The sequence below is a fragment of the Orcinus orca genome, chromosome 19 (genome assembly GCF_937001465.1).
Source record: "Orcinus orca chromosome 19, mOrcOrc1.1, whole genome shotgun sequence".
NCBI classification, from domain to species: Eukaryota; Metazoa; Chordata; class Mammalia; order Artiodactyla; family Delphinidae; genus Orcinus; species Orcinus orca.
The window spans coordinates 37,380,855-37,497,761 of NC_064577.1; the positions used below are offsets into that span (position 1 = coordinate 37,380,855).

At 40.2% G+C, this 116,907-nt stretch overlaps 2 protein-coding genes and 1 pseudogene across 16 annotated transcripts; 1 reads left to right on the forward strand and 2 right to left on the reverse strand.

The window, feature by feature from the left end:
* Nucleotides 1-13,895: 13,895 nt before the first annotated feature.
* Nucleotides 13,896-43,969, reverse strand: MYL4 (myosin light chain 4). Of its 3 annotated transcripts, none has more exons than XM_049701667.1 (8): nt 43,610-43,969; nt 25,127-25,283; nt 22,033-22,060; nt 17,280-17,429; nt 15,650-15,823; nt 15,087-15,164; nt 14,496-14,540; nt 13,896-14,069 (listed from the first exon to the last, which is right to left on the reverse strand). In XM_049701667.1, exons 1-7 carry the CDS (start codon nt 43,630-43,632, stop codon nt 14,512-14,514), a joined length of 639 nt encoding a protein of 212 aa, XP_049557624.1. In that variant the 5' UTR covers nt 43,633-43,969; the 3' UTR covers nt 13,896-14,069; nt 14,496-14,511. The 3 variants fall into 3 exon arrangements, with proteins under 3 accessions (XP_049557624.1, XP_033294938.1, XP_033294937.1); XM_033439047.2 differs by lacking the exon at nt 43,610-43,969 and adding an exon at nt 26,138-27,347; XM_033439046.2 differs by lacking the exon at nt 43,610-43,969 and adding an exon at nt 25,598-25,734.
* Nucleotides 43,959-102,732, forward strand: CDC27 (cell division cycle 27). 13 transcript variants are annotated; one of them, XM_004275675.4, is made up of 19 exons: nt 43,959-44,115; nt 55,541-55,616; nt 64,054-64,201; nt 65,752-65,877; nt 70,859-70,956; nt 71,718-71,872; nt 71,978-72,189; nt 73,371-73,485; nt 75,822-75,937; nt 83,944-84,043; nt 85,261-85,468; nt 85,681-85,853; nt 88,675-88,827; nt 89,736-89,944; nt 91,790-91,907; nt 94,215-94,343; nt 97,435-97,509; nt 98,329-98,485; nt 99,696-102,732. In XM_004275675.4, exons 1-19 carry the CDS (start codon nt 44,089-44,091, stop codon nt 99,776-99,778), a joined length of 2,478 nt encoding a protein of 825 aa, XP_004275723.1. In that variant the 5' UTR covers nt 43,959-44,088; the 3' UTR covers nt 99,779-102,732. The 13 variants fall into 13 exon arrangements, 12 of the variants coding, with proteins under 12 accessions (XP_004275723.1, XP_004275722.1, XP_033294856.1 ...); XM_004275674.4 differs by having other exon boundaries at nt 43,966-44,115; nt 75,804-75,937; XM_033438965.2 differs by having other exon boundaries at nt 43,966-44,115; nt 98,393-98,485.
* A 6,157-nt stretch (nt 102,733-108,889) lies between these two features.
* LOC101276449 (protein farnesyltransferase/geranylgeranyltransferase type-1 subunit alpha-like) lies at nt 108,890-110,198 on the reverse strand (annotated as a pseudogene).
* Between the last annotated feature and the right edge of the window lie 6,709 nt (nt 110,199-116,907).

The following is a 116,907-nucleotide window of genomic DNA, read 5'->3' on the forward strand; positions in this document are numbered from 1 at the left end:
GCCAGTGTCAACAGTATCCACAGTTCCCTGCCACCACTCCAGCTTCTCTGTACAAACAGGGGCCAGTCAATGGGCCCCCAAATCTGCCTGAATCCATTCCCCAATCCCTCAACAGGGAGGGTTAGCTCCCCAGGTCTCCAGCCAGAAAATGGCCTCCCTTCCCCCTCACCCCCACTTCCCCTCACTGTGATGAGCTGCTTACCCAGGTCCTTTTCCCCCGAGTGTGATTTCCTTCTGAGGGAGAGAGCTAGGATTTGAGAGCGCCTTCTCTGCCCCTGATCTGTATCCAGAGTTTCTTCCAGCCCCGGCTTGGCGAGACAGGTTCTGACAGAAATAAAGTTCACGTAAGTCATGTTCTGGGAGGAGCTTCAAGATGGCGGAAGAGTAAGACGCGGAGATCACCTTCCTCCCTTCTTTAAAATAAATATCATTTGGGCTCTCCTGGTGGCGCAGCGGTTGAGAGTCCGCCTGCCGATGCAGGGGACACGGGTTCGTGCCCCAGTCCGGGAAGATCCCACATGCCGCGGAGCGGCTGGGCCCGTGAGCCTGCGCGTCCGGAGCCTGTGCTCCGCAGCGGGAGAGGCCACGACAGTGAGAGGCCCGCGTGCCGCAAAAAAAAAAAATAGATAAAACATATATATCCTTCTTTTTGTATACCGCCTCCTTTACAAATATTGATCATCTCTCTTAATCCTCATAATAACTCATTTTACAGAGTTAGGAACTGAGGTTAGGTGGGGTGATGGGACAGTTATTATCTTTGTTGCTGTTGTTGTTATATTAGCTGCCGTTTATTTTGTAATTTTTATATACAAAATACTATGTTAAGAATCTTTTCATACTTTATTTAGTCAGCACAAAATAGGCACGGGAATCCTGATTTTACAAGTGAAGAAACAGAGGCTCTGAGAAATGCGGTAATTAGCTCAAGAGCACCTAGGTAGTAAGTGGCAAAGCAGGGATTGAGAAACAGGTCGGTCAGACTTTACAACCCACTGTCTCCCTTGCTATAAGTGGGACTATAGGTTGCCAGACACCCCCAAATGTTTCAAGTGGGCACTGCTATGTTCGTGGGAGAAATTCCTATTGGAATAAAGGAAGACATTAAATTGGGAAGTCCATAAAGAAGTTTTCCCTAGGGATCCTGCAGCCCAGGCCAAGTCCAGGAATTCTACACACATAGGCCAAGAAGGCACACAGAGCCTTTCCTCCAGAAAAAGCCACCTCCCTGCTCTCCTACCGCCTAGCGCTGCTCTATTTCCAGGTCCTGACCACTTCCTGTCTTAACGATTACAAGAAGTTGCCAGCCATGACCAGCTGACTCCTGAGATATGACAGCTACACCGGAAGAACCTGGTCATTAGACCAAGGTCTGGGGCAAACAGAGGGCCCCTGGGATTCAGCTTTTCCCTGAAAGGATGACACAGAGTGGGGTGACTGTGAGCTCGAGTATGATCAGCAGCGTGCCTCACTTCCCCAAGGCTCTGGCTGCTTCCAACCCAGTAAGGTCTGCAATCCTCAGCCCGGACTTGGAAGCCCCAAGGTCTGAGGAAGGCGTGGACGTGGAGAGCCCACACCTCGTGCCCTCCAACCAGAACCCCTGGCAGGAGAGCACCTCGACCTCTCAGGCTCCCCACCCTTCTCCCCTCTTGCTCCAGTCTCCTCCCCTCAGGAGCTCAGTCACCTGTGACTACCCCAAGGGTTGCGTTCCCCATCCCCGGATAGTTACCTGCAACCACCTCTCACCTGTCTTCCTGGCCCTGTGTCTTTGGTCCTTCCCTGGGAACTCTACACTCTAGCCATCCCCTAAATGTTCAGAGAATTTTGCCTGTGGTAAAACCTTCAGACTGGGACCATCCTAGTTAAGGAATGCCCTGTTTCCTTTGTCCAGATCACAGAATGAACCTCTATTTCCTACTGCCTCAGAATTCTACTGGGCAATCCGTTAAGCTCAGATGACAGAGTGGTGACAAATTCATAGCTAACATTTATTGAGGGTTTATTATGTGCCAGGCGCTGTACTAAATGCTTCATAGATATTAGCTTGTAAAATCCCCACAATACCCCTGAATGAAATGGGTGTTGTTTTTATCCCCATTTTACAGATGAAGACACTGAGGTGCAGAGAGGGAGAGTCGTTTGCCCGAGGTCACTCACTGGTGTACTGTAGTCCTCAGTTCCAAACCCTGGCATTCTGGTTTCAGAGCCCAAACCCTCAATAATCAGGAGCCTGGTGGTTAATAATGGACATTTGGGACACTGTGGCAGGTGACCGTGAGTGTCCTTTAAGGCAGGGGGACAGAACTCTCAAAGTCCTTCAAAAACTAATTGTAGCATGGCAGAAGATGGAGAAGCACATGGTAGAACTGCCAAAGGTACATGAAATTAGTTACATGGGTTAAAAAGCATAAGTTCCTGGGTTTCCCTGGTGGCGCAGTGGTTGAGATTCCGCCTGCCGATGCAGGGGACACGGGTTCGTGCCCCGGTCCGGGAAGATCCCACGTGCCGCGGAGCGGCTGGGCCCATGAGCCATGGCCGCTGAGCCTGCGCGTCCGGAGCCTGTGCTCCGCAACGGGAGAGGCCCGCGTACCGCAAAAAAAAAAAAAAGCCTAAGTCCCTGCCCTATTTATGTGTGGCAGTTTTTCAATTGTATTCTTTATCAAGCTAGAAAACGAAACCAAATAAAAAATATGAGTGATTATAGTGCAAGACTACTCCTAACAAGTCCAAATTCCCAGAAAAAAAGAAAGTTAGTAACATGTCCGCCTTAACTGCCAGCCATGTCACGCAAGTGGCTCACTGCCTCCCCTCTCTGCCCTCAAATGCGCTGTTCCTGCTCTGTCTCTCCCCACAACAACCCTCCAGCTTCATCTCAGTCAGATGCCCCAGATGCCACAAAGAGAGGACCAGAGGCCGGGGTCGCTGGGGAACAGCCCCTCATTCCACCTTACCAGCTGGAGCCCAAAGCAGCCTTCCCCATTCTTTCTGAGGTCAGATTTTAGACTCCTGTTCCCTGGGAAGGGTCTCTCACTGACTTCTTATCTCTGGTCACTTCCTTATCCCAAATCACCTCAGTTTTTCTGCCTTGATTTTATTACGTGCTGGTTTGATTTTTTTTTTTTTTTTTTCCTTTTAACCTGCTAGCAGGCTTGCACCAAGGAACCTGGGTGCTTGGCTTTCTACTTCCTTGTGCACTCCTGTCATTGGGACATTTGATGGCTGGAATGGTACACGACAGCCAAATAAAGACAAGTTTTGAGGAGAAGGGAGAAAAAGAAATCAGACTCCTTAGAGAAGAGAGGGACTTCCAGAATATCCTTGACTCCTTTACTTCAAAAGGAAACTAAGCGAGTTTCCTGGTGGTCCGGTGGTTAAGACTCTGCACTTCCACTGCAGGGGGCATGGGTTTGACTGGGCATGGGGCAGAGCCTGGAGGGGCCGAGGAAGGCAAGTGCACTGTAGCTGGTGCTTACGAGCAGAGGTGGGTCTGAAGCTTCTGCCCACTCACTGAGTGCCCGGATGGGAGTTACTTAGCCTCCACCAGCCTCAGTTTCCTCACCTGTAGAATGGTGATAATTGCACCTGCCCCTTGAGGAGTCGCTGGGAAGAGTAACCATACAAAGCACGTGAAGCACTTGGAAGAGCCTTAAGCACAGAGTAATTATGTGGCACAGGGAGCTGCTATTATGATGAGCGCCATTTCTCTCTCCACTGTTTCCTGGGTAGTTCTATCATTTGGGGATTTCCCAAAAGAATAATAGTTCTTTCATTTTCCTTCTTTTGCTAGAGCTGTACCCACTACCTAGAATACCCTTCTCCCCTACAGAGTTAATAATTGAGTCCTTACTATGTTATAGATGCTGTTTTTGTTTGGGGTTTTTTTTAGATTTTTGAAAAATTTTTATTGGAGTATAGCTGATTTACAATGTTGTGTTAGTTTCAGGTGTACAGCAAAGTGAATCAGTTATACATATACAGGTGCTGTTTTAAGTGCTTCACATGGATTAACGCCTTGGATCCTTGTGATAACCAAATGAGGTCAGCACTACTATTATCCCCATTTTGTAAATTAGGAAACTGAGGCTTGGAGACCTTGCCCGGGGTTACACAGCTCATGAGTGTAGACCCATCCTGACCCTGAGACTACACTCTTGACTGCGGCTCTCTTCTATGAGTGTGTATCCAAATCACCCCCATTCTCCATGGTTTCAGGGCCAGTCCCTCCTCCTCCAAAGAGCCTCCTATGACCTCCTAACCGGAAATAATCCTGCTTTTCCCTTTAAAATTCCCCCACTTCTTTGTTAGTATCTGTCTCACAGCCTTTGCCTTCCACTTGATGTTTTTGTATCTGTGCACCATATATATCTTAGCTTACCTATCAGTCCTAAGTGCAAGGAGCAGGTCCTATTCAATTCTAGAAACCCCAACATCCTGGCAAAATGCCAGCTGCCATTATAAGAAACTAGACACTGGCAAAATATCACAAAGACTAAATTCTAAATCAGAACAAAACTTGCAGTACCAGCAATAAAGTGCACTCAGTAAATAATTGTGAAACTAACTACACAAGAGCTCTCCCCCCATTCCAACTGGTAACCAAGTTTTAAACACTAGATCTTTGACCTTTGGCTTCTCCTTAACATGTAGGGCACAGAAAGGCTGCAATGAGAGCTGAAATGTGGGTGGGATGGAATGGGAGAAGGGGTAGGGCCAAAGTGGTCATTTTTTAAAATTTCCTTCGAAGCCTGGGGGCTGGGAAGCGGAGGAATCCCTAATAGACCAGCACTGCCAGCAGTGCTGTTTCAAGTCCTCAGATGCCCAGACCGAAGTTTCACACTCCACAGAGACACTCAGGACACCCTCAACAACCTGTCCTTACACCGACCACGGCCCTTGGTTATGAAATGACACATTGATCCCTAATAACTAATATCTTATGAGATTTACATAAATGCAAAATGAAGGAGATTTTTTAGAATCTCTCTACATGCTCTTTTGGGTATGACCAAAAATTTGTGAGATGGGAATCATCGCCATTCGACAACGGACTCTGTTCTAAGAAAGATAAAACTGCTAGGAGAGCGGGCATGTGAGTGCAGACCATCAAGAAGATTCATATCCACAGGGAACCCACCTGTCTGAGGGAGGAAGCCCAGCGGAGGCCATCGGAGTCTGATCAAGGAGAGAGGAACCAAAGGGACCATGGGGATGTGGTGAGCCCGTGAGCCCGCGGCTCCAGCTGGGGGGTGCACGCCCACGTTGGTTCAGCAGAGTCTGGAGCAAGGCTCAGAGGGGTGTGGTAGCAATTCTTATTCAGCTAAAAGCAGGGCCACAGAGGGAGTAAAAGTGAAAGGTGGAACTGCCTCTCTAAACCTAAGTGTGACCCAAGGAATGGCTGGGGGAGAGGGGGAAGTGAAGAGGGTCCTGAGAGAAGGAGATGTGCTATTTTAGAGGTCATGGTAGCCCGGTGGAAGGCTGGCCACAGCAGATGCAATGTCAAAACATTCAGAGGAAAGATAAACAGAATCCCACAAAGGCTCTCAAATAGCAGTCCTTAACCTTTTTTGGGTCTCTGACCCTTTTGAAAATATGATGAAAAGTACAAATTCTCGGGCTTCCCTGGTGGCGCAGTGGTTGAGAGTCCCCCTACCAATGCAGGGGACACGGGTTCGTGCCCCAGTCCGGGAAGATCCCACATGCCGCGGAGCGGCTGGGCCCGTGAGCCATGGCCACTGAGCCTGCGCGTCCGGAGCCTGTGCTCCACAACAGGAGAGGCCACGACAGTGAGAGGCCCGCGTACCGCATAAAAAAAAAAAAAAAAAAGTGAAATGCAAACAATTCAATAAGGAAACTGGGGAAGGGACTCTGAAGAGGCTGGTGGAGCTGAGGAAAGAGAGTTCAACAGCGTTCTTATCCAGAATAAACGGAAGGTGGGGCACCCAAGGGCTTGTTATGAACATAAAGCTGTGACATGGGGCTGTGAGAACAAGGCCAAGAAGGCGTGAGTCCCAAGCTAGGTGAAAATTTTCTTAACGGTGAAGTTAACAAAAATCGGCTGCACTAAGGTTCAGAGCAAGAAATACAGAAAAGGCACAGTCCTCAGTGCTACATGTGTGACATTTGCAGAACTCGCCAACCTCTCTGTGACCTCAGTTCCGTCTTTTCTGTCAAGAAGATTAATTTCCAGACTCTAACGTGGCAAACTACATTGCTAAGAGGGAACTGAGCCCCAAGATAGAATGCATTAGACAGCAACCGGCCACATGAAATGGGTTCAAGAATCTCAGTGTGGAACAAGCACCGGCTGGGAGGTGCTGAGCTGAGAAAAGAGGAAATGTCAACTTCTATCACGGGGAATGGTCTTAGGTCTTTTCTGGGTCACTTTGCAAGACAAATCCAGGACCAGTGGATGGAAATTTCAGGGATGTAAATGTCAGATTCCTACTAAGAACAATAGAAATGATAGTTTTTCCCAAATGGAGTGGGCTATCTTGGGAGGTAGTGAGTCTCGTGTCATGGTAGGTATTCAAGTGAACACTGGACGATCATTTTACAGGACTTTTATGGAAGGGTTTGAATTAGAGGTCTCTTCCAACCCTGAAAGCCTGTGATTCTGTGGCCCAACAAGATTAGGGGAGAAAAGAATGAGTACTTTCCCAGCTTACACTGAATTTTTAAACTTTGCTTCTCTATCTCTGAATTGGTAGCACCTCACTCCAGAGTGTGACCCCTGCACACCCTTCCACCCTCCCTCTGTCATTCTTCCCTTCTTCTTGCCTCTTGTCCCATTCTCCAGTTACTTTTCTCACTCTTCTTTTATTCCTCTTTATTTCTTTTCATGTAAATCCTAAAAGACAGGGACTGTGATTATAGTTGGCAAAGAAGAAGGCACCCTGTGCTTCCTGTCAGGAATCACACTCTCTGGGTTCTTGTCTATTTATATCCCATCCCATTTATATCTCACTCCTCTTCCATGAAGCCCTCCCTGGCCATTCCCTGAGATCCGAGGGCTATGATCCCACACACACCTCTCCCTCAGTTCTTAGACACATACTGCCTGGTGTCCTTTCTTCTATTTTGCCTTATAACATAGTTTAAATTTTCACCTGTAGATCATTCTTACTTCCATAGAGTATAAACTCATGGAGTGAAAGACCATGAGTGACTTTCCTTTCTTTTTTTTTTTCAACTTCAAAAAAAAAATTTTATTTATTTATTTATCTTTGGCTGCATTGGGTCTTCGTTGTTGCGCATGGGCTTTCTCTAGTTGTGGCAAGCGGAGGCTACTCTTCGTTGCAGAGCGAGGGCTTCTCATTGTGGTGGCTTCTCTTGTTGAGGAGCACGGGCTCTAAGCACACGGGCTTCAGTAGTTGCGGCACATGGACTCAGTAGTTGTGGCTCACGGGCTTTAGAGCGCAGGCTCAGTAGCTGTGGCACATGGGCTTAGTTGCTCCGCGGCATGTGGGATCTTCCCAGACCAGGGCTCAAACTTGTGTCCCCTGCATTGGGAGGCAGATTCTTAACCACTACACCGCCAGAGAAGCCCGGCTTTGCTTTTTATCTCCCAGAGCACGTACAACTGTGCACTCCATAGTTATTTTGAGTGAATACTTTCTACCACTTAATATTCTAAACACATATACATGGGTGAAAATAAAACAAATGGACTAGAGCTGAGTACAGCAAGTAGTTAGTTGAGTTCTAAATGACCCATATCAGAGAGCTGGGAAGAATATTAAAGATGATCTAATCGGGCTTCCCTGGTGGCGCAGTGGTTGGGAGTCCACCTGCCAATGCAGGGGACGCAGGTTCGTGCCCCGCTCCGGGAAGATCCCACATGCCATGGAGCGGCTGGGCCCGTGAGCCATGGCCGCTGGGCCTGAGCGTCCGGAGCCTGTGCTCCGCAGTGGGAGAGGCCACAGCAGTGAGAGGCCCACGTATCGCAAAAAAAAAAAAAAAAAGATGATCTAATCAACTTCCTTATTTTTCAACCTGTGGATCGGAAGCTGAGTGTGTATGTGACTTAGGAGCACAACTGGTCTACATGCCAGGTTTCCACGTGTCCAGAAGTGTCCTCTCTCTGACCCCTCACTGCAAAACCTTTGTGGAGGTACTGAAACAAGCTCACTAATAGTTGTGAGTCTTTGAAAGTGAATAAAACCCCCATTTTTCTGAAGGCACAGAGATGGACCGAGTGACTTCTGAAGGTTCCTTCTAACCCAGGCTGGGAATCAGTTTTGCTCTCATTCCCACTCCGGGGTGTCCTTTGGAAGCATGATGCTGCAATTGTGCCATCCAGTGGTATGAGGCAGACACTGCACCGCCAGCAATCACCAGCATACATTCTACCGTAAGAACCCAAGCTACCAAAGAGAGCGTGTAGAGGATGCCCAACACCTGATGGCACTTAGCTAAACGCTGCAAAGGAAAGAGCGTAAGTCTCCTCCCTGTTCCTGCCTTGGCTCGTTCCCTCTGACAATGGGAACTTTAAAGGAAACTACCCATCCTCTCTGACATGGAGCAGAAAACTCTCCGCAACATTTGTCCGCAGGGTTTAGGGTGGGAAGGCAGCTGCACCAGGGCCATGTTTACTGTACCAATCCCCGGGAGGCAGGAAGCTCAGCCTGTGGGCACCTTCAGTCATCTTCCCCCCACAAAAGCAGCTGTCTCATGTCCCATCACTTGCCGTCACCCTGTCAGGAATCACGCCATCTTTAGCTCCAGGCTGGAGCCCTCCTTCAATCCACCCAAGAGCTGGGACACCCCTCCCCCTCCTCCTCCCACCCTTACTCAACCTCCTATAGTGCTATCCTCTCACATCCACAGTCAGCCACCCCACAGGGTGGTGGAAGGGACCACAGTGGGAGCAGCCCTATTCCTATAAATTACATGGTCCGCTATGGGACTTAATTGTGTCCTCCCAAATTCATATGTTAAAGCCCTAGCCCCCAATCTCCAATGGGATGGTACTTGGAGCTAAAGACTTTGGTAATTATGTTTTGGTGACGTCATGAGGGTGGAGCCCTCAAAATGGGATTATTCTGTCCATCTGCCTCTCTTTTTCTCTCTCCTCTTTTTTCTCTCTGTGAGGATACCGCAGGAAGGTAGTCATCTGGAAGCCAGAAAGAGTCCTCACCAGAACTCAGTTATGCTGACATCCTGATCTCAGACTTCCAGCCTCCAGAACTGTAAGAAATAAAAGTCTGTTATTGAAACCACCTGGTCTATGGGGTTTTGTCATAGCGACTCAAGCAGACTAAGACATGGTCTGAGTCCCGGTTTGAAATACTGGAAGTCAGTCCAAAGACAATCTTGGAAATAGTTCACCTTTTACCCATACCTCTTCCCAGATGGGGTGGTGCCGAGCCTTACTGATGGGCCAGGCAGGAGGAGGCTGGGGCAAAGAAAAGGTGACAAGGAGGACAGGAGTTCTTCGGTCTTCAAATGAATGAGCCCAACACCATAAGGAGGCCAATAAGTCATGCCAGTTCCTGAGGAGGGGTCACCAAGTAGGAGACCTGGTGAACTATTCCCTGAGGAGACAAGGTGGCTGAGCTGGAGCAGCCATCGGGGCCATGAATAGAGGTCACACATCAATGTCACAAGAGAGAAGGAGCTTAGGTCCTGAGGACTTCGTGCAGAGTGGCTGCCATACCAGCCCTAGACTGCCAACCCCCGGACTTCGGTGGGAGGGGAAAACGCACTTTCGCATCTTAGAAGCCGCTGTCTTTCGGTCTCCATAACCCACAGCCAAATATCAATATACTCGTAACCGACGCTGCCTTCAATAAATGTTGGCTGTTATCTGCCACACGATACAATTATTTAATGTCTGTCTTCCCACTAGATTGTAAGCTCCATGAGGGCAGGGACCATGTCTGTCTGGTTCAGTGTATTCTCAAGGCCCAAACCAGTGCTATACACGCAGCAGGCACTCAATCAGTGTCTGTCCAATGAGTCAGTGACCCCCTGCTCGTGCCCTTTTCCTACCTGAGCCTGAGCTGCAGACTTGGGGCATCTTCTCCTTTAAGGTCTCACTTAAAGCCCACCAAGGAAAATCATCCCTGTCATACCTCACTTCCTTCTGCTTCGTGCAGGTCCCTTGGAACTTACCCTGTGTTACGTAGATGAAGTTGTCCTGCTGTTGTTGTGATGTTCATTCTCTAGTTAGTGCCCTGATGCTTATGTCCTTGCTTAACTGGATGGTAAGCTACTTTGGCAGGGAAAACACTTTCAGTTTTTAATCATTGGGAGCTTAACCCCAATTCCTCCTAAATGTATACAGTGGGGGCTTCCCTGGTGGCGCAATGGTTGAGGGTCCGCCTGCCGATGCAGGGGACATGGGTTCGTGCCCCGGTCCGGGAAGATTCCACATGCCGCGGAGCGGCTGGGCCCGTGAGCCATGGCCGCTGAGCCTGCGCGTCCGGAGCCTGTGCTCCGCAACGGGAGAGGCCACAACAGTGAGAGGCCTGCGTACCGCAAAAAAAAAAAAAAAAGAAAGAAAGAAAGAAAAAATGTATACAGTGGACAATAAATACTTTGTGGAGAAAGGGAGGAAAGGAGGGAGAGAGGGAGGGAGGAAGGGAAGGAGGGAGGAAAACCTGACAGGGCCCCAACACTGAGGAGGAATGCTAGCATTTCAAGTTGGGGAGGGTGACTTTTAAAAAGGAGAGATAATGGGGAGTTCCCTGGTGGCCTAGTGGCTAGGATTCTGGGCTTTCACTACCATGCCCCGGGTTCAATCCCTGGTTGGGAAACAAATCCTGCAAGCCACACGGCACGGCCAAAAAAAGAAAATAAATGAAATAAAAAGGAGAAATAAGTAAGGTCAAAAAGGAGCAGGCAGAATGGTAGGAGGCAAACAAGAGAGAAGACTCCCAAGAGCCTAACTTGGAAAAAATTTCAAAGGCAGGTTGGTGTGTGTCAAAAGACGGAAAAATGTGGGATTCCGGGGACGTGGGCTCATCAGTCATTAGCTGTGACCTTGGGTAAGTCAATCCTCCTCTAAAGATCCATTTCCTTACTTTTACAGTTAGCAGGTCTGACGCAATCAGTGGTCTTCTGGTTGTGCTCCAAGGAGCCCAGGTAGAGGCTCCAAGATGCTGGCATCTGGGCCTCACCTCCTCAGCCAGAGAAGCTCTGCTCCCTTCAGATTCATGCATTGGCTTCTGCACAGAATTTAGTTTGAGCAAAAGGCTACGGAGCTAAAACCAAGTCTGAAAACCACTGGTGTCAACAACCCCGCTCACAACTACATAAAGATCTCAGGTTTTATGGTTCAACAGTTCTCTCCCGAAGCTGGAGCCCCTCCTCAAGGAAGAAAAGGTGCACGTGGGCCTTGGTCTCATCTTCCCAGCCAGACTTTAGATTCTGAGAAGACTGAATTTGGGCTCATGGTTCTCAGCTTCCCATGACAACTTCCTGTTTGGGCTCATGGAATCTCAGCCTTGGCTGGGTCATTATCAATAAAAGATGTTTCACAAAATTCTGTGGCTGGATGCCCTGACAGGGTAGCAGAAAGGTTGTGAGAAGGAGAATCTAATCCACCTTGGGTAGTCCTCAGGGATTTAAGGGACGCCCATCCAGGGGTGACTGGGCCCCTGAGTTCTGGCATGTGTTCTGCTCACATGTGTGTCTTTATTTTTTTTAATTTTTTTTAAAGGGCTCATGAACATGTAATTTTTTTTTATTTAGTTTTTTTTTTATTATTTTTTTCTGTGTTGGGTCTTCGTTGTGGTGCACAGGCTTCTCGTTGCAGTGGCTTCTCTTGCTGTGGAGCGTGGGCTTTAGGTGCGTGGGCTTCAGTAGTTGTGGCTCACTGGCTCTAGAGCGCAGGCTCAGTAGTTGTGGCGCACGGGCTTAGTTGCTCCACGGCATGTGGGATCTTCCCTGGCCAGGGCTCAAACCCGTGTCCCCTGAATTGGCAAGCGGATTCTTAACCACTGTGCCACTAGGGAAGTCCCCTCACATGTGTGCCTTTATTTTTTTTTATTATTTTTTTAAAGGGCTCATGAACATGTAATTTTCTTTTATTTAGTTTTTTTTTAAATTTTTGTCTGTGTTGGGTCTTCGTTGTGGTGCGCAGGCTTCTCGTTCAGTGGCTTCTCTTGCTGTGGAGTGCGTAGGCTTTAGGTGCGTGGGCTTCAGTAGTTGTGGCATGCGGGCTCAGTAGCTGTGGGTCACCGGCTCTAGAGCGCAGCCTCAGTAGTTGTGGCGCATGGGCTTAGTTGCTCCACGGCATGTGGGATCGTCCCTGGCCAGGGCTCGAACCCGTGTCCCCTGAATTGGCAAGTGGATTCTTAACCACTGCTCCACCAGGGAAGTCCCCTCACATGTGTGTCTTTAATTTCATTACATGCTCTTTCTCCTTCTTCCCAGTCTCTGGTTTCTTGTCTTCCTCCTTTTCTCACTTGCCTCCCTGCACTCCCCTGCCCTCCCAGCCTGAGGCCTGTGCTCCCTCTGAAGCTCTGACACTTTCCCAGAGTCCCAGGTACGGAGTCCTAGGTTTGAGCAGGGAGTCGGTGAGATGCCCAGATCAAGCAGGGCTGAATCAGGCACCAGAGGCTTTGCTCTCAGGGGAAGAGACACCTAAAGGGCCCACATCAAGATATAAACACTGGGACTTCCCTGGTGGTCCAGTGGTTAAGATTCCGAGCTTCCAATGCAGGGGGCATGGGTTCGATCCCTGTTTGGGGAACAAGGACCCCGCGTGCCATGTGGCGTGGCCAAAAAAAAAAAAAAAAAGATACAAGGACCATAAACAAAATGTGGTACCTGCACACATACAGTAGAATACTACTCCTCCTTAAAAAGGAAGGGAATTCTGACACTTGCTGCAACACGGATCAACCTTGAAGACATTATCAAAGTGAAATAAGCCAGTTGCAAAAAGACAAATACTGTGTGGTTCCACTTATACAAGCTGTCTAGAGTAGTCAAGTGCATGCATAGAGACAGGAAGTAGAGTGGCGGTTGCCAGGGACTGGGGAGAGGAGGAACTGGGGATTTATTGTTTAATGGATATAGAGTTACAGTTTCATAAGATGAAAAAGTTCTGAAGATTGGTTACACAACACTGTAAATATACTTAACACTACAGGACTGTACACTTAAAAATGGTTAAGATGGAAAATTTTATATTATATGTATTTTACCACGATTTTTTTCTTTTTTAAAAAAAACTTTTTATTTTATATCGGAGTATAGTTGATTAACAATATTGTGTTAGTTTCAGGTGTACAGCAAAGTGATTCTCTTATACATATGCGTGTATCTATTCTTTTTCAAACTCTTTTCCCATTTAGGTTGTTACATAATATTGAGCAGAGTTCCCTGTGCTGTACAGTAGGCCCTTCTTGGTTATCCTTTTTTTTTTTTTTTTTTTGGCTGAGCTGCACGGTATGCAGAGTATCCTAGTTCACTAGGGATCGAACCCGCACCCCTTGCAGTGGAAGGGCAGAGTCTTAACCACTGGACCTCCAGGTAAGTCCCTAGTTATCCATTTTAAGTACGGTATTGTGTACATGTCAATCCCAAACTCAACTATCCCTCCCCCCAACCCTTCCCCCTGTTTACCACAATTTTTTTAAAAAGAAGAAGCAGGTGGCTTCTTCCTATTTGTCACCTGGACAGGACATAAGGTGGAGAGTGAGCCTTGGAAGGAAATGAAACTCCTGATTACAGCTCCTCAAACTGCAGGCCCTTCCTGAGCTCTCTGCGCATGGTCTGGCCCTCATGTTTCTAGATCTCTGGGCTCTGGCCCTTGTCCCCCAGCTCCCAGTTACTGCTTATTTCTCTGAGGAATATGCATGAGGCCTCAGGTGACATTATCACACACACTCACAAAAACCCAACTCAACTAGTTAATTCATTTAAAAAAGCAACTCAGAGACTGGTTGGAATCAGGGAACTCGGCACAACCTTGCCGGAGCTGTTTATTTACGGGGACGGCTATGGGCCCATGAGGTCCTCGGGGCTGCGGTGCAGTGGAGAGTCCAGGACTCCAACTCCAGCTCAGTCACTCTGGGCCTCTCGTTAACTCACCTGGGCTAAGGCCATGGGCCAGGCACCTGAAAGAAAGCACTAGATATACAGGGCTCTACCTCACTCTCCATACCCCAGCCCCTGATCACAGACCCCACCCCTACCAGGACGGCACCAAGCCTGGGCAGGAGGGCGCAGGGGGTGGTCAGGGAAGGGAGAAAAGAGGAACAGGGTCAAGGGCACCTGGTACCTGGCTCCTCACACACAGGAGCCTATACAGGAGGCCCCTCCTGAGGGAATGGTCTTGCCTTGAGAGACCCCAGAAGAGGCAGCAGGATGTGACTGATGAAGGTCAAGGTTAGGTGCAAAGACCAGGGAGGGCAGGGGGCAGAGCAGGAGGTGACAGGAGCACTTAGAGGGCAGGGGACTGATGGGCGGGGCCAGGCTGTTCTCCGCCCCCTGCAGTGCCCTGTGGGGCCCCAGAGGGACCCCGAAGGAGAGGCTGCACTCACCCTGGAGGGGTCTGCTTCACCCAGACATGATGTGCTTGACAAAGGCTGGGAAAGAAGACGGAAATCAGCCACTGCACTTGGCCCCTCTCAGCCCCTTAAACCTCTTCTCCCTGCTCTATACCGCCTGACCTCAAACCTTCCCAATACCCTTTCTTCAGAGCATGATTCTTTCCCCCATTTAGGGTTGATGGGGAGAAGGTAGAAGGAAGGAAGAGACATAACCACTGCTCTGTGTCCATTCTCTGTGCTGGTACTTGACACAGATGAAATGAGCTACATTACCTCTGCCAATCCCCGCAAACTTGGGACAGGGGCCAGCATCACCCCATTGCTCAGATGAGAAAACCAAGGCCCAGAGAAGGTAAGTGACTTGCTCAAGGTCACACAGCTGGTATATCACAGAGCTATCTCCGAAATCCATGCCCCTTCCATTACACTGTGATGTTCACTCCCAGGAAAGAAAAAGAACAATGTCCACTGGGAGCTCACCAAAGCCCACTGGGTGTGCATGCTCCCTAGCCCCTGCATCTGCTCTGTTCTGCAGCCCAGCCCAGCCCTGCGCGACCGGGGAAGTGCAGCATGAGCCGATACCTTCGTAATTGATGCAGCCATTGGCATCCTCCTGCCCTGCTAACAGCTGCTCCACTTCAGCCTCAGTCATCTTCTCTCCTGGGGCGAGAGACAGTGGGCACTTAATTACAGATGGGCAAAGGAGGCACACGCCAAACCCAAGCACCCCCTTGAGTCTGATGGCTCAAGACTTCCTGGGTGTAGGAAGTGGCCATACCAAAGCTCCCCCAGAGGCTTTGGAGGGTGGAGCCAAGGGTCTTAAGGTCCTTCCTAGTTCCCAAGGTCTCTCCCTCTGGCTACAGCCACCAGTGGGTGAGCAGACCAGGGCCCCAGTGACTGAGGCAAAGACAAGGACAGGAGCCCTGGGTCCCACCTCTCAGGCCTCACCCCCGCTCGGCCAACCTGCTCTCCTCTCCTTCCCACCCTGCTGAGCAAACCCAGCTGGGGAAGCAAGACAGGCCTGGATCAGGATGTGATCCTCAGGACGCAGGGACCCCCATGTCTCCCCAACATATGCCACTTGGTCACTTCCCACGCCTCTGTTCCCCCTGCCCTTGGGCTCCACCTCTGCCCAGCTGGCATACCCAGGGTGGCGAGGACGTGGCGAAGCTCGGCGCCCATGACCGTGCCGTTGCTCTCCTTATCAAACACGCGCAGCCCCTCCACAAAATCCTCGTAGGTGCCCTGCTCCTTGTTGCGGGAGATATGCTGCAGGATGGGCAGGAACGTCTCAAAGTCCAGCATCTTGGTGTTCATCTCTTGCGGCGGGGACAGGGAAGGAAAGGGAATTCGACGTGAGCTCGAGGGAGCAGAGGGTCAGGAGGGGTCTCACCTGGCTCTTCCAGGCTAGCCTGTCCCTGGCAGCACCCAGAGCTCAGCCGCCGCCACTTCTGGGTGGGGCACCCCGTCAGCAATCCTGGAGGGCTCAGAGGCCTGGGAGTCAGGCAGGAGCTGACTCTGGGCACTCTTCTCAGTGAAAGGACTAGGGCAGGAGGGAAGAGGGACCGTGACTCCACCCAGACCTCTGAGCTCCAGGTGGCCAGCGGGGCAGGGAGCTGAGGTGGCAGCAGTAGGATTTGAGGGACCCCAAGGGCCACACAGCGCAGGCCTCACATTCACAACTTAGACTTCTGACACGTGACAGACTCCCAGTCACAAGGGTAAACTGACAAAATTGCAAAAAGAAAATTTTGCATAACTCCAAATTTGGGTCCCATCACTAGACCAACAGTGCCTGGAGCAACTCTGAATCAATTTACTACTAACCAGTAAGATGTGTGATTCTTGTGTGACTAGCACCCTTCTCCCACATTGTCATGTGTTAAAAGCTTTAATTTAATAGAGGTAAACCATTTTTAAATACCTCCAAATGTTGGCATTGCTTTCTTTTATAACCCAGGAACCTCCTACAATGGAAGTGCCCAGATATCTTTCGACCTCTGAGAAGCCCTACTGACACCGGTAGGCTCCTTCCTCTGGTCCTTCTGGCCCACATCCTTCACCCCCAACCAGTGTCTTCACCAGCAAGAGCAGGAGGGGAAGGGGCCAAACCAAGGAAGGGGGTGGAGCCAACATGGGCCCCAGGAAGCCTCCAGAGATGGTCCACCCCGGCTGCGGGCCCCTGCCCATGTCTGCCTGGCCCCGTCCTCTCAGAAGGACATGTGTGTTAGGGCAGCTGTCAACTTGACTGCCATGGTGACAGGTGACATTCACAAATGTTGCCACTTGCACCACTTTCTAAACTCTCATTCACCAAAATCTATCAAATACAAACGAGTGAAAGAAGCATCATTATAGAGTTAATCTTGAGTCTGCTCTAATTTATATTAAATGAATAATTTGCAATCCTCAGTGATCTAACCATCATTAGAAGGAGGACAGCTCAGCGCGGTGACACCTCGACCACAATTTGCTGGTGGGGAAGGGGGGGGGCGCTGCTCAGTTATCAGCTTCCCTCCAAGCTTCCCTGCCCCATGTCCCTGGCACCCTCGGTGTCACAGGAAGACACTAAAGAAGCAGAATGTTGTTCCTGCTCCCCAGGAGCTCCCGCCCTCATGGGGAAAACAAGAGCAAGCCCAAGAGAGAGGGTCAACTAAGTGCCAGGCGCTTCCAGGTAATTCTAGCAATGGGAGGAGGGTAACCTGGGGAGGGTAGGTTTGTCTTGAAGGGAGAGAGCCCCGGGGCGGCGGGAGACACCACGAGGCCCACGCTGACCTTCCGGCTTGGGCTTGCCCAGGACGCGCAGCACCTCGGCGTTGGTGGGGTTCTGGCCCAGGGCCCGCAGCACGTCCCCGCACTGCCCGTAGGTGATCTTCAGCTCTCCAGTCGGGGTCCGGTCAAACAATGAAAAGGCCTCTTTGAACTCTGCAGAGAAAAGACTGGCTGCAGCCCCCGGGGCCAAGCGAAGGCGGTGGCTTGGGGCTGATCGGCCTCCACCCGCGCTGTGGTTGATAAAATATTTCAGTATTTCCCTGCAGCCATCATCCCAGCCACTCCCTGTAACCCATCCCCACCCCATCTTCTGACAACTAAAGAAGCATCCTGGAGCCCCACGACCTGTTCCAGCGCTGGGCCTGGGATCTCTTCCATCGATCACTTGTCACATCATTTGAAGTCTCCCCTGCCCCCGCCCCTCCCACCCACCCATCCTTCCCTTTGCAGGTGAGGTGGCTGACTGTTGAAAGAGGCAGGGAAGTGAAAAGCGCACTGGCGGAGGAGTCAGGATTCCTGGGTTCTCCGCTTGGCTCTGCCAAGCAGCACCGGGCTGGGTCTCACTTTCTTTGCGCACGCGCAGAAAGTAAGGCTCCACCCCGCCCTCCCCTCCCAGTTACTACGAGTGTCAAAGGACGTGGCAGTGTGTGGAAGCACTTTGCAAAGTGACAAGACCTGTTCAGAAGTCAGCTAATATCAGTACTGCCTGTTCCAGGCTGAGGGGGGGCTCCCAGGCTGGACAAGGTGACCTGGTGGAAACAGTCAGCCCGCCTCAGCTCTACCACTGACCCGCAGGTGGCCTCGGCCAAACTCCTAACTCCCACGGGCCCTCTGTTTCTTAGCTCTAAGCAAGGATACAGTGTCCACCTGTGTGGGCTGCTGGGGGGATTACAAAGCGCTCCAAGCATGGTGTCTAGCATGTGGTAAGGGAATCAACACATGGTGGTTATTATTATATTTCCTAGTTCTGGAGCCAGACTCCCAGAAGAAGGTTCCAGGGCAGGTGTCCAAGGGGCAAGGCTGAATGAAGGCATTCCTGGGCCCTTTGCAAAGAACCTTAATTCCTAATCAATTTGGATTCAACCAACTCGTCACTGGGGATAATATGGACTGGGTATGGCATTGAAATTACCTTATGCTACCGGTGACAAAACGGTTTACTAAGCAGATTAACAATATAAACCTAAGAAGAATGTGTGAACTACTTAGGAGAAAAGCTGCTTTTAATCCTCTCTAAGCACTTTAGAAACACTTATTCCCTTTGATGCTGCATACGGATGATTCACAAATCATTCCACATATCAAAGCAGGTTCCCCAAGACATTTACCTGCCACTCTTTATTAGGCTTTGTATGAATTTCAAAGATATAAAGCTGCCTGTCTTTCAAATTACTAACTAATTGAGTTCAAATTCTGTTTCCATTGCTTAGTAGCTGTGTGACCTTGGGCAAGTAAATATTTAACCTCTATAAACCTCTCTTCTTCTATAAATGGTACCTACCTCATAGGGTCCTTAAATTACATTCAAATAAAATACAATAATGTGCGCATAAAACTTTAACTCTGTGTCTTAACACAGAGTAAATTCTCCAACAATGCTGTTAGTAATCTCTTACTGAGGTTAATCCCAATTTTACCACTTAACTGTGTGATCTTGGCCAAGTCACATAACCTCACTGAACTTTGTCCTCTGTCAAAAGGAATAGCACTGACCTCACAGCTTTGTTAGAACAACTTAATTCTTTTTGAACTTTTAAAGCAATTAGCGTGGCTTCTGGCACAAATTCATTGTTCAATAAATATGGCAGCTGAATCTGAACTCAGACTTTCTGATCTTCTAATTCATTCAGAAGAGTGAGGGCAAACTTAATAAAAGTAGGAGTCTCCACTTAAAAGAAGAATGATATTTAATAGAAGGATGGAACAGGGGGGAAATAACAGGAGTAATGACCTATGATTTGAGCACTTACTGTGGGCCAGGCTCTGAGCTGATAACTTTGCATGAATTATCCCGTTCATCTTTACAAAGACTTTATGCTATAGCTATTATCATCCTCATTTATAGGCCACTGCAGATGTGACTTCCAGCCAACTATTAAGGAAACCAAGTGAGGAGGAGGAGGAGGAGGAAGAGGCCTGCTGCACCAGCTAATGTTCCAGACTGCTGGGAAGGCTGGTATGCACATAAAAACCAAACACTGAAGTCTAGGATAGCTACTAGGAGGAAAACAAGACCAGTGTGATCTTGAGGTATATGAGAGATGAAGTTCATTGTCCCAGAAGAAACTTCTGAAAGATCTGTAGTAGGGAGCTGCCTGCTAGAGCAGTGAACAATGGTGGTGATCCCTTTCCAGAAGGATATGGAAATATGGGCCAGAGAAGGAAGTCAGGACTTAGAAACTAATTCCTATGAGAAAATAAATAAATAAATAAAAGAAATTGGAGCCATATCACCTGGAGATCATAAAGCCAGGAAGGGATTTGATAACTGTCTTCAAATAGATGGAGGGTATCTAGAAGATGCTGAAGAGAGTCACAGAATTTCTGAACTGAAAAGAACCAAATACCCTCACTTTGCAGATAAGAAAATCCAGCTTTAAAGAAGTGACTTGCTCTAAGTCTCATGGCCAATAATGGCAGATTTAGGGCTAATTTCAAAGTCTCCTGGTTGCAGATAACGTTTTTCCAGCAAAACAGGAGAAAACCATCTTCAGTTTCACCAAAGAGCAAATGAAGAGATAGGAATAAAATTAAAGCAAAAACAATTCCAATCCAACCTAAGGAACAATGCCTTCAAAGTCAGAGGGATGAAAGGCTGGAATGAGTTAGGCCCCAGCCCTGAATATCTTCACAGAGAAAAGAGGCAACCAGCTGTCTCAGTTGGCTTTGACCAGGATTCCCATTTGGGAAATGAAAATTTTTTATCATTAGTTGATTTTCTAGTCCTCATGGGTACCACTGTGTTTGTATATACACTGAGTATATATATATATTTAACTAAAATGCATTAAAATTTATTTTAAGAATTTCACAGTGCTCCAAACTATTGATGGAAAGTGACTGTCCACAGAGTATTGCAAAAATGGAGTTGGACTCGGTTCACTTGTTTCAAAATGCATCTGCCATCTCTCATGTCCTATTGGTGGGTAACTGGCATCACTTTTCTGGAGGGAAACTTGGCAGTAACTATTAAAATGCACATATCTTTTGACTCATTGCTGGGAAGCTCCCCTGGGGAAAACATTATCTCCCCCAACTGGAAACAACCTGAAGGTCTATCAATGTGGGCCTGATTGGATTAAAAGGTGCATCCATGTGTGAGAATCTATATAACTGTTTAAAAAAATGAGGTAGAACTGTTGGTGTTAAATATAAAAAGATATTTAAATATATTATTAAATAATATGTACTATGTTATACATTGTTAAACCCAAATATATATTAAATAAAAGATGCAGGACAGTATGCACCACATGACTCACTTTGTATAAACTTTACACATACATATATACATACTGGTATAACATTATATGTTTTTTAATCAAAGGATACACAGACCTATTGACAATGATTGTTTTGGGGAGAGGGGATCAGTATGACAGGAAAGCAAGGGGAAAATAAATATTTTTAATTTTCTTTATTTTTAAGTAGTATATGATTTTTTTTTTTACCATGTTCATGGATTCGTTTGATTTTTAAAATATAGTCTGTGCTTAAAATCAAGGGGTTGAATCAGGTGACCTTTCAAGGTCCCTTTCAATTCCTATGATTTTATGTCCAGGAGGCATTTGGTGGGGGAAACAAAGGGATAAGTTGCAATGAAGGTGGATCCCAGCTGTAAAGTAGATATCACTTGATGAAATATTTCATTCTCAAAACACCAGACCCTTACAGAAGAGGGCTGAGGGGCAACAATTAAGTTGGAGGGCGGGAGGTCTCGAGGCTTGTCTTAACGCTACACTTAATACTACTTATATTAAGTTGAGAGTCTTCATCAAAGACGGAGAAGGGCTGATGGAGATCACAGGTGGACTAAGGCACCCTCAAGTCACCGCTGGTCCTGCCACCATTAGCGGGTGAGCATCTTGGCAGACTTCAGGATGCAGGGAGAGGGAGCTGGTACCCTGAGGAGGGCTTTCCAATAACAAACCAGAAATGAGGGCTTCTAAATATCTTGGATAGGAGATTATAGAGTGGAGGAAAGAAAGGCATTTTTGCTGTGCATCTATTATGTTCCAGGCAGTCTGGCAGAGTAGTTCAGAACTCAAGTCTGGAATCAGATTGCCTGAGTTAGAATCCTGGCTCCACCACCAACTGTCTGTGTGAGACTGGGCAAGCCACCCAACCTCTCTGTGCCTCAGTTTTATCACCTGTAAAGTGGGGTGGTGACAGTCCCTACCTCACAGGGTTGCGGTGAGAATTAAATAAACTAATCCACGTAAAGTGCTTAAGTAATAACACGTAGTAGGTGAAAGTGAGCAGAGAACAACACCTATACTTGCTATTTTGCGTAACTGTTTTCCAGTCACGCCTTTGTGTACCCTGACTCAGATACGGGTTTGCAATGATGAAGATGATGATGTTGATAGTGATGGTGGTGATTGTGATGGTGGTGACAGTGATGATGGTGATTGTGATGGTGGTGATTATGAGGGTGGTGATGGTGATGATTACTATTATGGTGGTGACAACAACTCCTCCCCAGGAAGCGCAACAGAGAGAGTGTGATGGGATAGGTGGGGTCGCTAGTACTCACCTTCGATCTGGTCAGCAGTGAAGTCTATCTGTGGAGAGAAACACAGAGGAGTGAGGGCTGGGACTGCTAAGGCCTTCCAAAGGAAGCAGAAGCGGCTTCCGCAGCAATCGGGTCACCTCCAGCAGACACTGATGAGGACAGAAGGAGACTACGGGCTGAGAGTCAAACACCGACCGGCCTCCTGACAACTGGGCCGCAATTGACAGGCTGTCAAATAATGCAGCCTCCAGAGCTCTCTCAGCACCACTTGTTAAGTGATGGCTCCAAATGAGAGGGAAAGAGAAACACTCTGAATAACTCTAGAACCCACACTGACTCCCTATTATAATTCCTTTGGGTCGAATGTAAATTCCGTCCCAGCGGCTGTAAACAGCCTTCGCATCCACCCCTTCAGTCTCTCCCCTTTCTACTTGATGCTGGCTTTCAACCCACCTCCTTCAACAGAGCCTTCCCTCACCCCTTCCATCCCAGCCTCTCCTTCGGCACACATCCCTCTCAGGCGGGCCCTGGATGCTTCCTAACTGTTTTCCTGTCATGCCTTTACGTGTACTGTGATTCCTTGAAGCCAGGGTCCCAGCAGGGCAGGGGATTTGCCAGAAAATGCCTGGCATAGAGTAGGCACTCAAAATGTATTTGTTGAGAGGAGTAAATTTTGGGTTTTCCCCCCTAAATTCAAATCTGAGTACAGAAGAAGAAGGTGGAAGGCTCTGAAGATGAATGACAATGAACAAGGATTAGTCATTATTTTAACTTAGGATCTTGCATGTTACTTCATGGTCCTTATCTACCACCACCACCCCCTAAAATCCCCTCTCCGCTGGTGGTGGTAACCAATCCTGGAGCATCTTCTCTGTGTGCCACCATTCCCAGTCCTGATTCTGCTGCTCTGTGCCCATCCAAGTCTGACCTTGTTAATGAGGACCACTGGAGGTGGCTGGAACGAGCTAGGAGAGCAGAAGAGGGGTTACACCGTGTTGGGAAGAGAGCTAGCTGTACCCAGGAATGGGTCAGAAAGTTAAAGAAACCCTCTAAATGGGGTAAAGGATGCTTTGAAGGAACCCTCTGGGGAACGGTGCAGTTTGCCTTACTTTGCGATGATTTAAGCCCCAGGATTAAACGTGTAAGAGAAATTAGTATAACGACATAACATCTGAATATATGGTCATAACCACACACATTGGACTTAAGTTTACTTTTGCTTTATTTTTATTTATTTATTTTTTTGCGGTACGCGGGCCTCTCACTGTTGTGGCCTCTCCCGTTGCGGAGCACAGGCTCCTGATGCGCAGGCTCAGCGGCCATGGCTCACGGGCCCAGCCGCTCCGCGGCATGTGGGATCTTCCCGGACTGGGACACGAACCCGTGTCCCCTGCATCGGCAGGCGGACTCCCAACCACTGCGCCATCAGGGAAGCCACTTTTGCTCTATTTTTGAGCAAAGAATCTTCTAAGCAAAGGAACTGAGTAAAGTATAATAATAGTGAAAATAGTCTTCATGAAAAATACCTAATTTTTTTTTCCGCTTTAAAGCAATTTCAACAACCCCCAGAACTACAAAATCCAGACATGGAAAAGAGAATTGCAACCAGATGTGAGAAACTGGGGAAGGTGGGTGGATGGAGGGAAGTGATAGGCCCAAGAGAAGGGACTCGGATGATAGCACTAGGCAGCTCTTGTCCAGTCTAGGCTGTCCCACGGGAACAGTGCGTTATCAGAACAACTCAGAAATCCAGGTTTCCTGAAGGGGGAGATTGTCAGCTTTTCTTGCTAGGCTTTGTCCAGAGAGGGAGCGATGTATGACCTAGAAAACCTTCAGGTACTTTCAAGGTCTTACCCTGTGCCTCAGTTTCCCCAGAGTGTCCCATCTCTTGGCCAAGCCAGTTCTGTTTAAATTCCGCCCCTTGTAGGGACTACCATAGATCAACCCCAGGGTTCTGGGCACAGTGGCAGGGTCTCCCAGGGCTGTGGGTACTAGGAAGTATCCTGAGAGGGCCAGGGAGGGTCATCCAGTTAGAGCTCTGGGGGCTAGTTTCTCTTCCTCTTTGTCACAGAAGCAGGTCCTGAGCTCTAATTTTGATCTGATTCCTCACCACCCCCAGCCCTGCCCTGAGGCTGATATACCCAAGAGCCCACCACTCCCAACCTGCTATTAATAGCCCTTCATACCAGTAGCCACTTGACCTCTTACATTCTGGTGCCAAAGCTTAAAACTGCTTCAGTCTCCAGAGGCCTCTGACCCCCTCCTTCATTGGCCCATCCCCTCCCCGTGCCATTCCTTAAGCAGCTGGGCCAGATAGCTGGGAGGCCTAAAATGACTGAGTCAGCAGGCAGGGTCTACACCAGCTCCAAGGAGAGGAGCCTTTCAGGGTGAGGGGAGCGTGGTGGGGCAGAGAGGGAATAGGGCTGTGGCGGCAGAGGGAGCCTGGCCCAGCTCCTACACCAGGTTAGAGGGAGGGTCTCGGCCTGGGCTAGGCTAGGCCACTGCGTGCTCCAGATAGGAGCCCAGGCTAAGGGCACAGAAGGAGGGGTCCACCGGGGTGGGGAAGAGGAGAGAGAAGCAGGCTCTTCTCGTCTTATCTAGGGCCTCCCTGCCCTCACCACCCACCCAGTGCAAGAGTCTTTGCATGTGAAGCCTTTCCCAGACCCCAGCACCCAGGGAGCAGTGCTCCCTCGCTCTTTCTATCACCTACTCCAAGTTACACTGGAAGTTATCATTCTGTGTCTGTTCTCCATAAGATATCACACAGTCTTTTTTACTTCACTATGGTGGTCCCCACAGTGCCTTAAAGAAAGTTTAGATGGTTGGTTGGTGGTACCGCCCTGCCATTCCCAACTTTGCTGGGCAAATTTGGGATGACAGAGCAGGGCTTCCTCAGACAGAGCAGAAACCTGTTCTTGAGGGGAAAAGCCTGCAATCTAAAATAGCCCTCACCAGCCCCAACATCTGCTCCATGCCCCATGGGACCGTAAGCGGGGGATGGACACTGCAGCCCTCACCCCGGTCCAGCCCCCGTGAAGTAGATCTCTGAGCTCCAGTGCAAAGAGCGTTCTGAATGTCATCCCCACCCCCATCCCAGTGGCTGAGGCTCGCTTACCTTTACACTCTTGGGATCAAAGGCAGGTTCCTTGGGAGGCTCGGGAGGTGGGGCCGAGGCCGGGGCTGGGGCTGAGGCTGCCTTGGGCGCTTCCTTCTTAGGCTCAGGCTTCTTGGGAGGCATGTTGTCTCGTTGGGCTCTTCCACAGAGGTGGGACCTAGGAAGGAATCGAGAGATGCGGCACCCAGGAGCTGAGACGGGAGACTGGGCTGCCTCCTGCCCTTTTTATCCTGGGCAGGAGCCCCCACGGAGGGGCTGGGTGATCGCAAGAGCAACTGCTGCTGACTATAAAAGGAAGAAACACCAGCAGGGTACAGCTGACAACTGTGCATTGTCACCAGGTTTGGGGCTACCAGCCCCCTCCCCCTCCCCCTCCCCCCACACCTCACACTCCTCACGACCTCCACCTGTGGGTCAGGCTGACCCCTTCCTGCCAATCGGTGGACACCCAGAGGGGCCAGGGAAACAGACCCTCTCAAAAATGCCAGAGTCCAGCCAGAGAGATGAGCTGACTTGAGCAGTTGATAACCCTCACACAAAGCCCAGGGGAGGGCGAGGCTTTTTTTAGTCCCTCCTGAACAGAGGCAGCCCACTGCACATTCCTTTTAAGCCAAGATCCTTTAAGCTGAGAGCCACTCTGGGGCCTCAGCTCTGCCCTGAGGTTCAACTCTCTGGCCTGGCGCCCTGAAGCAACAGCTGGTCCGGCCAACTCACACTGTCCCACACCCTCCCAATCTACCGGGTAAAACCCTGCATTTCCCAGAGCAGGCTCCCCGGGAACTCCACAGACCTCAAATCCCTGGGTCCACCCCACAACTTCAATCATCCATTCAACAAATATTGAGCACATAACTTGTGCCGTGGAGCCAGGGTGAGAAGCAGAGAGGTTGGCTGAAAGTCGATGAGACTGAAGGTAAGGAAACTTGGGTCTCGTTTTTATATACTGTACCTCTAACACATTCTGTGCCCCGTGTGTGTGTGTGTGTGTGTGTGTGTGTGTGTGTGTAGTACTGTGTATCGGGCACTGGTAGCTGAGTGCTATTCATACAAAACCTCCTTAAATCTTCACTGCAGTCCTATAAGTAGATATTATTACTCCCATTTTACACATGAGGAGACTGAGACTAAAACTGGCCAAGTAACAAGGCCACTCAGCTAATTAGCTATAAACTGGGATTAGAACCCAGGTATGTCTGATTCTAAAGTTTGTGCCTGAATCATTGATATTATAATCCTATGGGGGGGGACACATATATATTTGTGGGTTCATCAGATAGGTCAGGATGAATACCACTAAAATGTTAACAGGAGACACCCCTAAGGACTCAAAGGGTAAGGACAGGAGGATGACAGCAATTTGCAGTTTTTACTTTTTTCACTTCCTGTATTAACGGAAGTCTTTACAACGAGCATGTACTGTTTTTATTTAAAAAAAAAAAAGTTGAAAGTCAAAAAAAATTGTTCAGAAAAACAACAAAAAGCTTATCCACTGCACAGACTTGCTTTGAACTGAATTGTATGGCTCTACATTTCAGAGGATGAAGAGAAATAAAGCTGAGAGAAGCAGAAAAGTCACTTTGCCTTTCTAGGTTCAGTTTCCTCTCCCATAAAGCAAGATTGCTAGGGACTTCCCTGGCCGTCCAGTGGTTAAGACTTCACCTTCCAATGCAGGGAGTGCAGGGTTCCATCCCTGGTGGGCGAACTAAGATCCCACATGCCTCGCAGCCAAAAAAAACAAAACATAAAACAGAAGCAATATTGTAACAAAGTCAATAAAGACTTAAAAATATACATTAAAAACAAACAAAGAAAACAAGATTGCTAGACCACATAACGCCTGGTGCCCTGGAGCCCACATCTGCCCATTCTCTGGGTTCCCTAAGCACAGGCTCCAGGTCCCAAATCTTTCAGAGCCAAAAGGTCCCTTAGAGATCGTCTCATCCCGTCTGGTGTGACAGGTGAGGAATCTAAGTCCCAGGAGACTTCGGAGCTACGGCGAGACATTCAGTTCTTCACAGGCGGAGCTTTGCCAGCTAAGCCCGGCCGCTCGTGTGCGGTGCTCCTACACCACCCTGCCGCTCCTGTACCCTGCACGTGCTCTCACCGCCGGTGAGCAGAGAAGCCTTCAAAGAAAACTGAGGCAGGAAAGGGGGGCAGGTCTTGCCCAAGGGGACCCTAGAGCAAGACCAGGAAGCAAACCCTAGGCCAGTCCCTGTCCTGGGCTGGTCCGGCAGCTCCTTCGCTCTTTTCCCCTCCCCCCTTCCCCTCTCCAGCCTTCTCTTCCCTCCGACTCCTCGTCCCCGCGCTCCCGCGTGCCTCTGCTTGCACCCTTCAGTATTCCCCGGCTGTTCTCTCCCTGACTACCTCCTTCCCCAAGGGGCTTGGGAGCTCAGTTTGTTGGTCATGAGGAAGGAGGAAAAGAGGAAGCCCCGCCTCTCCTCTTTCTCTACCCCCACCCGCATCCCCTTCCTGGACTAGGTGCAGAGATACCCACACTGCAGAGAGCTGCAGGCCAGAAGCTGCAAGAGCCAGACACTACTAGTCCTGAACGTCAAGCCGCTTCCCCTCTCTGGGCCCCAGCTTCCTCATCTCTAAAGTGAGAGATAGTCAGGAGCTTTCAATGTGTTCGACAGACACTTACGTCTTCCTTAGCTTGCTTCTGGCTGTCAGGGAAACAGAGGGGCCAGGTCTTGGGGCTCTCCCATCCCCTGCCACTTCAAACAGCACCACTCCTAGGTGTTTATATACTGGAGGTCCCATGGTCATTTCGTAGGAAATAGTTCCATGATTTAAAAGTTCAAAAACAACCAGTGAATGAGATGTTGAATAGAAAAACAAGGTATTCTAATCATTCTATGAAGAAATATGATCCCCAAAAGACAGGCAGTTGTAACTCTGTCTTTTCATTTCTTTTCTTTTTCTTTCTTTCTTCTTTCTCCTCTTTTATTTATTTATTTTTTTTAATTCTAAAGCGAAACAAAATATCCAGACTGCTTGGGAGCAGAGCTCTGAGGTTAGAAAACTGGGAGCGCAGAATGGGGCTGGAGGATCTGAAAACGTGGAAAGAGTGTGGACTTTAGAGGCAGACAAGCATAGGTCTGAATCCTGGTTTTGCCATTTCTAAATCTTGGGCCCAGGACCCTCAGGACCTTTAACAGTACACATTTCCTTCTCAAGTTGTTGTGAGATTTGTATGAAGTAATGTTAGCTAGACACCACAGACCATCTCTGGCATATAGTAAACAATCATAGCTGGCAATTTCACTTCGTTTTCTGAGCCAGAGGAAGCTAGAGGTGTGCTCTGGTGTCTCAGGTTTCCTGGAAGGAACACCAGGAGAGGGGCCCACAGGAGGGAGGGACGAGGAAGGTGGCCGTGGCTAACTTGATTGTAAGGTGTGGGTTTAGGAAGGAGAAAGAGGTGGAAGGGAATGGGGGAGGGGAAGGGCAGCAGCTGGGTACCCACAGTGTGAAATATTTGTGGCTCAGAAAGCATGTAACTGGTCCCTGGGGCCCGGCAGCCTGCCTGTCAGCGACACTCAGACGAGGAACCTGGCTGCCTGAAACCTCAGTGGGGGAGGAGATGCTCCTCAAATCAGTTTCTGATTCTCTTTAAGCAGCCCCAGCTAAAGAAGTGGCTGGTACTTCAGAAGCTACTAGAGGGGAGCTGTGGTTTCCCAGGAGCTGTGTCGAGAATCAAGATACCTGACACTAGCCTTGTTATACTAAAACCCATGATGCCCACAGTTCATGAGACCCCCAAGAACTGGAGTCAGAGTTTTCACTTTCTTCTGGTCCTCATTCTGCTTCACGGCCACTGACTTTCACCTTGCAATTTCACCCACCTAGGGTACCCTTCACAGGACCTAGGGCAGGGTTGACCAATCAGAGCAAAGGAAAGGAAGAGAGACAGAAGGAAGAGGCAGAAGTGTAAAGAGGCAAGCATAGTAGCAGGTACTGGTAGCCTAACTACTGCCTCTGGGGAGGCATCGAGTGGTCCCCAGCCAGAGCTGCTCCAGCCACTTGAATGCTGCCACTGGAAGAACCTCACACTCAGTAGATGGAAAACGCAGAACAGAATTTCACACCAATCAGCTTACACCACATGTCAAATCTGGACAAACGCACAGAAGAGAACTGACATCAGCCCTCCTTTGGGCTGGGCTTCCACACACTCACACATCCTCCTCCCTTCACCTCTAACCATGTAGGGCCTGTGTCCTGCCTGCCTGGGATCAAATGATGCTGACAGTGTGCCTGGCTGTTAATGCTTTGTTCTTGTCACCTCCCCCCGCCTCTTCCAGACAGTGTCTCATAAGCTAGACATCATGGGGCAAAGCCCTGGCCAACACTACATTTATGTGTCTCTGTAGAGGACTCTGCCGCAAGGCAGAGGTTAAGAGGGCCCACTCAGGACTTAAGAATTCTGGGTTAGAGTCCTGATTGATTTGTCCGTTAGGCAAGCTAGTTAAACTTCTTTCTGTCTCAGTTTTCCCGTCTGTAAAATGGGGCTGCTAATATAACCTCACAGGGTGATTGTAAGGATTAAATGAGTTAATACAGATGCTACACTTAGAGTAGTGTCCAGCACAAAGCAAGTACTCAAAATCCTTAAGCTTGACTGAACCAGTGTGACTGCTGCTCCCTCTCCCAAGGGCAACTACGAAAGAATTATAAACAGAAAACACCAAGAAATGAAGAAAACTGTGAGATACCCCTTGGGTGAAGGGGGGCCCTGTTTTGAACTGGTGTGGTGTGTGGTAAAGGGGTGGCTTTGGTTTACGGCAGGAGGTGGCCAGGCATGGCTGTGGAATGATAAAAAAGAAGAGGATCTCTGGGGTTCTCATCTGTCTTTTCCTCCACCAGTGTCTTAGAACAAACAGTGATGTGCCTGCCATCACCTTCCTGACTCAAACTGCTGATCCAGGTGCTGGTAAGAGTAATCAGGGCACTGAAGACACACTGTGCTTGTGAGGATCCAATAAAAAATAGGAGGGGAAACCGAACTTCGGACAGTTGTTTCCCCTCCTCGCCCCCTAAACTCTCATAGCAGGAGAACTGCAATCTAAGAAGTACTTCCCCTAAGGTTGCTTCTCCCTTGGGAGGTGGGGACAAAAGGTGAAGCCTTGACATGAGGAGTTATTTAGTGAGGTTGGGTCTGACTGACTTGGGAGTTTTGGTGCTTGAGGTTCTCAGTCTTACGGCTCATTCACCCCTGACCCTCACCCCCTAAGCTAAATGGCACTGGTACACATTGTTGAACAGAGCAACCTATGTGCCCGTGGGCCAAATAACAAGACAGGTGAGGAACACATCTAATTCAGATGGATACAACCCACTTGATTACAGATTGTACCTTAAGTAGAAAGATGACAACAGATAGACCAAGATTTTAAAAGTAGCTTAATAAACATGCTTAAAGAAATGAACATATTACCAATACGACACCAGAACAAGAAAACATAAAGAAGAACCAAACAGAAACATCACATATAGAAAATTATAATAGTTGAAATTAAGAGGGACTTCCCTGGTGGCACAGTGGTTAAGGGTCCGCCTGCCAAACATGGGTTCGATCCCTGGTCCGGGAAGATCCCACAGGCCACGGAGCAACTAAGCCCGAGCGCCACAACTGCTGAGCCTGCACTCTGGAGCCCACGAGCCACAACTACTGAGCCCGTGTGCCACAACTACTGAAGCCCACGCACCTAGAGCCTGTGCTCCGCAGCAAGAGAAGCCACCCCAATGAGAAGCCTGCGCACTGCAATGAAGAGTAGCCCCCACTCGCCACAACTAGAGAAAGCCCGTGCACAGCAACAAAGACCCAGCGCAGCCAAAAATAAATAAATAAATTTAAAAAGAAATAGTTGAAATAAGAAAAACAACTTTAGTAAAACAAGCAATATGTTAGGTATAAAAATAACTAAAATAGAGCACACAATAGATATGAAAAGTAGCAAACTGGACACAGCTGGGAAACATATTAGGGAATTGAAAGACAAAAGAGAATGTCTCCAGGAAGGAAAAAAGAAAGGCAAAGAAATAGAAAAGCTGGGACTTCCCTGGTGGTCCAATGGTAAAGAATTTTCTTTCCAATGCAGGGGACATGTGTTCGATCCCCGGTCGGGGAACTAAGATCCCACATGCCACGTGGCAACTAAGCCCGTGTGCCACGACTACTGAGCTCGTGCTCCTCAACAAGAGAGCCCACGTGCTGCAAACTAAAGAGCCCATGCACTCTGGAGCCCTCACGCCACAACTAGAGAGAGAAAAAAACCCCACATGGCACAACTAGAGAGAAGCCTGCGCACCACAGTGAAAAGCCCGCACCACAATGAAAGATCCTGCACACCTCAACAAAGACCCCTCATGCTGCAACTAAGACCTGATGCAACCAAAAAATAATAATAATAAAGAAAAAATAGAAAAGCTGGGCTTCCCTGGTGGCATAGTGGTTGAGAGTCCACCTGCCGATGCAGGGGACGCAGGTTTGTGCCCCAGTCCAGGAAGATCCCACATGCCGCGGAGTGGCTGGGACCGTGAGCCATGGCCGCTGAGCCTGCGCGTCTGGAGCCTGTGCTCCACAACAGGAAAGGCCACAACAGTGAGAGGCCCCCGTACCGCAAAAAAAAAAGAAAAGAAAAAAAAGAAAAGCTAAGAAATATGGGGGATAGAAGGAGTACTGCTTTGTGATTTAGAAGGGCAATCAAACTAAGTATACATCTGAAAGAAATCTCACATGAATTCATAAGGTACGTGAACAGGATGTCTGCAGCATGATTTGTGGTAGCAGGAGTTGGAAGCAATCTGGGTCTCCATCACTGTGAATGCCTGGGTAAGATGCACCATGTACCATGAAAGAGTGTGTAGCAGTTAGAAGCAAAGGCTTAGATGCATACACAGAAGAAACATAGTGATAAGTAAGAAATTGAATGAGGTATAAGCCACGATAATATTTCTATAAATTAAAAATATATGCATACAATCTCACTGATATCATATTGTATATGAACAAGCTAAAATTGAAGCTCCAAGGAAAGAAAATGCTTCTTTGCCACTTAGCTGGATAGGTACAAGAATTTATGGTAAAATTGAAACTTCTTATAATGCAAATCAATACACATTTTTCTAACATAAACACACAGGATATTTTAATTGTAATCAACAGTCCTATGTAACTTGGCCGCAAAAATGACAAAAAAGTTTAAATGTTTTGCTGGTGTTAATAAATCTTAGAGTTGCTTTCCAATTTATGCAATATCTCTTTGAATTTCATGTTAATAATTCTGATTGACACAAGAATTGGTAAATTTACTTAACTTGCACATAGTTGTGAAACTGACATGCTTTTGCTTCAAAGTCAAATCAATGAAGCAATTTATAGCACAGGGATATCAGCTCAGTGCTTTGTGACCGCCTGGAGGGGTGGGATAGGGAGGGTGGGAGAGAGGGAGACGCAAGAGGGAAGAGATATGGGAACATATGTATATGTATAACTGATTCACTTTGTTATAAAGCAGAAACTAACACACCATTGTAAAGCAATTATACTCCAATAAAGATGTTAAAAAATAAAATAAAATGAAGCAATTTTTTCAATTTGGATGCAAATATTAAAAGAAAATGATTTTTTTGGTATTTGATTCAGTTACTGGAAAATTTTAAAGTATGTTTGGAACAACTCATATACATGAATCTACTTTTCAACTGTGAATTTTATGAAATCTAAATACAGATCAAATATTTATGATGAAAATTTAGCATTCAAATTGAGATAATGCTATAAGAGTAAAACACACACTGGATTTTGAAGACTTAGGACCAAATAAAAAACAGAATGTAATATATCTCATTAGTAATTTTTTATTGATTACATCTTGAAATAACATTTTGGGTACATTAGGTGGAATAAAATATATTAAAAATCTTAAAATACATGCATACTAGAAACATTACCTGTTATTCAAGAACACATACAAAAGAACACACACACATACACACAAAAGAACACATACAAACAAAAGAAATACTCATTAAAAATATCTGATGGTTGCCTAACGTTGTAATGTTGAGCGTTGTTTAGATGGGAAGGGTAATGAGATTAAAGGGAATAAATAAACAATTAAACAAGAGAGGCCTTGCATGAACCATTGATGAAAGAAGGCTATAAATCAAGTAGAGTGTTTAACCCAGTCCTCTGTATCTAAGATTCCTTGCCACCAAGGAAGGAGGAAAAAAGCAATGAGTCACCTGAAGTTTGAGACCCTTAAGGCCCAGAGCACCCAAGGTAAAGGCAGAAAAGAAGTAGAAAGGTGTCTAAAATCAAAATTTCAAAGACCATGGTAGCACCAGCTCTCAGAGCACTTAAATCGTGTCCTCAAACTTCGTTTCCTTGGCTGTTTTAGTTCAGGTGGAGAGTGCTACATATGCTTGGCCTCATCACTCAACAGTCAGCCTAAATGGTTGAAGCTATTTTCTGTGCTGAGATCAAAGCAGTGCCGCCTGGTGACATATCTGCGAACTGAACTGTGGGAGGAGGATGCTGCAGGGGCCCAATGACAGGTGGGTTAGAGTCCGCCTGAGGACCGAAAACAGAGCGCAGGACAGCTGGTGTTTGGCAAAGCGATTTACAGATGAAAAGCAGCAGAGAGCAAGTTGGAATCCTCACCAGTCATCCAAACTGCATTCTCCCAGACATCCTGACAGCTGCAAGGGGCTTTAGAGACCCAGAGAAAAGGGGGTGACTTGCCCGAGGTCACACTGTGAGTCACGGCAGACCTGGGACAAGAACCCAGGACACTAAGGCGACAGTGGGAGCTGGAATTGCTGATAGGGGTTCCCTCTGGGAGAGGCCTGGCACCCAAGGGAGCATGGAAGCAAGAAGGCATCAATGAAAGAGCTGGCCTGGTGCCTACAGCATGGATGGCTCTCAGTAAGGAGGAGGTGATTCAAACTCCTAGCAGGCACTTGTTCTCAGCATTTGGGGATGTGCTTTCAATGCTAGAGATGATTCTCTTTTCTCGGTTTCCCTTTCCACCAGCTTCTTCTTTTACTTCTTGAATTCTGACTGCCCCCCTAACACTCCATTGGTAACTTGTCTGCGGCTACATCTGTGGTCTTAGATATCTCTAGGCCTTCTCTGCTGTACTTACAACACCAAAGATGTCACTGACCCTCCTCTCCTTTATCTCCTTTATCTACATTACTCTCATTCACTCATTCGACTAACACCTAATGAGCACCCACAGTGTGCAGGTACGTTTACTAAGATGAGTGAGAGGCCTCCGCTGGCCCCAAGGAGCTCACTGTCTGGTGTGGAGGATGCAGATATATAAACAGAGTTTTAATATAATGATAAATAGTCTCACAAAGGTTTTACAAGGTATAACATAACCCCAAAAAGAAAGCATTTAGTTCTACCCGAAAAATCTATATCTCCAGTGCCAGCTTCTTTCTTAAATTGTTCAAGCTTCACATTTTCAATTGACCTTTGGACATTTCTCACCTGAGGCACTTCAAACTCAGTATGTTTTAAACCTAGCTTATCACCTATCTCCCAAATCAAATATTTGTGACACAAAAACAGACCAAGAATAATAACAAAGTCTATTTAAGACCACTATGGTGTCTACTCAAGACTGGAATAAATCAAGTCTGTGTTTAATCCATTGTTGTGCAATTTATTTAGAGAACAATGAAAGTCTCTCTAGAAACTAGAAAAGGGAGAAATAAAGAATCTATTATTTGGTTGGTGTCCTCTCCAAGTGATACAGATATTTTTTTCTCTAGCAATCAGACATATATGTCCCTTCTGAGGATAAGTAGATAATAGCCAGTAAGATCATTCAATTAGCTCTTTTGGTTTGAAGTCTATAGTCACCAAGCTGCCTTCCGGTTAGAATCTTAATGCCCTCAGGAGAAGGAATTGGATAAGAATATTTCTCACTATAAATGAGTAATTCAGAACCATTTCCATTTTCCATCTTTTTTTCAGATTCAACCATCTAGGATCCTATCATAATAGAAATTCAGAGCTGCCTAGACTCCCTAGCAGCCTCTCTGCTGTATTCCTGGTCCCTACTCTCTCCTCCAATTCACACAATCCTCAGCTGTTAGCATAATCTTTCTCACATTCCATTCTCATGAGGTCACTCCCCAGCTCAATCACCAGCAGCAGCTCCCTTGGTCTATTTTATCAGTCTAAAGTCATCAGCCTGGAACCCAAAGCTTATCAACTGTCCCCAACACCATCATTTCAACCAAGTTTATACAGCCTCCGCTCCAAACAACCTAATTTGCTTACCGTTGATCTCTTTCCCTTTGAGTCTGCATAGCCCTCCTAGCCAAGATGCATCTTCTGATTAGCCTCAACACTTCAGACACTGCCTAGACTTTAAATCCCTCAGGACGTGTAGGCAAGGCCAGCATGTTCTCTGGGTCCAGAGAGGGGAGTCAAAAAAGCATCAGGTTATGACCAATAAGAGATAAGCTAAGTGGTCATTCAATCCTCAGATATTCCAAAAATGTTTGTAGATTTATAATATTTTAATATCCCTTCATATTTGTACAGGGCACTGTGCTAGGTGGTGGTGATATCATGGAGAGTCAAAGTCCCTGCCTACAAGGAACTTACAGTAAACAAATATAATTAAAATTACCATACATACTATGAAGGAAAAGAATGACGACTCTGTGAGAGAGAACAATAGGATGGAGCTAATTCGAAAAGATACATGCACCCCAGTGTTCATAGCAGCACTATTTACAATAGCCAAGACATGGACCCTACTTAAGTGTCCATCAACAGATGAATGGATAAAAAGATATGTGTGTATATGTATATATATATAATATATATAAAGGAATATTACTTGGCCATAAAAAAGAATGAAATATTACCATTTGCAGCACCATGGATGGACCTAGAGGATACTAAGTGAAGTAACCCAGAGAGACAAATATTATATGATATCACTTATATGTGGAACCTAAAAAATAATACAGATGAATTTATTTACAAAATAGAAACAGACTCACAAGGTGTAGAAAACAAATTTATGGTTATCAAAAGTGAAAGAGGAGGGAAGGGATAAATTGGGAGTATGGGATTAACAGATACACACTACTATATATAAAATAGACAAACAACAAGAATTTACTGTATAGCACAGGGAACTATATTCATTATCTTACAATAACCTATGATGGAAAAGAATCTGGAAAGGGCTTCCCTGGTGGTGCAGTGGTTAAGAATCCACCTGCCAATGCAGGGGACACAGGTCCAAGCCCTGGTCCAGGAAGATCCCACATGCTGAGGAGTAACTAAGTCCATGCGCCACAACTACTGAGCCTGAGCTCTAGAGCCCGCGAGCCACAGCTACTGAAGCCCGCACACCTAGAGTCCAGGCTCTGCAACAAGAGAAGCCACCACAATGAGAAGACCGCGTACCACAACAAAGAGTAGCCCCCGCTCACCACAACTAGAGAAAGCCTACGCACAGCAACCAAGACCCAATGCAGCCAAAAATAAATAAATAAAATAAATAAATTTATATATAAAAAAAGAAACAGTTAAAAAAAAGGATCTGGAAAGATATATATATATATGAATCTCTTTGCTGTACACCTGAAACTAATGCAACATTGTAAATCAACTATACTTCAATTTTATAAAAAAAGAAAAAGATAGGATGAAGCTAATAATTTAGATTAGGTAGCACATGGAATATTCTGAGGAGGTGATATTAAGGCTGAGGCCTGAAGGATGAGTAGAATTTAACCAGTTAAAGAGAAAGGGAAAAGTACTTTAGGAAGAAGAAGTAATATTTGTCAAGGCTTACACTTTAATCACTCAGTCAATATTTTTTAAACATCTACTAAATATGTAATGCTTTTCAAATAACAGTATGGAGAAATATAAGACTTGGCCTTCCCTTAGCGAGACAAGACATAAATAGAATAACCAATTGTATTAGTCTGCTCAGGATGCTATAACAAAATACCACAGACTGGGTGCCTTAAACAACAGAAATTTATTTTCTCATAGTTTGGAGGCTAGAAGTTCATGATCAAGATGCTAGCAAATTTGGTTTCTGGTAAGAGCTCTCTTCCTATCTTGTAGTTGACTGCCTTCTCGTCATGCCCTCATATGACATTTCCATGGTGATGTGCATGCACAAGGGAGGGCAGTAGAGAAAGAGAGTGAGCTCTCTGGTGTCTCTTCCTATAAGGACACTAATCCTATTAGATCAGGGCTCCACCCTTATGATCTCATTAACCTTAGAGGCTCCATCTGCAAATACAGCCACACTGGGGGTTAGGGCTTCAACATATGAATTGGGAGGGGAGGGGAACACAAATATTCAGTATATAACATCAATCAATAAACAAAAAATAATAATAGGAACAGGTATAGCACAGGGAACTCTACTCAATGCTCTGTGGTGACCTAAATGGGAAGGAAATCTTAAAAAAGAGTGGATATCTATATATAGATATAGATACAGATATGGATATATATATATATATAACTGATTCACTTTGTTGTACAGCAAAAACTAACACAACATTGTAAAGCAACTATACCCCAATAAAATTTTTTTTTAAATAATAATAGGAACAGAATGAGTTTACTCCATTCATTAAACAAATAAGAATGAATACCCATCATGTACAGGCATACCTTGTTTGATTACATTTTGCTTTGTAACCTTCTACAAATTGAAGGTTGTGGTAACCCTGCATCAAGCAAATCTATTGGCACTATCTTTCCAACAGCATTTGCTCACTTTGTGTCTCTGTGTCACATTTTGGTAATTCTCACAATATTTCAAACTTTTTCATTATTATTATATTTGTTACAGTGATCTGTGTCCAGTGATCTTTGATGTTACTACTATTAATTGCTGAAGTATTTTTAAACTAAGGTATGTACACTTTTTTAGACATAATACTATTGCACACTTAATAGACTACAGTACACTATAAACATAACTTTTATAAGCACTGGGAAGACAAAAAATTCGTGTGACTTGCTGTGTTTTGCTATTTGCTTTATTGTGATGGTCTTGAATACAACTCACAATATCTGCAAGGTATGCCTGTACCAGATACTGTATTAAGGGTGGAGAATACATCCTGCAACAGGCAAACAAGGCTTCTATCATGGAGCTTACAGGCTAGATAGGAAGTAATCACAGTAAAGGGCAATAAGAATAATGACAAGTATGTTAGCACTCGAGCAGTAGCAGGGATAGGCAACCTATCCCTGTGTTCCAATACATCAGAAAAAATCTAAAGAAGTATAAAAAAAACTAAAGAAGTATATTTGGAGGATGGGCAGAGATAGCCAAGTGAAGAGTGGAATTAGAGTGTTCTGGACAGAGAGAGCAGTATATACAAAGACTGGGGCAAGAAAGTGGGTCAAAAAGTTCCATGTAGCTGGTGTAGGGGAGAGAAAAAAACCTTTTCCCTCTATCCTCTTATTTTCAGGATCTGGGGCCCTGCAGATTAAACTGACAAAAGATGGGTTAACAGAATTTTTAAAAACAACATTTTAGGGCTTCCCTGGTGGCGCAGTGGTTGAGAGTCCAACTGCTGATGCAGGGGACATGGGTTCGTGCCCGGGTCCGGGAAGATCCCACATGCCGCGGAGCGGCTGGGCCCGCGAGCCATGGCCGCTGAGCCTGTGCGTCCAGAGCCTGTGCTCCGCAACGGGAGAGGCCACAACAGTGAGAGGCCCGCGTACCGCAAAAAAAAAAAAAAAAAAAAAAAAATCAACATTTTATTTACACGTGCAACATGCATACACATGAGCGAATTCAGTGATAAGTGACTCGAAGAGGTGGTTAGAATTTGGGGCCTACCTATCATCTTAGCAAAGGGCAATATATTTGTGGAGAAGTAACAAGACAAAGAAACAGGGTTTGGGCCTCTAGGGGTGGTAAATTGTAGAAAGGTAAATAGATGGGGAAATGAATGGAAGATAAAGGTTATTTTAGTAAGGGTTTTTGGTGCAGACCCAGCTCGGTGCCAACCCTCTGTCTCCAGTGATAATGGTTGTTTTCCTGCTCCTTTTACAGGAGAGGGGAGGGGATACACCTTCACAAAGGGGAATTTATGTCATGCTTTTAGGCAGATAGGGGGAGGGCAAAAAGATTTATGTTTGCTGTCTTAATTGCTTTCAGTTCAAAATAATCCTCATGCCAAAGTGGCATTTTCTGATCCCCTTCACTGGAATATATAGTATAAGAGGGAGACAGGCGACTTAAGGCTGAATGAGGAGGCAGAGACTAGACCTTGGACAGCCTTGTAAGACTAGTTAAAGGGTTTGGACTATTTCCTGAGAACAATGGGAAATCCTAAATTGGGGCATGTAAAAAGTTAATAAACTGAAACTTCAATTAAAATGGAGTTGGGAGACCAGAAGAGGGCGTGAGAGCAATAGCAGAGCCCAACAGGAAGAAGAAAGACTTCCTCTTCTTTCCTGGCAAGAGCTCAGCCAATGAGAGACTGTCACAACTCAGCCAAGGAAGAGCCATGGACTTTTTGTTTACTATAGCCCTCCTGACTTCCTTTTCCCCTCTATAAAAGAGTTCTTCTCCATTTTTGTTGGGGACTTTCACATGGCTCACCATAGTTGCAGATCCTGAATTGAACTTTGCTGATCCCCCAAAAAACATTTTTTTGCTGAAGAAATAACTGTTAGTCTATTTTTATTAATTAATTAATTTATTTATATTTTGGCTGCATTGGGTCCTCATAGCTGTGTGCAGGCTTTCTCTAGTTGCAGAGAGCGGGGGCTACTCTTTGTTGCGGTTCGTGGGTTTCTCATTGTGGTGGCTTCTCGTTGCGGAGCGCAGGCTCTAGGCGCACCGGCTTCAGTAATTGTGGCACATAGGCTCAATAGCTGGGGCTTGCGGGCTCTAGAGCTCAGGCTCAGTAGTTGTGGCGCACGGGCTTAGTTGCTCCACGGCATGTGGGATCTGCCCAGACCAGGGCTCAAATCTGTCCCCTGCATTGGCAGGCGGATTCTTAACCACTGCGCCACCAGGGAAGTCCCAGTCTATTTGTTTTAGGTCAACAGTGGGGAGGCTTAGCGAGGGGGGTCCTGACATGATTAAACTTGTTTTTGGAGGTAGGTGAGACTTGAGGCAGGAAGAGACATGAAGGTGTCTATTTAGGAGGTAAAATTAGTAGGGCTCTGAGACTGGATGTTAGGGCTAAAAAAAGAGAGTGGTTTCAGGTTTGGACGATGGAGAAACTGGGATAGGTAATATTTCAAGTAAGGTAATATTTCAAGTATGAGGAACGAGGAGTTCCATTCTGAACAAAGTATTTGTGAGACATCCAGTTGACAGCTAGGCATTTAGGTCTGGAGTTCTAAAAAGAGTCTGGCTGGAGATACAGATTTTGGAACAATTTTAGATAAAAAATTGAGGCCATGAGAATGAAAGAGTTTGCCTAAGAAGAAGGTGTAAGATGAGAAGGCCTAGAACTGACCCCTGAAGCATTCTAATGTTAGGGGTTCTGTAAAGGAAACTGATAAAGAACAGAGCAGTAGGAGGAAAACCAGGAGACTGTGTGATCAGAGATGCCAAAGGAAGGGGGTGACTTGAAGAGAGAGAAGCGAAGATGGTGGGGGAAGCTTCACGGTCAGGTAGTACAAAGTGGATAAGAGGCAGCGTACAACAGGGACAAGAGAAGCGTACAGATAAGGAGGACTGAAGGAATTCAGAAGAGTAAGCTTGCTCTGGCTATACCAGTGGGCCTGCACCTTGCCAATGATACCATGTCTAGTTTCTTGAATAGTTCCCTAAACCCTGGTTTCCAAATCTGATTGAATATGAAACAGACCAAGAGGCAGGCTAAGGAAAAGGATAATTTATCATGTTTGGAATAATGCTTATTGTAACCTAACTCCACTTGCCAGCTAAAGATATGTTGATAATGGGTGATGGCAGGATGCTCAAGTGGTTGCTGGACAGTGAGTTTAAGTAGGTCAATCAGGAACAGAAAAGGAAGTAAAAATGCTCTAAAAGAGTCCATCAAAGCACAACTTCAAACAATGGGGTCTGAATGGGCACAAAACCACAACAGATGTGTTAGCCCAGTGAACAATGGTCAGAAAAGAGATGCTCTTTATTAGAAAAAAGAAAAAGAGGGCAGGGGGGTGGGGGTGAATTTTAGGCAAATTCTAAGCTTAAGAGCCAGAGTGCTAAGCATCACAGAGTCTTTAAATGCTGAGCCTAGACACACATTTTTACACAAAAAATATCATCTTTATATATCCTGTGTTGTGAGTTCCTACATTTAAATTTACAAGAATCAAATGCACAGGTACAAGACACAGCAGCATGTTGTGTGAAACAGCGCTATGTGTGTAAAATAACAAAAAGCTTAGCATGAGCAGTCATGTGACTGTTATGCACATACAACTTTAGTCCACTTTAATAGAAGTCATCCAGATAGTAAAAGCAATAGTCCTATTGCCTTCTGAATTCATTTGACTAAATCTGGAGTGCTGTGTTCAGTTAAAACATCACATTTTAAGAGTAATATCGCTTACCCACCCCTGTCTTTCCATTCCCACTGCCAGTCTCTCATCTCAAAGATGGTCAATCCCTCCCATGGCACAAGCCTTTTGCAGTGTCACTTTGCCATTCCTCCCATCTCCTCCTGTTGAGACACAGGCTGGCCCTGTGTCTTAATCTGACCAATAAGAAGTGATGGGGTTTGACTTACAGACCTAGGCCTTAAGGGGTCTCACTGCGTCCGTTTTTGCCTTCTTGGTTGCCAGCCGCCAAGTCAAGAAGCTAGGATTAGACTACTGACTGATGAGAGGTCATGTGGAGGAGAAATGAGGGGCTCAGCCAACAGCCAGCACCAAGGCCCCAAACATGTGAGTGAAGCCATCTTGGATCTTCCAGCCCTAATCAAGCCAACGATGGTAATATTCTGTATCTATGCTATCCAGTATGGGAGTCGCTAGCCACATATGTGTATTGAGTCCTCAGAATGTGGCTAGGGCATCTGAAGAGCTTCATTTTTAATTTCACTTGAATTTAAACTGTAGCTAGTGGCTACCACACTGGACAGTGTAGAACTCTATTTCCACTCTAATTCATCCAGCATAATCCTGCTAACAGAACAGGGCATATGGCAGCATAAAATCACCTTAGCACCTACCCTTTATGGGGCTATAAGTACACAAGCAGTGACTAGAGATGGCTGGTGGTAAAGGTTATAGCTCTGTCAACTGGTGTTTAAAACAAAACAAAACACTCCCCTGCAACATCACCCAAAGGAAGGGAGTGACCCATTCTAATCTGATTTTATCTGCATAAAATGTGAGAACCAGAAAGGGAAATTTCCACACAAATGGAATATACCATTGAGTCCCACATCTACCCTAGAGATGTCCTCATTAGGACAGCAACCTTTAAAAACTGTTTTCTTCAACCATATGGTTACCAAAGGGGAAAGGGAGGAAGAGAGGGAGAAATTAGGTGTGTGGGATTAGTAGATACAAACTACTATACACAAAATAAGCAACAAGGATTTACTGTATATCACAGGGACCTATATTCAGTATCCTGTAATAACCTATAGTGGAAAAATAATCTGAAAAAAGAAAATATATCTGAATCACTTTGCTGTACACCTGAAACCAACATGATATTGTAAATCAACTATTCTTCAATTAAAAAAATATTGCAGAGACTGTTTTTCTCATCTACCAAAAACCAAAATTTTAATAGTTCCCTGTTCACACATTTCGGGGGTAGGGGGAGCAAGAAGGAAATCTGAGAGCCTCTTATGTGTGTTAGACACAGTCACATACATTAATGCACGTAGTTCTCTTAACGGTGTTTTTTCAGACTAAGGAAATAGAAGTTCAGAGAGATTGTGACTTGCCTAAGGACCTAAAGCTAAGTTAGTGCCAGAGATAAAATTCAAATCCAACCTCCGGATTTCCCAACACACCACAACGCCTCTCTTAACAAGAATAAAAATTTCTGCTCTCCTGAGATTTTCCATGATCTGGCCACCTAAATACTCATTTCCAGTTAATGTTTTAACTCTTACCAGATTGATCTCATTTTGCATCCTTTCACTTTCTCCTTTCATTTCTTCTAAGTCTACCCACCCTTCAAAATCCAGTTGAAGTCTGAAACTTTCTTCATCTCAATGCTAATTAATTTCCCTTTCCTCTGAATTTTTATGTCACTTATAATGAGCACCACATAATGTAGCATTCTTTGTTACATTACTTTTCGTTAAACAGACCGTAATCTCTTTCAGGACAGAGGTCATACTAAATCTTTGAAGAATGGCAATCTTTCCAATTTCCTATTTCCCTTTGAGCCATGAATAGGTAGTTCTGGAATGGATGAACGACCTAAACTCAACAGACAGATACTTCTTGATTAATTAAAGTCAGCCCCAAACTCTCGAGTTTAACTCTTTGCTTAATCTACCACGCACCAATTAATCCAGCAAGGTTGCATGGCGAACCGAGACCTCGGCCCGGCCACGTAAGGCTCCCAGCGGACTCCCGCACGCCACGCCCAGCCTATTGGTTGTCGATGAGGCGTGCCCCAGCCTTGGGTGGCCGATGGGGCGTGGCGTGCGTGAAGGAAGGCGTGGCCGAGAAGAGGAACCTACGCTCTGGATCACACTCGGTAGTCTCCGGTAGTCCTCGACAACTTCCGGCAACGGTCTCCTCCTCCGCTGATTCACCTCGGGTATTTCCGGTCTCCTTCGGGCCTTTTCGTCTGGCTCCCGCGCGGGTCTCTCCACTTCGGGTTTTTCCGTGTCCCGCTCGGAGGTGCTCGGCAAACGCTCGGCTTCCCCCATCCCCCGGTAACGGTTGCTGGTGAGTTTAAATGAGCCGGGGCTGGCCGGGCCGGAGCCGCTACGGGGGGGGCCTGAGGCACTGCAGAAAGTGGGCCTGAGCCTCCAGGATGACGGTGCTGCAGGAACCTGTCCAGGTAATGGTAACCGTCTTCTCTGAGGCTTGGCTCTCGGCCTCGGTCGAGAAGCAGCGTATGGCCACTCCGCGGCCTGGTGCGGCCTAGGCCCAGCTGCTTCTCCCGCCTACCCTCACGCCGGCTCCTGCCTGTCTTCTCGTTAGTTCCGAGGCCTTGCCCGCAACCTCAGCCGTGTTACCTCTGGCCCTACGTTACTTCTTCCCCTTGGTGTGAGCGGAGTTCGGCAATAATACCTCATATCTCCCTGGGCCAGCGTCCGGTGAGCCCCTCCTGTCAGCCCAGCGGCTGGGCCCCGGCCGGCGTGAGGGATGAGGGGCCGACAACTCGCCCCAGGTGCTCTCTTGCCTAAGGATGTTTGGGAGGCACGTTTGATCAGCGCTTGTACGATCTTCATAACGGTGGGGCAAGTTTGCAGGACGAGTGTTGGTTTTGTTTTTGTTTTCTGTGAGAGGGTGGAGGGAGGGTAGGATCGGTGTTTTTAATACTAATTTCTATTTTGGTAACAGACTTTATAGTCCACGTTGTTTTTCTCGCTCAGTAAATTTCCCTCTGGACAATGATCTGCGAAGAGAGCCCCGAGGCCCAGTGCCGAGGCGCAAGCACCTATACAAGGGGAGAGGGTGGAAACGGCAAATTGGATTTTTTCCATGACCTGTGAGGGGGATGAGGAGTGTTTTATTGTGCCTGTTTACAAGGCGTTCAGAAAATGAAAGACAAATGATGGTTTTTCCATCCATACCACACCAAGGTATGCTTTGACGCACAGTGCTCTGTTGGCATGGAAGAAACACTATTGGATTTTTAAGTGTGTGAAGCAGTGCCAAGTCATTTCCCCCCCGCCATCTGAAGAAACTGAATCTTTTGTCCCTTGGTGATGGACCAGGTCTGTGAGACTTTCACCCTATCCTGTGATCTTTGACTTAATTAGAAGAGTTGACCTCTATCAACTGCTGTCATTGAGTCATGGGCTTTCTTTATTTTGAAGTTATAAAGCAAACCGATTTTAGAAATTGCTTCATATTGCCCTTAAAGACCTGTGATGTCAAATAGTAAATATTTTAATACATCACTCCTTCCATATTTCCTTAATTTTTCTTCACAGGATGAAATATCAACTTCTCCTAGTTGGCTCCTTCTCCAGCTCTTTACATATAGCAGCTATTCGTTTTTTAATTAATGTAATGTGGGATTCTGTCTTAGGAAGTTTACCTGTTTGTACATTATACTGGTGCTTTCAAAGCTATTTCTTTCCATTCAAATTTCTCTTACTAGTGAAGAGTCTCTTTTTAAGATTTTTTTTTTTTTGAGGCCTAACATGAAATTAGAAGTTGCTATCTATACTCTTAAATGGATAAGCAGATCACTCAAGTTGTTTAATTTCTGTTTCATATTTTTGTTATTTTGTCTTAATAATTAATGATACATTTGCCCTATAGGTACAGCTTCTAAAATGATAAACTAGTTTTATTGCTAGCCTATAACCACTTTTTAATAACAATTTCAACTTGCATAAAAACATGGAGAAGAAAAGAAACATGTAGCCAACTCCTTGATAGTACCCATCAGGTTTTCTCTTTTTCCTTAAAGTACTCTTAGCAGTAATGCATTTAGGTATTTTTAAGGCTTAAGAGTCAAATTTGTCTCCCCCCCCCCCCCCACGCACACTACCTTTGTTTATTAGATTTGGGGACAGAGGTAAGAAGTTTTAGGATATAGCTAGGTGAGAATTTTGGTTATAATTTTTAGGATAAGAAGTCATTCAAGAAGGGATCTGGAGCAGTAGGAGGAACAAGCAACTTTGGCTACGATGATAAAGATAAACTGATCAGGGATAGTGCTGAAAACAGGAAAGAAGAGTAAGGAAGAAAATAAAAATAGAACAACTAAATAAGATACTTTTTTTTTTTAAACTATGATAAGCGATTGCATGTATTTGTAGAGGAATGAGAGTAAGTTGAAAAAGCGTTTCGTTTCTAGGGATGCCTCAGGGTTTGAGGTATTACTAGGCATAGGAAAAAGTTGAGAGAAAAGATGAGCAACTGTTTTTTGCTTTTTCTTTTTTTAAAGTTTTAACATGGAATACCCAGGTTGATATGTCACATAAGCCTAAATATAAGTGCTCCAAATTATCTCTTATAGGAAATTGTTACTTTGAGTCTTTGCAAAAAATCTCTCCTATTATGAGGCAGAAATTCTGTCAATTATTTTATTTTTAAAATAACTATTTAGGGAAGACACACTAGCCTAAGTGACTTGAATCCATGCTAATTTGCATGTTTATAAAATTCACCTGATGAAATTGATTTTTAAAAAGACATTTTATGTAGATTTATCAATTATTCCTGGGGGTAGGACATCACAGAAGTGTTGGATGAAGTTGTAAAAATCACCTTAGTAAGCAGTATAGTAAGTGGGTGCTTTACACATATAATATTGTTTTAGAGATTATTAGATAGTGAAGGAATACTTTTGGCTTGGGATAAGATGAACAGGGACAGCATCTAACGTGGATTCATAAGGTACCATTTTCAAGTAATAGAATTGAAGGTAGTGTATTCAGGAAAATTGTGTTAGATGATTCCCACCACCCCCCGTAATGGCTTTTCAATAAAGCTGTGTTATCCAACGAGAGTAGAAAAAAATGAAATTCCTAAATATATTTTATGCTTTTAAAAAATATATGTATGTAACTAAATTGATAAATCAATAGGCATTTGACTATTTGATCTTCATTGAAAAAATTTATATATTCAAGTTAGCTGAAACATTTTGTTTATAAAATTTTCTTTTGGAAAACAGATTACATTATATTTAGGTCCAATATAGTGTCTTGAAGACAGTGCTACATAGTACCTGAACTGGGAGAATAAGCTTTGGGATAGGGAGGTAGAGGGGGAAGTCGTTACAAATATGTAGTAATTCCTTTATGGACTAGTATCCCGATATAGCCTTTGTGCTTATATATAGAGAAAGCATGAGACAAATAATCACAAATTAATAATTATAAACTGTGATAAGAAGGGCACTATAAATAGGGTGTTAGGAGAGAGACCTAATAGGAGGGTCCTGACCTAAGTCAGATCTGCAATTGGACCATCAATGTTCAGAAGCAGCCTCAATGAAAAAAATCAAATTGGGAAGACTGTTATGCACCTGCTATGTGCCAAGCACAGATAAAAGACATTCTAACACCTACTCTAAAAAGGATGTTAGGAAAGTTCCTTTTGAGCAAATAACATTGAACCTGAGTTCAAAGTTTGAGAAGGAAACAGTAGTTTGAAGAGCATTACAAGCAGAGAAAACAGCATGTGCAAAGTGCCTAAGACACAGCAGAACTTGGCATTGGAAGAACTGAAAGAGGGCCAGTGTGGCTGGAGTTGCATAGTAATGGAAGGCCATTATAAGGAGTTCAGTTTTCATTCTAACTGTAATGGGGAATCACTGAAGGATTTTCAGCCATGGGTTGACACTATCTGATATAGATCTTAAGATCTCTCTGGCTACTATACGTGAAAGGTCAGGGAGGAAGGAGGCAAAAGTAAACACAGTCTTAGGATGAAGGTAACCTAGACTAAAGTGGTAGCAGTGAAGTAGGAAAGAAGTAGATAAATTCAAGAGATGTTTTAGAGGAAGAACCAATGAGACATGGAAATTGATTGTTTGTGGGGGGATCAAGAACAGCTACCTGGATTTAATTTTGGGGGGCACCATTTAATAAATGGAGAATTCTTTGAGAGGAGACAAATTTGAAGGAGGACAATTAAGAATTCTGTTGTGAACAAATTGAGTTGGAGATATTTGTGAAACCAACCAGTAGAAATGTGGATATGTAACCTCTAATCTTTTGAGGGGTCTAGTCTTGTTGGGAAGATAAGTATACTTAACAGGAACAACTGGATAATGTTACAAGTCAGTATGTGATTGCACAGATAACAATAAATACAGGAAAGAGAGATCCTTGTAGACTGGAAAAATGGGAACGGTTTCTTGAAGGAGTAGAACTTAAAGCTTTAGAAGGTGGAAAGGGTTTGAACTGGTAGGGAAGAGAGAATATTCTTGGCATGGAATGGCATGAGCAAGAGCCCAACGTTGAGAATGGTGTTTAGGAACAGGAAAATAATAAAACTATAGAATTGGCTAGGATGGAAATAGAGGAGGAAAAGATAAGGTTTTGCTAGCCAAGTAGAATCAGGTTACAGGGGACTTAACATCCAGGCTGAGGAGTTTAGATTTAATTTGTTGGTAATAAATAGCCATTATAGGTTTTTCAACAGAAAAATTATGTAATGAAAGCACTGCTTTGGAAAAATTAATCTGATGCTATTGGGAAGGAGGGACAAGACAAGATTTAAGGAGACATACAGGCTAGTAGAGAAATCCAGTTACATGGTAATGTATATCAGGGTTTCTCAGTCTTGGCACTATTGATGTTTTGAGCAAGCTAATTTTTTGTTGTAGGGGTACTGTCCTGTGTATTGTAGAGTGTTTTGCAGCATCCCTGGCTTCTACCCACTAGATGTCCCCTCTGTTTGTGACAACCAAAGATGCCCCCCAGACATCACTACATGTCCTTTTGGGGGGCAAAATTGCCCACACTGAGAACCACTGATGTAGACCTGAACTAAATTAGAGTTCTAGAAATTAGATTGTAATGTATAATAGGAAAATTCCACAGTGATTTTTTTTCTTCATACCTTCTTATATTGTTCATTTCTTTTATGATCTAAAAAAAGATCTTTTATAATCTAAAAGAAAACTATTTTCTTTTTTGACAAAAACAAGAATAACACAAAACAATCTATGTGGTCACATTTAAGTCTGAATTAGTTGTACAACTTACAGAGGTTTGTTTATATTTAAAATAATATTTTATATTTAAGAAGAGCAAGCAAGTAAGGAACTTTGCCATTTCATTTCTGTGGTGTTGATTTAATTATCTTTAAAATCACTGGCCTAGGACTGACCCATTAATTTAATCAGTAGGATTTCTCTTTTAAACTTTTTTTTGGGGTCGGTGGGTGTTGCTCTGTTTGGCTTCATAACCTTTCGCAGCATTTCGTCCATGTGGCTTTACTTTGTAGAACTCCTGAAGTGATTCACTGAGTGATATTCTTTTATGGGCAGGTTTACACCAGCAGTTGAGCAGTAGATGAATAACAAGGGGGCTAATCTTATCCCTGTCTGTCATGAGCTACCAATTTGTAATGCTTTAGAAAATAGTTTATTCCCCACTCCATTCCCCCAAAAGAGATACATACCGTCACTGAGATGCTGGAGCAGAGTGGTGATGAAAGCTGTTATGTGGCAAGTTTTACTTCTGGGATGTATGGGAGTTTTTGTTGCCTGCCTTCACTGTCCCTTTCTGACCCTCTTAAGAATTGGTGATAAAGGAATGATGTTGTTCTGAGCAAAACTTGATTTTAAATCAGAAATGGATAGAACTCTTGAATATGATACTTTTTTTCTCTTTCATTTATTTAATTTTAAAAAGACAGAAAGTCAAAGTTCTAGGAGTTTTGGGCCACAATATTAATGTGCCAAATTTTCGTGGTGATCAATATCACTAATGTAGCTGGTGAATCAATCATTGGGTCTTTTTTTTTCTTTTAGTTATTTTACTTTATTTTTTCAGCATCTTTATTGGAGTATAATTGCTTTACAATGGTGTGTTAGTTTCTGCTGTATAACAAAGTGAATTAGCTATACATATACATATATCCCCATATCTCCTCCCTCTTGCGTCTCCCTCCCACCCTCCCTATCTCACCCCTCTAGGTGGTCACAAAGCACCGAGCTGATCTCCCTGTGCTATGCGGCTGCTTCCCACTAGCTGTCTATTTTACATTTGGTAGTGTATATGTATCCATGCCACTCTCTCACTTCGCCCCAGCTTACCCTTCCCCTTCCCTGTGTGCTCAAGTCCATTCTCTACGTCTGCGTCTTTATTCCTGTCCTGGCCCTAGGTTCTTCAGAATCTATTTTTGTGTGTGTGTGTGGCTTATATGTTACAAAATAAACAACTGTGGCAGATATAATGAGAGATGTTACATAACACAAACTATAAATTATATTTATTGAATTTGTTTATATTAAGAGCTGGAAAAGCAAAAGGTTTTAAGTGCCTAATGTGTGCCAGTCAGTATACCAGGAGCACCATATCATTTCATTTAACCCACACAAGTCCAAAAATAGAGTTCCATTTTTCACATGAGGAAATTGAGGCTGAGAAACGTTAAATAATTCCCCAAAGTCACACTGCTGAAAGTGCTGGCACACACATTTGAACACAGGTCTCCAACATCAAATCCTGGGTATATTCTTTCTCTTCACCATGTTCTTTTAGTAGGTTCTTAGGAAATCTCCATATTTTATAAAGGAGTAATTAGGTGGTAATTATTTGCATTACAAAAATAATTCTATGTACCATGGAGTTTCTTTCGAGATTTCCAGAGATCCTTAACTATTGGACATATAATAATACAGAAAAACTTAAGGCTAAGACTAACATAAAATGCTAACAGTGGGAGGACTGCCAGAGTTCAAAGGCCATTTGTTTATTCATTCACCATACATTAGTTAAAGCACCTACTTAAAAAGTACATAATAGGGCTTCCCTGGTGGCGCAGTGGTTGAGAGTCTAACTGCCGATGCAGGGGACACGGGTTCGTGCCCCGGTGCGGGAAGATCCCACATGCCGCGGAGCGGCTGGGCCCGTGAGCCATGGCTGCTGAGCCTGCGCGTCCGGATCCTGTGCTCCGCAACGGGAGAGGCCGCAACAGTGAGAGGCCCGCGTACCGCAAAAAAAAAAAAAAAAGTACATAATAAATGCTGGGAGTATATAGTGAGCAAAAACAGATGTAGTCCCTACCTTTCTAAAGTTTATATTATAGTGAGGAAGACATTATTCACATACTCTTCTAAATATGTGTAAAATTAAAACAGTGAGAAGTATTGCAAAGGAAAGGTACTTGGTGTCATCAGAGTGTATAAGGATGCCTAACCTCATCTGGGTGTCCTAAAAAAGCCTTCCCTGGGAAAGAAGTCCAAAGAATGACTAGAATTTGCATATTTTGAAGGAAAGGAAGGGGGTGTGCCAGGCAAAATGAACTGTATGTTTAAAGGACCTGTGGCAGAAGGATAACATGGCAGATTTGAGGAGCTGAAAGAAGGTCGTTGTGGTAGCATGGAAAGCATGAGAAAATATGATGCAAGATGAACAGAAGAGGTAGGTACAGACTATACCACACTGCCTAGTTTGGTGGCTTTTGCTTTTATCATTAAGAACAGTGAGAAGCCATTGAAGGATTTTAAGCAAAGGGGTGATATGATCAGATCTGACTTGTGAAAAGCTCATAGGGAGAGAATGGATCATAGGGTAGAAAAGAATTCAGAGGGGCTAAGTAAGACACTCTTAAAGTAATCCAGGGAAAAAATGGTCTGCCTTTAAAAGTAAATGTTTAGGGGACTTCCCTGGCAGTCCCCTAAGTGCAGTGGTTAAGACTCTGCGCTTCCAATGCAGGAGGCGCAGGTTTGATCTCTGGTCGGGGAACTAAGATCCCACATGCCACACCAAAAAAAAAAAAAAAAAAAAAAAGTAAATGTTTATTAAGTTTCTTCCTTTCATTATTACTGCAGTTGCCTAATTTAAATGAGTATCGGGGCTTCCCTGGTGGCGCAGTGGTTAAGAATCCCCCTGCCAATGCAGGAGACACGGGTTCGAGCCCTGGTCTGGGAAGATCCCACATGCCTCGGAGCAGCTAAGCCCGTGTGCCACAACTACTGAAGCCCACGCACCTAGAGCCCTTGCTCTGCAGAAAGAGAAGCCACTGCAATGAGCAGCCTGAACACCACAATGAAGAGTAGACTCCACTTGCTGCAACTAGAGAGAGCCCATGCGCAGCAACGAAGACCCATCGCAGCCAATAAATAAATTAATTTAAAAATTTTTTTAATAAAATGAAATAAATGAGTATCATTTTGAAAGATACCTATAGGCATAGTTTCAGAACCCTAGGTCATATATGGTCTGGTAGAACACCAGAAGGCCAGATCAGTTCTTTGGGGGGTTTAGAATTTAGCCAGTCACTGTGCTAGGATTATCTCAGAGGTAAGTATTGTTATCCTTATTTTACAGATGATTAAAGCTAAAGGTCAGAGAATTGATTTGGTCATCTAGATTAGTGTCCGAGGGATCTTTATCTGCCTTGGATTGAGGTGTGGAGATCATATTAAGTATTCAAGAAATAATTGAGTCACATTAGGTTTGAATACCCTTTAGCTGTTGTTTTCTGAATGACTTTTTTTTTGAGTTATTCTATCCAAATGTTGAAATTCTCTGAGGAAAACACAGTTTATTGCATTATCTTTTATCTGTCTCTTTGTTGTGTTGTAGTATAGAGGAAATACAGATTAGATAGCAGTGATTCTGTAGTATGTTTAAAACCTGCTATTATATTCACTCCTTGCTAACACCACATATTTTTGTTCAAAGGTTCAGCTTTCTGGCTGTTTGATAAGAAAACAAAAGCACAGTGAGCACAATGACAATGACCAGATAGGTGCCTGTAGAATAATACCCGACTTATTTCTCATTGTCAGTAAATACCTGAAAATTCAAAATGTTAAGGCTTTGTGTAACCTACCTGAAGAACTTGATTTTCTCAAATTGGTTAAGTTTTTTATGTTGTTGTTTTTTTTTTACTGCAATCAGGATCATATAGCAAACAAAGTAGATGCTCAATAAATACTTACCAAATGGATGAATGATGTATTTCAGAGGTGGCAGGCATATTGAATAAGATGATAAGGAAAATGATCCAAGTAGTATGGAGACATGATCTCAGCTGCCATTTACCAGAAAAATCTGGTTATCTTCCAGGTATTTATAGATCACACCACTGAGAGATTTTATTGCCCCCAAATCTGATGTATTCCAACCCCTCGGTCACACTGACCCTTATCTCCTTACCAGATTCTTGGTTCCTTTATAATGTTTTGCTTATTGTATCAAGGAAGAAACAGCTGGATGTTATTTTGTATTTTTTTATATTGCCAACATTAATGTTTTAATAATGTTTATAGGAATATCTTATATTTTACTTCCAGATTGGGTTACTAAAAGTTTACAGGTCAGTAAGTGGAAAATAGATTCAGAGTTTTAAAACATTCATTCAACAAACTTTATTGAGCATTCACTATGTTTTTGTTTTGTTTTGTTTTTGTACGCGGGCCTCTCACTGTTGTGGCCTCTCCCGTTGCGGAGCACAGGCTCCGGACGCGCAGGCTCAGCGGCCATGGCTCACGGGCCCAGCCGCTCTGCGGCATGTGGGATCCTCCTGGACCAGGGCACGAACCCGTATCCCCTGCATCGGCAGGCAGACTCTCAACCACTGCGCCACCAGGGAAGCCCAAGCATTCTCTATGTTTGAAGACAGTTATCTAGGATAACTAGGGAAATAACTTAGTTAAGTAGGATAACCAGGGAATTATAGAGAAAAATAGAATCTGGCTTTTGCCCGCAAGAAGTTGCAACCTGGTTAACCAAATAATATAACCAAATCTAATAAAAAGCCTGATATTTTTTTAAAAAGTATAAACAAAATTGTCTAGGACCTCATAGAATGGAGTAATTAATATTGCATGGGATAGATCAGTGAAGGCTTCATGAAAGGAAGAGACCATGTAAGCTGAATTTTGAAGAAAGGATGACAAATTTCAGGAGATAGAAGTTAAAGACAAAGGACAGCCCAAACAGAGGTGAAGACTCTGAAATATGAAAATACAGCTGATGTTTAGGGACTGATGGAGCTTTGTTCTGTAGATGTTTATTGTGTAAACTTTGTGGGGCTATCCAAGAGGAATCATTAGCAAGTTTTGATCAGGGAAGAAGACATGATAGTGATAATGATGAGGGCAGCAGCTAAAATTTATTGAGTAATTATTAGGTATGTGCTAGGAACCATTGTATACTTTATTGGAGTCTTATGTTTTAAATTAAGAGACTGAGTCTTAAGAGACATTGTTACTTGCCCAAGACACAGAACTAGTAAGTCATGGAACATGAATTTGAACGCAAGCCTCTCACTATTGTCTCCTGTTTAGCAGTGATGATGTTTTTGTTTGAGGAATTCTGGGACAGGATGGATTACATTGTAGCCTGTAGGTAGAAAAACCACTTAGGAAAATAAAAGTTTACAGGAAAGAAGATTCTGTTACAGACTGGGACTAGGAAAGAGGGGATAGACCCTAGGTACTTTTCTTTATGTGCAGTTCTATAAATGATGGTTAGATTCACTAACCAGCCCATTAAAATCTTTTAAATTCATAACTTACCCAGATTGATTTACCAGTACAATTGTTATTTCATGTATACTTACCCAACGTTTCTGACCTTGTATAGTAAAAGACTTTTTGAGTTTCAAACAAGGAGTACCTCTCCTAGTCCTGGCAGCGGCAGTGCTCCTCAAGGCACTAGTACTGCTGTAGTCTCTAATATGCAAAAGAGAAAGCATGTTTCTAGGTCAGTAACTTGTCTCTTCCCCTTTCAAGTATCTGAATTGAATTCCATAAATATTTATTGAACACCTTTTATGTATTGGGCTCTAATACTGTCTCCCATCAGCTAGACCAGTGATTCTTAATGAACCAAGATATTTGTGAACCCCACACACTGTATACACATTTTCTGTATATATGTCCATGTGCTTTTTTCTGGGGAGGAGGTCCATAGCTTTATAAGTTTTTCAAAAGAGTATACTATAAAAGGAGACAGAACTACTTACCTAGAAAGTAGAAGAATCGTTCTGAACCCTGAATGCTTACCAGTAAAAAGGTTTAAAAATAAGGATATCTAAACTCAATCCCAACTTCCAGAGATTGTGATTCAGTGGATTTGAGGTAGAGTACCACAAGAAAGGGTTGATAGCCACTGATCTAGACAGGAGTAACACTAAAATGCACTCTATGAGAACAGAAACTATTTGTTATTTATTGTGTGCCTAGAGTCTAGAAGGTGCTGGCACGTAGTAGGCACTCAGTAAATATTTATTGAATAAATGAATATTAGAGCTCTCCAGTGAAGAAAGCTTTATGAAGTAGATATTATTTAAGCTGTGTCTATAGGGATGAGGAATTTATAAGAGGAGGTAGGTGAAGGAGCCCACATTCCCCAGTGAAGGAAAAGGAAGTACAGAGACACAGAGGTCTAAAATTTCATGGGGAGTTGAGTGAGTAAATTCAGATATGTTAGGAGCCATACAGTGAAGAGCCTTATCTAATATGTTATGGAGTTTGCACTGTGGGCAGTGAGGTTTTATTACTTAATTTAGACATGTTAATTTGAGTATTATATGCAAGGCTCTGTGCTAAGAGTTACCTTGAAACTCTCTATGTTTGTATATTTATGTTCTTTTTCCTCCACTTACAGGCTGCTATATGGCAAGCACTAAACCACTATGCTTACAGAGATGCAGTTTTCCTCGCAGAGCGACTATATGCAGAAGGTTTGTAATCTGTTCATTTCTATAGAACTGTAAAAGAATAAAATATATGGAATTCCATCACTTTTTATGACTGTAACAAGATTCTGGGTATTCCTTTTTTTTTTTTTTGGCCACGCCACGCGGCATGTGGGATCTTAGTTCCCCGACCAGGAATAGAACCCGTGGCCCCTGTGTTGGAAGCACGGAGTCTTAACCACTGGACCGCCAGGGAAGTCCCCTGGGTATCACTTTTGTTTTGTCTTTATGATTGACACTAGTTCATAAAAATATTTCCGAGTGTCTGTGTAGCTCCTTATATGCTACTTTTAATAACTGTGTAGAGTTGCTTTGGGTTTTATGCTATGGTTTACTTAATCATGTTCCCCGTCTTTAGGTATTTTTTCCCAGGTTTTTTATTACAATCTATATTCTGTGGCTTAGAGCATGGGTTTTGAGCCTACAGCCTTAGTACAAACCCTAACCCTGTCACTTAAACATGCAGTAGTATACTGTGGGCAAGTTACTTAATGTCTGATTATTTCAGATTTCTCATCTACAAAGTAAAGATAATAGTAACTGTCTCATAGAATTGAAGAATGAAGTAGTATATTTAAAGCATTTGGCACAGCCTTCTGGCATGGTAATAAATGCTCAGTAAACATTAGCTGGTAATGTGTGTTTTGTTTCTGTCATTAATTATTATAATCCTCTTTCTAAGATGCTAAGATAGATAATTATGTACAACTTTTCTTTTAAGTCATTTCCTTGGGTTATATACTCTAAAATGGAATTTATGAGTCAAAAGGTGTGATCAGTTCTACAACAAATTACTTTTTGCCCAGTTGATAACCCAGCAGAGAGAGGTGTGATAATCAAGGTGTCACCAATAGTGTAAGACTTCCTTCATAGTCCTATCAATATCAGATTTACCATTATTATGTATTTTTGCTTACTGGAAAATTGTGAGGTATTTTGTCTTGCATGTTTATAACTGTGAAGGATTCTGGGTATTTTCTCAAGTGTTTATTTTAAATGTATTCCTATTTCTGTGAGCTGTATCTTTGTTTATTGCATATTTGCTCCAGATTCTTTGCCTTTTAATCTTAATTCTATTGATTTTTATTAATCTGGTATTTTAAATTGTTATGTAGTTGAACTCATCAGCTGTGTCATTTAAACTTTCTCCTATTGCTCCAATAGCTGGAAAATTGTCATCTTTCTGCAACTCAATAAACATACAGTTCTTGGTAGTTTAAAAAAAGTTTTTAAAAATTTCTGCTACAACTAAGATCTGACATAACCAAATAAATAAATAAAATATTAAAAAAATTTTTATCATAGTATTATTACTTAGTTTGGTCCATGTTATTTATTAAATAATTTCCCCCCTGCCCCACATGGTATCTTACTTGGTTTTATATTAAATTTTTATTTTATTTTTAAAATTTTTATTTATTTATTTTTTATTGAGGTATAGTTGTTTTACAATGTTGTGTTAGTTTCTGCTGTAAAATGAAGTGGAGTTCCCTGTGCTATACAACAGGTTCTCATGTATTAGATTTTTAAAAAATGTTTTGCTCTGTCCCCAGAACCTCTCCTTTCTTTCATTAGTTAATTTTCTGTTTTTAATTCAGTATCATACTGTTTTATTATTAACACTTTATATTGTCTTTTAATATCTAATAACGCCTATCTCCCATCATTTTTTTCCCAATTCTTTCTTTGCTAAGAAGTCTTTACCCTTTTTTTAATTCTTTATTTTTTTCATGTGTATTTTACTACTGCTTTGAAATTTCACAAATATTTTGATCAGTGCGGACCTATATAAGTCTATGAATTAATTTAGCAAGTACTGACATGTTACTATCTTAAAGCCTTCTTAACCAGGAACAGTGCTGCCTTCTTTTTACTCCAGTGTTTAACTCAGTTTTCCCACTTTTTGAGTAACCTCCCATTGGATTACTTACCAAAATTTTTAATTTTTTTTATGATTGTAGGTGAGTTTTTTTGTGTGTCTGCATGAACTAGTAGTGGAACCTTTCTGCTCAGTTATATGATTTTACTCAAATAAAGTGCTTAGTAACCCAACTGCAGGCATAGAAGGTAGATATTAGGGGTTTGCTAGGCATGTGTCAAAAAGGGACAAGGGATAAGAACATTAAGAATACAGGCAAGATGTGGACCAGGAAATGTAAACTACATAGGAAAGTTAACACAGGAAGGGATTGGTAAATAAGAGGTTTTAGAGAGGTACTGGAAGTCCAGATGAAGTTGAATTGGGAGATATATGAGAATAACTTAGGAGAGGAAGACTGTGAATGAGGTGCAGAATTCTTTCGTTAATGAAGCAGAATGTCTTGAATTTAGTAACTGAGAGTTATAAGGAGAAGGTGTGAATCTCAGGAGGAAGGAATTTCACAGAAGGACAAAGGGTAATGCTTGGAAAAAGTTGTGAGAAGCAAGGAGGAAACCAACCTTACTGTGGGATAGGAGGGAATTAGCATCCCTTTGGGAGTGCCGACAGGTCCTCAGGGGAGAACAGGAGTTCAGTGAGGAAAGTGAGGGAAGATCTGTTGAGCAGAAGTCTGAGGTCCAAATGAAAAGATTTAGAACAGTGAGAGGCTTTAGAAAGAAGGTAATATAATAGATTGCCCTATTCTGCTCGATTATGTAAAAGCAAGGTTGATTGTGGATAATCTATTTATATATATTTTCATTGATACCTAGGCAAGCCCCCATTTTTGCTGACTTACACTTCTTTCTTTTTTTAAATTTGTTTATTAAAGGGTAGGCAGTTTCTAGTTTATTATAGTTAGGTTCCAAAAGATTGCAAATTAGTGGTTTCAAATTTAGATGAACAGGTTTTCCCATAGAATTGAGGCAGGATTCCAAATTAATCCACATAAAGCTGTTTAATCCTCTTACTACCTGTGTCTGATACAGTGCTTAACACTTGGAAAGTTGCTCATTGTTAGTTTCTCTCAATATAGAACCTAACTACTCTGTTTGACTATATTTCTATGAGGGAAGATTTTAGAATTTAAGTGCAATGGGAGTAGATACTATCCCAGCTCAATAATAATAACAGTAATTCTACCATTTATTGATTTCTTACTGTGTAGTAGGACTCTGAGTACTTAATATTAATTCCTTATTTAGTCTTCAACAATCCTATAAAATAGACATTGCTATTACCATTTTAGAAATGAAGGAACTAAGACCATTGTTCACCAGGTTTCTACCTGTCTTAATGATTAATGGGCCAGATGTAGAAATTGCATTGAGTATAGTGATCTCCATAAATTGGGCTTAGTTGAAGAGAACTGAATCAGAGTAAAAGGTTCAGCATCTGGTTCTCTTCTCTGTCTTAACCATTATATTGAGAGCCCAAACTCACAGAAATATGTGACTGCAAATGGCAACATTTAAAAAAAATTACTTACACAGTTATGTTAAGGTCATCATTGAGGGAAGTTTTCCAAATACTTCTAAAGATATGGCATATTGTATCATTTTTAGGCCATTGCCTGTGGAAAATTTGATAAATGTTATCTTGTTGCTAAAAATTCAAGTCACTTTGTCATATGGGGGGACAGAAAGGATATCTGGCCCATTGGCCTACTCTTTTACTGTCATCATTAAATTCTTACTGGTGAAAAATATGATGCTTTTTCTGTTTTAATATTCTCTTTATTTATTTATATATTCAATTCATTCATTCACTCATTCGTTCATTTGCCATGCCGTGCAGCTTGCGGGATCTCAGTTCCCTGGCCAGGGATTGAACCCAGACCACGGCCATGAAAGCCTGGAATCCTGACCACTAGGCCACCAGGGAACTCCCAATGCTATTTTTTTTTAATCATCATAGTTTTCATTTTCGTTAGGTGTTAGTGAATTAAGACTCTCATCTTCCCAACGAACTTTTTAAATCCAAGACTCAACTATTTCAATGCATTAACTTAGATGTTTCACACAAACATCACATACATCAAACTCAATTCATGCAAAACTGGATTCATAATGTTCCCACTGTAATCTGACACCAATATGTCTTAGAAAAGCTTCCTAACTGATCTTCCCATATTTACTCTTTCCTGCCGCTTCCCTTTCCCCCTCCCAAATCAACCCATTCTCTTTACTTTCCTTCTCAAAACGCTTTAGAGATCTATAATAGCTATAATAATTTATCCCTAAATCTTTACATAGCTTGCAAAGCCCTGCACAATCTGGCTGTCTGCTTTCTCCTTATGTATTGTCATTTCCCCCTCAAACACTAAGGAGCCTTTTAAAAGTTCCTCCAGCCCTCTTATCTGTGGTGTATTTACTCCAAGCATATTTTCAAAGTATTAAAAAATATTAACCCCCATCATATACAACAAGTATAAAACCAGTTAGTACTGAAGTTTAGGAGGTGAACAAATATAGAGAAAATAAAAATTAAGAATAGTATTAAAATACTGAAGTTGTATATGTAGGTGAAGTGTTCAACAACAGAAATGACTCTGAAGGGTGGAACAAATCATATATGTAAAGTACAGCGCCCAGGCATTTGGAAACAGCAAAAAAAGTGATAAAACGGAATTACTTGAGTTTGTGGCTCAGTGTCATGTATATATACCCCACATGAATGTCAGATGACTACTCAGGTATTGCAAATTTAGAAAGTCAATAATAATAATTTAATAATGGCACCTAGAGCTCTTACTATGTGTCAGGTGCTATCCAAAGTACGTATATATTAACTCATTTAATTCTAACAGCACTAAGTACTTAGAAGTAGGTATCACTATATCCTTATTTTACAGATGAAAAAACAGAGGGTCAGAGAAGTTAACTTGCCCTAATAAGTCACATAGCTAATAAGTGGTAGTGCGAAAATCCGAACTCAAGCGGTTTGGCTGTAGGGTCATTACTCTAATCCATGTGCTATACTGTCTGTAGGTGATGTGAGAACTTAAAAGATAATTAAGATGAAATATGTAGGGACTTCCCTGGTGGTCCAGTGGTTAAGACTTTGCCTTCCAATGCAAGGGGTGTGGGTTCGATCCCTGGTGGGGGAGTTAAGATCCCACATTTTGGCCTTGCAGCCAAAAAAACAAAACATTTAAAAAAAACCCAAAAAAACCCACGGAAGTGATATTGTAACAAAATTCAATAAAGACTTTAAAAAATGGTCCACAGCAAAAAAAATCTTAAAAAAGATGAAATGTGTATCACAAATCATAGATGATTCCATAGGTTTTATGCCCTTTGAATACTTATAACATCAGAGTTTTTGAGAGGGTGGCAAGCAGAGTACTCTAACCTCTAAGGAGTTCTCTGTGGTATTTGTAGAGTTTATCAAGGCTAGGTAGAGAACACTCACCTCAACAGACTTTTTTAAGTCTTACCAAAACTGGTGCATTTTGGAAAAGGCTGCTCATTTAGATTATAAGCCAACATGAAGAAGAGGTGTCTGTCTGATTTAAAAGCACTGAGGGACTAATTCATCTTCCCATTTGATGGAAATGTATGTGAAGGATGCAGGCTTTAAGCTCCTCTTAATTATTTTGGCCTCATATTAAATGACCTAACCTATATTTGAAGCCTAACCTGTTTGTAAGAAGAGGACTTTCAGTATTGTTCTATAACTTTCTGTTTGTTTTTTCACCTAACAATGCATCCTGGAAATCTTTGTCAGTTTTTTTTTTGACAGCTGTAGAGTGTTTAATCACATGGATGTACCTTAATTTAACTCGTACATGATTGATTTATCAGTATTACTTTAAGAGTAACTTTGTGGAATCAGTGTTTACTTTATTCCTGTTTATAAAACACAGCCATCTCAGGACCACCCATGGGTTCTGCATCTGCAGATTCAACCAACTCCAGGTGCAGAACCTGCAGCTACAGAGGGCCAGTTGTATATTATGCACCATATAATTCCCAATCACATATTTTAATTAAGCCTGTTAATAAAGGATGGCAAATAAATGTCATGCAGACATCTATAACTATTTCCAGATCCTGGTATTTTGATCTTTGCACACTTACTGGCAAAGCCATGATCAACCTTAAAATTTTTCTGAGTTTAGTACTTGAGGCAGCCACTGTCAGTCAGTTGGCGTTACTGTTCCAGATGAAATCTATTTGTCAGTACTCTACCTTTTTTAGATTTATTATAGCCACTTACTGCTGGTTCACTAGCTATGTTTGGGGCTGTCAAGTTATTTCTGGGAAGCCTCAAAAACCACCCATGTCTCTCCATGTGTTTTACAACCCTTCAAGTTGTTCTGGATTTACTTCACTATCTTATAGTTTCATTAAGCTTAAGATTTGTTTAAACCTCCAATCTATAATCTCACTTAAACATATAGTTTTTAAGTCATCACACTTCAAAAAAGTAGTTGCAGTATGACACTAAAATCACACACACAATATTTGGTATCTTTATACCAAATATTGTGTGTGTGAAAGCACTGAGGGACTAATTCATCTTCCCATTTGATGGAAATGTCCCTGAAGGATGCAAGCTTAAGCTCCTCTTAATTATTTTGGGCTTTTATTAAATGACCTAACCTATATTTGAAGCCTAAACTGTTTGTAAGAAGAGGAGTTTCAGTATTAGGAAATTTTACTACAGTGAAAAATGGACCTAAACATAAGTGTTTGTAAACAAACATTTGATAAAGCATTTTTTTAGCTGAAAGTTGAACTAGTTTTTGGGAGCCATTGTTTATTGGTATAACTAGTTTTTAAAAGCTTACTTTTTTAGATGACAAGAAACTAGGCCTTTGCAAAATCTATAAGAAATCACACTTTCTAACTTATGTGAATTAGCACTTGTATTTCAATGAAATTAACAGTTTGTTCCCACTGCAGTAGAGCTCCTCATTCATTTTTTTGCTTCTGAATCACAGATACTACTATAGATCCTATTAACACATATATGCTAAAATTTCTTATCATTTACTACATGTCATTTATTGTATACTTTTTTATACTAGGGTTTCATGAAAAATAAAATGGACCAGAGAAGAAGGGTTCTGTTGGGTTTTGCTTGCACATACATGACATACAACAACAACAGCAAAAAAAAGAAGAAAGAAAGAAAGAAAAGAAAAGAAAAAGGAAAATCTTTATAACAGGAAAATTTCAAATTACTTTTTTATCCCACATCTTTGAGTTAACTTTTCAGGAAGATGTGGCAAGTTTATCTGTACTTTAAAACAGTGATTCTCAAACTTTAGCATGCATCAAAATCACCTGAAGGGTTTATTACAGCACAGATTACTGGTCCCCACTCCCAGAATTACTGATTTTAGGGGTCTGAGCTGATATGGGGCCCAAGAACTTCCATTTCTAACAAGCTCCAAAGTCATGCTGATGCTGGTATAGGGACCACACTTCAGGAACCACTGGCTTAGATGATCCCTCAGCGCCTTGATATTATTACATAACCCATTTTTAGAAGCACAGAACAGATTTTCCCCTCTTTCTTTCTATCCCCTTTATTGTTACCTTTCTAGACTCTCATCTGGGGACTTTCCTGGCCCTCCAGTGGTTAAGACTCCACGCTTCTACTGCAGGGAGCATGGGTTCGATCCCTGGTCCATTGGGGAACTAAGACCCCACATGTCACGTGGCGTGGCCAAAAAGAAAAAAAACCTCTTATCTGGATTGGTTGTGAGGTTGTGAGGATAGAAGTGAGGTGATGGTCAGTTTGGAAGAGAGTAAGGGGAAAAGTGCCACATTTCATTAACTAAGGCATTTCCTAATGTAAAGAAAAGGCAAGAGGTTGATAAATAATTCTGCTCTTGCCATTAAAGAGCAGTTTAATTATTGTTACTGGACAGGTGTCAAGTCTGTCAATTGAGTGTTTAAATAGTGTGGATATTCACAATTTAGAAATTTTTTTCCTTTTTCTTAAATTATCTTGAATATACTCTAGTGTATATTTGGTGTTAGAAGTAAGTGGGTTGGTTTTTTGTGTTTGTTTGTGTTCCAATCTGGTCTTTTTTTAATATACAGATTGATAATTACGTTTATAACCCTGAGTTTCCCTCTCATGAAATTTGACTTCTGTCCTCTCAAAGAGTCTATTAGAAAAATACTACATAAAAACAAGATGCTTTTTTGGTAGTCTATTTAAGGGTAGTTGTGTGCATGTGTTTGCTTTTCTTAAAGATTTACAGAGAATACTACGATTGTCTTCATTGTATTATTTCCTTGGTTCCTTGGGGAACTAACTTTTCTATCAGAATATTATTTCCTTGGTTCCTTGGGGAACTAACTTTTCTGTCAGAAAAGTATTTCTCCTTAATTCAAATTTGAATTAATAAATTGTTTTTTGTATTAAATAACATGGCTGATTTTTTGTTGTTGTTGCTAAACTTGTTTACCTATTGGTAGGTGAAAATGATTACCATTCAACATCCTGAATAATAGGCAATTTTTCTTGTGTGTGTGTTCTTAGTACACTCAGAAGAAGCCTTGTTTTTACTGGCAACCTGTTATTACCGCTCAGGAAAGGCATATAAAGCATATAGACTCTTGAAAGGACACAGTTGTACTACACCGCAATGTAAATACCTGCTTGCAAAATGTTGTGTTGATCTCAGCAAGTAAGTTTCTAAATCTCTTCTATCTAATTTTGTTCTACTTACACTGTAGAATTCTGGATAAAATTCTTTTGATGGATTAAACTCTGACTGACTCCCTTTCTCCCCTCTTTTGATAGTAGAGGTTTGTCTATTTCAGTAACTTTTGAAATGTTTACACTGCTGCTTATGGCATTATTATTTTGTTATGGAGAGATTTCATTGTTATGGTATAAATAATAGAATTTAACTCTGGAGAAACCTAAGTTATAACTAATTCCAATCATTTTCTAAAATGATCCTAAGTGTTATTTCTTCTCCTTTGCTTTCATTGCTAGACCAGTTGGAATAAGCCTGAAAACCTAATTTACCAGTTCATCTGAGATTAATGCTCCCTTATGTCTAGATAGTTGTGTAATTATTTGCCTTTCAAGATCATTCTGTTTGGGAACCATTACTCCTTTGAAGCAAGGAGGCAGATTCAGGAGAACATTTCTTTTGCACAGTACAGTTCAACCAAGTCAGCTGTCCATATTCTGAATCTGGAGGCAGCTAGAGATTTAGCTAGTTGTATTCTGTCAAACTGTTTTCTGTGCTGTGAGAAATGGAATAATGGTAAAGGTGACTAAACAGATAATTGTAAAAGCCTTTGTATTTAGTCTGTAGATTTACAGTGAGAGAATACAAATAAGCCTCATAAAGTCTCCATAGTCTGCTAAATGTTTTATTTGTCCAGTGTCTAATTGATGACTTTTAAATTAAAGCTAGCTAAAATATATACAAAATTTCTGAGACATTTGTTATTGAATTATTTCTACTCCAAAGATTCTAATGTTAAATTCTTTAAAATCTACTTATTTAATTTACCAGTTTCTTAAGCCAGTTCTTATATTAGACATTCTTATCCCATTTATAAATATTTATAGTTTTTAAAAAGTCCCACTGATAGTAACAGAACTTTAGATATCAAGTTTTATGTTTAGGATATACTATGTAAGCTTACTTGAGAGTTTTCCACATGATGATTTGGAAAAAACTTTAAAACACAAACCATTACAAACTCTGATATGCTAAAAATACATAGTGAAATCAGGCAAATTTCTTTTCCCTTTGGGGAACATTTGTAATTTTCTATATCAAGAAAACATAATTGATAAATAGAGATAAAGTGCTATTCAGGTTTTATTTGTAAACCTAAAAATAACTGAGGCCATTAAGTATGCAGTTTTTAATTAATATGTTAGTCTTGTTTAACCTGCTTGCAAATTCATACTTCAAGGAATTATAGAACTAAGAAGGACCTCCACATCTGTTAATGAAGAACCATTCATATTTTCCCCCCAGTATAATGGTCTTCCGTTTCTTTTGACGTGAGTAATGTGTATGTTGCTCAGACTAGATTTGTACGTACAGAGAATAAAGGTAACTGTTTCTGTTTTTAAAAGTAAGACTGAAATTTTAAGATTTACTTTGTCTCCATAGTAAGAGGTACATTAGTAATGAAGAATGTCTTTACACACACTGCTTTTTATATTGACTTTTTTTTTTTTAATGTGTAAATTTGTGTTTTAAAGGCTTGCAGAAGGGGAACAGATCTTATCTGGTGGAGTGTTTAATAAGCAGAAAAGCCATGATGATATTGTTACTGAGTTTGGTGATTCAGCTTGCTTTACTCTTTCATTGTTGGGACATGTATATTGGTAAGTAAGAATGATTCAAATTACCAGAAATTTGTTTCCAGTACTAGAATGCTTTGTGGTTTTAAAAAAACCTATGTTGATCTGTGTTTATCAAATAGCATTTGGTTGAGTAGTACACAGTCTTGTAGTTCCGTGATCTTGTTAAACCTGTAAAACAGTAGAGATTTTGATCCTGTCTATGACTGTCCACTTTGCTTTAATGATAAATAGCTACAGCAGCACTACCTAACAATTGAGTGCGCATGTGGGTTTTTTTTTACCTTGGGTGAGGAGAATATCTTCATGTGACCTACTGAGGAAAAAGAAGCGAAGAGTGAAGTTTTTTCTATGATATTAAATATCACCACTGCTCCTTAGAAAGAGGCATGAAGTCATGTTTCAGTAATAAAGAATAGCAGTTCCCATCTGGTATGTCATAATGAATTTGACAAATTTCCTATGATGGTAGCTGAAATGATAGTGATTTTACAAATAATCTTAAAATTTATTTACATTTATTTTAAATTAAGTCTCTTAAAAGCAAGTGAGAATGAATTCAGAGTTATCACTATGGTAATATTGTTCTCACTGATTTTTATTCTGAAATACTCTGAGTTGGGGAGTAATTAGGTAACAGGAATTGTTCAACTGCCCATGGGAGGGTATTTCATGTGTAAATGTCATCTGTTGCATGTGGGAGAAATAATTGAGGATTGCTTGTCTAAAGAATTAGGTTAGCATCTGTTCTAAGGTAAATTGAGGCTAGTTTGAATAGCAGTTTTTTTAAAAACCTTGAAAATACCTTTTTGAACAGAATAAATTATTTGGCTGAAATTTGGGGCTCATTTTCAGATGGCACCACTCTTTTGAGAACAGGAGTAAGTAAATATATAATACCAATATCTTCATTTATCTTAATAGAAGGACTTGGAGTAATGGATTTAGTTCATGCAACTATGATTCTTGTCATTTGTTCGAAACACTTTGAGATCCATCCCCTATTATGGCTAGACACCATACTTGGCACTAGGAATGTAAAGATAAATAACTCACTGTCCTCCTCTCCATCCCCAAAGGTTTATAATAAAGTGTAGGAGGAAAGAAGTAGTAAACAAAAGTTTATAAATTTTTATCATCACAATTTAAGTGCTATGATAAAATTTGAGCAGTATTCTGTTCAAATGAGGGAATAATCAGTTCTACCCAGTTAAGAAGAGAGGTAAGATGGTAACTAGGAAAGACTTGATAGAAGAGTCGTTTTTGTTTCTTTTAACTTCTCAATAATAAGAAAATTAGAAAATGGGCAAAATCTTGAACGGACACTTCACCAGAGAGGGTATGTGAATGGTAAATAAGCACATGAAAAGATGTACCAAATCATTAGCCATTAAGGAAAAGCAACTACCATTAGAAGCTATTACATGCCTATTAAAATGGCTAAAATTAAAAGTATTGACAATATCAAGTGCTAATGGGGATGCAGAGCAATGGGATTTCTCATACATTGCTGGTGAGAATGTAAAATGGTACTTGTACATGAATGTTCATAGCAGATTTATTTGTAAAAGCCCAAAAATAGAATCAACTCAAATTCAGTGGGTGAATGAATAAAAAAACTGCATCCATACAATGAACTACTACTCAGCAATAAAGAGCAACAAACGATTGATAAACATAATAACTTGGATTTCAAGGGCATTATGACAAGTGAAAAAAGCCAATTTCAAAATTTTACATACACTATGATATCATTTATATAACATTATTTAATAAAACAAAGTAAGGGAAGGTGTTAAATCACAAAAATGCTATATATATTACTAATTATTTTAAAACAAGATCACTTGTTTAAAAGTTTTTGAAGGTGCAGTTTTATCAAGTCCTAAACATGAAGAAGGAAGGTTTTTCCCCTTCCTCAGAGAAATAAGGATGGGTTATTTTTATTCATCATAAAGTTTAAAAGATTAAGTATCCAATGGGGCACAACCCTGCTTCAAAAACTGGCGCTTCATTTCAGTCATCATACACCTGTCTTGTGACCAAAGTTGCACCCCATAATCTAGAAACCCATGTGTTATTGTTTTGAAGCTACAGCTTGTTAGGTTATCTTTTATCTCCAGTATTTTGATGTAGACAATCATTGGTCTTTTTGTCTACAATACCACATGAAATGTGCATCTTTAGGACACAGCTGATACTAAGTTTGGTTCTTAGATTAACCTATTTCTTCCCAGTGCCATTTAAATAGTTTTTTTAACCCCAATTCTTTGGGAAACTTCTTTCGGAGTTTTAGTTTTTAAAAAAATCCATCTAAAGTTGGGGCACTCCAGGCAGCTTAATTTTATTAAATCTTTCCCCCTTTTTATCTCTCTATTGAACAGAGATCTGTCTCCCAGATTTGGTTATTGTAAGTCCACATCTGGCTTCTTCACCAGTTAACTTTTATGTTATTGGGTTGGTCAAAAAGTTTGTTCAGGTTTTTCCGTAACATCCCAAACGAACTTTTTGGCCAACCCAATATTTATACATACCAGTATCTATCCATGTGTGTGCATGTCTGTGTATATCTAATCTCTTCTTAGCAGACATTTTGTTTTACATTTATTTTATGGTCTATTAATCAGATCATGGCTTATTATAAAAATCAGCCTTGCCAACTTATCAAAGGTTTAAGAAAATTTACCTTTTGCTAATGTAAAAAGAGAATATAATTTACATAATACTGGAGAAGAGGATTTTCATCACAAATGATCACCTCTTACATTTTCATAATATTTTTTCTTGAATAGATTATTTTATCTTTGCTTCATCAGTTCGTCCACCACTTTTCTGGCCATTTAAGTAATTCATATATTCTCCTCAATGCAACTTTAAAAATTATTAGTAAAAGTATTTTATGATATATTGTACAAGCAAAGCAAGGGGGCGAGGCTATTGTAAACAGGAAAGAGGTAATATAAAAATGAGAAATCTAATTTCCTGTCCTCAGAAAGCTTATAATCAATTGCAAGAGAGCACACATGAAAGATAAATAAATTGGGGACTCCCCTGGTGGTCCGTTTGTTAAGACTTCGCTGTCCAGTGCAGGGAGTGCAGGTTCAATCCCTGGTCAGGGGGCTGAGATCTCACATTCCTCCTGGCCAAAAAGCCAAAACAAAAACAGGAGCAGTATTGTAACAAATTCAATAAGGACTTTAAAAATGGTCCACATCAAAAAAAAAATCTTTAAAAAAAAAAGGTAAAGAAATAGACAAACGATAATTAGTTATATAAGCAATGATGGGGCTATATAACATGAGTTAGTTTAGGTCAAACATTGAGATTTCACTGTACTTTTCTTTTCATGGCCTTATGTTAAAAGTTCCTGAGCATTGATTTGACACTTTCCACTCCTAATTATCACTTGCAAAAAATACTCTTTTTATGTCTTTGCTTTGTTTCCTATTTTTAAGTTACCCCTCTATCCATGGTAAATGATTATATTATTCTTGTTACAAGTATTTTTCCTTTAAGAAATTTCATCTAAGCAATCCTAGATATAGACTGATAAAACTTACATTTTCTGAAAGCCTGCCTCCTGCTCCTGCTTCCTTCTTTGTCTATGTGTTTATTGGGTCAAATTAGGCAAATGTGGGAAGCTAGATAGTCTTCAACTAGTGGTATTTTCTTGTCTTTATTACATCATTTATTCTAGTTTCTATTCACTTGCAAAATTTGAAAGTAAGGCACACCAATATATAGTTACTCAAGGGGGTCTTCTTTTCAGTTCTCTGAGATACACTGACAGCACATAAACAGATTATGTTTTAACTGATAGTTTCATTTGAAGGTTGTTTTGAAAATCTTGGTTAGATGCCATCTGGTCCTTTATAAAACCTTAGGGTTTTGGAAAAATCGCTGTATCTTAATTTTTTTCCATTAGATAATGAAGAATTTCAACCTTAGACCAGGTGAATAGTATTTTTTAACCTGAAAGCTCCAACAAGTCTCACTAACCCTCAATCCCATCTTCCCCCATTTAAAAGCTAGGGAGGGGCTTCCCTGGTGACGCAGTGCTTAAGAATCTGCCTGCCAAAGCAGGGGACACAGGTTCGAGCCCTGGTCCAGGAAGATCCCACATTCCGCAGAGCAACTAAGCCCGTGCGCCACAACTACTGAGCCTGCGCCCCAGAGCCTGTGAGCCACAACTACTGAGCCCACATGCCACAACTATTGAAGCTTGAATGCCTAGAGCCCGTGCTCCACAACAAGAGAAGCCACTGCAAGGAGAAGCCCGTGCACCACAACAAAGAGTAGCCCCACTCGCTGCAACTAGAGGAAGCCCGTGCACAGCAATGAAGACTCAGCGCAGCCAAAAATAAAATAAAATAAATTAATTAATTAATTTAAAATAAAATAAAATTAAAGCTAGGGAGGCAACGATGCTGTTCTGATAATTCCCAGATTGTTTCAAGTATATAGGGTCCCAAGAATATTGTTTATATTCTAAATGTGAGCCTTTATATACCCAATTTAGAAAGAAACGTGAATTTTCCTTTAAGTTAAGAGCTACCACCTCTACTTTGTTAAAAAATCTGATCATTTAAATGTGCTATTATTTGAAGCATTTAATTCACTTTCAAAATTACCACTGGGATTTATATTTAAAATAACAATAAGACTGAAATATTTGGGTGTTTTCCATATTTCCTCAGTAATTCTAATATCCAACAGGAAATTAAAAGCAATATAGTATTTAAGAAGGCTATGATAGCTTGTTTATTTTGTTAACATTCCTTTCAATTCATGTTCTGTTTGCTTTTACCTGACTTTTGACTTGAACTGCCCTAAATAATAGAGGTTGGAGGATGGTAAGAAGGAGAAATTGATAATTTAAGAAAGAATCTAGCAGAGTACTCTCAGAACTTATATAAGATTTACCTAATTTTCTATATCAATAGTTTCTTTGTAATAGATGTTTTAGATTTTATAGCTTGTCTAATCTATTTGTTTGTCTTTACAGCAAGACAGATCGGCTTGCCAAAGGATCAGAATGTTACCAAAAGAGCCTTAGTTTAAATCCTTTCCTCTGGTCCCCCTTTGAATCATTATGTGAAATAGGTAAGCTTGTAGAGGTGGCTACTGGAGGGTTCTTCCATTTCTTCTTCTTCTTTTTTTTCCCCTGCTTAATTTTTGGAGAGTGATACAAATTATCCACAAGAAAAGTATTTTTCAAAGCTAAGGGCTTTTAAAATTGAGAACAAGAAATAAGGTAGAATCATATGTTTTAGGAATAATGTGTCCATTCTTGTGTCCTCTAGAATGAGTTGTATTGTGAGTATAACACTAGCCAAAACAGCATTCTGGGTAAGAAAAGAAATTAAAAGAATGCCCAGAGCAGAAACTGTTCTATAAATAAGACCTGGATAATATGGGGGGAGAGTGTCTCAGTATATATGTTCCAGGATGCATAAAGGATCATTTTAAAACATTGTTGTGTCTTTACATGGAAGTGCTCAAAACTTTAGTATGATTTCTACAGCGTTTCACCTCTTCACCCTCACTCCTTACCTTGAGCAAAATGAGATCTATTTGCTTTCTGCTTTAAAACAAACACAGAAATCTGCATTCTCCTGTGATTTATTATATTTAAAGTCAGTGTCATTGTGGTTTAGTTTATTTCCTGAATTTACAGCTTTATTTAGGGGTAAACTTTTACGATAAATTGATGGATGGGCTTTTGGGAGATAAATCTGATTCACTGAAACAGAAGAACTTTAAAACTTTGGATAAGGCCTTATTTCCACTGATTTATGCATGCTTGAAAAAAAAATTTAACCTTCGTTTCCTCAGAGGCAAACTTTTTTTTTTCCCCTTCACAGGTGAAAAGCCAGATCCTGACCAAACATTTAAATTAACATCTTTACAGAACTTTAGCAGCTGTCTGCCCAACTCTTGCACAACACTAGTATCTAATCATAGTTTATCTCACAGACAGCCTGAGACAGTTCTTACAGAAACACCCCAGGACACAATTGTAAGTGTATTATACACTAGTGTTCAAAATATTGTGAAAATGAAAATCAATGATCTGAACTAAATAATGTATCATAAATGACATGGTAGAAATTTTCTGTTTCAGGAATTAAACAGATTGAATTTAGAATCTTCCAATTCAAAGTACTCATTGAATACAGATTCTTCAGTGTCTTATATTGATTCAGCTGTAATTTCACCAGATACTGTCCCTCTTGGAACAGGAACTTCCATATTATCTAAACAAGTTCAAAATAAACCAAAAACTGGTCGAAGTTTATTAGGAGGACCAGCTGCTCTTAGCCCATTAACCCCAAGGTAAGACAAATAAAAGATACTTTAAAATGTGCTGTAATATTAAACGATCATATAGTAATTCCTATATTAGTAATATAAATTAATATGAACAGCAACTTCTAAATCATTATGGAAATAGAGGTATTTAATAAGTCAATAATGAACCTATTCCATTTTCAGAAAATGAAGTAATAGAAATACAGTACCTGTGATAAAAATTCCGTCTTAAATATTGGAGAAAATTTTAAAACATGCATTATTCAGCTGGTGTATGCATTAAAAAATATTGTGTTTATGGCTGTGCATCAGTGAACCTCTTAAAATGTTGGATTGCTTATGATAATAATCAGAGTGACAGCAGTGGTTATTGTTAAAGTACTGTATTCCAAAATGGGAAGGAAGAATTGACACCTATTGATATGAAATATTTTGTCAAATTATCAGAAATATATGTACATATAAATATAGGAACCCAGCCCAGAGGAAGCATATCCAAAAGAATCAAAATAAAAAATTATATGTTAGGGGCTTCCCTGGAGGCGCAGTGGTTGAGAGAGAGTTCGCCTGCCGATGCAGGGGACACGGGTTCGTGCCCCGGTCCGGGAAGATCCCACGTGCCGCGGAGCGGCTGGGCCCGTGAGCCATGGCCGCTGAGCCTGCGCGTCCGGAGCCTGTGCTCCGCAGCGGGAGAGGCCACAACAGTAAGAGGCCCGCGTACCGCAAAAAAAAAAAAAAAATTATATGTTAAAACAGACTATGAGTTGGGTCCCAGTTCCAGGGAGCTACTAAAATAGTATGACCATGAGATTACAAAACTCATTGAATCCACAGATGTGTTCATTGGCTTCTGGAGACATTTTCTCTGTAATAGGGTCTAAATCCCATAAATTGCAAGAATTTGAAGTAATTTGATAATTTGGATCTTAGCTTTTACAAATCCACTCTTCTTTATTTCTAATAAATCTCCTGAGTCAGTAGTTGCTGCTCAATGTAGTTTATTGTTTGATTTTTTTTTTAAATTTTAGTTATGGTGGGTGGAATAGTCTACATTCACAGCTTATTTTTAATCTGCCCCTCAGATCCTAAATGCCCCCAAGACTGATTTGCCATTCTCTTCCTTTTAGACCTTCTAATTTAAGTATACTGCTGCTTTATATATGCCTTGATGACTTTTTGACACCTTGATTTCAACCTCTTCTCAGTTTTGGGATTTTGCCATTAGAAACCCCAAGTCCTGGAGATGGATCCTATTTACAAAACTACACTAATACATCTTCTGTAATTGACGTGCCATCAACCGGAGCCCCTTCAAAAAAGGTATTTTCCGTGTAAAATACAGTTTTGGTATTGATGAAGGAAATTCATTTAAAATTCCAACCTGTTAAAGGCAATTTCAGAATCTAACTTTCTTTAATTGCTGTTGCCTTAGAAGAGTTTATCTAAATGTAAAAGAAAGTTGTCATTATCATAGCCTCCAGTCATAGTAGGAGACACAAAGCTGGTTGCTGTATTGGCCATGTAAGTTTGTAACTCACAAGTATAGTTTAATTCAGCATATAGCTAAATAAACATTCAGATTTTTAATTTCCTTTTTTTAAAAAACAAAATTAAGATTGTTTCTATCACTTCGAAGGTAAATAATGGAAATTATACCTGCCATAGTTTTTGCTTATCCCCACCACTATGTTTGTTTTTTAATTTTACTAATTAACATGATAAAGCCAGCTATTTCTGATAATAAAATTTTTATAGTGGATCCTCATACAGGTGGAGTAAATATGTAATAAATGTATAGTAAAATGAAAAATATTTCACAGTATCCTTATAGTAAATACTGCAACAAGACTGAGTTGCAACTGCGACTCTTTTTATAATATTCTTTTATTAAAGTCTGTGGCAGTAGAAGCCAAAGTGCTGTTTATTTAAAACATATCCGTGGTGCAGGGTATCTTATGTAAGAATTAAATTAGTTATATGTAAAATACTTATTGCCGTGCTTAATAGATGTTTAAGAAATGGAAGCTAAATGAGTCAAACTGGTATGTGAATGACTGATATAGCCCTTTTACCCTCCTAGAGAGACATGTTGCTTCTTGTTTTGTTTTTACTCTTACTCCTGAACTTCCTTAGAGTCAGCAAAATTTTTTTCTATGATAGCTTCTTAATGAGTGATAATAGGAACTCCAAGAGTGGTAAACAGGGACTATAAAGTAGTTAATATGTGGATTATTTTAAATAGGATTTTTTAAAAGTTGGCAACTACCTGCTGTTGTATTATTATGGGAGTGAAATATAAGTGTGGAAATTAGTTTATTACAGTTATGAGAAGGCATAGCAGGATGGTGGTTAGTATGCCAGGTGAAGTAGGCCAAAACCATGTGAGTCAGAGTAATTAAGGACAAGTTAGGCAATGAACAGTTACATGATTTCATTGCCCAGTCTCAACCTCTTCCTGTCTCAACCTCTTCTGCCTCTGTTCTATTACAAGACATTCCTGGAAAAGGTATACTTCTAGGTCTGCCTGCAGTATCAACTAAAAATATCAAACCAAGTAGTGAGTTTAGTAGATAGTACTTTGCTAAATAAGGACCAGAGTTGACTAAGTTTTGTCCCTTGTGTGAATGTAGAGGTGCTAATCTGGGGAAGGAAGAGGAGGAAGTGTTATAAAAGTTTTATTGAAGGGAGTGGTAGATTAGGTGAAAATATTCAGTGGATAGTTAGTTATAGAGGAAAGACTCTGGCCAAGTGATAGAAATAATAATTGAAGGGTTAGAATGGCCAGACTCTCCTGGGGAAAGAGAGAGTAGCTAAAGATCTTAATTTGGTAGTAAAAAAATTTTTTAGTATCCACTGACACAGTAGCCAGAGATCACTTTATCAAGAAGTTAAGTGAGGACTTCCCTCGTGGTCCAGTGGTTAAGACTCTGTGCTTCCACTGCAAGGGGACATGGCTTCATCCTTGGTCGGGGAACTAAGATCCCTCATTATGTGTGGCGCAGCCAAAAAAGAAAAAAAAAGGTTAAGTGATTAAAATAAATAGAAATAAGGTAGTAAATTAGAGAAAAGAGAAGGGGCAAGCAGAGACCAGTTAATAGAAGATTGAACACACCAGAAAGAAATGCTAATTCTAAGAGCAATATTCTTAGAATTTGGAAAATAATCAGATGATTTTTTTTTAATCTACTCCTCTGAATTACTCTAGAACTGTTTTTACTAAGTGCCAAAGAAGGGATATAAAATCTTGCTGTATTATTATTTTTTTATGTATACTAAGTTAGATCATAAATCTTGAGAATAGTAGCTGTCTTAAAGTTCTTCAGCATTTAGCCCAACTGGGAAAGATATATAAATAAATGGCTTCTAGGAATTTTGAGCCTTTCCCTGGAAACTAAAGTTGAAAGATGAAAGGATAGTGTAAGGGTAAAAATACTGAGGTTAATATGAAGAAATAGGCTGATGTGCATTCTAATATAACATTAAATTAACCTAAAATGACATAAATAATGACATTAATAGTTTGTGTTTTCAGATGACAGACGGTATATAATATGAAATCTTGTATTAGGAAAATGTAGATGGGCACATCATGATGTCTTTTATCATTTACAGTGCAATTTATAATTCACAAACCTTAGACTTTTTGTGTTTTACAGTCTGTTGCCAGAATCGGCCAAACTGGAACAAAGTCTGTCTTCTCACAGAGTGGAAACAGTCGAGAGGTAACTCCAATTCTTGTTGCACAAACACAAAGTTCTGGCCCACAAACAAGGTATTTATTATGGTGTCATTATTTGATACTGTTCATTATTTGATATTGTTTCTTATTGTGAAACATGATTGTAATCCTTCAGTTTAGGCAGGTTTTGACTGTCCCAAGAATTCTAGAATGACTATTTTAAATTTTGAATATGTTAAATTTGAAATTTCTAACTTACTGAAAAACGAGTTTAATTTTTAGTTGAGTATTATTATGCAAGTAAAGACAAGAGTTAGCTAAAATACCTTTTTACTCTAATTGCCTCATGAATTTGTTTGAACTAGATATTCTGAGCAGTCCTCCAAAATAATTTTCTTCTTTTTTTATATGACCTTCTCCACTGGTCAAGTACAGATAGATTATTCTCGCCTTCCCCTATTATGCATTTCTATAAACGGATCATAATACTAATCTTCCAATAAATCTTCAAATAATGAATCCATTTCCACACAGAAGTGGTGTTAAGTAGGATCTCTCTTGTTCAAGGACTCAAAAATAAATTATAGCTAATATTTTAAGAGAAAGCTCCAACTTTGTCTCCTAAAATAATGAACATGTACCATAAGTCTTAAAACAGACGTACGTGCACATACACCTTGACTATATAAAAGGCCTCAATATTTCTAAAATGCCAGGATGGTACGTCTCATCATGAGAGCCAGCTCTCAGGCAGGTGACAGTGATTGCCTCAGGCTCAGTTATGAGAAGGAGCCTGAGGCCTCCTGCAGAGCAGCATTAATCAGGCCAAGTATATGCTAGTCTTGAAGAATACATAAACATAATTTACTGAATTATACATTTCACTTTAAACAAATATACTAACTAATATGCATCAACTATAATGATTTTGTGTTCTTTGTATTATTAATTCCATTTTATCTTCTCTTTTTTTAAGTTAAGGTATTGTTGATATACACCACTTTATCTTCTTTATTGCTTGTTTTAGTTTCCTACAGCTGCTGTAACAAAGTACCACAAACTGGGTGGCTTAAAACAACAGAAATTTATTCACTTACAGTTCTAGAAGCTATAATCCAAAATCAAGGTATAGACAGGGCCATGCTTCTTCTGAAGCCACTGGGAGAGGATCCTTATCTTTCTAGCTTCTCGTAGCCCCAGGCATTCCTTATTTTGTGGTAGTACAACTCAGTATTTGCCTCTGTCTCCACATAGCCATCTTCTCTGTGTGCCTCTGTATTCAGATTTCCTTTTTCTTATTAGGACATCAGTCATGTTGATTTAGGGCCCACCCTGATGACCTCATCTTAACTTGATTACATCTAGAAAGACCATATTTCCAAAAAAGTTCACATTAACAGTACCAGGGGTTAGGGCTTCAACATATCCTTTTGGAGATACAATTCAACCCATAACATTGCCTTATTAACACTTACTCTTTATTTTGTCTTTTTAGAGGTCGTTTTAGGGTTTATATTACACATTTTAACTTATCACAGTCTACCTTCACGTAATACTTTACCATGTCACATACAGTATAAAACCTTATAACGGTATATTTTCATGCTCCTCTCTCAGTCTGTATGCTATTGCTGTCATATATTTTACTTTAGAGTGATTGTTGTAGTTTCTGCCTTAAATAGTTATCTTTAACAGAGACTTTTTTTTAATAAGAAAAAGAAGTCTGTTTTATAGATACCCACATATTTACTGTTTCTGGCGCTCTGTTTCTTTCTGTAGATCCAAATTTCAATTTGGTATTTTTTTTTTCTTCATCTTGAAGGACTTCTTTTAACACTTCTTGTAGTCTAGGTCTGTTGGTAATGAATTTTTTTTCAGCCTTTGTATGCAGAAGAAAGTTTTAAGTTCACCTTTGTTTTTATTTTTGAAAGATATTTTCACTGGGTATTGAATTCTTTTTTTAAATATTTATTTATTTTGGCTGCACTATGTCTTAGTTGCAGCATGCAGAATCTTCGTTGAGGCATGCGGAATCTTTAGTTGTGGCATGTGGACTTATTAGTTGCAGCATGTGGGCTTCTTAGTTTCAGCATGTGGACCCTTAGTTGTGGCATGAATGCGAGATCTAACAGTTCCCCGACCAGGGATCAAACCCGGGCCCCATGTATTGGGAGCACGGAGTCTTACCCATTGGACCACCAGGGAAGTCCTGGGTATGGAATTGTAGTTGACAGTTTTTTTTTTCTTTAAAGATGTTGCGTTCCTGTCTACTGGCTTGCATTGCTTCTGATAAGAAGCCTGTTGCCATCCTCATTTTTGTTTCTCTATGTATGTAATCTGTCTCTTTTCTCTGACTCTTAAGATATTTTCTTTATCACTGATAATTAAGCCATTTGATTATGATGTGCTGTAGTGTGTTTTCTCCTTTCTTGGCCTTCAAATTCATTGAGCTCCTTGGATCTGTAAGTTGATAGTTTTCATCAAATTTAGCTAATTTGGGGCCATTATTTCTTCAAATACTTTTTCTGCCATGTCCTTCTCTCTCATTCTGGGACTTTAAGTACATGTATATTAGACTGTTTAAAGTTGTCCCACAGTTCACTAATACTCTGTTCTTTTTTGTTTCCAGTCTTTTTCTTCTCTTTTATTTTGGATAGGGTTTACTACTGTGTCATCAAGCTAACGAATCTTTTCGTCTGCAGTGTCTAATCTGCTGTTAATCCCATTCAGTGTGTGTGTGTGTGTGTGTGTGTGTGTGTGTGTGTGTGTATTTTATCTTAGGCATTCTGTTTTTCATCTCTAGAAGTTTGATTTGGTTCTCTCCTTAACATGCCCGTGCTTTCTTCTACCTTTTTTAACATATGGAACTACATTTTATAGTAGCTCTTCTAATGATCTTAACTACTAAGTCTTACTGTGTCTGTTTTTTATTGATTGGTTTTTCTCTTCAGTATAGGTTATATTTTTCTGCTTCTTTCCATGCCAGGGTTTTTTTGTATGCCGGTTATTGGAAATTTTACGTGGTTGAATGCTGGACTTTTTGTATCCTTTTAAGTATTTTTCAAGTTTTGTTCTGGGATGCACTTAAATTTTTTTTTTAATATCTTTATTGGAGTATAATTGCTTTACATTGTTGTGTTAGTCGCTGCTGTATAACAAAGTGAATCAGCTATACGTATACACATAACCCCATATCCCCTCCCTCTTGTGTCTCCCTCCCACCCTCCCTATCCCACCCCTCTAGGTGGTCACAAAGCACTGAGCTTATCCTCTTGTGCTATGCAGCTGCTTCTCACTAGCTATCTGTTTTACATTTGGTAGTGTATATATGTCAATGCCACTCTCTCACTTCGTCCCAGCTTACCCTTCCCCCTCCCCATGTCCTCAAGTCCATTCTCTACATCTGCGTCTTTATTCCTGTCCTGCCCCTAGGTTCTTCAGAACCATTTTTTTTTTTAGATTCCATATATATGTGTTAGCATACGGTATTTGTTTTTCTCTTTCTGACTTACTTTACTCTGTACGACAGATTCTAGGTCCATCCACCTCACTACAAATAACTCAATTTTGTTTCTTTTTGTGCCTGAGTAATATTCCATTGTATATATGTGCCACATCTTCTTTATCCATTCATCTGTCATTGGACACTTAGGTTGCTTCCATGTCCTGACTCTTGTAAATAGTGCTGCAATGAACATTGTGGTACATGACTTTTTTTGAATTATGGTTTTCTCAGGGTATATGCCCAGTAGTGGGATTGCTGTGTCATATGGTAGTTCTATTTTTAGTTTTTTAAGGAACCTCCATACTGTTCTCCATAGTGGCTGTATCAATTTACATTCCCACCAACAGTGCAAGAGGGTTCCCTTTTCTCCACACCCTCTCCAGCATTTATTGTTTGTAGATTTTTTGATGATGGCCATTCTGACCAGTGTGAGGTGATACCTCATTGTAGTTTTGATTTGCATTTTTCTAATGATTAGTGATGTTGAGCATCCTTTCATGTGTTTGTTGGCAATGTGTGTATCTTCTTTGGAGAAATGTCTATTTAGGTCTTCTGCCCATTTTTGGATTGGGTTGTTTGTTTTTTTGATATTGAGCTGCATGAGCTGCTTGTATATTTTGGAGATTAATTGGTCAGTTGCTTCGTTTGCAAATATTTTCTCCCATTCTGAGGGCTGTCTTTTCGTCTTGTTTATGGTTTCCTTTGCTGTGCTTTTAAGTTTCATTAGGTCCCATTTGTTTATTTTTGTTTTTATTTCCATTTCTCTAGGAGGTGGGTCAAAAAGGATCTTGCTGTGATTTATGTCGTAGCGTGTTCTGCCTATGTTTTCCTCTAAGAGTTTTATAGTGTTTGGCCTTACATTTAGGTCTTTAATCCATTTTGAGTTTATTTTTGTGTGTGGTGTTAGGGAGTGTTCTAATTTCATTCTTTTACATGTAGCTGTCCAGTTTTCCCAGCACCACTTATTGAAGAGGCTGTCTTTTCTCCATTGTATATTCTTGCCTCCTTTATCAAAGATAAGGTGACCATATGTGGGATGCACTTAAATTACTTGTTAACAGCTTGATCCTTTCAGGTTTTGCTTTTTAATTTGTTCGGTGGGACAAGAGCAGCCTTTAGTCTGGATTAATTTTGCCCCACTTTGAATACTCTACTCAATGTTCTGTTTAGTATGAGGTTTTTTCACTCTGGCTATTGAATATATGAGCCATTCCCAGACCAAGGTGAGCTCCAAGAATTGTTCTGCCTGCTCCTTTTCAGTAGTTCTTTCACCACATTCTGGTAGTTTCCTCACTGCAATACTGTAAAGCAATTCTGATGCTAACTACCCAGACTTAGCATAGATTTTGCAGGCTATGGTCACAGTCCCAACAAGACTGTCATGAAGTCTTACTGACTTGCCAGTTACAAGCTCAGGGGTTCCCCAGGCCACTCACACTTCTAGCCAACTGGCTACAAATTTGAGGATTCATGCTAGCCCCTCAGGTTTGATAATTTGCTAGAACAACTTACAGAATCTAGGAGAGTGCTATACTTAAAATTACAGTTTTATTATAAAAGATACAGAGCAGGACCAGACAAATGAGACCCATAAGTTAAGATCTGGGAGAGTACTGAATACAAGAGCCTCTGTCTCCATGTGGAATCGAGATGTCACCCTCTCGGCATATCTGTGTGTTCATCAACCAGGAAACTCAACCAAGATTTGATGTTCAGAGTTTTTAATGGGTTTTATTACATAGGCATGATATATTGTGTCATTGATCCCTTGAATGAACTTAGTCTCCAGCCACCTTCCCCTTCCTGGAGGAGGTCAGGCTAATATCACCTAGCTCAAAGTCCAGTCCTCTAATCACATGGTTAATCTTTCCAATATGGCCAGCCCCCCATCCTGAAACTATCTAGGACCCCACCATGAGTCACTTCATTAGCATAAACTTAGGCATGGTCCCAGACACCCACAATGAGTAACAAAGATATCACTTGGGAAATTCTGAAGATTTAAAAGCTCCCTATCAACAACTTGGGACAAGACTAGGCAAATTATCATACAACACTCAAACACCTGCACTGGTCAGTTTTCAACTGAAGACTCTAAGGAAACCTCTTACAGATCTTTGGAGCTCCCCTCTTTGTAGCACTCTCCTTTCTGGTGCTACAACCTGCAGATTCTAACTGCCTTGGCTTCCCTGAATTCTCAACATTTTCTTCTCAACACACGGAGTCCACTGAGCTCTAGTTGTGTTCCCCTTCCCTGCCCTGCATCCTCAGAACTTTCCTCAGGCATGTGCTACCTGCTGTCCAGTGTCTGAAAAACATTGTTTCATATATTTTGTTCAGTATTATAGTTGATTAAGATGGGAGAATAAATCTGGAATAAATAATTCCATATTACTCTATCATAATTGGTAGAAGTCTGTTCTTTTATTTAGTACTCTTAGCTAAATCACAAGAAAGTTTGTGGGTCATCGTTTTCTCCACATGTTAACCTCTAAAAATCATTTCTATAACCTTTCCAAGGCATTTTCCTATAATTACTAGGATATTTCATATTTTATTGCAAAGCCATAAGATGATGCTGTTTACAAAAACTTTTTTAAATGGTATTTCATATAATTGGCACATAGTCAAATTAAGTAGTAAGTGGTAGAACCTGATTTTAAACTTCAACAGTCTGATTCTGGAGCACATGCCTTTCAGTGTCAAACTCCTAGTTAAACAGATGCAGTATCCTGTTTCACTTTTCTGGTGCCTGTCAGACTTTGAGTTTTTTATTTTGTCAGATGGCCCTTTGGAGCTAACAGAACCCTAATGAAAATTATAATACAGGGATGTCTTCTTTAACCTCCTAGCCCCAGAACTCTCTTATTATTTTTACTTCTACCCGCACAAGATGTATGTTACCCTCATGTAGCCTTTTGCCTGTTTAAAGCAAGCTCAGCATCTTTCTCAGGCTTGTCCTCCCTATAAACTGCTCCATACTATGAAGTTATTCCCTCCTACTTCTCAGGCAAAAGTCTTTTCTATAGTTACGTAATCTTATTGACAAAATATAGCCTACATGTATAGTATAAATGACACATAGTTGTTCCTGCCAAGTAAAGGATAATGGTACTTTTAAAAATGAATAGGTTTCTGGAAAAGGCAAAACTATGGAAACAGTAAAAAGGTAAGTAGTTGCCAAGGAAGGAGGAGGGATGAGTAGGCAGAGCACAGAGGATTTTTAGGGCAGTGAAAACATTCTGTATGATAATATAATGATGGATGCATGTCATAATACATTTTTCCAAACCCATAGAATATACAAAACCAAGAGTGACCTCTAAGGTAAACTATGGGCTTTGGATGATTATCAATGAGTGACAATGTGATAGTCACTGTAGATTCATCAACTGTAACATTGTTCTACTTTGGTGGGGGATGCTGGTAACGGGGGAGGCTGTGCATGTGTGGGAGCAGGGAGTATATAGAAATTCTCTGCACCTTCCCCTCAGTTTTGCTGTGAACCTTAAACTGTGCTAAAAAAAAATAGTATTAATAAAAAAATTATCATTAAAAAGTAAATTGGTCAACCCAAATGACCTCACTTGCTGAAATCTCTACATTGAGATTGTATCTTTGAAAGCCTGTGCATTCTTTTATTCACTGGTCAGCTTCTCTTTTATTTTCAGAAGCTTCTTTGACCCAGACTCAGGTAATTAGTAGGATTTCCCGTAAGCTGTATAAACTGTAAATAGTTTAGTCCATAGACTTACTGTCAATTAGATAATTTGAGGTTTAAATCTGCTTGCTTTCTAACAATGGAATTCTTTTTTTTGTAATTGAACTATAGTTGATTTACAAAATTGTATTAGTTTCAGGTGTACAGCAAAATGATTTGTTTTACATACATACATATATATATATATATATACATACACATATATTCTTTTTCAGATTCTTTTCCATTGTAGGTTATTATAAGATACTGAATATAGTTCCCTGTGCTATACAGTAAATCCTTGTTTATCTATTTTATGTATAGTGTGTGTATCAAGAATAGAATTCTTATATCTTAAGATTTGCCTTTAAAGTAAAAAAAAAAATCTATCCAAGTGATTATTAGATTCCTTTTGCTCTAAACAGAATAATCCCTTGGTGTGGCTGTTTGAATTTACAGGGTAATAACTTCCCAGGTATCAATTGTTCTAGTGGTATTTATTTGTTGGCAAATACCCCACATTTAGACTGTCCATGTCCAGCTTTCTTTTTCTTTTTCTCTAACTTGCTATAGTTGCAAATGAGGGCTAGAGATAATTGGTTTATAGATGTGTTTACTATTTATTGACCCATAATTTTTATGTGGATTGTTTTAAGTTCAAATTAGCAATTTCAGATAGAGTGAAGATCTGTGCTATAATTTTTATCATTTTATCGTAACAAGAATCATTTTTTAAATAAGAGTTTTCATAGGGGAATGAGAAAAGGACTGATGTCATCAATTTTAGAATGCGAACATGTTGAATGCTTATTTTTTAATATACTTGAATTGAAACAATAGTTAATGGTCATAAACTGAGGGTTTTTTTTAATGTCTACTTTTATAATTTTTTAGTACAACACCTCAGGTATTGAGCCCCACTATCACATCTCCCCCAAATGCACTGCCTCGAAGAAGTTCACGACTTTTTACTAGTGACAGCTCTACAACCAAGGTAATTTAAAGATTTCTGTATATCACATTTACTTAATGCTTCCTCCTCTAAAATTTCTGTTCATCGATGACTCAATGTCTGATGAATAAATTAGGAGACTAAAAATTTTTTAATGTTTTTTAATTTGGAGGACCATCTGTAACATTTGTAAATTTTCTTGGTCCTTTAATAAATATAACATTGTAGAAATTACAAAATTATAGTGATGGAGAGCAGGTCAGTGGTTATTAGGAGCTAGAACTGAGGGGAGGATGTGACTTTTACAGCATAGCACAAGGGAATTTCTTTGTGTAGTGGTAGAGCAGTCCTATATCTTTATTGTGGTAGTTGATTACACAGATCCATACATGTGACAAAATTATACTGAAGTATACACACCAAAATTTTTTAAAAGGTGCATGTGAAAACTGATGAAATCCAAATAAGATCTATAGTTTTGGTTGCTAGTGTTGTACCAATTCCAATTTCCTGGATTTGATGGTGTACTACGGTTATGTCAAATGTTACCATTGCTAAAAGTTGTGGGAAGAGTAAATGGAAATTTTCTGTGTTTTCTTTGCACGTTTCTTTGCACAATTGGAGGAACTTATACCTTTGGTAAATTTTCTTCATCTATTGACAAATATTATGGACAGTCTTTAACTTTGACATATATAGATCAGCAATTTTGTACCTTATAAATTACAATGCTCTGAGACAATTAGATAGTTGTTGTATCTACTTACTTTCTTATTTTTTTTTTTTTTTACTTTCTTATTTTTAAATAATAAATGAAAATGATGGTTTTAAAAAAAATGTTTATTTATTTGGCTGCATTGGCTCGTAGTTGCGGCACGTGGGCTTCTCTCTAGTTGTGGTTCATGGGCCTAGTTGCCCCACGGCATGTGGGATCTTAGTTCCCCAGCCAGGGATCGAACCCACGTCTCCTGCATTGGAAGGTGGATTCTTAACCATTGGACCACCAGGGAAGTCCCAAAAGTGATATACTTTCAATAAAGAGAAATGCTTAAAGCTAATGTACCTTAAACACTAGTTAGTTACTATGATTTATTTTCAGAATTGTTGCGTTCCAAATTAAATGACTGATGACTTGTTTTCTGAGAAAAATACAGATCAATCAAAACTGTTTATTTTATATCTAATACTTGAGAAAAGGGTTGGGGGGATGTCTAAAATAAATGAGTATAATAAGTGTGGGATTTTCCTTCTTGTTACAGGAGAATAGCAAAAAATTAAAAATGAAGTTTCCACCTAAAATCCCAAACAGAAAAACAAAAAGTAAAACTAATAAAGGAGGAATAACTCAACCTAACATAAATGATAGCCTAGAAATAACTAAATTAGACTCTGCAATCATTTCAGAAGGGAAAATCTCCACAATCACACCTCAGATCCAGGCATTTAATCTACAGAAAGCAGCAGCAGGTCTGTTTTAAATGCTTAATGTCTTCTTTGTATTTTATTTTATTTTATTCACTTATTTTAAGTAAATTTATTTATGTTCATTAAAGTGCTTTCCATTTTTTTCTGGATAGATGTTGGAATTTTTAATGAATTATTTTGTAATTAGCCTTTCTAGAAAACCAGACTGCTTTACTGTGTTTTTCTCCTTTGTTTACTACATTGTTTTCTCCTAGAAGGTTTGATGAGCCTTCTTCGTGAAATGGGGAAAGGTTATTTAGCTTTGTGCTCATACAACTGCAAAGAAGCTATAAATATCTTGAGCCACCTACCTTCTCACCACTACAATACTGGTTGGGTCCTGTGCCAGATTGGAAGGGCCTATTTTGAACTTTCAGAGTACATGCAAGTAAGTATGAAAAACAGTTATATATGCCTTTCTAGAGATAATTTAAATTTAATTAAAATGCTTATGCTTGAGAAGCCTAGATATAAAGGGTCAGTATTTATTATGTAATGTCTATATTTATTTTGTCACTATATATATATATGAGCACAGTTCTTTCTTGTGTTAAGGGGTAGTTTAAATTCTTTGGGATTACTTGAGATAGATTTGTAGAGAACCCAAGTCATCCATACATTCTTTTCTTTTTTAAATTTATTTTTCCTTTTTTTTTTTTTTTTTGGCTTGTGTCGGGTCTTAGTTGGGGCACACAGGATCTTTGTTGAGGCATGCAGGATCTTTTTGTTACGGCACATGGTCTGCTTGGGTGTCTCTCTAGTTGTGGCAGGAAGGTATTCTCTCTCTAGTTGTGGCACGTGGGCTCTGTAGTTTGTGGCATGCGGGCTCTCTCCTTGAGGCGTGAGCTCAATAGTTGTGGCACGTGGGCTTAGTTGCCCCACAGCATGTGGGATCTTAGTTCCCAACCAGAGATGGAACCCGTGTCCCCTGCTTGAAAGGTGGGTTCTTTACCCCTGGACCACCAGGGAGGTCCCCATCGATACATTCTTATGTGAAACATTTGTACTCTACTTAGTTGGATCTGAAAATGTGTATTTACCATGTAATAGATGTTTATAATCAATTCTTTCTACTATATATATAGAGTTCTTACTGGGATGACTTTTTGGCATTTAGTATGTTTTATAAATTTAATACTATGGAGAAAGTTGTATGTAATGGAGAACATAATGTCCATATTACAAGGCTTTTATCATTTTAATTTTAATTATATTTGTTGCTTAAGTTATCTGTTTAAATCAGGAAAAGAGAGGATGATTAGCCTAAAGCCAAAGAAAATTCTAATTTACTCCCCATTTCTTCTTTCAAAGCACTTCATCCCCCTGCCCCTAAACTTAAAATTAGAAAAACGTTTAAAAAAAACTTTAAGAAACCTATATATTAGTAAAATTTCTCTAACATAAATTATTTAAAGTTGATAATAAGGTCACTTATTTGCCCTGATTACTTTCAGCATATATTTGAGTGCATGTTGTATCCTAGACTCTATTCTGTACTGTAATATAGCTAGACAGATAATTGCTTGCCTTCAGAGAGCTTACTTTCTAGTAAGAGACATATTGTAAGCCAATAAATATATAAGGACAGGCAATAAGCATATGAAAGAAATAGCAATAATAATAGCAATAAGCATATGACATAGCAATAAGTCATATGAAAGAAAAATGAGGCATGGTAAGGAGATTGGGAGACAGTGAATTATGGTGCTATTTTTTAAAAAACATGCTCAGAAAAAGGTTACTTCTCCCTGAATGAGCCATGCAAAGCTCTAGGGGTGAAGTGTACTTCCAGGTAGAGAATAAATGCAGAATTGAAATTTATTGTAAATTACAGTTGTAATTTATCTTATAATTTTTGTAATCTATCTTGTAATAAATTGTAATTTATCTTGTAATTTTGAGTACTAAAGAAAAAAGAGTTGTAGACAGAAAGACTTTTTCATTGCTGGATTGTGGTTTTTTTAATTGGTACACAGGTAAAAGCTTTGTGTGGATTATTTCTTATTTATTGTTTCACAGGTACTTTACATGAATTTTATTGTTACCCCTAATTATAGAGCAGATGTAGACCCAGATATTTAACTAAAGAAAGCCTTTGTTTCAACTTAATTTAGTAAGTTTTTTTTTCATTTTCCTTTTTGTCTATGGCACAGTCACTTTTCAGAGGAAGCAATAGATTCTGAAAAATTTTAAACCAGAAGGTTTCCAAAACCTGTATTTAGCAGGTGGTTAGGTCTGTCTTCTCTTAAGCAATGCCTGTTTGAAAAATGCCCATTTGAAAAACTTATCTGTATAACTTTTAAGGGATTCAGGGAAGTCATAAATCTAAGCTAAATTTAGATAGTATATGGCCATATGTAAGAATTGTTCCTATTTTTCTAGTTTTATAAATTCTGTTTCCATATTTTGTCATCTTCATTTCATTAAGAGTAGACCAGATATTCCTTATTCTAAACTAAACTTGACTTTCAGAATTTTTAACTTACTGAATTGATAAACTGGGGAGCTACATAACCCAAAGCCTCAAACTTCAGGGGAGAGAAGCACAGTTCTGGAAGCTTTGAGTGTGGTGAGGAAAAACTTTGACCTGGTAGCTGAGAAGGGACCCTAAAGTCAAGAGAGTGCTGCAGAAGAAAAGGGAATTATACTAGGCAGGGACTATAGTTCCTAGCAGGTAAGACATTGATGAAAATATTCAGTGCTTAACATGCCATAGGGTTGGTGGCCAGCCAAGCCTGTTTTTCCCCTGAAGTTTTCAGCTCAACCTCTTAATAATCAGTACAAAAATAGGTTTTGTATTACACAGGTCATTCTTCTCTCACCTTTCCTGAGAGTTATTCTATAAAGCCATAATTAAAACATGGAATAGTGTTTTTTGAGAATAAAATAATTGACTTCTTTTTAAATTATTAACTTTGTATAGATCTCTCTTCTGTCTTTTTGGTGGAAACAAATTTTCTTTTCAGAATTCATGTTCCTGCCATAACTTGTTTATAAAAACTAGGTTAAGTGTGAATATGATTACATCAATATTTGACCTACCATGGAAGGTTGCTCAATTTGGCCATGTGTTAGTATCAATACTAGTTCACATAAACACTGTAAAACAAGGCAGCGTTTAGGTCCTATGAGAACAGTGCCCAGCACTCTCCCTCTGTATATGTAAATTGTATCAACTTGTTTTCCCCTTACTAGTTTTTATATTTCAGGCTGAAAGAATATTCTCAGAGGTTAGAAGAATTGAGAATTACAGAGTCGAAGGCATGGAGATCTACTCTACAACACTTTGGCATCTTCAAAAGGATGTTGCTCTTTCAGTTCTTTCGAAAGACTTAACAGATATGGATAAAAATTCACCAGAGGTAAATTAACTGAAACACTTTGCTTATGTGGCTATCTTTTTTTATTTTTATTTTATTTTATTTTTTTTGCCTCACCAGCGCAGCTTGTGGGATTTTAGTTCCCTGACCAGGGAGTGAACCCAGGCCCTAGGCAGTGAGAGTGCAGAGTCCTAACCACCGAACCACCAGGGAATTCCCTGTAGCTATCGTTTGATCATCTTTACCAAACGGAAATGACCCAAATCATTCATTTAGTATCACCCACACTTATTTTCGTATTCTTCTGTATTGGCAGGGACTCAGAGAAGAAGGGGAAATCCTAGAGTATATGGTGCAGATTCACAAATAGAAAAATCATAAAGCAGATTTTTCATTCAGGATTAATCAAGATTTGGTTTTGTTATAATTGCTGTTGTCACCAAGAGTAGAGTTCATTAAACAGAAATAGAGATTTTTTTAAAGTGCTCATTTTAAATTAAAATAATAATTTTAACTGTCATTTTAAGACATAGGCGCAGTTTACATGTTTCAGTCCTATAAGGATTTTATTTCTGTGCACCTCAAGAATATTTAGTGGTACTTCTGTAACATATTTAAGCTTCTGTAGTCTCCATGAACACTGAATTGGCAAATACTGAACCATTGCTCCTAGGGGAAATACACACACACATATCACACTTGGATCCACCAGTGATCACTAAAGCACTGCAAGTATTGATTTTGGTTTTACAAATAAATTTTAGAAAGTAGACAAATTTGCCAATATGGAATCCATGAATGAGGATTGACTATATTAAAACTCTTTCAATTGCTGTCTTTCTGTTCTAAATAAGATCTGAGTCTTGATTTTAGTCATAGATTGCTTTTGTTAGAAAAAAATAAAACAAAATTTTAATTGTGCATTTGGTTCTTGTTTCCATTTTTTTAAGGCCTGGTGTGCTGCAGGGAACTGTTTCAGTTTGCAACGGGAACATGATATTGCGATTAAATTCTTCCAGAGAGCTATCCAGGTTGATCCAAATTATGCTTATGCCTATACTCTATTAGGGCATGAGTTTGTGTTAACTGAAGAATTAGACAAAGCATTAGCTTGTTTTCGAAATGCTATCAGAGTCAATCCTAGACATTATAATGCATGGTAAGTGCTAACAAAGTGCAAAGGCAGTGTCTTATTGATGGGGCTGATACTCAGTAATTTTTCTTATTAGATATCTCTTTGTTGTCATGAATTTGATTACTAACTAATACTTGAGAATGGTACCTACTAGTTGATAACTTCTAACCAAAATGGTTTTTTATGTGAAATTTATACCTTTAACAAACTCTTAACTAATGCCAATAGAATTCCAGATCCTTATATTCAACAGTTTCAACCTTTTCTCCTACCAAATTTTTGCAAATAGGTGGTTTTGTTACTTTGATTTGCTACTATTTCTTAGAACACTAAAATGGTGATTAAAATAGAAAGTGGTTGGGACTGTGGAAGGTTAATCTTTTGGGTTAATCATTATAGCAATTTTCTATTTGTCACTAAATCTGAAGCACTAGATTATTGAAATATATTTTTTCATTGGTGTATATGTATTTTTTAATGGATATCTCATTTCTAAGTAGTTACATTGCCTGAAAGATGGCCTGATAAGTGCTGGCTTCTGCCGACCTATTAAACAGTCAGGCTTGCCAACATTCACATAAAGTTCTCTGTGATATTTTCAGAGCTCAGTTCTTAATAGGACTTCTGTTGTTTTTTAAATATGTACTGTCTGTTCTGCTATATTGCAATAGTTGCATTCTTAAAAAAAACTTTACCATATCAAATATTATGCTATAAAAATAATTGTTTCAATTAGAGAAAAGGAGGAATATTTAGACTAGCAAGCTTTTACTGGGAAGAATTTCAATATTGAGTTATTTAGGTAACTATATAAGTATTTAACTAAACATTAAGCAAATTTGTTTTTCCAACTCCAATCTTCAGTTATCTCCACTTTCACCGTTATTAGCACAGAACTTTTCATACCTTTTCTTCACCTCTAACACAACTATAATAATAAACAAAACCACACAAATAAAGCAGATATACTGTTGTGCTTTTTTTCTTAATTATTTGGTGTTTATTCCCCATCATCATTAGCTAGTTTAGCCAAGAGGGATCCTTAATGTAAATCTGTCACAATGTGTTCATTTGATGTTTTGAAAATTCAGGAAAAATACCTGTATGTGAAGTTACTATACTGTTACATAGTCTTTAAAATGTATAATTTTGAAGTCTATTTGAAGCCTTTAAAAAATTTAATTTTGAAGTCTGTAAATTTTGAAATCTATAGGAGCATATTTTTGGCACAGTGAGTGGGGAGATGGGATGGAAGCAGAACATGACACTATGCATATTCTAATTATAGTATAAAATATATATGCATTTGGACAAATAACATGGAATTAGCATTGTTAGGAGTTTAGGGTCTAGAATCATAAAGGAAGGAACTGATTAGAATCCTTATTAGCTGTATAACTTTGGGCAAGTTATTTAACTTCTCTAAGCCTCAGTTTCTTTATTTAAAAATGTGATTGGTAACAGTACCTATCTCCTTGGTTCCTTCTAGGATTAAATGAGGTAAATCACACAAAGAATTTAACAAAATTCTTGGCACACACACATGATAACCACTCAGTAAAAATTAGTTACTAAATCTAGATTGTAGTGGTGGGTCTAAGGATGTGGTTTCTTTTTTCCCTCATTGTTATAGTTTTATTTGATTGATTGATTGATTGACTGGATTGGATTTATTGTTTTTACCTGTAAAAGTGACTTGGCTAGAATTCTTTGACAATTTATCATGACTGATCGTTTTTGCCTGTCCTAAGACCATCAGTATTTTTCTACTGGTTTATTAAAATGCCACATTCCATACATATCCTTTTATTAGTTGAACTAAATTAGCAGTTCATATCCCTAAAATTGTACTTTATTTTAAACTCTCAGGTATGGTTTAGGAATGATTTATTACAAGCAAGAAAAATTCAGCCTTGCAGAAATGCATTTCCAGAAAGCACTTGACATCAACCCTCAAAGTTCAGTTTTGCTTTGCCACATTGGAGTAGTAAGTAGCTTTCTAAGTATTGTTCAGTTAATCCCTTTTGAAATGTTTGTTATTGACTTAATTGCTATAATGAAAATTAGGGCTTTTTGTTATTGTTATTCTTGAAACAATATCCTAGATTCTTTTACAGCCAAAAATATTGCCTTTTTGCTTGGCATAAAGAGAAATCACTGGAGTACCCTCATTCCTTGGGCAAGTTACTTAATTTCTCTGAGGTTCTATTTTATGAATGACAAGTAATACCACCTTGCATACCTCATAGGGTTATTATAACATTCATATGAGATACTTCATATTTTTGAGTGTTATTATAACACTCATATGAGATACTTCATATTTTTGAAAGCAGTTTTCCATATTAATATTTAGCTCCTAAATTAAGTAATTAATAATTTAAGGCAAATTATTTCCTGTATTTTAGCCTCTGAGTGATATAGATATGTCAGGAGTAATTAAAATTATTATAAGGCAGTGTGGATTGCCAATTTTATATATTTTTTTAATGTATCTGATAATAAGTTGTACTTTGATAAGATAGGAGAAAAGGTATGTTTGCTTTTTAAAATCTCATTTACTAGTTTCTCTGCAAGCATGGTACCTTAAGTTCTTTTTCTTGCCCTCTCACCCCCTTCCCCTCTCCCTCTTTCCTTGCCCTGCCCCTTTTTCTTTCTCTCAGCAAGTTTGGCTTTTGTGTGAGCAAGCGTACAATATGAGGAAAATTATATTAGCTTGGAATTTCACTGTTCATTTTGGGGGAAGAATTCTACTTCTTTATAATAATTTTCTTAAAAATTGACATGGTAACCTCTTTTATAGTTAGATACTGTGCAAAAAATATAAAGTATGTCAAATTAAAGATTTTTTTTTCCATCACTTAAGATAAACCAAACTTGATTATCTCTTGATACCTTTTAGTGAAGTTGAACATATTTTATAGTAGGCTTGCTTCTAAAGTTATTGTGGAACAGATTGTTTTATAATTTTGAGTGATTTCTTTGAAGTTTTTAGATAAAAGAGTATGCTTCTCTGTTAGGAAACTAGTATTTAGGATTTCAGTTCTGTGGGCAGAATATTTGGCCGCATGTAGTAATAACCTTCTGCAAAGATCATTGCATAGATGAATTTAGCACCAGATGTTGGCAGTACCTACTCTCACATTCTTGTTGGTTAAAGTTCCACAATCACATCCATTCACTCCACTTTATTTTATTTTATTAACTTATTTATTTATTTTAATTGAGATTTTCAAGGAACATAATTTCAGTTTTAATCCCACTTTCCAATCACACTCAAATTCCAGGTAAGAGACTGTGTCATGGTTTCATAATTATACAATATAAAACAGACAAAGTGTGGTGGTTGAACACCCCCCACTGGCCAGTTTCTAAAGCCCATAGTCCAGCACTGTGTGATCTGTGGGTTCTAAGACCTACAAAGTTCACTTATCTTTGCTATAGTTTCCCTGTTTTTGTTTTTTTTTTTGAAGTATAGTTGATTTACAATGTTGTGTTAGTTTCAGGTTTTCAGCAAGATGATTCAGTTATATATATATACATATATATTATTTTTCAGATTCTTTCCCATTATAGGTTATTATGAGATATTGAATATAGTTCCCTGTGCTATACAGTAGGTCCTTGCTGTTTATGTATTTTGTATATAGTAGTCTGTATCTGTTAGTCCCAAACTCCTAATTTATCCCTCCCCCACCCCTTTCCCTTTGGTAATCATAAGTTTGTTTTCTATGTCTGTGAGTCTTTTCCACTTCATTTTTAACATATAATTCATTTAAGGAGGAACAGCAGAATATGAGTACACAGGAATAAATAGTGAGACTTGGTTGGGTTTTTTTTAAGTTATTTAAAATAAATTATTTACTACCCAGAATTACAGATTAATGGTTTTCAAATATGTAAAGCAGAAGGACCATTTTTAAAACAAATTCCTAAAATATGTAAAAGTGTAATTGTTCCGAGTGAAACAGGGTTGGTAAGTTTTAGAGCCAAATCCTCTAGGGGTTCTTGGAAAGTTTCAAAAAGTCTAATATTTAGAGGACCATAATGAATCTGTTAAAATGTGAGTATTACCTAGCTAAATAGTACAGATTTTCTTGAGAAGGAAGACAAAGGTTTTTCTTATCTTTTAAGCTTAAAGGTAACCAACTATCTACTCTAAAGATAGAATCTTGATTATCATTATGTAGGGTAATGGTGAATTGGGAGCTATGTTGGTTTTGAGTCACACTATTTGGTTTTCACCTTTCCTCATAAATATCAAAAGGAAAAGTAGGATCTTTATTTCTTACAGGTTCAGCACGCACTGAAAAAATCTGAGAAGGCTTTGGATACCCTAAACAAAGCCATTGTTATTGATCCTAAGAACCCTCTATGCAAATTTCACAGAGCCTCAGTTTTATTTGCAAATGAAAAATATAAGGTAAGATATATACATGTATCTTAATCATCTCCAACGTTGTACTGCTTAAGTTTTGCCCCTTTTTTAATAAACTAAAAGTTATTTATACTTGAATTTTTATCTTAAATAGTCTATTTTCCCCATTTTTAAAAGCTATTTCTTTTTTGTGCCTGTGTGATTTTATTTCTTCATGAGAAGTACTCATGGGAAGGATGGGTGTATGGATATTTAGGAATATATGGTTATCCCTTGAAAAGATTTCCTACGTGGAAAGGCAGTTATCTTAAATGTAAAACATAAACCATCCTGTTAGGACCAAAATATGCGAACAGATGACAAATGAATGTGTGCATTTTTCAATAAGTATTTATTTGAGTATCTGTTATATGTCAGGCACTAGGAATATAGTGGCAAGTGAAGCAACCATATTTCCTGCCTTTGAATAGCTTACCGTCTAGTACCCTTCTAGAGGGAGAACAGACATTAATCAAATAATCACAAGAATAATACATAAAGGAAAAGTATACAGAGTGAGTTATGAGATCTTATAACAGGAAGACTAGGTAATCATAAACTATGAATCCAAAGTTTTGATTTTAAGTTCAGGTTACTTTTTAAATAAATTCAGGCTCTTTCTACTAAAAACAGTTAAAAAGTTACCAAAAAAATACCCGAAATTTAAGTGCACGGAAAAACTTGGGTTACATAATGCATTTTAGTGGACTCTTTCCCTAGAAATTTGTTATTCCAGTACACATTGAAATTTGCTGAAATCGAAAAATACAAACTCGGTGGTAAGCCCTTAGCTTTTTACAAGACTAAGAAAGATATATAAAGGGATTAAATGTATAATTTATTCTTTGTCATTTATTCAGTGATTCTTATAGTCTCGCTCTGGTTTTCTTTATGAAGTGGATGTCTAATCCTACTGTTCTGTCCTTTTAAAACTTCTTTTAAATCTAATAAACACTTTTAACTTGCTCTTTGAAGCACTATAATTGTAATTCAGCATTTGTTTTCCTTTTTTTGCTTCACTGTACTTCTCTAGATATGTGGTCAGGTTTTTCTGTTGAAGGATTTTATTCAATTTATTGTTCTTAAAGCCATTTTAATGCCACCACACCTACCAGGAATGCCATGTAAATCAGCCTTATACTTGCTTCAAGAAGCTCATATTCTAATCTGATCCACTGTCCAGGCTGTAATGGTTATAGTCATTTTTGAGTACCAGCTTGGGGCTTGGCTACTTTGATGCATGGATTAGATACAGGTAGAAAAAGGGCATAAGGAACAGTTACTGATTGCTCCTGAAATGTCTTGCCTCCAAAATGAAAATCAAATTGTGTTAGAGGGCCACCTCAGTCTCTGTGGCAAAAACATTGCTAGACACCACCCTATTTAATGTGTTGTGTTGATATCTAGTTGTGTAAGTCTTAAGTCTTTTAGAGCAAAAATGAGAACTCTGGTGCTGTGTTAGACACTATTTCTCACTATTTTTCTATTTGCAGATAGATTATCGGGGGGAGGCATGATAGATACATGAAATTTTGATAACAGTTGTAACATATAGTCATAGGAAAAAACACACATCAATTCTGAACTGTGTGAACTGTGTGTGGTGTAGAAGTATAGAAGTTTTGGGGTATGTTATCTTGATTAAAATTTCTTTAAAGCAGTGATTCTCAAAGTATGGTCTGGGAACTTCTGGTGGGGGTGGTCCCAAAAACCCTTTCAAGAAGTCCACAAGGTCAAAACTATTTTCATAATAATATTTAGATGTTATTTGCCTTTTTCACTTTCATTTTCTCCCCAGTGTACAGTGGAATGTTTCAAAAATTACTTGATGTGATATCATAACAGATTGAATGCAGAAGCAGATAAGAGAGTCCAGCTGTCTTCTGTTAACCAGAGATTTGCAAAAATGTTAAACAGTGTCACTCTTCTCACTGATTTTTTATTGTTCTGATTAGAAATATATTATGTTAGTTAACATAACTAGGCTAGATTTCTAACAGTGGGATTGCTGAATCAATGTTTACCTGCAGTTGTTAACTTAATAGATAATGCTAAGTTGTCCTCACATAGAGGTTGCATCAATTTACAATTCTGCCCTCAGTGATGAGAATACCTGATTTCCCTCACTCATGGTAACTTCATGTAACATCAAACTTTTTATTTTTGTCCACTTACTAGGTGAAAAATTGACAGTATCTCATTTGGGAAGCCAGTTTTTTGGGGTTTTTTATTTTTGGCTGCATTGGGTCTTTGCTGCTGCGCTCGGGCTTTGCGGCGAGTGGGGGCCACTCTTCGTTGTGGTGTGTGGGCTTCTCGTTGCGGAGCATGGGCTCCAGGCACATGGGCTTCAGTAGTTGCAGCACGTGGGCTCAGCAGCTGCAGCTCACGGGCTCTAGAACGCAGGCTCAGCAGTTGTGGCACACAGGCTTAGTTGCTCCGTGGCATGTGGGATCTTCCCAGATCAGGGCTCGAACCCATGTCCCCTGCATTGGCAGGCAGACTCCCAACCACTTCGCCACCAGGGAAGCCCCAGTTTTTATTTTTAATCATCATATCTTTCTTTTCAATACAAATGCAGTTTACCTATCTGTCTTTTCAATCTCCTGAACCCTTCAGCAGTGGTCAGAAAATTGCTAGATAATTTTAACTCAATTCAGAGGGTTAAATTTTAGGCTCTTCATCATTAGTTAAAATGGCAGGTTGGTATTCAAAGCTTAGTGCTGGTGTCAGGGAGAAGGTAAATTAACAGAACTTCAGAGTTGTTCTGCAACTTAGTTTTTAAAACACTTTCATATACAGTGTGATGGAGTTTAGTTATTTTAAACAAAATGGTGACAAAAGCAAGGGTTGTCACCTCCATATTTCACAAAGAATTGTGTGTTTTCAGTAAATTTTGGTGAATTCCTGCCACTTCTTAGTTCCTGTTGTCATAAGTATTTTCCTTGCATTTTATTTTCACAACAAGAATTAATGCAACAAGGAAGTACATTGATTAAGATCTAGTAAGCTTTAGTTAAGATGATTTAGTTAAGATAAAAACACTTGCTTAGTCAAAACTGTACTATTTTGCTACTGTGTTTTTCTTTGCTTTTTTCAGTCTGCTTTACAAGAACTTGAAGAATTGAAACAAATTGTTCCCAAAGAGTCCCTCGTTTACTTCTTAATAGGAAAGGTAAAGATTGGGGCCCTGGTTCTAAACTGTGACTTTCATAACATATTAATTTTTGAAGAATAAATATAATATTTTATTGTGCAATATCTGTTGAGCAAATTCAACTAGAGCTCTGAACTAATTGCTCTGGAAATAAAGAATGGATTTAGTTTTAACACTTAAGAAGATGACATCCTACTGAAGAAGCAAGAACACACACCCTATAACCCTAATCCTTCTATAGTTTTGCAAGTGTATTAGCACTTGCAGCCAATGGCCAGTAATGAGTTCCTAACTGAGGCTACCTCAAGGAAAGCCCTTAGCTTCCAATTATCAATAAAATACTCAAACATCCCCCAAAAGAAGAAAAGTAATGCCGCTGTGTTGTTTAGTTTGAAAAAAATGGCTTGCAAAATTTCCAAGGCCAGACTAGTCAGGATTTTATACACTGGGCCCCCAGATGCCAGTTGGTTAAGGTAGCTGAGGACAGTGGACAGGTGCTAAGAGTTGATGTAACTCCGTTTAAAATCAGTGTAAATGAATGCTAATCAAGCAGCTTATAGTCCATTTCTTTCCATTATCATTGTTCCAGACAGAGTGAGATTTATTGGAAGCTCACTACCTGAGAGATATAGGCAAGGAATTCTGAAAATAATATCTGAATATATTAAAAGGAACTCAAAAGTTGGTATGAATTCTTCGATAGGATGAAAATGTCCTACTCATCAGAATGAATTTATAGCACATAATCAAGAGCCTAATTTAAATTTAAAATGTTTAGGATTTTATAGCTGAAGCTTACAACTTAATGAAAAATGTAGTGCTGCTGTTTATTTTTAGGTTTACAAGAAGTTAGGTCAAACGCACCTCGCCCTGATGAATTTCTCTTGGGCTATGGATTTAGATCCTAAAGGAGCCAATAACCAGATTAAAGAGGCAATTGATAAGCGCTACCTTCCAGATGATGAGGAGCCAATCACCCAAGAGGAACAGATCAGTGAGTATCATCCATGTGAATTAGGTTTATATGTGGTTATTCAAACTAGAAAGCTAATGAAACACCACATCACAGTTGGTAAGATGAAACAGATATTTCTTTATGGCACAGAATAAACATGGAAATTTTTTTGAGTATTCAGAAAGCTACCTTTTGTATACGGATTTAGGGACTGCTTTTTTATTTTATCTCTAACCATGTTAGATTCTTTATACCAAATGAAATTTTAGGGAAATTGAACAGGGTCGTATAATAACAGCATGCATATGGAGCCAGGTAACTAGTTTCAGTTCTGGATCTAGTTTGCTGTGTGATTTTTGACAAATCCATTGCTAATTTTTACCTGAGCTTCAATCTATGTAACTAATGCCTGCCTTATCTGCTTCATAGGAACGTGGTAGGGGGAGAAAAGATGATAGGTGTGACTATGTTGAAAACATTATAAGTGTTAAGTGAATGAATAATAAATTTGTGCACCTTTTAAAGTACTGACAGATCTGTAGTAGCTATTCAAATTCTATGTAGCTCTCACAAACCTAAAATCTAAATATATGGTGAATATATTTAAATGGAGAGATCAAAAAAAGAGGAAGGAACAAAGAATTAGATTGATAACTTAAGGCAGTAAATACTCTATCCCTATACTGAATCACTACATTGTACACCTGAAACTAATATAATATTGTAAATCAGCTATACATCAATTAATTAAAAAGCAAAAAATATATATACTCTATCGCTTAATTGAGAGTATGTCTTAAAATAATTAATGAGAGCCAAGACTTAATATATTAATATTTTTTAGTAAGAGAATTGAGAGACCTCTGATGAGATAAACTAAGATGACTTTGTTCCAGAAATATATTTATATTCTATATTTTTGTGAACTAACAGGAACTGTCCCCAAAGTGGAGTCAACAATTGGACGGAATGTCAGAGAATAGTTCTGATTCTTAGGTTAGGAATAGGAATTCATTAGGGAGAGGCAGTTTTAGTAGTTAAAACTCTTAAAGATTAAATGCAATAAAATAATCTTAGACATGCTATAAAATAAGGAACTTGAATTGCATTTTATTGAAGGATATCAGGATTTTTAAGGGCTTTTATTTAAGGTCTCATCTCTCTGAATATAATAATTTTCTTGTTTTCATGAACCAACAAAAAATATTTGTCAGATACCTTACTGTAGATTTTTGTTTTATTTTTAAAGTGGGAACAGATGAATCCCAGGAGAGCAGCATGACAGATGCGGATGACACACAACTTCATGCAGCGGAAAGTGATGAATTTTAACTTCTGGAAATCAAGACTTTTGCAACTGGATGTGTGACTAGTGCTGATGTGTTTCTTGTCCTTCCATATACTGAGTCTTCACTCCTGAGCCAGCAGTGTCATCATCCATCACTTATACCCTGAGTGTGCCCCTTTCATTGGACCCTGACTGTACACAGAATGAAAGGCAGTGCAATATTTAGCTGCTAACAAGACTGGCTCTTTCACCAGTATGAATGACAATTTAGAGGGTAGGTAGGGTGGGAAACTTTCTTTTCTTTTTTTTTCTTTAATCTCCCTTTGTTGGAAAGCTATCATGGAAGGAAGAGTTTTGTTTTATCTTGAAGGAACCATTAGAGATGGAAAATGGTGATGAACCAGAATCTCTTGGTCGTTTTTCCAAAAATTTGTTTTACTTGGTTCTGTTCCTGATAAACAAAGTGACTGATCTTCATTTCTAGGTTCTTCAAGAATGGTGTTAGCAAGTGCCAGATGGAACAATAAAAGACATTGCCTATAACAGAGTAACTTGATTGCCAAGGAATGTAAATTACCTTAAACTTGCAGTGTCTCCCATAAACAAATATAATGGGCATATTGGAACTCATATGTAGGAATCAATATCCCTCCATACAGTGTACAATTACTCTTGGCAAGAATACTTTAATGTCTAACCAAGAATTTTAATTTATTCATCTTGCTTCAAAGTGTTGATCATTGTTGTCTAGGTATTACAAACTTTAAAATTGGTCCTTACCATATTGCCTCTTCTCTTTGAGCTCTGTGGGATCACCTTTAATATTCAGAGATGATAGAAGGGTTGCCCACTGAAAAGCCAAAAAAAGGCTCTTAATAACCATTTAAGTTCACCAGAAGAATCAAAATGAGAACACTAAATGCAAAGACTTTAGGAGATCATGATAGTGAAAGCCTTAATACAATCAGAATCCTGCCATAACCTTGAATCTATATTTGTTCAAGACAGTATCCCTCTGACTTTTCTAAGTGTTTAAGCAGGGTGCAAGAATGTGTGGTTACCTTCAGTTGAGGTCATTTCCATTCTTTTCAACTCTCTGCTTCAAATTATTTTCAATAGTGTGAGTCACCAAAACATTTACTGAGAGTGATTGGGTTTAGGATATTAGAAATTCTTAGCTGAAAAAAAACCCCGCTCTTACGAAGGAGAGGAATTCTCTTTTGAGTTTGTCATAATATAGGTTGATGTCTTTGGGGAATGACCATAATTTTAAAGATCTAATTATGCATAATGAAATGGGAATTATTGGAATTTCACAGTAACCAATTTAAAGTCTTAAATTGTGTATCTCCTTTATTGTAATGTATGGAAATTTTTAGAGAAACTTTAGTTAACATTTTGTTAAGTGCCAATGTCAGAATATAACAAATTTATAGTTTCTTATGAATGACAGGCCTACAGTTATTGTTTTGGATTATTTGATGAAGGACAAACTTATCTACTGGTTACCTGTATTTGTTAGTCAAGCTGTGAAAATAAGGTGGATTACAGAAGATAAGAAGAAAATTTTAGCCTGTAGACTCAGTAATTTTCTATCATTTACTATTAATTAATACTATGAATGTGGCTTAGATACCGTTACAAACTAATTCAAGTCAGAGTCTTAGATTAGGTATTGGGTGCCAGAGAGGTATTTAACAAAATTTTCTACCTAAATCTATATATGTGCCGCCTAAAAAAAAATAATTTATAAGAAAAAGGAAAGGTTGTGAGTAAACGAATATCATTAAAAATTCCCAAAGGCTAGCACTTGGATTCTAACAAATATTCCATTTTTATCCATTAGTTCTGTAATACTTAATTTTATATTCTTTTATTTTTTTAATTGGCAAATCATAAGCCAGCTGTATAACAGTATCAAATATAGAGTTTCATAGAAAGCTTTGGACTGAGCTCTTTGTTACAGAGCTTGGAGAAAGCTATGCTCAGAAAACAATTTGCTGATGTATAATTAGTTATTTTTTGTAGTAGGAATTTATGTCCTGTGCCAGAAGTAAGTCTTTCTGGTACTAATTTTGAGACCAAGGATAAAAGGATAGTTGTGGAAGGCACAGCATGGCAATGGTTGGCTGAGGGATAATCAGCCTAAGCTTGACCTGATTGCATTTTCCTCACACCTCTACTTTCAGAGTCATTTAGGTATTTGAAGCCTTATTTCCCACCTATTTACTATTTCTGGCTTTCTCTTTTCTTTTTTTCTTTCTTTTTTGCTTGGAATGGAGATTAAACAACCAGAAGAAGATATGCATTTTGATCAAGCAAAATGTTTGCTTCAAATTTCATAAGTTATTTTGAAGGAAATCAGAAATACTAAGTACTTTGACGTCCTTGTTTCTCTTTAAGCTTTTCACGTGTGTGTACACACACAAAAACACACACACACACTCTTGTTCAGAAGTTATGTTGTGGCATTGGATATTTTCCCCCTTGGAAATGGTTCTTAACTCTGGGATTTTAGAAGTTTGGAAAATATTTTTTCAAGAGAACAATGGTACTCAAAATAATGAAAGGTGGTCCTACTTTTTCTGTATTTCATTACTTTAAAATTTTTATTTTTTCCAAGAACTGCAAGTGACATTTGAACCATGCTGCTGTTGTACCTTAAACAAAAACTCAGTGATAACCAGTATTTAGTCTATTAAAAATGCTCTTTTTGAAGAAAAAAGTTTGCAAGTCTCTGTTTAGCCAGAGTATAGTATGGGTCTTCACAAGAAATATGGTGACCTGTTTTCTTTGTGAAAACCTAGGAAAATGCAAGCGTGGGTGTGATGTGTGTGTTCTATTTGCATTGAAACAATGTAATTTTGTGTCTTCTTTTTGCTTTTCCTGACTTATTTCGGAAATTGTACAGTCTTGGGGGGGAAAGTCTTTTCTGTTAATATATTTGCAATTCATTAAAGGATATGGAAAATCCAAATAAATTACTTTTGAAAGCAAATTTATAATCAAGTCATTAAAGCTATATAAGAGCTGTGCCATCTGTATTTTTATAGTAAGGCACAGCAAAATAGTGAAAGATTACAGTTTTATGTTCCACAAAAGTCTAGGGCAATGTTTCTCTATTTTTTTTTTAACTTAACACCCTCTTCTAATATATATATATATTTTTTTTTAACTCACACCGTTTTTTTAGTATTATTTGGAATGTCAAAATAAATATTGTGACCAAAAAATGGTAACTTTTAGAACATATTTTTCCCAAACTACAAAAGTCCCTTGCCAGCAGCTGCTACTTTGCAAGTCAACTGCTTCTTATTCTTTAATCATGTGATTTCTGAAATTCCTTTAAAAGGGACACACAGCTTTTTTTGTTCTAATTAGAATCAATTTTAAATATCAAGATCTGAAAGAAGTAGAATATAGAAACCAAATTTTACTCTAGTTTGATATCTTGGAAAAAGGGTAGAGAGCTGAAGGGTTTTGTTCAGACTTGAAGAAAGGGTAGCAATAGGGAAAAAGACATAAAGTGAAATGCGCTGAGCAGGTGAGAGGGAATGACTCAGACCGTAACCTTCCCTAGGACCGGCCATTTGCTGTCAGCAGGGCAGGGATAACTAGAAATGTAGGTAGGAAGTATTCTTTGGTTTGTTTAGCCTCTAATTAATGGTTCATGAAGGTTCAGAAGTGCAAACTTTGCTAAATACTTACGTTTAGTGAGATCTTGCCATGTGCACCGTGTTACTTTCCTTGTGTACAGTATTTTCAGTCCTCAACCCTATAAGGTAGGTGCTACTGCATTTTACAAAAGAGAAAACCAAGACTCAACTATTAAATGATAGAGCTGGACACTTTTGGCATTTGTGTATGTTCAAAACCTTTTACTTAGTTTTGGACTTCTCTGGAAGTTTCAGATCATATCTAATGTTAACTCTCAAGTGTCCTCCCTAGCATTTTGACATTAAGTATCACAGAAGTTCGGGTTTTACAAAGGAAACTTTATTACTAACTGTAGATTTAAATCTATTATATGCTTAGTCCTTTGAAGGGGCTTTTATGTGTATCCTCCCTCTGTACTTTTCATACTGAAACTGAAAGCGGTATCCCTTTCTTGAGTAACTAGAATTTGCTTTAAAGTAGGAAATTTTAAGTGCTTGATTTTCCTTCCATTTTTTTTAATTACCAATTTCCCTTAACACAAGCATTCTTTTTATTCAACACCCTCAAAATGGAATTTTCAATTTGAGGCTAAAAGCTGTATTTGAGAAGAAAATTCAAATGGATAGTGCATCACTGGAGTTGGAATAAGAAAAAGAGTAAGTAACAGTGGGAGCAAAGAAGTAGAATTAAGGTTTCTAATCATGTATTTTTAAAAAGCACTAGACTGATATCTAGGAAGTGTAGACTTTGCCCCTTAGTTGCTGTGTGACCCTGAACAATTAAACTTTTTTTCTCATCAATACAAAGAAGATCAGATCTACCCTTCTTATCCCACAGAGGACTGAGGATCATATGTGTTAAAGCATGGAAATGCTTTGTAAAACTAAAGCACTGTACAAATATACAGTGGTATTGTCAGGGTGGAGGTGATGTTATAGAAACATCACAAATAGAAACACATATATACACATATACTATATACTATACATATAATCTGACATTTTATATCCTGCAACCCCTGAACGAGAACTTACAGCTATATTGGCATAACTATCTGCAAATCACCCCAAATAACATGTAGTCTAAGGTGTTAGATTTTCCTCAATATTTTGTGAGTTAATACATCACTGGGCAAGGTGCTACACAAGAATAAAAATTCATCAGTTCTTAGTTTCCTAATAATGAAAAGACTTGATTGGGTAAAGGGATTTCTTTGTATATAACAGCACTCCTTAAACTTATGCCAGTTTGCAGCCCTAATACCAGTCGATGCTATAAATCTGTGACCATAATCATTTGCATATCTTGAAAAATGCTAGCATTCATCTTCTTTTTATTTAGGATTTATGGATCACTTTGATATAAGAATAATCTCATTTCATCTTTACAGCCTTATAAGGTAAGGCATGTATTACCTGTTTCATACAAGAGGAAACTAAGTCTTAGAGAAACCAAAGCATTTGCAAAAAGAGGAAGATCTTTTGCAGGAACAGCTTGGCACACATTTGCTTACATATTTTTGGCCAGGACTGGGTCAAATAATCATCCTTAGCTGCAAGGGATACTTGGTAAATTTTAGAATCTGGTAAAAGGGACTGGGTTTGCCATGACTGGTTTAGATACATTGTGATCTGTGTTTGGACCCAGAGATTTTGTTAGCAAAGAAGGGGGAATGGCTGTTGGCTTAGCAGCCAAGAGCACCTACCACACTGCTGTAGAGAGGGTAGCGCTTTTTGTCAGTTGATCCTAAAAACTTAGTGAACTTTCTTATTCTAAGAATTTGTAGGGTTTCTATTTGAGCAGGGAATTCCTGACATTAATTCCTTTTTTTTTCCCCCATCATGTATTTTTTTTATTTTTTATTTTTTTTACGTCTTTATTGGAGTATAATTGCTTTACAATGGTGTGTTAGTTTCTGCTTTATAACAAAGTGAATCAGTTATACATATACACATGTTCCCATATCTCTTCCCTCTTGCGTCTCCCTCCCTCCCACCCTCCCTATCCCACCCCTCCAGGTGGTCACAAAGCACCAAGCTGATCTCCCTGTGCTATGCGGCTGCTTCCCACTAGTTATCTACCTTACGTTTGGTAGTGTATATATGTCCATGCCTCTCTCTCGCATTAATTCCTTTTTAATCCTTGTGTAAAATACCTCATTTCTTTTTTCTTTTTAATTGCTGTGGCTGGGATCACCAATATTATATGGAGCAGTAGCAGCCATAATATCAAGCACTCATTGTTTTATTCCGAGTCTTAAAGAAAATGCATCTTAATTTTCTCAGACTTTCAACTCGATATAATCTAAAACCACTCATGTGCAATATGTTGCCTTTGTTAATCTCATTGCCAATTCCAACACAACTCTCACTTCAACTACCATTTATAACCATTGATAATTAAGATACCTCCTTTCCATCGCTAGTTTTCAATGGTTTACATCGTGACTGGGTGCTGAAATGTATGTCTGATAAGAAAAAAGTATATTGAGACTCCTAGGGCTGGAAAACAATGGCACTTAACCTGATTACAAATCTGTCCCTCTCCCAAAACAACCATAAAATCAAGTAGAACAAAACTGTACATGTTTCATGCCTTCATTATTAAGAGAATACTATAACTTCAAATTACCTGTAAGTAGAGCGGAAATTTTCCAGTAGGGATCCTGCTATCACCATTAGCCTGTGGTCACAGAAAGTGAGGAAAAAGGCTAAGTCTCTCCATGGACAGAGCTGAATGGAGTAGAAGACTTATTACAGGAAGCCCAGAATCTTCGGGGGAAAAAATGAAACAAATGTAAAATACCGAACACAGGTTGGGACTTGGTAGATTATAGCCCTCACTTCAGGGAAAGGTTAAAAATGTCTGGAACCAGGAGTGGCAGCCTCATACAAGCAGTGTTTCTACGGGAGAATAAGATATGAAAAAGAGGCATTGAAAGGAAAAAGGGGAAATAAAAGACTGGCAGAAAAGAGAAAGCACATCATTCTTCCCACCCCTACCAGCAAGATCCTGAAACTGCAAAAAAGAGCTCTCAAACTAGGAATCCTGCCCATGAAATGACTGGGAATAGAGCAAAGCGATCCCCGTCCATACAAAACTATTGCAAAAAGCCAGCAAACGTAAATTAAAGGCTTTCTGCTGATAAAAAAGACTCTCCCCAAAACAACTGCAAAGCTAAAGAAAAATATCCTTTTAAAAGCATATGAGGAAGTGAAATGTCACCTTAAATTGAAAAAAAAAATCAACAAAAAGCATTGATAAATTTGACTACATTAAAAACACTTTGCATGACCAAAAGAAAGACAAATGACAAACTGGGAAGAAATATTTGCCCTTATGTCACAGATAAAGGGATAATTCCCCTAATGTGTAAAAAAATTTTTTTTTAATTTTGAGAGAGGGAAAGACACGAACAACACAATTCACGAAAAGATATAACAAAATGCCCCTTAAACATGAAAAGTTCAAATTCAGTCAGATCCATGCAAATTAAAACTACATAAAGATACAGAGACTTCCCTGGTGGTCCAGTGAGTAAGACTCTGTGCTCCCAATGCAGGGGGCCCGGGTTCAGTCCCTGGTCAGGGAACTAGATCCTGCATGCATGCAGCAACTAAGAGTTTGCATGCCGCAACTAAGAAGCCCGCGTGCCACAACGAAGATCTGGCGTAGCCAAAATAAATAAATATTAAAAAAGAAAAAAATACTACATAGAGATAACAATTTCTCACCGAACAGATGGGCAAAAATTCAAAACTTGACAATACTCAGTTGGAGTTGGAGGCACGTCACAAGGACACAGGAGCCAACTGGACTGCCCAAACAATACATTTGATCCTCCCAAAATCAAGTACAATAATGCTATTGGAGAAAAATAGGAATTTATGAGCCCATAACAATAATTAATAAAATAAATAAAGAGCAAAGAAAGGAGGAAAGGTAGGGCATACAGTCTGCTGTAACAAAAATATCAAACTGGGTGGCTTAAACAACATTCTCACAGTTCTGGAGGCTGTGGAGTCCAAGATCAAGGTGCTAGCAGATTCGGTGTCTGATGAAGGCCCACTTCCTGGTTCATAAATGGTGGTCTTCTAGCTATGTCCTCACAAGGCAGAAGAGGAAAGGGACCTCTCTAGGGTCTCTTCTATAAGTGAACTAATTCCATTCATGAGGGTTCTGCCCTCGTGCCCTAATCACTTCCTAAGGCCCCACCTCTTAATACCATCACATTGGGGGTTAGTATTTCAACACATGAATTTTGAGAGGACATAAACATTCAGTCCACTGGATTCTCCCTCTTCCCCCCCAAAATTCATGTCCTTCTCACCTGCAAAATACATTTATTCCATCCCAGCAGCCCAAAAGTCTTAACTGGTTCTGGCATCAACTCCAAAGTCTCATCCAAATATCATCTAAATCAGATATGGGTGAGACCTGAGGTACAAGTCATCTTTTTTTTTTTTTTTTTTTTTTTGATGTGGACCTTTTTTTTTTATTTATTTTGCGGTACGCGGGCCTCTCACTACTGTGGCCTCTCCCGTTGCGGAGCACAGACTCCGGACGCGCGGGCTCAACGGCCATGGCTCACGGACCCAGCTGCTCCGCAGCATGTGGGATCTTCCCAAACCGGGGCACAAACCCATGTCCCCTGTATCAGCAAGCGGACTCTCAACCACTGCACCACCAGGGAAGCCCCAATGTGGACCATTTTTAAAGTCTCTATTGAATTTCTTACAATATTTCTTCTGTTCTATGCCTTGGCTTTTTAGCTGCAAGGCATGTGAGATCCCATCTCCCCGACCAGGGATTGAACTCGCACCCTCTGCATTGGAAGGCGAAATCTCAACCACTGGACCTCCAGGGAAGTCCCGAGGTACAATTCATCTTGAGGCAGATTCCTCTCCATCTGTGAACCTGTGAAACCAAACAAGTTATGTGTTTCCAAGATACGATACTGAGACAGGCATAGGACAGACATTCTCATTCCAAAAGGGAGAAACAGGGCTTCCCTGGTGGTGCAGTGGTTGAGAGTCTGCCTGCCGATGCAGGGAACGCGGGTTCGTGCCCCGATCCGGGAAGATCCCACGTGCCGCGGAGCGGCTGGGCCCGTGAGCCATGGCCGCTGAGCCTGCACTCCGCAACGGGAGAAGCCCCAACAATGAGAGGCCCATGTACCGCAAAAACAACAACAACAACAAAAAAAAAACATTCTTTTGGCATTAGTTGGTTACAGTGATAGCAAGATACTGTGAGTGTGGCAGAGCAGCTCTAATGTAACAACTGCATTCCCTGCTTTCTGAACCGAAACGTAAGTGACTCATATCCTTTACATATGCGTTACCTGCAAACATTAACGCTGCAAATCTTGACATACACCGTTTAGGGGGAGTTGATGCTAAGGGGTTACAGTAAATGTTGAAAGGCTCCAAAAGTTCCTTTGAGAACTTCCTGTTTCTCCTCCCTCCCCTGAATTACTCTGCTTAACAAGAACCAAATTACTTAGAACTAGTCTGAATAGCAGCAGCACCCAAGGAGCATGACACTGAGTTCATGTTAAAAAGCAGTACCTGTGTAATGTACGTTTTACACCACAGGCAAAGGGAATATCGCTCTGGTTTTTAACTCCTGCATTACAGTCTCCTACAAAAATAAAAGCATCCCATCAAGTTCTTCTAGATGGTGTTATTGCTGTACATTTGTAGATGGGTCACTTTCTGTACTGTTTGCTTTGAAGGGATCTTCCAATATATCTCCAATATTCCTTTCTTATACTGTCCTTTTCTTTAGCTAGGATTTCACATAACTCTAATGCTTTATTAAGAATGTCCTCCTTGTTGTCGTATGGGTTTCCTAGCATGTCTTCATAGATGTCCACGAGAAAGGCAATTGGGGGAACTGCGACTTGGTTGTAAATCAAGTAATTGATTTAACAGGTTGGGATACTTGGAAAGACCACGATCCTGCAAAATCCCTTTCGAATAGTTCCATGCACTTTCATTATGTGGTACTAGTTTGATCGTTTGCAGAGTGTACTGGACTTCTCTCTTCAATACAGCACGATCATTGTAGCCCGTGGTGTTAGAAATTACGAACTATCTTTGGTTCCAGACAGTTATTTCTCACATCCTCTTTGAGAAGTTGGTCTACATACTGCAGCTCATTATCCCAAAAGTGAAAGTCCTGAATAACCCATTGTCGATGTTGCCAGGCGTGATAATTCTTTGCATCCTGATTAAGAATATCAGCAATAAACTCAAGCTCCTGAGATGGGTCTCTCAGCCATTCCACGAGCACTCGCCTATGCTGCCAAACTTGATAGTTTTGGGGTCTGTTCCTCAATTTTTGCCGTGATGTAGTTCATTTCCTCACGTAGATCCTTTTCAAGTGACTTTAAGAGAACTCTCCGAAAATACCACACTGTGTAATTGGCTGCATTTAACTCGATAGCATCTCTGGTTAGTTTAAAAGCCCGTTCACTTCTCTCGTCACGCTGCAGGACAGCCCGGAAATAATCATAAACATCTTGAAATTTTTCACTATAAATGATCTGGACCGCTGCATTGGGGCCATCATTCTGCAGCACTGGATCTATATCAGCCCATTCTGCCCTGTCCCTGTACAGGACATAGGTGGGCGAGTCCAGGCTCAGGAACACTTTGTCCATAGGGGACGCCGCCACCTCTTCTTGCGGCGGCTGGGGCGGCTGCGTGTCGGGCTGACCAGGCTCCCCGCCCTGCGCAGCCGCCCGGACGCCGTCTGCGGCCGCCATCGCTCCTCGGCCCGCCGCGGAGGAGGCGGCGGAGGCCCCGCCCCTATTACATCTGTTCTTATCAAAGACAGACATTCCTATAGTTTAAATAGTGAAAAAGGTTTTCGCACTTGTAAAAAAGAGCAGTCTCTTCCCCAGAGGGAATCACTCTCATCTCCTTTACCAGATTCTCTTAGCATTTATCTGTATTCTCCAAATGCAATGTTATCTACTGACTGCCACTGAGGAGAATGAAGATTTATATTTCCTATATCGCTTCTCCCTACATAAATAATCTTCCTAGTCTGCCTTCAGTATAATTATAACTGTGGCTAGAGCAATATTCAAGGTTTACAATTTCATCACTTTTTAAACCCTGTTCACAACTGAGCCAATATAACACTGTGATTTCCTTCCCTGTACAATTTTTTTTTGTTTTCCCTAGATTATTTGCCTTGTTTCTCATTGTTAACTTTTAAATACTTATAATTAATTCAACTCCAAACTCTTTACCATTTGTCCAAATCTCCTCTCAGCATGTTCAACTGTATCAGTTATGCTATCGATTTCATCATCTTGAAGTGTCTTCTGTAGCTTTCAGAACTGCTTCTATCTGGACTGGTTGCCTTCTGTTAGTTGCATCCTTAGCTTTCTCTTTACCATCATCCTAGAGATTCCCTTTGCTCTTCCTTTATGATGGTTCCCCATTTTCCTGTATCCAATGTCTTCCTCTTCTTCATTTATGCCCTCACTTTGGTGGGGCTTCCCAAGAAATGGTTGAAGTGAAGTGTCGCAGGCTGAGGTCCCCAGGAAGGAGACTCTGAAACAAAAATTAATGTACAAAGCTTTTATTAGGGAATGTTCTTAGGATCAACATCTACGGAAGAGAAGGAAAGGAAGCAGGTCGAGCAGAGGGAGACGGTGAGCTATGATGAAGTCTCAGTGAGGGCCTTAGCTGACTGGGCCGTTCTGAAGCTAGATATTTTAAGAGTATTAACTCAAGGTTAAACCTGAGACCCTTGGGTTCACAATGTCAAAAGGTAGGCAAAACAAGAGAAGTTACTGAAAGCACCACACTTGTTTAATGCAAATTGACATCCTTTTTCCTTCAGCAAGTTAAGCAGGGAGCAAAAAAATAGAGAAGGGCATGGATGAAAGGGACATATAATCTTATCTGAAGATCCAGTCCCTCTCTATCTCAGCCACTGCAGACTCCTAGCCAGTACAGTAAGTCCCCTACGTACGAATGAGTTCCATTCCAAGAGCACATTCGTAAGTCCAATTTGTTCATTAAGTCCAACGAAGTTAGCCTAGGTACCCAAGTAACACAATTGGCTATATAGTACTGTACTGTAATAGGTTTATAATACTTTTCACACAAATAAAACAAACAAAAAAATAAAGAAAACATTTTTCATCTTACAGTACAGTACCTTGAAAAGTATAGTAGCCCAGAACTGTATGTCCGTGGCCTCTGCTAGCAAAATTTTCTTCCTCCAATCTGCACGAGAATGTTGGAGCCACCTAACAATCTGGTATGGATGTTGCAGTTTTCTGTAGAAAACTCAACTTGACACCTTCCCATGGGAGCCTGATGCTTTGCTCAATGCTGGAAAACTCTCAGAAGGCCAGGCGTTTGTACTAAAACATTCACTAGGGGAGCTGTGGAGTTTCAGTAGCCATGAGTCTTAGCATAGATCCTATGAGTAATTCCATAGGCTTTCTTAGGAACACAAACACCTTGTTTACTCAATTTCCAGGTAAAAATGTATTTTCCACCTTTTAGAAACTTTTCTCAAAAATATATTCAAAAATAAGTTTTCATAATTATGCTTATGCCATTTTTAACGAACATGTTTACAATTTGACAAAATGAGGTGGAAAAAACTCAAAACAAGTTCACTTTTAGGGGAAGGAATAAATATTACAAATGTTTATAAACATTGTAGTGGGTGGACCTTTAGAGTGGTCCTGAGTTGGGGCAAGGAGACAGGACTTCATACCCCCGTGTCGACCAGTTATTGGATGCAGGCTGGCTCAGAAAGGGAAAGTGTCCTTGGATGAAGCAAGTCTTATTCATCCCTGGAAGGGGGTTTTGTATATTTTATTTAACCCCAAAATCCACGTTTTATTTAATGTGTAATGAGCATAAACATGAATAAAATATTTTACTTTATTTTCATATTAAGTCTTTGAAATGTGGTGTGGGTTTCTTGTTTGTTTGTTTGTTTTTTGGCCATGCCACGAGGCATGTGGGACCTTTTTTCCCCGACCAGGGATCAAAGCTGTGCCCCCTGCACTGGAAGTGCAGAGTCTTAACCACTGGACCGCCAGGAAAGTCCTGAAATGTGGTATGTATTTTATACTTATGCCACATTTCAATTTGGACTAACCACACTAGCCACATGTGCTCAATAGCTACATGTGGCTAGTGGCAACGATAGTGGCCCTAGATAGGTGTGTTATTATATGCACCAGGATCTATGTACAAAATGTTCATTACAGATTTTTAAAAATTATTTAAAAGTATAAACACCCCAAATGTCTATCACCAATAAAATTATAAATAAATGATGGTATAATTCAAACAATGGAATGATATAAACTAGAATTAGACACAAAAATATAGATGAATTTTACAAAGAAAAATGTAAGAAACAAAACAATACGTATCACTACTTGGCAACCACCATAGTAATAATTGTTTGGGGCCAGAATGATCACTGAATGCTAAAACTAATAGGCAGAAGTTCGAGGAGAAACAGGATATGTACATAGTCTCAAAGTCCCTCCCCACAAGACACATTATTTTCGCCTCACAATTAACAACTTTTGTTTTTTGGCTGCACCGCACAGCTTGTGGGTTGTTAGTTCCCTAACCAGAGATTGAACCTGGGCCCTCGGCAGTGAGAGCAAGGAGTCCTAACCACTGGACTGCCAGGGAATTCCCTACAATTAATAACTTTAGAGTGGGGAACCTCGGCAGATGCCACCTTAACCACGTGATCAAAATTAACATCAGTGACAGGACAACTAGATACCATGTGCTTCTTGATAGGATGCATGGAGAAGTATACAGCATCACTTCTGGATATGATATTCCTGCCAAAAATGCATAACCTGAATCTAATTATGAGGAAATACCAGACAAATTCAAACTGAGGGACATTGTACATAGTAAGTAACCTATAATCTTCAAAAGTGTCAAGGTTATGAAAGACAAAGATAGACTAAAGAACTCTTCCAGATTAAAGGAGACTAAATTGACAAGAAAATGCAATGTGTGATGCTGGATTGGATCCTGGACCAGAAGTTATTTTTTTTAATGTTCTTTTCCTATAAAGCACATTAGTGAGACAACTGGCAAAATTCAAATAAGGTCAACAGATTAAATAGTAGTGTCAATATTAATTTCTTGATTTTGGTAACTACTCTATGATAGAAGATAATAGCCTTTTTTTTAAGAAAAACAAGTATTTATGGATAAAGGGACATTATATCTGCAATTTATTCTCCAACAGTTCTGAAAAAAAAAAATCTGTGTGCATGTGGAGAGAGAGAGAGAAACAAAATTATAACAAACTTTGTAAAATGTTAACGTTTGAGGAATCTCAAAGAAGAATGGATGGGAATTCTTTGTATTATTTTTGCAAGTTTTCTGTAAGTCTTTATTTCAAGATACAATGTTAAAATAATACATATATCATGTATAATTCTATTTATATAACAATTTTAAAAGACAAAACTAAACTATGTTTAGGGATACATGCACAGTTGGTGGAAGTATAAAGAAAAGCAAGAAAAGTATTTACTACAAAAGTCATGAGAGTTGTAACCCTAGGAGAGGGGAGTGTACTGTGCTCCAGAAGAGTCAAAGGGCCTTTCATGATGCTAATAATGGTGTTGGTTATACAGGTGTTTGCTTTATCACTATCTGTTAAACTGTACATATAATTCTTTTCTGCACATGTATTATATTTCAAATAAATGTTTAAAAGAGAAGAGAATAACCCTGAGGAGACAAAAAATTATAATATATTTTAAAAAATTATTATTATTATTATTTTTGGCTGAACCTCGCGCCTTGCAGGATCTTAGTTCCCTGATCAGGGATTGAACCCTTGCACTCGGCAGTAAAAGCGCGGCGTCCCAACCACTAGATCGCCGGGGAATTCCCCTAAAAATGTTTCTGTTTCAAAAAGCTTTGAGGGCTTCCCTGGTGGCGCAGTGGTTAAGAGTCCGCCTGCCGATGCAGGGGACACGGGTTCGTGCCCCGGTCCGGGAAGATCCCACATGCCGCAGAGCGGCTGGGCCCGTGAGCCATGGCCGCTGAGCCTGCGCGTCCAGAGCCTGTGCTCCGCAACGGGAGAGGCCACAACACTGAGAGGCCCGCGTACCGCAAAAAAAAAAAAGAAAAAGTTCTCCATGCCCCCAAGTGTGAAGCATACACCTGTCAGCATAATATTCAAGGCTCTCTGCAGGTTGATCCTACCCCTCATCTTCTCTAGATCAGTGGTTCTCAGAACGTGGCCCTCAAACTGGCCACTCTGGTCAGTAGAACTCACTCCTACCAACTAAATCAGAGTCTCCAGGGATGGAGCCAGGATGCTCTTTTAACAAGGGTGGTTTCAATGCACACTGAAGTTTGAGACCACTATTCCAGATTAATTAATTTTCTTTCTTGAACGCCATGCTTCAGCCATACTGAACTATCAGTTTCTGGAAAGTGGTTGCTGTCTCTCACCTTCTGGGCTTTGCACATGCCGTTCCCTGGGTTCCCTGCTTGCCCACCTCACGCCCATGCTTCCGTCTATCTCAGTGTTTATTCCATTGTAAGGCTTTTGCCTGTTTTTGTCTGTCTTCCCCACTTCCATGTAAACTTTGAAGGCAGGGACACCATCTTAATCATCATTGTATCTTTAGCACCTTGGCAGGTGCTCAATAACTATTTTCTTTTTTTTTTTTTTTTGCGGTACGCGGGCCTTTCACTGTTGTGGTCTCTCCCGTTGCGGAGCACAGGCTCCGGACGCGCAGGCTCAGCGGCCATGGCTCACGGGCCCAGCCTCTCCGCAGCATGTGGGATCTTCCCGGACCGGGGCACGAACCCGTGTCCCCTGCATCGACAGGCGGACTTTCAACCACTGCGCCACCAGGGAAGCCCTCAATAACTATTTTCTTAATGACTATAGAGATTTAGATGTACAGAAACCTAATTGCTAACAGCAGTCAGCAACCAGCTACTGGGGTTCATGAGGGAGAGCCCAGTGTCGTGTGCTATTACTTAGGAATAAATAGAGTCAACATATACCTACTTGCATTTTACTCCAGTCCTACTGAATATCACTGTCCAGTGATCTCTTAACTAAGCTGATGACAGTGGGAAGGAAAGGAAGTGGTAAACATGTGATATTTTCACATGTCGACACAAGTGAATGGATGTGAGAGCAGTGCATACAACTCAGGATCTCATCTCTTCTCATATTTTAAACCAGAAGGCCAGAGTCCTAAGGACGGAACAGTAACAACAATAGCATCAGGCCACTTATACTGAGCATCTACTCTGTGCAAGGCTTTACCTGTGTTAATACTGACAGCAACCCTAGGAGGTAGGTATTATTTTGAGAAAATTGAGAAATCAAGTCATTAAATATTTGCCTAAGACCCTACATGGTGAAACCACTGTTATTGGTACTTCCTGTTCACGGGTCACATGGCCCCAAATTACATCCCCACCCCTGATCTTCACAGATCAATTGTGCACAATGAGGCCCATAGGTGCGGGTGAACGGATCACCCAGACTTAAGAACATGGCTTTTGGATAATGGTTTGGTGTATCATCTTTGACTAGAACACATGAGTTGTTATTATAAGATCTCAATGCAGTTGCTGGAGAAATAAAACTGAGGGACAGAATTTGATTGTCCCCCTAATATGTGCACATGGTCACAGGAACCTCCATTACCCTAACTCTCATCACAGTGTATCGTAATTACTTGGTGAAAATGAAATTTGGTTTTCCTCTTCACTGCTGCCCCTCCAGTACAGCACCTTGTAGGTGGAAAGCACCCCAATCTATCACCAACCAAGCGCATCTGGGACTAGCACAAGCTCCTTAACCTCGCCTGGTCTGTGTAATCACCAAGATTTTCTCTAGTTTCTCTGTAAAGTGTTACACAGGGTTCTATGTATGGACAAACAAGGATGAAAAGTACAAGTTTACTTTAGATACTGTATTTACGGGCCTTACTTTGGAATGTCACATCAGACGCCTTTGTGTCTGACTGAGAAAAAAATAGCTTATAATTGACCTTACCCCTTTAAAATTTTTTTTAAATGTATATTTTTCAATTTACTTATTTTATTTATATTTATTTTTGGCTGTGTTGGGCCTTCGTTGCTGCGCGCGGGCTTTCTCCAGTTGCGGCGAGTGGGGGCTACTCTTCATTGCGGTGCGTGGGCTTCTCATTGCGGTGGCTTCTCTTGTTGCGGAGCACGGGCTCTAGGCACTCGGGCTTCAGTACTTGTGGCACGCGGGCTCAGTAGTTGTGGCTCACGGGCTCTAGAGCGCAGGCTCAGTAGTTGTGGCTCACGGGCTTCGTTGCTCCGCGGCATGTGGGATCTTCCTGGACCAGGGCTTGAACCCGTGTCCCCTGCATTGGCAGGAGAATTCTTAACCACTGCGCCACCAGGGAAGCCCCCATTTTATTTTATTTTTTATTTATTTATTTATTTTTTTGCGGTATGCAGGCCTCTCACTGTTGTGG

Coding starts and splice junctions, on each gene's coding strand:
- MYL4 (XM_033439047.2), bottom strand. CDS start 26,172: ATGAATAGCACTCAGCTACCAGTGCCCGATACACA. Junction 17,430..22,032: donor CACTGCTGACCAGATCGAAG/GTGAGTACTAGC, acceptor TTTTCTCTGCAG/AGTTCAAAGAGGCCTTTTCA. Junction 15,165..15,649: donor CCACGTCCTCGCCACCCTGG/GTATGCCAGCTG, acceptor CTCTCGCCCCAG/GAGAGAAGATGACTGAGGCT.
- CDC27 (XM_004275674.4), top strand. CDS start 44,089: ATGACGGTGCTGCAGGAACCTGTCCAG. Junction 64,202..65,751: donor TGTTGTGTTGATCTCAGCAA/GTAAGTTTCTAA, acceptor TGTGTTTTAAAG/GCTTGCAGAAGGGGAACAGA. Junction 85,854..88,674: donor AACTTTCAGAGTACATGCAA/GTAAGTATGAAA, acceptor TTTATATTTCAG/GCTGAAAGAATATTCTCAGA.